Below are 144179 nucleotides of genomic sequence, written 5' to 3' on the forward strand. Positions count from 1 at the left end.
TCATTTGTCCATGCCGGTGGCGATTTGCTGGATGAGGAAGCCATTGTCACTCGATTTGCTCGCTGCGTGTTGTATCAGAACTGAGCAAAGCGCCAACGTGTGGACGCTTTGCTAAAACAAAATAAGAAAAAGATGGAGATATCTAAGGGATCAATTTGCGGTAGAGTTAGGAAAGATTCCACCTTCTCGCTCTGGAGATGAGGCAACTACAGTATATCCCAAATGGCGATATTTGAAACCCTTACTTTTTCTCAAACCTATGGTAAAGGCGCGGCTAACCACTGGAAGTTTGACGCGAAAAAGATCTCATTCAAATAGTGCTGTGAGCCTTGATAGTGAAACAGAAAACACCCAAACTACAAATGACAATGATTGTTCTCTTTCACCTAAACCAAGCAATATGGAAGATAATGACGCGAGTGACCAACCAACAGTGTCTCCTGCGATGTCCGTTTCAAAAATCACTTTGAAAAAGTCGAAGAGAACAATCAATGACAAATAATTGGACATTGAGCATCAAAAACTTAATTTTTTACAAGATAATGAAAAATCCCGACAGAATAGAACAACAGATGCAGACAACGAACATATTTTATTTTTTAAAAGCCTCATACCACACATTGAAAAAATTCCACAGCACATGCTACTTTCTTTTAGAAACCGCATTCAAAGCGTCGTCGACGAGTTCGCGTACCAATCTTTGCAATATGGTAACCCTAGTTCGATGTCAAACTACTTTTATTTAAGTAATGTTTCCCGTGATAGTACTCCAGAGAAACGAAATAAATCTTCCACTAACTTCGAGTGACAATATTGCTGTTATAAGCAACCGATTAGCCACAGAAGAATATGAAGAATCCACCTGCAACCGACTAGCTGCAGACGAATGCAATCAATCTAATAGCCACCGAGTATCTACAGAAGAAAATAATGAATCTACTCAGAATGAACAATCTCTTGCCGAATTTTATAGCAGACTAGTTTCTGCCAGCGGTTTCACCCGCATCCCGTGGGAACTACTGGGTACCGGGATAAAAAGTAGCCTATAGCCTTGCTCGATAAATGGGCTATCTAACACTGAAAGAAATTTTCAAATCGGACCAGTAGTTCCCGAGATTAGCGCGTTCAAACAAACAAACTCTTCAGCTTTATAATATTAGTATAGATCTTCAATTTGATTTTGGCCCATGGGGTGCCAAAAACCAAGGTGTATAGCTATAACTTAAACACAGCATTTTTAATAAGTTTGTTTGCTTTAGATTACCCATTTGGAGTTTTACTTTAATATAATTAAGTACATATTATTCATTACTTACCTAATAGTGATAACGAGTCTTTCTTCAGGTGAAATTGGTTGAACATACCAGTTACACCATTTCTTAATTAAGCGATGTTCAAATGTTTCTTGAGTCATCCTTGTATAATCATAAAACTCCTTTTCATCGTCCTTTATATCTTTTAAGAATAAATGATAATATGTTCCATATTTAGTTCTTTTTCTGTTAATATCAGATACACTAACTGTTCTTCTCTTTCTATATTTGACGTAAGTACTTTCTAAAAGTAAAAAAATCTTCGTCCGACGAACTGGAGGCCATGATTGTCACTAAGGGTGCTTACATAAAGAAACAGGTTTCCGGTACAGACAAACCTGTACGGGTAGGTACCGATCAGTGCAGGTATAATACAATCATATTCAGTCACTTATAAAGAAACAGTTTGTTTACCTGTTTCTTTATAAGTGAGTTTAATACATATTTATCCGGGCTTTAATGATAAGGAAGTATAATGGAGTAAAACAACAAAAAATACTTAAAATATTTATATTATCGTAATAAATTGATTTTATTTACACATAAAATATAATTAAAAACTACACACACAATTATTGCAAATACAATTCAATCAATTCCGATACTTGGTGCATACTATAACTATGTTACCTACATTAGAGAAACTGCTTGGTTTCTGAATATGTATATCAAATTATAACATAATTTGTCCAAAACTAATGACATTTCCGTCAAAAAGGCTTCTTAAAACTTATAGAGCTGTTATTTTCAGTATCTGTACGTGAATAAAACGCTAAAATTAACTAGAAATTTGAAAAAAACTTTTCAAAAATTAAGATGGTGATCAGGTGATGTGGTGCTGATTTTTTCCGTTGGTTTTAAACTTTGTACAGATATTTATTGAGTACGTATAGTATAAGAATACCTAAGGTTCGAAGTATAGCTAGCTAGTTTCGAATTTAGTTTTTCATTTATTTGGAAGTTAGAATAAGTCATGAAAATATAAACTACATTAAAAACTAAATATAAAATCAGGTGGATTAATATGGCTTAAAATACTTTATTTCGCATTTAATTGATGCGAAATAAAATGAAATTAGAATTAAAATTTATAGAATGATGAAACTATGTATGTTTAATAGAAAATTGATCAATTTATGACTAATGTTAATAGATGGGTTTTAAACGTTAGTTTTGTACGAATTGAAAAGTTTTGAATTATTAATTCAGACTAAGAATTTGCCATGGTAAGATTATTTTAGGCTTTTTAATGGAGCATGTTAATACATGTAACACTTTTTTTAACAGCACAAGTCGAAATATTGTCACTCTCGATGAAATAACCTATTAGTTACATTGTTAGTACAAAATTAAAGCTAAATTCAGTCAAACTATAACAACATACAAACTACACGACAAACAATCATTTTATAAAAAAGCACTCCAATTATAAAAAGTATAAAAATGTTCGCAATTTGGCAGTGGCTAATATCCTGCCATTCACTACTTCTAAAAGCATGAAAATGCTACAGAAAAATTGTATATTTATCATCTTTTCTCTGCTTCGATTGAGAGCAGTAAAATTTCCCAAAAATCATCATTCATTCTTTCATTTCAGTTCAATTATAATAATTAAAGGCTTAGTAAGCCAGAGTCGTTTAATTTAAATATCTTATAGATATTTGTGATGGTCATAATAGTTAATTGTTGTAACAACAATAATCATATTTATGAGGATTATTCGTAGAAGATTCTATTATAATATACTTCAGAATCAACAAAATGTCGTATATGATAAAATATTTCATACATAATATAAAAATTGGTCCCATACATTACGTACTGCGTCAGACAGTTATCACATGGCCCTGCCGATGTAATACTGGATTTTACAGGCGGATATAAATGTCATCATTTGATTGGATGGTATACTATAATTTATAAAGAACCTGCGCCCTAAGTACGCAAATAATAAGGTTCCATCTGACTTATATTTCGGCAGAAAGTCTTGATATACATTAATGTATTGTATTATGACAATTTTTAACTTGTCGATAATAAAGTCAAAAGGTATTGCAATTGAATACAAAATATATTGTGTTCCATAATCAGGGCGTAGGTAGCCTGATTGCTGCACATGTCAATAAAAAAATGATCTTTTACCCATCCAATTCAAACACACATTTACGTACAAGCAATACATTTCAAACGTCAAAAATCACAGTAATGTCTTTTACATAAAGATATCACATGTACAATACATACTCTAGCATTCTAATCTTCATCACCACCACAGCATCTGACATATTCTAAGGCCTTATTGAGACAATCGAGCCAGATATCTCGGTCTTTCGGCGTGTCGGCGGCGAGTAAATGTCGCCGGACGACGGAGCCGTCCGGTCGATGGACGTAGACTAGGGAACCGGACTCCGGTACGATGAGTCCGGCGGGGATGGAAGATTCTAGAAGGATCGTGTTGGGACGGGCGCAGAGGTCGCGAGGCGCCTTGATGACTCGTTCTGATATGACCGTTGAGAGATCGATGTCGCCGATCGGCATCTAGAAGAGGGCAGTGTATTGTAAACAACCATTCTCGTTCTTAATATCAAACTCATTTATGACTAGAAAATTTTGCGAACATCAACAATATAAACAGTTGATCAAGATTCTTCATAAATAACGAAACGGAATATTGCGTCAGGCAAACTTTTCAATTGCCATTATCAATTCTGCAAAAAGACGGTGTTGCCAGCAACTGAAGAATTTAGTTTATAAAGAAAAGTTTACTATAAATGCAGAACTTTATATTCTCTTAACATCTGCAAATCAGAGCACTACTAATAACAGCCTAGGGTAACTTTTCCTTATCAGTACTGCTTTTGCTTGTCAGGGTTCTGTTAAATAAGACAGCTTTGATCTCCTGGGGTTCATTGACCTTTGACCACCTGACTCTAGGTATGCCCTTACCTACTTCTGCACATCGTCACGGTAATACTATTAAGACCGTTGTGATTTCCTAGCTACTCCTGCACTCTTACCTTCCTGTGCACATCGTCCGGGTACTTCCAGTAGGCCAGCCTGGGCGGCTGCAGGCGGAACCAGCGCCGGTGCCAGGCGCCGAGCCCCGACACGTCGTCGAACGCGGTGAGGAAGGCGGCGTGAGGAAACGGCGGGGGTACTTGTACGCGGGCCTTGATTTCTAAGTTCACGGAGCCTTCGAGAGGACTGCCGCATGGGACCTGGAATGGTACAAATGTTGTTAATAGAAGTCACTGCTAGTCTGTCTGCTTGCATGCTAATTTCTGGAAATTATATTGCACAGATTTAGTAAAATCTGTACCAGGAATAAGACGACACCAGACAACACCATATAAATACTAAACACACTAAATGTGCAAGTGTAGTCGTTCAATGAAGGCACGAGACGTTAAATCAAATAGCAGCTACAACCCGATGACTGTGACTTATATATTTCACATTCTTTAGACTCCTACGGCGTAGTCGTCAGAATAAACCACATTAATCTTAGTGCTATGTATGAATGTAGATGGATGGAGAGGAAAAGGAAGACCTAAGAAAAGATGGATGGATTGCCTGAAAGATGACATGAATAGGAAAGTGTATGTCAGTATGACGAGTGACAGGGAAAAATGGAAGAGGATGACATATTGCGCCGACCCCAAATAAAATTGGGAATAGGGCAAGAGGAAGAAGATCTTAGTCCTATGTACTGGTACCTTGTTGAGCGTGAAGCTTCTCCTGCTGGCCTGCTGCAGCGCGAAGATGCAGTATCCGTGCAGCGCGAACTGCGGCGAGCGCACGGCCAGCGGCCCCGCCGGGCTCTGCACGCGCGGCGCCTTCAGCTCCGATATCTTCGACTTCGGGGTCAGCAGCTTCGAACTTGACTGTGGAAGGAAATAACAAGATTAGACTGTGTGTATGTTTGTTACTCTTTGGCAGGCATATGTATCAGAGTAACACATAGGCTTTTTTGACCGGGTAAGTTCGTGTTTTCTTGAGACATGAGGTAAAAGCGAGTTATATTGCAATATATTTATGATTGGCTTTTGGGAATCATGTACAGCACTGTTCAATTGAACCGTTCATTTACAGAACTGGTCTTACCTTTTTGCTAGAAATGTGATACTTCATCTCATGTGATAAAACTTCTTTAGAAGCTTGCAACAAATACACCTCTACCGTAACCTGGAAATGGAAAATATAAAACAACTTATAGAGCATTCCATGAACAACTATCAACAAAAGAGAACAGACTAAAAATCTTAAACTATTATATATTTTTGTAACGTCGTCATGTGGCGTATGTTACAAAATATATCTCAGTTTTGATGTCGTCATTAGTGTCTATTAATAACGTCATGAGCATTGACCAGTATACTGAGTTATATTCCTGAACATACAAGTGTATGTTTAGTTTTATATTTAAAGCCACTGGTTCTGAGTAAAGTTGTACCTTAAAATCGCTAGCTAGTCCCAGCATACGAATATCGTCGGGGAAGTGTAGCAGGGTCGTTGATGGTTGAGTCTGTTGCATGCTGGTAGCTAACACTCGGTCACGGCACTTCACCAAGCACACCGCGTGGTGACCTACTGCGCCATCTGTGAAACAAAGATGGAGCGAATATTACAAACAAAAATTATAAGATTGTTAAGGAATCGTCAGTGCAATGTCTTTAGCCGCGCCGTCAACGTATACATTACAGCTATAGCGTATTGATAGCTGACACGGCAAATTTGGTGCCAACATCTATACAGTGACACTTCTATAGTGTAGTAACTAGTGTGGGCACTAGTGTGGTCAATTGTGTGGACACTAGAGTAGACACGAGTCAGTAGTGGGACACTAGTGTAGACACTAGTTAGTGTGGGCACCGGGCTCTAGTGTAGACACTAGTGCGGGCATTAGTGTGGGCACTAGTGTGGGCCGTGGCGGCGGCACAGTGTACACTAGTGTAGACACAGGTATAGTTACCGGCGTTGAGCTGGCGCACGTAGTCGCGCTTGAGCGGCACGCTGAGCTGCGTGAGGTGCAGCGTGGCCATGCCGGCCGTGGCAGCTGGTCCCGCGCCCTCCACCTGTAGCCGCTGTAGCTCGTGAAGACATGCTTGACGACGATGAGCTGAAATATTACAAAAAAAATATTAAAATGACCTTCAAATATTTAGAGCTATGTGTGTATGACCCCTGAGACCATCTCCAAATACAGCACTAAAACTACGTTGTATCAAACCTGATACAACGTAGTTTTAGTGCTTTCAGTTCAAAAGTATTGAGCAACAACTTACAAGCTAACAACAGTAGTCTTTCGCCTTCCGCTTGTTCGGTTGATCCACTAAATTCGATGGTTGCTGCGCAGAGATTTAGAGCTTGACTTGCCTGAAAGAAAATTCAATTTATGTCATATTACGTGGTATATACTAGGTATCAACAAGTGGAGAAAGAGACAACCTCTCTAGTATATAGATTTGATTCCAGGTCAGGTAAGTAAAAAAGCACTTTTCTGAGTTTTGTATGTATTTTTTAGGTATGTCTTGGACACCAATAACTGATTAAGTTGAAGGCAAACATCTTGAGGAAACCTAGACTATAAAGTGTGAAATCACCAACCCGTATTGAGCAAGCTTGGTGGTGGTGACGCTTAATCCTTCTCTGTGCGAGAGCAGACCTATGCCCAGCAGTGGGGCAATAAAACAGCTGAAGAAGACGACGACAAATTGTCCTTAATTTACGTTAAATATATTTACTTAATTTACCTGTGATATAACGTGTGCCGGATGATACGCATCGGGGTCGACGGGGCAGCTGAGTGTTGAACACATACCTGCGATATAACAGTCTGCTGCTTAGTGATCTCGGCCTGCAGCTCCTTGATGCGCTCGCGCACGGTGGTGACGCTGGCGGCCGGCTCGTCCGGCGTGGCCGGCGGCTCGCGCTCCGGGGACGTGTGCCGGATGATACGCATCGGGGTCGATGGGGCAGATGACTGTGAAAGGGGGAATAAAATTAAATACATATATTCTATTAGCTTCTGCCAGCGGTTTCACCCGCATCCCGTGGGAACTTCTTCCCGTACCGGGATAAAAAGTAGCCTACAGCCTTCCTCGATAAATGGGCTATCTAACACTGAAATAAATTTTCAAATCGGACCAGTAGTTCCTGAGATTAGCGCGTTTAAACAAACAAACTCTTCAGCTTTATAATATTAGTATAGATAGATGGTTCAAAATGTAGGTAAAGTTTAATGACTTGCATATAATCACCGGCAATTAGTTATATATGAATTATATACGGTATGAGTGTATCACGGCTGTACACTGCTGAACGTCGTCTTAAGAGTGCTACAGGTCTTACTTTAAAACATTAGAACAGTCCCCTTTTCATATTTTTATCTCTACTAACATCAGATTTTTATAATCTATCTTAGCCTACTAAAGACTCTTGTAAACAAATCAACAGATATATTAAACACCAATAACCAACATAACCACATAAATATTAATCATTCCACTCACCGCGTTCTGCATGCGCCTATAGAAGCTGACACTATGCACCAACTCGTTGCCGTGGTCGGCCCTCGCCGGAGTCGCCGACTGCAGCTTCAGCGGTGACTTGAATGTCGAGCGCTCCTGGTACACGAAACTTGATGAAGACTCCACCGAATGCTGCAACCAACCCCACGTATGTGGTTGGTCAAGCAGTTTTAAAGCCACCATTTTAAATATAACGACAACCAAACCATCACCAGCCTTGAAATTGCTGTCAAATCGGCGAAGTGGAAATGGTTCGGTTATCGTTATAAATTAGTTAAATAGTGCAACTCATTCAATTCCAATGTTAAACTGACTTTAGATTACGAAACAAATCAAATTCTGGTTGTTGTGGTGCTTTTATGGCACAGATTCATGCATTTTATGATTTGCCATAAAAAAAGAGGGTCGTTAGATAAATATATGTGGAGTAATTCGAAATGATGACCATGGCGGTGTCACTAATGAATTTCTTTAGTACCAAGACACAGGTAAGCGAATAAGTACCTTGTTTATCTTCGGAGGCGTGGGTCCCTCGCTCTGTTCGTTGATGGCCTCGTCTAAAATATCGTCCAACTCGCTGTCTAACCCACTGCTGTCAGAATCGCTTTCACGGACCGCTTTCTTGTAACTCGTGTTGTTTTTCTTTACAACCTAGTAATAAAAAACATCACTTTATTATAAGGGAAATTCAAGCAAGAAAGACAAAGATATTAATTGAAGATAGTAAGTTTTATCACATTTTCAAGTCCAAATTACAAAAGGACAGCACCCCAAAACGCTCCTTTTTCACCACTTCCTATTGTTATGGCTGGAAAGAAAAAAGCGGTGAAGAACAAACTTCCCAGCGACAGAAACAACAGAAAAAATAAATGACTTTTGGAACCTTGGAATTACCAAAATTATAGTTCTAAATACACTTCAAAATCACAAAGAAATTCACCGTTATTCTATTCTAAGAAAAAAACACTATATTAACACTTGAAGACAGAAAACTAGGGAGAAAAACTGTTTATACTTTTAGTTACAATAAAGGCGTCATTTCTTCTCTGGCTATGTTATTACAATATTATTGTCACACAGTGTATGCAATGTACAGAGAATCTAATAACTTATTGTTGTATTCAAGTTAATGTTGATCAACCAACGCGCTCTTTCTTTAGAAAAAATATGTGTATGTATGTAAGAAATATTGTAACTACTGGATATGTTTCATTGAACTTATGTCTGTTATTGTGTTTTTGCCTATTGAGTGGTTTTCCTTAAAATGTTTCCTCCATTGTATACAATGTCTAGGTATTATTGTACTCGTATACTTTTTAAAGCAGATATATTTTTTAAAGAGATTTTTATATGGATGGAAGAATAGACAGAGGTTGTCATATTGTTGTGGTCATCCAGCCCAGCTAGATTGAATCAAGATCATTTGCATAGCCTTTTCCGAATTATGTTGGTCCGGCTTGTAGTTTTAACAGTGCACTCGGCTAGAGTGCCCATGTAAACTTGCAAAATGTACAGATAATATAATTTATTCCTTGGACTACTTTAGGATAAAGTATCTGTACTAACTTTAAGGAATCTGTACTTACGTTCATAACTTCACGACCAAAAGAAGTTTCGGCCCAGTTGTCAGATTTGTTCATCCTCTCTAGTACACACGGTGGAATGTAGTCTTCAGAACTGAAAGGAAAAACAAATTGAAGATTTTGTCTCGAAATCATTCTACAATAATAACTGATTATTTTATTCCCATGTTTTGCTGTGAAATGAATACATGTTCTATTGCTGTGTTTGGTTTATTTTCAGTACAATATTTTACGCATGTGGATCAAGCAAGGGAGGTTTTCTGAATTTATAATTATGGTAAATCATTTGCGCTGTCCGACTAAATTCAGCTGGCTTACTCGAAACAATAAAGTATTTTAGTGTAGTTACTACCCCCACTGAATGGAGCTGAATTGTCTATTTTAACCGACTTCCCAAAAAGGATGAGGTTCTTAATTCGTCGGGATCTTTTTTTTTGTTATTTTCACCGATTATTATGTATAGTCTTGATAGCAATATGTGATGCACATTACTAGTAGGCTACTAAACTAGCTATGCCTGTATCTGGAGTCATGTCAATAGTGCAATGGGTGGGAATTATACTCACGACCGCTAGTGTATGTACAATAGAGTTCTATTTTGCCATACATATACCTTCATAATTTTACCCTATTGCCTTCCTTACTTGCTTTCAGTCGTGCTTACCAAAAGGCATCATGTTAAGTTATTAAACTACTTAATAAATACTTAAAAGATACACATTGCGGAAGGGAATATATCTATTTAAACTATCAGAATCCGGATTTAAAACACGACTATCAGATCCAGGTTCTATAAAATGGTTTGCCTCTGTGTATCCTCTTTTCTTTCCTCTGCCATACAGGGTACATATGGTTAATTGCCACTATATTTCTGCTAACCTTATATAACTTTTTGACTACCGTAAATATGAAATGTAATAAAGATATTTAGTATCAAAAACTAAGTAGCATCATGTCTTAAGCAATAATTTGACCAATCCAGTAGGATTGGTTTAGGTAAATAAGTAGGTAAATAAGTAGGTATACTTTACCTATTCCAATCCTGAACAAATACCTACGCTGTACCAATACCCAAAAAAGAACATGTCATAAATGGTATAGATATCATTTACCTCAACTTTTTTGTATTAAAACATTTACTTTGACACGTCGAGGTTACATTACGCCTGAGTAAACATATTTAACAAAACATGCGTATGTATATACTTAATGTTTTTTGACCGCGTAAGAAGTGGCCGTGGTTTTTATAGACCTCTAGTACTTTATCTATGTTTAGAAATAACCTTGCTTACACCATGCATGACAATGAAGTTACTTGACAATATTTGAGCGATTTGTATCTAAATGTGTTTGAAGATTTGAAAACTGTTCTGATTTTAATAATAATTCGTAGAGCCAATGGTATTGCCCAATGTAGTCCTCACCAATATCATCTTAAAAACTTTCTTTTATCAAACAAGATAATTATTGAATTTTAAAACAGAATATTTCTTTAGAAAAATATCACTCCATGTGACTGAATTCAATGAGTTTGTTTTCTCACTACTACTCAAACTTATCAAGCATGGAGAACCTACTTTATTCTAGTGGTAGAATGCGGTTTCTGGAAACCGCAGAAAACTGCTAGTTATATAATTCGCATTTAACTATAGGTTATTCATTAGTCTTGTATGAAGTTTTGTAATACTCTACATCTGTTCGGCGAGAGTACTAAACAATCGCTCGCAAGTTCAATGGAAGAAAGCCATGTGGTTGAACATACCGGCGAGGTGAGCAGATGTTATTGAAATATGTAATTTGACATCTGTCCCTGTTGAAAGTCTCTAGATCCATTTTAATATTGTAAAATTCATGTATGCAAAGTCTATATGTCCGTTAAGGTGCGTTTATCTAGCGATTTTAATTCTATCCCAACTCTATTAAATAATTTTATAGACACTAACATAACTATACTGTGTGAATATATGTATCTACTAATATAATAAAGATGACACATTTTTTGCTTGTTTGTATCCAAGTGCTCACAAATTACTGTACCGATTTGAAAAATTCTTTCACTGTTGGGAAGCTATGGGATGATATGGGACGGCTGTCCATCATGATTATTTATGATCATCATCCATAGAATATCCATCGAGTAACATATCTTTATTTTATCCTGGTATAGGCATTGGTTCCTACGGAAAGGGGATGAAACCGCGGGAATTTTCTTACTGGATGTAAATGTAGCAGCGCTGTTCTGAAATGACTGAACCGATTAAGATGAAATTTGGTATATTGATTGCTGCAGAAGAGTAGTGATGCATAACTATGCAGAACACAAATAGCTGGAATCCAAATCGCTTAATATACCTTTTGCACCTATTGAAATGTTAATAGCAACAGTATATTATGTTCTGAAGATGGTTTTCGCAACATCATTTGGGCTAAGCTGGAAGTGTATATGAAAATGTATAGGAAAGTAAATTGACCTTGTCGGTGTAAAAGTGAATAATAATACTCAGCTTTTTATTTTCTATTACGGCCTAGATCAATCTTACAATAGTGAAACTGTGTTGTATTAGATTAATTGGGCAAAGAGGCACTTTGGACGTAGTTATAAATACTGTGTAGAAAATGGTACATTGGACTTCTTCATTCATTTCATGCGTAACTTGGATCTTTGCTTTATAATAAAACTGAAAATAAACCAAACACGCTGAGGGGAAAAAAAACAAAAGGTTTCACAGCAAAACAAAAGGAATAAAATAACCAAAATCATGTTTCAATAGCTTTATTTTACAAAAAAAAAAAAACATTACTAATTATATAAGTGTAATATTATCACAGACAACATAATTTATAAAATACCTGAAAAGGAGTCTTATAATTACTAGATTAATCGACATTAAAATATATTAAATTAAATCTTCACTGAAAGGGAAAATGGCGTGTCGAAAAATGCTTGGTTTTTAAAATATGGCAGTAATACTAGTTTTATGAACACCAGATATACTATTAATCGCTTTGTAAAGTTAACTGAAAGGTATTTATAATGGGTTGCACCATTTACTTACAACGATAACTGAACGATTTTCAGTTCTCAAATCGCCGATATGACCGCTTTCGATATCATAGCTGGTTATCGTTATAATTAAATAGTGCAACTCACCCTTAATATAATTGTAAAAAAGTAGAATCTTATACAAAACGAAAAATGGCATATTGGTGTTCATAAAATTCCCACTTAAGCCAGTTTCTTCATCAAAAGTAAAAGTCAAAGTAATGTCTAAAGTAAAAGTAACGGTCAAATTCAATTTTTCTATTAGTTTTGCTGTCACTTTAGCCTTGAAAAAACGAATTTGACTGTAACTTTTACTTTAGACATTACTTTAACTTTAACTTTTGATGAAGAAACTGGCCGTAAGTCAACTGTCAAACTATTGCAAACATTAATTAACTATGTATTATAATTTCAACTTTACGTACTGTCTAATTCATATCGCTCTGAATCTACTTGATTATATGTATGTATCTATACTGGAAACGCCTAGGCCTAAATAATTTAACCTAGTATTTCTAATTTATTCATTTAGCTAAACTGACTGTTGTTATTCTGTTTCAGTTTCTGTCATGTCAAATTCCCGTATTTTTTTGTTATCTTACTAATAGCACTTAGATAAGTAATTAAGTATTTTAAGGTTTTATATTGTAAGAGATAAAGGCCATAGACATTTATTAACATCAATGGGATGATTGCTGAATATACTTTTAAATTTTATGATAGTTTCGATAAAGTAAAAGTACATAGGTACGGTAGACCGCACATCAGTGGCAACTTTCATGCGCTTTAACTCACTAGTAATAAGTACGATTTTTCTATAAAACTGTTACTACTGACCTGAAGTTGACTGTACATAAGTAGTTAAATGAAGTTGATAAATGCCATCGCCTGGAGTTTATTAGAGAATAGATGTAGCTTCGCGTTTTCACCCATTTCCCGCAACTGGGTTACAAGTATTCTTTGTCCTTTGTCAAACTCTAAAATCTGTATATCAGATCGTTTCAGTAGATTTGGCTTGAAAGCCGGACAGAGTACTTTCGCATTTATATTATTAGTTTTAGGCCTATCTATTCCAGATATGAACTGGCAAACCAGGAAGCATTATTAGCTACAATATTAATATTTCCTCAAGAACCACTTTTATATGTATTTCTTCGCCATGTAAGGTAAAAAATATGTACCATGGAATTGTACTACAAAGTTATTATGCTTGAATAATAAGTAGTACTTGTATTAATTGTGCATAAGTAATCAGTTTAAGTAGATACGTGTATATCTAACCTAAGCTACATATGTATATACAAAAGAATGTAGTAAAACCACTACAGTCTAATAGGCAACATACAGTCTTAGTAGATAATTTTATTATTGTATTTTTTCTATAAATGGACATAATAAGTAATTGTTTCATAAGATACTACAACTTACGTTATTTTTTTACACGTTTTTTTTAGATCGGGTTTTAGATGGAAACTTTTATCAAAAAAGGCTCTTATATACAAGTGTAATAAATTTTTTATAAATATTTCTAGAAAAACAGGACTGACTTCAGAATTAATTTCAATTCTCTAAAGAAATAATTCAGAAAGCTACATTATACTCCAGTACAAAACGCAGGTGACGCCGTATGCACAAGCTAGTGACCACCAATAAAGGGCATCACAGACAGTCCAGATATGTACGCGCGATAATCAACGTTTTTTTCGCTACCATGACCGGCCACCATGCAAATCGACTTGACCCAATAACGTAGAACATTCGTTGAATAATTAATTAAGTGGTATACGTTAGTTTGCACAAATTATTGACTTGGAAACTTTTGATCAAGTAAAACAATATTGGAAGAATTTTTTTTTTGTTTACTATGAAATTGATGTCTCCATGTCTGCATGGAGAGTGATTAAATTAAAAGTGTATGGTTACAGGTCAGATCTGTAGCCCAAGCACGAATATTTGCGAAAAGTTATTCGTATCGAAATCGAGTAACATTTGTATGAGAATTGTACAGCGCCCCTATCGGGCGTAAAAGGAAACAAAACATGGCAGCACGAACACTGTTTTGACGTATGGTAACGTAAACTCTCGAAGGCTGGCTATCGAGTATGGTCGAAACATTATTCACTTGAAAAAAGTCGGTGAGAAAAGTTTCGAGAAGTGTAAAAATAAAGTTTTAACCGTGTTTATGTTTGTTTAGAGTTAGTTTTGTGAATAAAATTATTGTTAAGTTATTGGAACAATTAGTAATAGCTTCAATATAATTTAAAATGCAAAGACCGCCACTGTATGAACGTAGTACCGCATATTATTTTTTAGCGGCAAAACTAGAATATTATGGATATCAATCACGAGAAACAAGGTAAGTAATTAAATCATATTTTATTTATTTGCGAACCTATAGAATTAATGTGTTTGAAAAAAAAAATGTTATTTATATGTTTATTTTTAATCATTGTAGAGAAATTACGCGCAGAGCAAAACTTAGGAATAGAATTTACCCACTGGACATAAATGAAACCGAATTTAAAAATATAGAAATAGCATTGCAGTTAAAATACTTCACACTAAAGTTTATGCCACTCAAACTTATTAAAACTGTTTACTCACGCTTCCATGAATTCAACCATCATTTCATATTGCGTCTGACTGGTTCTCATAATATTTATTATATTGAAAGCACTTAATTATTTGTAGCAAAAAAAAAACAGAAATACTTTTGTTGTGGACGTGTAGCAAAACATACAAATTTGGCGCCCTTACGCGCGTCGGATGTCAAGTGGGTGCGTTCGGTACCCGTCATTTTTAAAAAATAAAATCTCCGTAACTATGTTATATTGCTAGAGATAATGCCATTTTATAATGTCTAATAATTAACTTTGGGTCTCTTTTTTATATTACATTCAGTTTTTATTATAATTTAATAATAATAAAACGTTTAATCAAAGGTAAAAAAAATATTAACAACTAGAGTTAGTTTTCGAACGCACCATTCATTCAACAATCGTTCATTTTGCTCACTGTGGCGCGTCCCTATTTACATTTGCATGACGTCACCTTGGAATTCGAATCGAGTGTTCGATAGTGCTTCGAATGTGGTTCGTGCTGCCTACTATCGACAAACTCCGTTTTCGAATCGAGGCCTCGATACATTGTCGATTCGAAAACGTTAGATATTCGTGCTTGGCCCACTGCTCGGATAGTAAATTGGAAACTATTTGATATGTTTATAGGGACAATATAAGTGAATTCGTTTGACTAATTGAGATATGCGACTAACTACATTGGGATATGAGACAAAATCATGTGCGTTCATCGCTGATGGTTTCTCTCTCAAGTTTTTTATCAGTAGATAAATTAACTGCTGACCCGAACCTTCTAGAACTGACCCGCTTAACATATTCAATATTTTTTAGACGGCTACAAACTAACTACCAGAGGAATTTTATATGGATACTATTCGTCTCAAATATATTTAAACATAGGGTAGAAATCCCAGGGGACAAAGTACTAGGACCCCATAAACAGTCAGTTACCCGACTAGTAACACGAGAGGTTATCGCGAACGTGACGATTGCACAATTTGTCGTCGTCTAGGGTAACAACTCATTGTGAAACATGCATGCTCGCACCCGGCCATGTATCGAATTACTTGATGCAGCATTAAAAACAAAATGTAACTATGATGTTTAGTTAGGTAATATAGCATTACGATGAGTAAGTTACGCATATATTATGATAATCACAAAATCTGTCCTGGTCAGTATACCCTTCGCTTATTTTTTTTCTAGCAAACTGCTTTTATATGTATACTTAGACATAATAATTACTCCTGGGAAGCATAGTGTAATTTGAGACGTTTTAAGGAAACGAGCATATAATAATGTCGGGACACCTTTTTCACACACGGTCGGTTAGCCCCATGGTAAGTTATTTATTAACTTGTGTTATGGGTGCTTACACAACTGATAAACTACATATAGCTACATATATACATATTTATAAATACATATCATAACACCCAGACCACGGCCAACAAGCATGCTCATCACACAAATATCGACCGAACCGGGAATCGAACCCGGGACCTCAGGTTCGGCGGTCCGGCATGATGACCATTGCGCCATCGAGGTCGTCAAAATATATATATGTAATGCAAGCTACGTTATTCTTTAACTCTAAGATTTTTCGCACAGATCGTCAGTAAAAAAGGCTCATTTAGCCCATTATAAAGAACATTACCTATCTACGTTTAACAAGTGTAAGCGGTGTCATGATTGCTAAACTAGAAATAATACGAAGAAAGTCAGTTCAATCATCAACAATGATCATAAACACTATATCGAAATATGTACTTGTAAAAGTCAGTCCACTACAATTTAGGCACGAGTTTAGATAATTGAAATTATTGCATTATTCGATTTAAGATGTACTTTTAAATTACGTATAAGAACGATATTCCTATAATATTTATTAGTACCTCACTAATAATGTAATCCAGTTTTTATTCAAATATTCGTTATAAATTGCAGTAGGTATAATTCATAAGTATTATATTGTCATTTGTAGAATTCTTTGATATCTATAGGGTATACGTACGACACACTAATTATGGTTATTATTTAGTTTATTTACTAGTTTCAATGTAGCTAATAACATTTTAATGTTTATACGTCTGTCCAATGGAATCGGTTCAATGTCAACGCTGCCTGGTTGGAGTTTACGACCTAGTAAAACTGGCTAGGCAACCTAAACCTATCAGTACTTACGTATAATAAATAGCGTATTGATAGCGATATTCATAAATATGTAACCAAGTCTATACGTTAGTCTAGTATTTAATATTGTTACAGCAACGTTGCGAACTTATTTCACTTCATATTGGAAGTTGTTGTCAAAAACTGCTTAAATAAATAATAACGTATACCAAACCAATTAATCCTAAATTAATAGGAACATCAGGAACACATTACTAAAACCTATTCACTACAGCACGGTTCGCGCAACAGTTGCTGTAACTCCGCCATATTGGACTCAAACAATTGAGTACAGCGCCATCTAGTTTTAAACCAAAGCAACTTTAGCGTTGAACTTAAATACAAAGGAAGAAGAAGATGCATTCGAGAGTGTAATGCCCACACCTTGATCCGCCACAGTCGGAGAATTCCTCTTGTGTGTGAGAAGTGTCTGTTTCAATGTCTGACAGGTGTGGGTACAGACTAGCTGGCTGTTGTAAGACCGCTCCGTTAGTCTGTGGCTCCTTTTTGCTGTTGTTTACTTTTATTCTTTTTACGTCGTCTAATACTGATAGTACTACGGGCGAGTCTTGGGAACCTGGAACAAGATTTTTTCGTTTTATTAAGAGTTCTTTACAAACATATTTCAATCAAATAAAGGCCATTCAAATGGACAGATTTTTTAAATGGACTAGAGACACTGAAATATTTAGGGAAATGCTGGCAATACTTACTTCGTCTTTTAACAGGCTGTGATCCAATAACTCTATCGTTTTCTTTCTCAATCTCCTTTTCCTTGTCATTCAACTCCTGTTCTATCTTACTCTTCTCGTCGAACGTAACCTTGGGTATATTGGAGATGATTTCTGGTTTCTTATTGTTCTGGTTTAGGCTGGTTGTGCTGCCCATAAGAGGCGCCTTCTCAGAGGGGTCGTGTTCGCTGACGTCATCATCTGAGTCATTTGGACTCTCTGCTTTCTGTGTCTTCGGCTGGAATTGAGAAAGAGGTGGGTAAAATTGTGTTACGACTTCTAAGTATCAACGGTATGTTGGAAATTAGGTTTTCATTTTAATACATTGAGTGGGTGAAATTGTTATAACAAAGATTATTGCTATCATAAAGTTCGGATCAAATGAATTCTGAGGAAAATAAATCATTGTATGGTATGCAGGAAAATGCCAATAAGTATAAATGGGCCTGACAGAGTAGTACTAAGAAATCGAAGCTCAGTATTTCGCAATGTTTTATAAATGCACATATCATGGAAAGGAAACATAATATGTGTATCATTTAACCAATTTTGCTAACAGTAGAGGTAAATATTTTAAAGACTACGCAAATATTACTTTAAAAGTTATTCCAATGCGTCCGGAAATGTTGAAATCTTTGAAACCTAACTGTGTTGCCTTGATGAATGATTCACTGTACAGTTTCGTGAACTTCAAACAGTCGTGATATTTGCATAAGGCTGAGGTTGAGGGAGCGTCATTTTATTACTTGTGGGCCGTTGTTTTACATTATTGATGTATGTGAAACGCAATAGAAACACGCAATTTCATAGAAACTTGTGCACAACGTACTAATACTTAGAAAACTTAAAGTATGCTGATTCGTGCTTATCAACAGTGTGCGAGAGGTGCAAGACTGAAGATTTATTCCAACGTATATAATCCTGAGACAAAATTGTACCCATATGAATTCCAAATGCAGTCCTGGTCCACAAACCAATAATATTAGCATACTAAACTACTATGTCCGGTACCAAGGACCACACCAATTTAGTACTTTACTACGCATTTGCATAGTTGGTAAACAAAAAACTATCTAATTTAAATTCTACACAAGATGCAGAGACAAAGAAGTTTGTAAAACTTTTTTTTGTGAAAAGCTGCAAACGCCGTTCGGTCTCTTGATCTTTTTTTAAATATTCAAAACGAAATCTGTTGAAAAACTTTATGGTCGATTTCTGTCATGTCATGATTGTATTAAAGATAAGGCTTAGACTTCAGACAAACCGCAAAGTCTATTGTAGTCTATTTATACTGTGCAATGACACTAAAATAGCTTCATTTGTAATAATATTTCTGATTCTGTTGAGGATTCATGGAAGATCCTAAAATGAATTTTCTTCCTTTGGAAGTAAAGACTAAACTTATCTTGGGCCTTCAAATACCTTTTTCGGTCTAGAACCCCGGTAACTTTTCAAACAATCCCGAATTCAGGGTATCCGTTATTTTGTATTGGCAAATAGATAAGGTCCGCATATTCGTTATTACGTTTATATCTGTAATACTTATAAGGGCAAGATAGAAACATCACAGTAACCGCGTAAGATAAGCAAGTTTCCTAATAGGGATTAACCACCTGTGAATAATGGTAACACGTTGCCTTTTAAATGAAATATGAATAGAAATCAAGGTGATTATTTTCTGTATAAATAAATACTAAACCATAACTGAAGGCTTCATACTGGCGGTCTCAAATACCCTAAGTTTGGTTCTCCTTAAGCTAGCTGTTTTCGTTTAGAATTTGATTACAAGCTTAAATAATGTCATGTCATGATTGATCACATACGGATTTGACATCAGGACCTTCATGATTTTGATACGAACTACCAACACATTATGATCCAAAGTTCATTTTCCCAACATACTCAAGCATTATGCATATCACCGTCTGCCGTATTTGAAACTTACAAAGCATAGTTCTTACAATGGATTTGTTCGAATGTTTTTGTACTACATACTACATTTTAACTTGCTTCCCATCCTTCGGTTACTTGTTAAAAGCTTCACTTAGTAGGTCTTGCGTCACATTTTGCAATATGGCCTCTTTTGAGGATAAGGGCGTGTATGCATCGGCTGTATGGTGTAAAGCATGGCCAATTATCATGTATTGTGTGCTCAACTTTACACTTTCCTTGGTTTGGTTACGTCATATGTGTTTCGGCGTTTTCGTGTAAAATGAGTCTTTATTTGCCTAATTGTGGGTTTCTCTTTTTAGCATAGCTTTGGTGAGTTAGACCTATTTACGTGTATGATGTAAATTTTTATTGTACTTTATTAGGCTTGATCAGTGCATATAAATGAGCCTATTTTTGACGTTAGTAAAGTATTGTTCTTTTTATTTTGTGGAAAATTTAACTTTCTCAATAGTATTCAAAACTGCGTTTTATCAGACAAACTTATTAGAACCATAAGACATATTCTACTTCCCCCTAATTAACTCACATCACATTAGTCTAAAACAACCTAAGAGTACAGTTCTTAATTTCCTTTCTGGGTAGAGCAGGAGGAAATAGCTCAGGTTTGTTGCTCCCGACGGGAATAACTTGACTACCAGTCTGAAAGGAGTTGGAACGACGGCAGTGTTTTGTCACTACTTATATTTATGTGTGGTACAGTTACCGTGAAGGTGCAGTCAAAGTTATGATGTGACGTTTGAAGCTCGAGTTTGTGAGAAGTTGAGTCTTCGCTTTGAAATGAAGATTGTGAATATTGAGAGTAAGAGGTTCTTTGATCAGGTTATAACTATAGAATGCGTATCTATGAAGAATAGCGTTGGCATATGGTTATTAATTTGATGGGTACGTATGTGGAAAAAGTAACAACTAAGAATAAGATTTTAAGAAACTGAAGTCTCAAACATCTGTAGACGAATGTCCTCTTCTGACTAAAGCTAAGCTCGGCAGATACCTATACCCAACTACATCTTATTTCTACTAAAACGTCTTATTTTTTTTTTTATATCTTCCGTGAAAAGTACCAAAAAATATCTCACCTTATAATGGAATCTATTCTGTAGCATCTCCATTTCTTTTTCCCTTTCTTGCTTAAACTTATTTGCAATCGTCGATTCGCTGATTGTCTGTTCTTTACTGAACAATGCAGCGAGCTTCCCTTTAATACCTCCTCCTAACGAGCTCTGGCTTATATTGTCATCAGGAATATCGTCCTTAGAGTTCGTTCTAGAGCTGGCTAGAGAACTGTTCTTAGTTGGCGTCGTTTTCTGGGTCAACGGCCTTTTGTCAGCTGAAAAAAAAGGAACGGGTGTAAATCCGAGGCCGTTTGTAACGTGTACTGGTGTATAGCCAACAATGAAGGGTTTTTTTTATGTTTGTGTGTGTGTTTGTAAGTACAATGTATGTATTGTGAAGCTGTGTAGCAAAAAGTTAGATACATCACGTTTCGTTCGATGCCGCGTGATCGATAAGTGTCGATTTTGTTAACAAGAATATTTTGTAACTCATGCCGACGTTTTATTAGATTTGTATTCATTTGCCTAGCCATTTTAAAACGACTTCCTAAATATGTAGATAATGAAGAAAATGTCGTCAATTTAAAAAATAAATGTAGGTAATGCAACCACTTTTCCGCTGTCAATTCAATCTCAATTACGATTTACGGGTCAGATTAAATAAAATGGTGAAAATAAAACTGTTACTTTACAGTCAACTGTCACTACAGAGGTTTAATTGTTCGGAATAACGAGCGAACCTTGGCGAAACATCTGTCGTCGATACGGGTCAAGCAAACCGATCAAGTTAACTGGTTAAAGGAATGTTATCTCAATTGATAATGTCTTTTGTTTTAATTAAACTGTGTTAGTTGCTTTAGATACACAGGTGTTGAAATTGGAGTTGAAGTTTCCATTTAAACTGGAGTGTTGACAATAATTTGATGACTACATACATACATGTATATTTGTTTTACATTTCAGCACATTACAAGGAAATCTTATGACTAGGTTGTACTTGAATAAAAATTAGATCCTGTTAGGAGACGTATTTTGAGCTCACAAAACGTAATCCTTTTTAGGTGAAAAGCTTGAAAAAAGTCTTACACAACAAAATCTTTTACTAAGATTTTTCTCATTAACAACGTGAAAATGAGAAAGTGAATCGAACAATCAGTGATCTAATTATTTTCCGCGCTAAAACAGACTAAAAATAATTAACTTTACTGGTTCTGATAGTTTGAATTTTAATGTTTCCTGAACTTAAATGATTAGCTGCGCTTTCTATGTCATTTATAAGGGCTTGGAGGAAATACTCAATTATAAATATTTCATTGTTTTTTAACTTTTTACGTAAATATGAACTTGACGATTGCAGCTAATTATACAGTTAACATTGACATCGATAGATATTTTCCTTTTAGCTAGTACCTAAAATTGATGAAACGAAGGTTCTATCTAATTACACACAGGAGTATTGTGGATGCTTCTACCTTTCTTGGGCTTTCTAAGAATTTATAAGACTTTTTTTCCTTCTGTTTTGAAAAACTAGCTACTGTTATGACATTCAGAAAATTGACAAAAGTTATGTAGTGACTGTGGCACTTAGTTAAGGTAAAAAATAAATATTAAATCTTGTCGAAATAAACTTATGATAATACTATTTTTTGGGCTTACACTTAGTCTTAAGTTAGTGATGTTTCACATACATTTTTAAGTGCTAGATTTTATGCGACAAGTTTTTATTTTACGTGGTAGTGTCATCAAATCATTGAGGTCAAGAAAAACTTGTGGATGGACTGTACGTTACGGAACATTCACTGCAATGCTGTTATCTTAGAATTATTATAATGACGGAAACCGCGTAATGACTACTACATTGTTTTAGGTTTTTGTTATAAAAATAATGTAATCTTCGTAAGATTTTCGTATTTCACGTATTATTTGGGGAAATGAAAAACTAAATCCAATTAGGTAGGTACCTATTAAATGGATAGCAAAATAAGGGGGAAAATCTACAGAAGAGAACTCTATAAGAAAAAATAATAAAAATATTATCTTTACCTCAATATCCAATTATTCAATTACAAAATCGATCAAAACACTATCGATTGGCAATTTTGTCACAAAACTCCAATGAAGTTGCGATCACACAAAAACAGTTCAAACAAGACCACAGACCACAAATTCATGAAAAAAATCTCGAAAAAACAAAACTTATTTTTATTTTTTTTCTAAGTTCGATCTATCTATGCGCGAGCGCACGGCAGAATGGGCGACGCGGATCACCAACCGTTGGTCTACCACTACCCAGCCGAACTAGTGATGTGCGCTTCCGAATCCCACGTTCACAACAGAGGCACTCAACCTTTTGTTACTTACAACCTTTTGATAGTTACAACCTTTTGATGCATTTTTACGCGTCACTGGTTCACTATCATTTGTTCGGCTCGGATGACCGATTGTCGTGTTAACGAGCTATTTAATTTCGCTACAGAATTGTGATAGCGTGTCGTTTTCATTATAGAAACGATTAATTTTAACTGTGTCGCAAGATTAAATAGTCGGAGTTAGAAACAGCTGTTGTGTCTACATTTTTGTAATTCATTGTTGAAATTACCTATACCACTAAATACAAAAAAAAGCGTACGATACTTTCACGAAACCTTTGTAATAAAGGTCTAACAATAAATAAAAAATGCAAAGTGCACTGCGGTCAAAAGGGCCCATTTCCTTGTACACCATCTGTGGCGCCAAGGTTGTCAACTCCTGCCAGCCTTGCCCACCGGCTATTTACCGACGCTTCACTTAATTTCGGCAAACAGTAGCACTTTCGACAGCACTATTTGAGTTCTTTATTGTCACATCAAATTATCCGTCAGCGTTTTATTTTTTACTTATGAAAGAAACAATTTAGATGGCAAAAGAGTTAGTAAAGTAACTATACAGAAACATGTTCAATACCAACATGTAGTAATACATATGAATATTATATTCTGTCCACGAGTTAAAATATCGACCATTTCTGACCCTAAGGATTGAGGACCAATTTATGCAGGAAAAATTATTTACACAGACAAAATAAACCTGTCTGCACGCCCAAGGTTAAACACAGACCCCAACCGCAAACCAGGACATAAAATTATAAAAATACAGGTACCCTATATGAGTAATTCTTTTAAGAGAGTGTACCTGGTACAAAATTCTCAGTAAGCGGACAAGGAGTGGTATTTTGGCATACTCTGTGCCACACGAGAGCAACATTAGGATATAATGTGCGCATTGCTTCTTAGTAATGTAAACCGGTCTCGAAGCTGCTTTTAATCTCGGGCAAAAACTTTTAGAAGTTCTTTTACCCTGAGTGCTTAAGCTCAAGTACCTTGTGATATAGCTTTAGCATCTACTTATAAATGCCATAAATGTATGACGCGACTAGGTGTAATGAAGTTCTCGCAGTTTTTAACCGAATTCCCAAAAACGAAAGAGGTTCATAATTCGCATAAGAATATTTTTTACCTGGTATCAAAATGCGGTATAAATTGCAGAACGTAATGCCTAACTTTTGTTTCAAATAACTCCAACGTAACATAAATTACCAGGTCCAGGAATCTTGAACAATCAACATAGCTTTCCCACAAACTGTCGAGGGCTTATATTTCAACTCGCAAAACGCTTACGATGTTTTTGATATATGTAGGTATTTTCCGAATAACACAGTAGCATAATGACAATGGGCGTAACGGTAGCAGTTTCGGTAATAACACATCATTTGGTAACCGAACCGCTAATGATCCGAACATTACTGTATGGCGTTTACGTAAACATATCATTGACATGTTTCCCGTGTAAGAAACCGAATTATAATACCGTTAGTGATTCGGGGAAAGTATTTTTTTTTCTGGTAATTTGAAGGAAAATGGAGTAGATCACGAAAGCCAAGTAACTTTTTGCAAAGACTTGCTAATAAAATTAGACCTACCAGTGGCATAGTTTGTTTTTATATGACATCATTTGACGCTTTTGGGTGCTCCCCACAATACTAACGTCGACATTATTTTGATTATCATTCCTAACTATTGCAATCTTTACGACCAGTTATTTACCATTACTAAATTACGAATTCTTTGAAATAATCAATGAACTCAAAATTTTTGTTTACTGAACGGAGTGATCTCTTCCACGCAGCACCTTCTTCAGAATCCAATGCAAAACAAATGAACAGTTAAATCCTGACATCTTGCTTACATACGTGCGTGCTAAGAGGCGCCCGCGCATTACATCCGTAATGATGACATAATAATAAGCAAGGCTACATCGAATACATTAGTTTTGTATTAACTTACACATCATGACTCATGAGACAAGCGGGCTATTTGATGATGATGACCTTAAATTTTTTTGGCTTCAATAAACAATGATTTGTTGTTTTGAACCGAATTTTGTGGTTCAACAGAAGCTTTGTGCGAGAGCTAAATGAGTCTTTTGCGTTTAACGTATCTTGCTATCAGCGAATTTGATACAATCAGGCAAATATTCTTAAGATGACGATAAGGAGGTGAAGGGATCGAAAATTCTCTCACGTTTATACAGTACATGAGGAAAATTAAGTTTACGCATATCATATTTTTCGCAGACTTAAAAACCCAAGTTACTAATAAGTTCGACCAAGCAACACGCTTAGGTACTTATCCTACTTCAGTGGCATAAAAGAAACAGTGGGACATCTTGCAAATAAGCACTAGGAACAGATTTTCGCGTCACCACGACTTTCTCTCTGTCGCCACAGAATCGACGGATCGGCGCGGGCGCAGACCGGGGTCATTCAAGTGTTACCGACAGGGCTCACAACAGAGACGTAATTTTTGTTGAATATGAAGATTTTATTGAGGTTAAAATTATAATATGAATATTTCGAATTAGCTAAAGGTCTAAGGCAGTGGTTCTTAACCGGTGGTCCGCGGACCATTGGTGGTCCCTGGAGGCATTCCAAGTGGTCCGCGAAGCTTAGCTTTGACGACGTTGCTATACGTTATCTAACTTAATTTTTATCGACTTGTAATTGCGAGCGGGGGTTTTCGCATGGACGTACATGTATCGGGTGTGTCGTACCTAGTCCCCCCATTCATGAAAATGTATGTTTGGGCTACATTTTACGTAATTTTGGTTTTGAGTCTTAAAAAATAATTAAAATTTCACGCTCGCTTCGCTCGCGTATTCAGAAACCGTATGCTCTTACCTTTGCATTTGTCAACAAACAAAAAGTTAAGTACGTTTGGGCTAAATTTTACGTAATATTTGGTTGAAGGCCGATAAAAATTTCGCGCTCGCTTCGCTCGCGTATTCAGAAACTATATACATATTTTGCCATTTGTCAATAAACAAAAAGTTAAGTACGTTTGGGCTAAATTTTACGTAATATTTGGTTTAAGTCCGATAAATTTTCGCGCTTGCTTCGCTCGCGTATTCAGAAACTATATGCCCTTATTTTTGCATTTGTCAACAAACAAAAAGTTAAGTACGTTTGGGCTACATTTTACGTAATATTTGGTTTAAGTCCGATAAATTTTCGCGCTCGCTTCGCTCGCGTATTCAGAAACTATATGCCCTTATTTTTGCATTTGTCAACAAATAAAAAGTTAAGTACGTTTGGGCTACATTTTACGTAATATTTGGTTTAAGTCCAATAAAAATTTCGCGGTCGCTTAGCTCGCGCATTGGAAACTAAATAGGCAAGTTTTTATTTAATTTTATTTGCACACAACTGCCGACATGCGTTTAGCTTTGAGTAGAACTGACCCAAAAATTCAGATATTTTTTTTGATACATAATAAAGAAATGAGTGCTAATTTAGGTAAACCGATGAGGTGGTCCCCGGCAAGACAAACTTTAGTAAAGTGGTCCCTCATGTCAAAAAGGTTAAGAACCACTGGTCTAAGGTAAAACAACGATATACGTAAGAGATAAAATAAGGAGATACTATTTTATAGAGCAGGTAACTTAATATTTTTTTTAATATGTAGGTATTTTATTAGTCGCATTTTAAAATTGAAATAAGGTTTATTAAGGGAAAAAAATAAGGCGAATTAGATGACAACCCTATAAAATTCAGTCCGTTATTTCATAAGCCACAGCTCAATAGGCTATTGTCGATACAGCTTTATGCAATTGTCGGAACCACCAGATCATGGGCAGTAAAAGTTTAAATAGCTAGTTGGAAACGCTTTTTCCAGCCATTTGGGATATAGGCTGGTTGGCGTAGAAATAAATAAAAAAGTAAAAATAAGTGGAAATATATCTTAGTTTCTAGCTGCGTCCACCATCCGCAATACATAATTTCCAGGAATAATATTTTTTATCACTTTTTAGGCATTTCTCACCTGGATGCCAAATATTACTAAAACCAGTCACCTAATTTAAGTTAAACGGTGGGAAACACATCGCAACCTCATAGAAACCATACGCCTACAAATTAAAATACTCTCAGGGCTAATCTCATACAGAAAACATTGTCTGTTGCAATCTTGCGCAAGCCACATGTAGCCAGTCAACAGTTCACGAACCACATATTTATTTACATAGTGACCTCTTACATTCAAATGGGCTGTATGAATGACTCGTAATACGATTAATTGACGTAACGATTGATTTATTATTTCCCTATGAGAACTTATTCTGACTATTTTTAAGTCGATCATGAGTCTGGGCTTACTTTATCCTTATTCTCATTCATGGGAAAGTCTTTTGGGAATTCCCGCAGCACTAAGAAAGTGCACCATTACCTCCACGCATAGCTGTGTTCGCTATAATGCCAGGTCCACATTAGTGCCGTGAATCCCCGCGAATAGGCGTGAACGTGAATGTGGATGGCTTTCGCGGGGGTTTTAGAGTATTCAAGGCTGTACTTACCCAAATCATGTGGCATCATCACTCATGCCGTCTGTGGAGCACTAAATGTGGAGCCGGCATTTAACCGGACAGAACCGCACGGAGTGACATAGTGCGTAGTGAAGTGTTACTAACATAGATTTAAGTTTTTTATATACTAACAATGTTTTGTATAATATATTATGTATGTTAGTCTTTAAGGTATGTATCTATGGGCCTATGCAGCCTGAAAATAAAGAGGTTTGATTGATTGATTGATTGATATTATGTCTCAAGTAAAATGAGGTTTGGTCGTCCTAATTCGTTTCTAGAAATAATATTTGGCTTTAAGTTACTACGTAAATCCTGGATAGAAAATCATCATTCTTCTCATGTCCATGTCATTTTCATTCTGCCTCATGAAACTTTCACATTCATTTCTTATTTCTGCAAGCGAAACATAGAAACATACAGCCCGTCACATAGAAAAGGGGGAGAGAAAGCCGTAGTAATAGCCAATATGAATTTACGAGCCAATGAAACGGCTTAACAGTAACTGTAATTAGACGTTTATTGTCTTTCAAATCGCTTGGGGCGATGCAATGACTGTCTCCGTTCATCGGCCTTCACCTCCAACCAGCACAGCTGTTAAAGAACTGTTGAATACACTAGGAGTAGGTTACCTACATCATTTACAACAATATTTTCAAACCATTTGATTAGTTCATCCGAGGTTTCTTTCGTGCACTATTCAAGTTTTTTACTCATATTTTTGACGATGGAGTGTTTACTGAACGGTTGCATTAATAAAGAAATGGGAGAATATCTAATCATATACCGAGATTTTAGTTTATTTTCTAAATCTGTATTTCCAAGATGCAGATACCAGTCAGAAATACGCAAACTGCGGTTAAAGCTGGCAACATTGCGGTCAAACGCAGGCTTCTTGCAAATCAAAGTAATGACAACTTCTAACTGTTGTCATCATAACCTATTTACAGATGTTATTGTAATATTATTCTTGGTCACGTCTATTGGCACATACCTGATTTAATATCACCAATGATCTTTTTAATTTGATATTTTCTCTTTACAGTCGCAATTCTCGCGTACATGACCTATGTTTAATAAGCTCAGGCTCCGAAAAGTAAGTAGACCAATCTGCGGGGAAGTAACTAGACCACTTATGGGATGACGTCGGATAGAAAAAACAACGCGCACCCCAAATAAAATTGTGATAAGGGTAGCAGGATAATTATAAAGAGAGGACGAAACACTATTGAGACCTGAAGCCTTACTGAGCCGACTGAAGTAAACGTGTGATGAACACGTTAACTATAATGTACTCACTTAAGGTGCACAAAACAACGAACATTATATTAACTTGAACGAGCAATGAGCATAGCAACAAATCGTCTATCATTAAAAGCAAACTAGGTATATGATTAGACCACCACATGTTAATTATAACAAAGCAAAGGAAATTCTTCTCTATTGCACTGTCATTAAGGTCTTAATCAGAATTTTATCATCTTCGACAATTTGTTGTTGTAGATAAATTATTCGTACAATTTGCATCCACGTGTGAAGTGTTTGTGTGATCAAAGTGTGTTAATATTACTACAACATTTTATTTCAACGTTTTCAGTGGTAACATATTTACTGGAGTCAGTTAACTTTTGCATCTCAACATGGCATTATTCAACGCTACCAACGATCATTGCTGGCTTCTTCACCACCAACAAAAGCAAAAAAAGTTTCTGAATATTATTTCCTTTTTAGCTAAATACCACCTCATTTCGAAGACTTGCTAATTAATTGACCAGGTCATCGCAAAACATGGGTATTTAAATGTTGATTCGCTAACCGTGTGGCACAGTTGTTATACAAATATTGTATGCTAAAACCTATTACTGTTACCGTTACCAGTCCAGACGAAATGGCACTGCTAAATGTCCGGTGTTTTGAAAACTTTCGGATGGACGAGTCCATTTTTGGGTAGTCCTAATTTGTTCGAGATTTCTATGGAGAGAGAAAATCGAAAGTGGGTCGTAGAGAACACAAACAGTGTTTGTAACAATGATAAAGAAAGCTGGCTCAGAATTTCCAATTTGTTCCAGGTATTCTTTGCTACGTCGAAGTATGCAACATTTTTGTTCTCGTCACCGACTTATGCTATTTTATTAACTAACAGTTTACCTATCAACTGAACTGGTCTCGACCTGTCTGGAATCATGATTACCTGCAGAATTCACCGGGCAAAGGACGTTACTATTAGATAGTGATCTCATTTTCTTTGACCACAAAATAAAGCTGGCTAAAATACTAATAAATTCTACCACTTCCCATCATGCTGATAGCCTTTTACTGTGGTCCATGACTTGCATATTTTCAGATTACAGACAACATTTGAAATACTGACTAAGACTATATAATCAATTCAGATTAATACTGTTTTGGTTAAGGATAATCGTAGGATATCCTTTAACTTTTTTGTTGTTGATTGATACTTCAATAATTACTAATTATTCATTAAAAGCATTGTAAAGACCAGGTTTTCTGGGAAAACACCTGATCAATAGCGTGTGTTTTCCAGTTAATTTATTAACAAAACATATGTCATTGTTTGCGTAGGTAGGCAGTACCTATGAATGAGTTGAAAGTGGAGGATATTTTCATTGTATGTTATTCATAAATTGCACTACATATTTCGCTGTACCTAGGATATTTTATGGAAAAATTGTGACGCATCGTGCTCCACATTAAGTCATGTAGCAAAGTTAAACTGGTTTTGTGACGACCAATTTGTTTCGTAAGGTTTCCAAAAATTTCGATATCCTGTGATAGCTGTATGTATATTTTTACTATTAGTGAAACTTGTATAAATCAATAGAATATTTTACGTACGGAAAAATTAAGTATCACCTGCTTTGGACATACCTAAGTATTTTGCAGGTAAGTGGAAAATATTGTTGACCTTCGTGAACAGGAAGGCGAAAACGTGGCGCCCTAATTAAAATAATAATACTACAGCAATAAGGACATCCGTATAATTCCAGTTATCAAAAGCAACCCTTTGCATATTCCTACAAAATTATTATGCTGAACTTAAATGGCAACGCTGCAGGTGAAATGCATACTGTATAATTTTGTGTTATGTGCGTCGCTTTAATTACGCCTTAATGATAAGTTACTATGTACGCACAACAATGGTTATTTTTCAGTTTAAGTTTTTATTTTCTGACGTAGGTAATCACAATGGCTATATCCTCAACGACGAGAACCCATGAGTGGACTCAATTTGATTTCCTTAAACTTAATACCACTCCAAAATTGATTAAATGAATACCACTTCAATTAGGTATAACAAATCTGAGCCTATTGAACATAATGTTCAAAACTAATTTTAACAATAGTATTTAGAATAATACAAAAGCTTATTATTAATTTAGGGTTAATGTACTTCTAAGAATTCTCTAACAAAAAGCTTATACCAAACTCGATGCTCGCCTATCACTTAGTCGATTATAGCTAATAATACACCTAGTTATCGAATCAAATCGATTTAAAAATGCGAACAAAAAATATCCAGACGTTTTGTATGAAGAACGATAGTTACCGTTATATCCTCATATTATATGTACATTTGAAACAAACAACAGTAAGAATAAGATTTTAGTTATGCAGATTTACATTTGTCTAAAACTCTTTCGTTGACCTTTAGTCGAATATTTGCGAAGTGACCTCTGATTGGACACTAATAAAAATTCTTTCTTATTGATATTCTTATTCCTGTTGCCTTAGACGGAATCTTTATTCTTCTCCACAAACTATCGGTCAGTTAATGACATTTTCCAAAAATCCCATTATCGGCTGGCTTACAACTGTTTCCAATATTTTATATGTGTTGTTTTGCTTACTAGAGATAGAAACTCTAGATTCACATACATTCACACTCCTCATAGGAATTTATGGGATGGCCTCGTATGGGACTGTTTTCAAAATTCTATCGGTCGTTAGACAACCTGTGAGACCTCAATTAATTTATAAATTACGTTACCCCCCCAAGAATAAAACCATCACAGCGGAAAACATACATCATTATATCGTCTAGAGCTAATAGGTAATACGTATTTCCTCTCTATTGAGGTAATATACATGCAGAAACGTCAATGGGAACGTTATGTCTACACCGTGACGCAACAGAACCAGTCTGACTGACATAAAGGTCTTTGACATGACCACGGAACATTGCGAATGGGAAATAGGATCCTGGTTATTATTTACATTATGTAAAAAATTCTAGGTACACCATGACTATGAGATAGTTACAAAAATGCCGGACAATTGGAGTGCGAGAAAGGGTCGGTCACCGAGAGTTATGAAGTATTTCGTACGTATGATTGGTAATACTTAGTTGAGAAATCAACTAATGTGATCTTATACTGGTTCCGTTTTTCCCTTTATCCTAAAAACTTTTCCCTTCTTCATCAAAGGCGTAGATTAATTTCTAATTTATTAGTCTGGAACTTAACATTTTTTTTTATATTTATATAATACAGTAGTTTGTGGCGTTATTTACCTTTCTTACCTTGCCTTTTTGACCTTGAGGGGCGCAAATTATTCACCCTTACCTTTTAGGCAAAAAAAACACTCAATGTCATTGTCCTTACATCATCATTAAACGAAGACTAAGTCAATAAAGGGTGCCTTCATAGATGTGAAAACTTGGGACCCATCGACCATGTCCAAATAGAAGGCAATTCTTTGTTTTATATTTTCAAACAAAAACATTACACGTTATCTTAACAAAACAATATGCAAAATAAAACTTTAAATAATCCATGGCCCTAAATAATATTTGTACCAAATATGTGAAGCGGCCCATTGACCCTGAGCGCAGTAGGCTAAATTACGCAATTTGGGTCGTGGAAGTACAAGTACAAACGCAAATGTTCTGTTAAAACGTTAATTACTGTACTTCCTACTTTAATATCAATTAAGTTAAAACCATTTATATGTTGTTTAAGTAATGGACTAAGAAAATATCTTGTAATTTCTGCTCAGATCGGAACTTAAGTAATAAGACCAATTTGTTTAAGTAATAATCTACATTTGGGCCATGGAGGATGTCAATTAAATAATACCCTCGGGCAGCTAATTAGGTATAAAGTTTCGGCGATTATCGATAACATCTAAATGCCAATACCGATGGCCGACACATAAAAAACTTATATCTCGTATCGATCGATACATACGTTGAGAAAAAGCCGGTTTCTTGTCCTGCACAAAAACTGAGGTAGATGCAGAATCTGCATGCAGCACGACTTTGACATTTAAATTAAAATTGTATTGTTTTAATTATTACGTTTTGCGAAACGTTACCTTGCATGAATTTATACATGACGAAACCATTGTTAATTGTTATAAGACTAACATAAATGACCGAAGAATTCCGTATGTATGTAGGTTATCAAATAAAAGGGACAATCGGCTGTTGTTATTCTTTTTCTTAATGGATTTAGTACGAGTTTATGTAGATCAACGAATTCTAGAACGATTATTCAACGAATTAGCTGCACAATACATTATGATCATGTATCAAGTTCTCGTGTTAACGTCAGACTGCAATTAACTCAATTAACTAGAATAGAAAAATCATCTCCGCTACTGCGTAACACCGGAGCATTAACAAAAAATTATACAGCTTATTGGTTACAGATCATAAAACCGAAATAATTGTGTGTCGAGAAGTTAGCGTGTTCTTCATTGTTGGCTCTAGTTAAATATGAAATCAAGTTAGACTTACCTTTGTTATCCCCGAGCAGGGACTTGGCGGAGGGTGCGAGCCCGAAGGGGGCCTTCGGTACTATCGCTGCGCCCTTGTTTTTCTCAAAGAGCGCTTTGCGTTCCCTCAAAGTCATTTCGGCGGGGTCCTTCGCCTTGGGACTGCCCGCCTCGAACATCGCCGCCTTAGACAACACAGAACTCCTGTCAACACTGCCGTTTATTTTGGGCCCCAACTTTTTCACTAGCGGCGATCCCTTCTCGGGCGCCGGCTTGTCGTCCACCGGTTCCGGTTTTGTTTGTTTACAATCATCACTTGCGTCATTTTCGTTGTCGAGTTGCACTGCATTCTCTTTGTCTTTTTCACTTTCACATTCGTCTTCCGTGATAACGTTGCGCGGCGGCGTGGGTGCCTTGTATTTCTTGATAGATGGTTTTTTTGTGACGGCCGTGTTGGCGGGCGAAGGGGCCACCATTGTCGCCATGTTGGGGGCTGAATCGGCACTGGGGGTTGTCGCGCACTTCGGTTCCTGTCGGTCGGGATCGGCGGTTTTCGTGGTGAATTCGTAGACGAGCCGCGATTGGCTGGCCGAAACCCGCCGGTAGCCCTCGCCCTCCTACGATTGGACAATGGCTGCGTAACGCGAGGGGTGAGCACGTGCTTGCATTTCGTTTATTGATACGTTTTATAGCAGTGGCTGAATTCGCGCGGTTAGTTTAACTGGGTTAGATTAGCGTTAAAAGGGTTTGCAGCGAAGTTGCATCACGTATGTTTGCGTAAGATGCTGTAATGAGTTGTAATAGGTGGGTAAGTAAATAAATAGATCTGCTGAGTTGAATGAACGTGTGTGGTGTGTCCGTTAGGTGCGGGGTCGTGTGAGCGCGCGTGATTCCCGTGCGCCGGGCTGCGACTGACTGCCTGTCTGCGGAGGGCCGCCACACGTTAGCCCAGCTGATAATTATATTTTGACGCATCGCGTTGTTTGATGCAACGCAACGGCTTTGTGTTATTATAATTATTGAGGAAATATGTGTCATTATTTCGGCCGAACGCTATGTTATGAAATTATTTACAATATTACCTTTGTACACGTTGATAATCACGTCTGGGCTATGACCTGTGGCCATCAGAGCGTCAATTTGGCAGAGAGATTTAAAATATTGATAAAATAACTTTTAGAAAAATACCAAATAGAATTTGAAATTGGATTTCAGATATGGGTGAGCACCTCAATAGAAAATAATTTCTCGGAAGAGAGATTAGTTTCGAGGAACTTTCAGTAAAACCGTTTATAGACTCGCTGACGGAACATTCATTCATGTCTGTAGCGGCCAGGCAGCGGCTTCTTTGCCGAAGACTAGTCCGTGCCGGAAACACTAATGACAAGACAATTTACTTGAAACTACACAGATATATCTGAGGAACCGCTAAAAAATCATGCATTTGGAAGTTGAAAAAGATGTCCAAGGAAGTATTACATTATCCTTGTCATATAATATTGCGTAACTCTTTGCTGATCTGGCTTCATGTTTAGGGTAATACCCCAATTTTGTATTGGCAAGGTGAGAAAAATAAAAGGACAGTACCTATTCTAGAAGTAATCATACAAAGCTTCTCCTGTCAGCTGATTAAAACATCTGTACTTACTTATGTCGAGCTACCAGGTGTAAATTCTACTGCAGCTTGTAAACCAGACGGTTTATTTTAAAATTTACGGATTTTTGCTCTTGATACCAAAAAAATATTAGAGAAAACGTCAAGTAATTCACAGAATATTACTTTCAAATAAAAGCGGTAATTAAAACCGCATGCAGAGGATAGTTCGCCTTGAATCTGTATTTTTTATAGGTACCTATAGCGTTATTTTAAAATCAGACTTTTGGGAAGGTACTGGCAGGGAAACTTTCAGGGAATGTTTATGTCAATAAAAGTCCTAGTCTGTCAGTTATATTTGGGGGAAGTCCAGACCGGGCACAAATGTTGTAAGTAGTACCAAAGTAAGTAGTTGTAAAACAACAAAGTTATTAATACTAAAAAAAAAAAATACTGGGTAGGTACATAGTGGTTGTAGTTAATACTATGATATTATTACGAATTTATTGATCGCCACTTAGCCGTTAATATTGGACTTTGGAGGAGGAGATTAAAAGTTTTGTAACGACTATGTCGACCTCGCAGCTTTAGATTCGAATAGAACTTGTTTTTAGATCTTTCCATTATGGTCGTTAATTTAAAAAAGGATCACTAAATTAAACTTAATATTACCTCTTGATATGAAGTTCATGATATTTTTGCCAAATAATGATTTAATTTAATAGAAACCTCTAAGAAGTTTCAATTAACCACAAGCTAGCTAGATATAGTTTCTGTCGATTTATAACATAACTAAAGTTACAAAACGGTTTCCACTTACATAGGTATACAACTTGAATAGGTACGAGTAAATACGGAAAATTGTGCTTACCTACACTTGAACGTGTAATTAGAGCTGACCAAAATAAGCAATTATGATGCAAACACTACGGTAACAAACCGCAACGAAGGACATTTTAATATAATACCTACTTGCCTATAAAGTATCTTCTCTATTTCAAATTACTATCTACCTATTAAAAATCTGAACAGAATAGAATAGATCTGAAAAGATCTTTAAAGAATTTTCATAGTAAGATAGCCTTTTTTATTATACAAGATTATTTTCTAGTTTTTCGTTCGAGACGAGGGGAAAACCGCAAGAGGCAGGCCAGAATTGTAAGTAGTCAAGCTTTTTGCAATTGACCGAAGTCCAGATTCCGAATTCTGAGAAATCCTACGAGGAAGCTGTACACCATAATTCAAATAACAAATGAATCAATAAGAACGAATGTAACAAGGAAAACTAAAAATACAAATAAACAACTTGGTACAGGTTCAATAGTTGCATCAATTATAGGAAAATATAGTGTGGAAAGCGTCTTTAAGAATGCTGGTATACCACATACGCCGTTGTCTCTACGAAACAACGTCTCAAAAAACAAAGTCAAAGTCAAACAAAGGAAGATGGAAGTCGGAATAAAAGAGAACTCTTTAAGAGTCTATAATAACTTCAAATAAAAGGGCCAAGCTGATTGCGGGCCACTTTATCTGAAAAGCAAACACCCATTTAAAGAAAGGGGGAGGGTTATCCAAAAATATCAAACGCCACACTCCTAAATTGACCAGAGCCTATTAACCAATTCAGTGTGTTCAAGTTTGGGAGCCGAAATTGTGATAGACATTCCCTTTACGGTCAATGGCAGCTAACTATTGAAGCTGAGTAGGGTCGACACAAGTTAATTTAGAACTTTCCGAATAGTGTCAAGTGGTTAGTTAAAGGTTTCTAGGAGATGAGTTTTACGACTTCGAGAGACCTGCAGGCACACTTTATTAACACGACGACCTGTCAGGTGCGAGAAACACTATTTACTTTCTAACTCTTTAATTTTCAATTAAATTAATTACACAGCGTTCGCATTTTGCACAATCATTTGAATAATTTTAGCGAGCGCAATGACTAATGTTTCACCGGTCCCTTCAAGACTAATTTATTCTGATGTAATCTCGCACGTCAGCCAAAATTCTTGACGTCTAGACCTTCAAAACTACAAGCATTATCCGTCTAGTCTAGCCCAAGTTCGATGCACTCAGGCAATCAATCTTATAAAGGCTTTATAGAAAAAACCGCCCGATTCAAGCCGACCGGTAAATGATGCGCAAAAACTTGGTTCAACAAACTTGTACCAAGACCACAGAGCAAGATCTACATTTCAATAAAGATACAATTAAACAAAAGGTCTTTCAACATGGTCGGGTTGCAGGGAAGTGAGGCTGTCGTAACAATGATGCAATTTTATATAAAAAACCACGTTGCGACATAAAAGTTGCGGCAATTATCTGTATCGGGGTGTAAAAACATAGTAAATCCACAGCGTTTAATGCGTCCACGGTTTATGTGCTGTGGGCCTATGTTTACGATAGCAGATGGTAGTTTCTGGAAACTTCGATTCTCCGTTAAGCTATAAAGGCAATCTGTTTGATGGCCAGCTCCTAACGTTTGTGTAATTCCTGCTGTCTGCTAACTTTGACAGATTTAGTGCGATAGCTTTTAACATGACGGATATTCACATAATTGTCAGTTCTGGGTCAGGTATTTACTTTGGCTCCTCCTGGACTCAGAATGGTACTGTATAAGGAAATAACTAGGCTTATTTGGATTTTAGTATGCATATTGAAAGCTAAAGGGATAACTAATGGAATTGAACTCATTAGTATCACAGACTTATTCATATTCAACACCGCCTTTTGTAGGGTGCTTAAAGCAGTCAAGAAGAAAAATTTACTACAAAAAACTTTTTTACAAAAAAATTAAACCGACTTCCAAAAACACTAAAAAGCAAAAAAAAGAAACTAATTTTAGGTGCATCGGCCTAGAAGTCGGTGTCTAATGGATGTTACTGAGTTAATTTTGCTACCGACTTCTAGACCGATGCACCTAAAATTAGTTTTTTTTTTTCTTTTGCGTTTTTGGAAGTCGGTCTAATTTTTTTGTAAAAAAGTTTTTTATTAACAGCTTTTCAGTGATACAAATACTTGTCACTATCCATATAAGTGGAAAGTTCTCATCAATACAAAGAATATAAGCCCAAATACGAGGTAGTTTACATATTCTGTTATCGAGTTCCCTCGACCCTCTCTGGTCTCCATCATCAGGTCAGCTCCGAACCTTCACTGTTGCAAAGGTCTAGTTAATTCAAATAATATAAGCCCAAACACGAGGTAGTTTACATATTCAGTTGTCGAGTTCCCTCGACCCTCTCTGGTCTCCATCATCAGGTCAGCTCCAAACCTTCACTGTTGAATAGTGCTTTCAGGCATACGCCTGAGTGTCAAGTTTTTATCTTATGTATGCCTACAACTTTCGAAGGTTGCCCTCGATTTCTCAGGGTTTCCATCATCAGATCCTGACCTGATGACTATGGGACCAACTGGCAGCTATTCCGCGTCGAACAAAAAAGAATCACGTAAATCGGTCTATAAACCTCGGAGTAATCGATGTACATACATAGAAAAAAAAAAAAAAAAAAAAAAAACATACCGGCCGAATTGAGAACCTCCTCCTTTTTGGGAAGTCGGTTAAAAATCTATCAGAATCATATAAATATAACCCCACATAATAAGCAAGCACTATAAACGCGAACCTGCTAACAGAGCGTAACAGTTATAGCTTACTAAGAATTCCCATTATTGAATTACGTTTGGCCGATAAGGGGTTAGCGCTGAGTTTTTTTGAGTTCAGTAACTAACACGTGCAACTAATTCGGCATATAAACTAATGTGACCTACTTAAAATTGTATTTGTTATACCCCGACCGATATAGATGAAAAAATTTACAGAAAATTAGCTTGCGTTTCTCATACAAAGTGGTAAGTTTTATCGTGCTCCTCCATGTAAGTATGTTTTCGTACCTATTTGCGATGTCATGCCTCATGTTCAAAGAATTTGACACATAACAACTGACCACAGTGTTCTTCCCACAAACTAGGTACTCTGTCATTTCTACACAAAAGTACTATCAACATAAAATAAAACGCACGAATCAAACCACCATTACTGTTACAGCCTTTTTATCGTCCCACTGCTTGGCATAGGCCTCCGATCACATGGATTCCTTACAAATCGAACAATATTTCACAAGACACAGCCATCACGCCATGAAACCCAAACAGATCACCATAGTGACCCATATAACGGCTACACGGAAACGTAAACCGATGAACATGATGACATTTTAAGCGACTGGCGAGATGCGTGTTTAGATCGCACGCGGAACTCCCGCGCATAGCACAGATATGCAGGTACAAATAGAAATGGGTTTCCGTGGATTTTGAAATAAACTGTTGTGGTATGTTTAGAGAGATTTATGTAGGGAAGACTGGAGTTTTGGGATGTTCGGTATTTGACTAAAAGATGAATGACGGGATAACGCCAATTTAGAATTACGGAATCAAGATCCATCATAACAAATGGAATTCCCACCAGAAATCCTTGTGGTCTACGCCGCTATTTGTGAGCATTTAGGCACCTTTTGAAACCTATTAAATGTGAAGAGAAGTATTTTACCTATAGTTTAGTGGTTGGTCACTACCTTAATTGCTATGAAGAATTTAAAAAGGGGACCCCCCCTCGGGTTGTAAAAAATGTTCCTTTTCTCAGCAATAATATTATCCCAAATGGTCTTCCTATCATGAGTTTATCACCTGCACAATAGCAATTTATCACCAGCATCCAAGGACCCAGACATAGAGAAAATTATCTATTGTACTAGTCGGCCGGCACCTTGAATTGACAATGTAAATAAAATCACCATACAAAGCAAATGACCCTCGTATTTTATTATTATTTGTTGAATGACAAATTTGAGTTTATGCTTACTGATGAACTACATTAAAAATTTTGCGCCATAAAGCAATAAAAATATCCGAATCTCTCTTCTCAAAAACAGTTGTAAGAACTGCAAAAGTTTACGCCATAGAGTAGTAACTTTTTAAATGTAAAGTACTAAATTCTATGTATTACAAGTATCGGTCGTGAAATCCAGGTGTCAAAGTTGAATGTGATACATGAACCACTCAAATATTATCCTTATCTAAATGGATCAATTAAAGCGATAATGAGATCACGTGAAATGGACCACACGTCATGTTAGAAATGGCATATCTATTATTTTTTTTAAGTTATATTTAGCATAAAGGTACCTATGCAGTCGAGTACTGAAAATAATGCAAGACGGGACTGTTAATAAATAAATGGCGTAGGTATTATTTCCATACGAAAAATAAAATCTACATACCCTCAAAAGATTTTGCGGTAACACACTCAAGTCTGTCTCAGAAAAATAATAAAATTTCTTCAGGAACAAAGGGGTGCAGAAAAACAATTCGTCAAAAGCGCTTTTGAAATAATATGAATCGCGTAAAGCGAAACAATAGTGACTCGAACGCATTTACGATGTCATTATGCGCCCTCAAGCAACGAGTCGAAAGAATGCTCCTGCGCAGATTTTATGCGTCAACCTTGGAGGCAGGGATGCCAGCTTTTTAATATTTAAATTACGAGCTTATGCATCTTTAATTTATATGCAAAAGTTGGGGACAGCACTTTGAAAGCTTAGGAAATACTTATACGATTATTTCGAAGCGTTATTAGAAATCGCTTGAAGAGCTGTGAAGTCGACAACTATTAAAGTCACCTCTGACAAACTCCTTTTGCAGTATTTATTATAGTATCCAATAACTTTTCTTTTACGCAAGATTTCCCTATGCTAATTCACGCAGCCCTTTAACCACAAATTCGGCACGAACACAAACTCTTTTGTCGTGAAAGGCCACCCAAACGGTCGGGCGTCGTCAAATAACTTCAGCTTTAAATATAGCCGTAAAAGATCAAAATAAGTCGTAAAACTGTACACCAAAGGGACAAAGGGTGGCGACGGTTTTGATATGGCGGGAAGTTATTTTTGGACTGCTCAAAATGGAGTTTTGTTAAGATATTTTATGCTAGGAGTTGAAAGTTTAATTAATGTAGCTTTTGAAGTGGCTGATGGTGTTATGAATACTTGTGAGCGTCTTGGAAACTAGATTTTAAAGAAATAAATGACTTCTGCTTCGAGCCCAGAGCATTTGATGGTAACTAATGACAATGCTGCAAGAAAAGTTATGCCGGAGAAGTTTAAATGCACAAGCTGCCGAAAAATTGAAGTATTTTTATGGCAATTTTGAATCCACAACGCTGGAGTAGGAATAAACGATAATGCATTTAGTAAGCGTTTTATTATCAAAAACCATTAATAAGTAGGTCAAAAAAGGAGACCATGGTCTCCCGGTAAGTAAAAATTAAAAGCTTTCAAAAGGATACCAAGGTTCCATAAAAACTTTTGTTAAGTACTTTGCAATAACAATGTTAATTTTGTTCGCTATATGTTTTGCATACATTATACATGTTGGGCTTTGGGGGAAAACCAATTGGCAATAAGATACGGAAGTTGGCAATACACATAAAGCTCTTTCATTAAGTTTATACAGAGAATGAAGCTATCTCACTAAAGTTAGTATCTGGGAACGAATTTACAAACGAAGTTTTATTTCACTTTTTGATATTCAAGTTTTTATTGCAATAGAAAACTTGATTATTCATTATAAGCTACATAATTACAACAACGTATCCACTTCTACAGATAAAAATGTATTTATGAAGTGAAGCCCTTATAAAACAGCGTTGTAAAAATATTTGAAAATCTTATCAGATAAATTTTGTTGAATGAAGGACAAATATGTAGTAAAAATTACCTTCACGGACGTTACAAATGATGTCATATTTTATTGACATCTCATCGAAATATTCGAAAAACTTTATGAGACCTAATTTTGTTGAAATCTGTTCGATAATCGTTGTTGTTTTGACCTTAATACCAGTGTGACTAGACATGCAAATAAGATAGGTCGGCTGTAGACAACAAAATAGCTTGTATTAGTATGCCATGCGGGCGCCATGACAAATTGATGGTACACGACGCGACTGTAATCCTTGATTATGTTGGAATAGAGAAATGTTTGGAGCTTCATTTTGATTATGTGGTATTGACATAATAATCATTTCATGGACGAATTATTTTCGCAGCTTTTAACGAAATACGTGGCCTAAAAGGTAAGAATAAAAAGTGCTTAAGTTTTGAGATAGATTAACCTTCCTAATATGGTGGGGTCGGTTTCCAGTCTCGTCGGAAGCAACTGAATACCAGTAATTAACATGATGACACTGCCTATTTGAAATCCTCAACCAAAGCAGCGGTACAGTTTTAGAAGGATTGGAGGCAAAGATCTGAACATTTAATTCAGAAAAAGAATAGCTGACATGTATTAAGGACAAACATACTGAACAAGCTGATGCTATAAGCAGGATAATCTTTTGGCAATCCAAAAAAAAAAATACACAAAACAACTACTCCATTAGAATGAAGGTCGAGTCAATACTGAAATCTGTTATCCACTGATAGTAAAGCGTACGATTCTATCGTAATAAAACTCATTACGGTTTAACATGTGACTGTGTGACATAATCAATACCTTATTTACATACTATAGTGCAGTTATGTTATCCTACTAATAGTAGTTCCTACTTTGTGAGAAGTGGTCGGGCCCCTATTTTTTTGAGATGGAAATCATCAGCTGCACTTTCGTCGTGCAGCAGTCTCAGAAGCTACAGGTGCAAGGGGTGTCACTTTTACAGACTAAACCCATATTTATTCCTTCTGGAGCCCTCTGTGTACCAGGGGCACCCGTAACTCTTTCAAATGATCACGCAGCCCCCGCAAACTTCGGCCCTAAAGGGCACGAAAAGTAAGATTTGATATAGTATATCATACTATTGTGACCGACCTTTCAGAATCTACCATTTATCTGTATTTGGTCCATGACCCTTTGATGTCTTTTAATGTCCTTGACGTTTGTAAAATTGCTACAATGAATATTAATTGGTAAGAAACTAAGCCTAACTTAAATCCGGTAAAACACACCCAGCGCCTTCTAAAAAGATCGGAGCAAAGACACGTTACTTGGCAAACATATCTATTTGATGAACAACGAAAAAATAGCAGGCACTACCTTTTCATAATAAACATGGTTTGTGAATAAAGGACAATGCTCATGAAGTATGAGAATAAAACCCAGGCCCGGTGCAAAAGAAATGTAACTCAAAATATAGGTAAAAATAAGTAATTAAATATTACATAGGGGGCATCATCGAAATCAGTGGCTATATGTTTGAAATTGCTATTCGAAGTTTAACATCTGCGCCACATTGCTTCTCGAGATTTTAGAGGTAACATAATGTACTAGTAAAAGGAACAGTAAACAGATACAGTTGTGGTTTAAGAGTGTACATAATGACATACTTATGGCAACTTCTTCACTATTCTACCTGCTTTTACAAGATACTAGGATGATAGAACTAAAACACAATATGAATGTACTTTACATTTTAAAGCTTGTTCGCCGTGGTCTGGGTGTTTCAATATGTATTATATGTAGCTATATGTAGTTTATCAGTTGTGTTGCACCCATAACACAAGTTAATTAATAACTTACCATGGGGCTAACCGACCGTGTGCGAAAAGGTGTCCCGACATTATTATATTATATTATACATATATTATTACATCGAATTATCGCAGGTTTGAATTAACGCGAGTCGACTGTATATTATATAATCATTACGCTCAACAGTCATCGATTCCCTATTTCTAACACGACATGATCCAAAAATGTTGCGGGATGCGCGGACTGTTCCTCATGTCTAGCCCACCCTAAGTAATATAAAACGCTCATGACGTGGGCGCAACAGCCCAATGTTCTCCCATGAATACAGGAGAAGCTCATTATTTGCCATATTACCTGTTTGCTGTTTCAGATAGCACTTTAATTTAAACTATAAATCCCAGCTGCTCATGTTACCCTTGTAAAAAAATCAATTAGCAATTTCACACATATAGCCATTGATTTCGATGATGCCTCCTATGCAGTATTTCATTACTTATTATTTGAGTTACTTTTCTTTTGCGCCGGGCTTGGTTTTTTTTTTTAGCATTGTCCTTTAAGATTAAAAATATATGTAGAGGTACATAATTAATTGTGTTTGTTTATTAAAAGTGTAAATGATCATTGATGCAAAACCGCTGTAAAACCCTACGAATTCACCACGAAACCGTATTCGAAACCACGAGTTTTACCAAAAACCTTTTGTTAAAACATAACATGGACACCCGTTACCATTTCACCAATCATAGGAAACTGAGGGTTGGTTAGTAATTAAAACTAAATTGTTTGTTGTCTATGGATTACATCAAAAAAAGTATTTAATGTAATATAGACTTTATTCTTTAATAGGATGGAATGAATGAGGACTGGGAGGGGACTGAGCTATATGCAGACTGCTTCGAATAGCATTTTAAAATTTATTTGTACTTTTGTACTAATCTTATTGTGATCTAGCTAATAATATAATATTTCATGAACAAATAGCTCATTTATATTAATTAAGGTAGTTTTAGAGGACAATTAAATGCATATGCAAAATTTCAAAACAATTATCATATTCGATGCATCTAAAGCAGTCCACATAAGGTCAAATATCATATAAATAAAATTTAATAACCAAATTACTGACTTACCTTGTCCCAAAAAACTCATACTTCAATTTGTATATCATTTTTTTTTTTTAATTATAATATCTTCTTCAATTTCGTAAAAAAAAATCAACCTAGATATTGGAAAGTCACAAACATATGGTCCAAACAAAGTTTTTCAAGTATAAATGCTAAAAGATTTAATAAATATTATGTAAAAGGGTCTTACATGCTATGTACTTACCAATTCGGCTACAATCTGCTTGCCAAGCCGCTGACACTCGTTCACTGAATTCGAAGGTTTCGTAAATGTGTGTGAGTTGAACTGTCTCTTGGGCTGTGAACAATATAAAGATAATTTTATATACACAGACAAATACGTGTTTCAGAGGGCATGATATACTGTAAATGCCGGCTGTCAATTGAACATTTTTGGCAGTCGTTACGGGTAGTCAGAAGCCAGTAAGTCTGACGACAAGTCTTACTAATGGGGTTGCCTAGGTTACTGGAGTCAGCTACGCAGTCGCTCCTTATAAAACACTGGTATTCAGCTGCAGCCGGTTAGACTGGAAGCCGACCCCAACATAGTTGGGAATAAGGCTCGGAAGGTGTGTGCTGTGGGCAATCGCCAAGGAAAGAATCTAGACAATTTTTTTTTACTATATTTGTGTGTCTCTTTATTTGTTGCAGGTGATCTCCGAAATGGCTAAAACGATTTTGTCAGGACTTTCACTACCCAACAGCTGTTGTAACAAGGACTAACTTACGCCACTCTCGAGTGTTGGAAAGTTTCCTTTGGAATGCGAATGAATGCGCGAATAGCAGTTAAGTTGTTTGTATAAAACTGCGAACCTCCTTTTTTTTAAAGTCGGTTAAAAAGAGTTACAAACCTGTGTAGCCTTGACGGTGGTGTCGAGCACTTTGTTAATATCCTTGAAGGAGTTTATGGACACTTCCAGGGTAGATGCGTCCAGTTTATCTAGCTCGTTGGTTTTAGGCAGCGTCTTAGCTTTCTTGTTGTTGTCTGGTTGCTGCAAGTTGTTACAAACTTATGTTATCTGCGCTCAAGTTATTATTTGTTATCTACATTAATATTACAAAGCTGAATAGTTTGTTTGGACGCGCTAATCTCAGGAACTACTGGTCCGACTTGAAAAAATCTTTCAGTGTTAGATAATCCATTTATCGAGGAAGGCTGTAGGCTACTTTTTATTTGGGTTCGTGCAGTTTCCCACGGGGAGCGGGAGAAACCGAAGGCGGAAGCACAGCATCATACAACATACATCGGCATATTGACTGTTATAGTATAAAAAAGTCGCTTTTTCTGTCCCTTTGTATGCTTAAATCATCAAAACTACGCAACCGATTTTCATGAGGTATTTTTTAATAGACAGAATGATTAAAGAGGTACGTTTATATGTATAATAACATACATTAAATAATCGGAAAATACTGTTATCCCGTGCGAAGCCGACGCGGGTAGCTGGTGAATTATAAAAATCAAGTTACTACACAACACTTACTTGAGTATGATGAGTCAAGTCATCTTCCCAGTTGTTGATCTGGTCAGCCAAAGCTGCTAGTCTACCGAACTTCTTCTTCCCGTCCTGTTGGGGACGAGGCTTGGGCTTCTTGGGTTCAGTCTCTGATGGTGGAGTGGCTGATGAGAACTCCAGTTCTGTGCGGTGGACCGGTGATGAGAGGGTTGGTTTATCTGGAAAAGACAGGGGAATATTGTGGTAAAAATTAGGAAAGAAAGTAAGTTTTATGTTATGCAATAAAATAATTAAGTGTTTAGCATGTTTTGTTTTAATTTCTAAGATTTAAGTATTCAGTATACATACCGTATATATTTTCAACATGTAAGGACTATAATAGACACAAATTGTGTCCTAAAGTTTCACCTCTACTGTACCCCTTGAAGCAATAGTTTTAACTATAATTTTTAATAGTACCTATTAAAAACCCTGATCATTGATCAGTAAGAAACAAAATTGACCAAATAAGTTATTTAAACTAGTTTCCTATCAAAACTGAAGTTTAAATGACTGGTTTTGTCTATCATATCTCAAAACTATATCAATTGGTTATCAAATCCTAGTTATTATCATCACATCCTTTGTGTAAGGGTCTAATTTAATATATTATCAACACAGGATGTGAGTCAAAATTATATGGATAAGGGGAAATTATGAGTAATGTTCATAAAATCAATATTTCAGTAATCTTGATGCTCTGAATCCAATTTACTGTGATAAGCAGCATGACCACAATAAATTGGTCAGTGTATAGTAAGCTAATCACCTGCACATGAATCAATTTTGCTCCCTAAATCTGCTACTTCTACCAAACTTAACTAATATATTTTGAAACAAAAAAAAATGGAATATCACACTATACTTTCATAATATGGTGTTAAAACTAAATCTTAAAAGTATACTAAACACAGCAGACAAACAAATCCATATAAAAAGTAAGTAATATTAGATAATTATGTATCTTTATCACATTACACTCATTGAAGTTTTTTACCATGAGTAAGTAATGTGTCACTCTCAAGATAAAAACTATCAACATAAATAGTATTTTTTTTTTTCTTCTCTGGGTATATCTGCAATCAGTCATAGACTATGAGCAAATTTTTTGAGTGCACTATGTCGTGTGTACATAAAATGTATATAAAAGTAAAATTTAACATACCTGAGTAAAGATTGCCGAGTCGGTCAAGTCTGGACTTGACATTGTGTCGGAGACCTGACCGGTTGGCCCTGGTCTCCTGGGCAACAATAGCTTTCTCCAATATGCTGGATACGTCATCTGTAAACATACATACATGTTTTCATTTAAGGTAGGAGAATAAACCGGGGCTGCGGGTTGTTCGAAAGAGTTACCGCGGCCCTGGTACATAAAAGGCCTACGACGGAACACAACGGTTTTTAGTCAGTAAGAGTCTGACACTCCCTCGCCGCTGCTAACCCACAGAAGGAGGGGTCATTTGATGACTTATGACGTCGTTAAAAAAAAGAATAAATACCTGAGTAGTTTTGTTACAACTTTGCTGACACTTTTCTTAGTTTTCCAGACAGCATTTGAGAGGAAAGTGGTTGAGCCAAATAAACAATATTTTAATATTGAAATAAAAATGTTCGTAATATAAATAATTCTTGAAATTCACAAAAATCAAGATTAAAATTGACTCAAATCTTTAAAACTATAATTTTAATCTTGTTTCATGAATTGATAAACGGAATTTACAAAAACTAGGTGCCAAAATATAATAATTCACTCTTTACCTGCCATTTTAGTTACACTTTAACTAAACTAAGCACACACCTCACTTGCCTAAAGCACAATAATTATGAAGCTTAATTTTTTAAATTAAGTTTCTGTTTACAACCATAAGCTAATGTTTTGTTGTTAAACTTTTAAGAATCATTTACTAATTAGTGGAACCATTATCTAAAGGTGAGTAATAACCAAGGAGTTTTGTGTAGTTGTGGCAGAAATATTAAAAATAATAAGTCATTGGCTTTGGAGTTAGTCATCCTGTGTGTTTCCTTGTGTAGATAAATACCTTTATGCTATAACCTTTTTGGGAGAAGGTATGTAAGGAGTAATATTGTGGCTTTTACTGCATAATGAGTTGTGTTTGTTTATGATTTGTTTTCAAAGAAAATAATGTACTTGGAGCTTGTTTTTATCAATTAGTGAGTATGAGAAACCATTTATTAATAGTATGTTTCAATTATTTCATAGCTGTTATTTCATCACAGGTATATGAGAATATGTTAACAGAGTAATAACATAAAATATTATATATTCTCCTAAAAAAAATTAGGTACGCTGCGGCAAGGTTGTAACAACTAGAACTTAGTATAAATTAAATCCATACACACCAATAAACATACTGCCTTACAAAGTGTACATACCTGTAATCTCCTCTATAAGAACATTGCTGCCCGGCTTCGCCTGCGAGTCATACACCACAGAGATAGGAGCGTCTCTTTCCTCCACCTGCACTTCAATCTGTATGTCATTCCTGTGGGAAATGTTGATCTCCACAGACACATCAGAGTTGCGTCTATTAAGGCTCCCTCTCTTCGGACTTTTAAACTCCTTCTTAGTGACCACAACATCGTTCCTTCCCCGCTGAGGCGACGAAACATCGGACTTGAAACTCGACCTTTTAGATGAAGCTGTCGATGACGTTCTCGATGGAGTTTCAGACTTTATTGACTCTTTTGACTGTCTGCGAGGCGACGTCACACATTCCCGAGTTATTTTACTAGGAGACTTAGCGGGAGAACCCTCAGATTTTACCACGGCGATGTTTTCTGTTAGTGGCCTCCTTTTCGGAACGGCCTGTCCTGAATTTACGAGTTTTTGATCGATCTTCTCCTGTCTGGCCCGCGCCCGCTCTAACATGCGCTGGAAATTAAGTTACAGTTGTTAAAACATGCAATTCCCAATGACCTTCTGGAGATTGCGACCGTTAATACATAAATTATCGTCATATCATATACCTGAGTGAAAGGATCCATAATTGAAGTGATATAAGTTAAACGATTAACACAAATCACACAGTTATCATAGTTTGTCTACACGATGATTATTATTTCACGATAGTTTTTGTAATTCAAACAAGAAAACAATTTTCACAAACATTCGCCCGTTCGTTGGTGGTTTGACGTTTGAAACCGAAATTTTTGAATTTAGTTTGCCCCTGATCCGGTAGGCGTCGCGTCGCGTCATATTTTTAATCGTTCTGAAATTGACATAAAGATATTCTATTGGAGGCTTACATCAATCTTTAAATTAATTAGTTATGACATTTTGGTACTACTGTAGGGAATACTTTGATTATAACGTTGTGCTATTTTAATTGTTCATTTAGGACACCGATAGTTATTATCCTTATTGTATCTTAAGGTTTAACTTTTAGTAGTGACCTCTCTTATCGAGCCGAGTGGTCGCTGAGTGCCAAAATTGTTCTTTGCATTAGTTGTTGCATATCTTCATGAAAGTGAAATTCATAAATCTTTAACATAAGCATTTGATTTCAATCGCTCGCTTTAATAACAATGATACTCGCTTGCTCTTGAGCTGAAATTATAGATCAAGTTCTACTACCACATAACAGATGGCGCTACTTAAAGGTACCTAGTAGATTAATTATTCTAAAGTAATAACTCTCGCAGACTCATCGCAGGCAGACATAAATATCAGACATATTATGTCCGTACTTATATCCGGTTTTATAATATCCGATATTAGGAGATTGGTTAACACAGAGGCTACTTTTTATATTTGCGGAAGTGGTTCTCTCGGGACTTCGGTGAAACCGATGGAAACTACTATCTGTATATCATATGACTAGCTACCTATGCAAAATCACGTGATAATTAAAACATTAATAGGCATGTCAAGGATATTCCACAGTACCTACAATATGTGGGCTAAATAAAATCATTATATAAGATATTGAAACACATTATCTAGACCCGGTCACAATATTATTACGTACCTACCTATATTTCTTTATCTTTGTGTCTAACCACCTACTACTTACTTAGAGTGAATAGGGCAAACATAGGCACTTAAAAGTAACCACAATACGAGATTGATTCAAGTGCTGTTAAAAACGTTATTGAACATGTTAATTAATTAAAACGTAATAATAAAAGTTAACTTGCTTGAGTACCTATTTCGAGAGAAGACATTTGCTTTCGTAGATTTGAATCTACTCCACTAAATACGAACGGTTACGATACATAGTAGGTTCGAAAATAGACCCTACCCCAGATAGACAATGTCATGACTGATTTATTAATTACTAGCTTTCCGCCCGCGGCTTCGCCCGCGTGGAATTCGGTTCACCCCTCCCGCTGTGGGTTAGCAGCGGTGAGGGAGTGTCAGACTCTTACTGACTAAAATCGTCGTGTTCCGTCCTAGGCCTTTTATATACCAGGGCCGCGGTACCTCTTTCGAACAACCCGCAGCCGCGGCTGGCCCTGGCGCTACTGGGCCCCACTGATTCCAAAACAGACTAATTCGCGGCGAACCTTAACACCACGATACAGAAAAGCACAACGCCATCTATCGAGCTATCGGGAAGCTCGCGATTGAACAATGAGCTACAGGTTAAAGCGCGAGATATCATTGCACTTCTTACGTATCTTAAAAAAAACAACGTCACCACGTTTTAAAAAGCTATCATTCCACTTCTTATGTATTTTAAAAACACATCGTTACCACGTTTTAAAAACACCCAGCGCCATCTATCGCATACCTCAAGAACGAAATAACTTAACTAATACTTATACCAATTAGTAATTCGTTGAATTATAGTTAATTCAGGATAAGTAGATGTAAAAAAAACAGTTAAGACGATAAAACAAATCGTACGTCATCCCTCGGGAATTCCTCATTTTCGAGGATTCATTATCGTATCATTTAGCTTCTAAATTTATATGTTCATATTCGTTTGCAATATATAAGTAGATGTAAAAAAAAACAGTTTAGACGATTAAACAAATTGTACATCATCCCTCGGGAATTCCTCATTTTCGGGGATTCATTATCGTATCATTTAGCTTCTAAATTTACATGTTTATATTCGTTTGCAATATATTACCTTGTTTTAAACGACACACAGCGCCATCTACAATCCATCCATCAAGCAAACAATATTTTTGTTTTCCCTCGGGAATATCTATTTTTTTCGGGATAAAAAGTACCCTATTATTTAATCCGGACTTCTAACTTTACGTCTGCAAAATTTCAAAGCAATCGGTTCAGTAGTTACGGCGTGAAAGCGGAACAAACAAACAAACAAACAAACAAACTCACTTTCCGATTTATAATATTAGTAAGGATAATAGGTACTTTTATTATTCATTAATAAAAACATTAAACATCTTAAAACAGTGTTACCTACTCAGCTGCATACGGTTAGACTGGAAGCCGACCCCAACATAGTTGGGAAAAGGCTAGGCAGATGATGATTCATCAATTAAATCAATGCAGCCGGTCATACTTAAAATTGTAGGCTCGTTAGCTATTTCTATAGGTGCGTAAGAGCATGTTTATATCAATTGTTTCCAAGTTCACGAGTATGTGAATTGCATGCGAAATAAATAGGTTTGTTTGTAAACTCAAAGGATAAAGGGCGAGTGATAATTCTGAGTCATAGATTCTTGTTTACCAGCTCGTAAGTAGGTATACCTAATAACTACGTATACGTATCTATAGGTAGGTCATTCTAATATGACAAAGAGGAAGCATTTTTTGTTCATAAATCCTAAGGCTTTGGAACTAGGTAGGTAGGTACTAAAAATTATTTAATTGTTGTAAGTATAGCTACTAGCGTGGTGATTAATGCTCAATCCTTCTCCATATGAGAGGAGGCCTGTGCCCAGCAGTGGGACGATAAACAAGGCTGTAACAGTAACAGTAAGTATAGCTACACTATTCCCGAGTACATAGGCTATAATCATGGGCGTGTTATAACAGGGGCCCGATTCTCCTAAGTTAATAATGTCAAAATCGAGTAGAAATCGAATCGCAATAGCAGTTTTAACCATATCGGGCATTCTGCTACTAATAAAAGACCAATCGCATTCGATTGACATTTGATTGGTGTGCGATTGGTCTGCTATTTTGGTGATTTTGGTCCATACGGTAGTTTGCTGTGCAATCATTTTGCAATCGTAAATCATTTGCAGACAAAATGATTCATTATTGAATGACAGAAAAGGATAAAAACATTTATTTCAAAGAAAAAATAGCGGAATGCCACATACACTTCAATCGTAATCGAGTCGGGATCGGATCTCAGTCGAATCGAGTCGAACGTGAATCGTATGACGCTTAAGTAAAATTAGGAGAATCGCGGCCCAGGAGGCCAGCATAGACCCCGTTCATATCCATGTTACCTACTTGTCCAAGAGAAAAAAAATACATTACATAATAACTTTTTATTTAAAGGTAACTTCGTTCGTGGCTATAAGCTTTTTAGGCAGAAGTTTCCTGGGACGTGGGTGAAACCGAGGGTACAGCTAGTCGCGGATATTTTTTATGAGGTCAAGATGAAAATGAGAAACGGTGGTGATGTTTTTGGCATAATGTTTAGCGAGAGTTTGGTGACACAGAACGTAATGGAATAGATTGGGAGAAATAATTGTGGTCTTTGTACCCTAAGACCTACAACGCAGACCGTGAAAGAACTTATATAAAAGGAACTAAGTAGGTACCTACTTAGTTTTTGTTCTTTCGTGCAGAAATAGGTACTTAGGTACCTACCTAAATTATACTTAAATGTAAAGCTCTTTCATTAGCCTAAACTTGACCTAAGAAAAAACCTTGACACTAAACGATTAGCAAATACAATTTGTTTTTCGAATCAGATAACTTTTTACACGTCACGCAGTGGCTACGCGCCTACTTTCATAATGCATCTTACATTGCTCGTCGACCTCGAAATTACTTCTTCAAAATACCAAGTAGGTGCGCAATGTATTGAGGTTTATCGGTGACTTCGGCCAATATGGCCGTAGACACATAATTTAATCAAGCATACATGCTAGCTCTGAGTATGTAACCAGTTTGTTGTGTCCATTTGGTGTGAGTGCACGTAAACTTAAAGATATTGCCAGACAGAAATATGGGTAAGTCACTCTATGGTGTAAATGTGTAGGTATATGTACACTATAATTCATATAATAATACAATAAAGAGAAAAATATTGATACTGAACCGTTTTGAAAAGTCTTTCTCTATTGGGAACATTTTCATCCAGGTAATATACCGTATCTGGACAATAGTTCCCACAGAAGCGAGTGCCTTTACCGCTAAAAACCGCTAGTATTGAATAAAATATTAGGAAAACTATTTGGATAAAAAAACTTATAATAGGTACTTACGTACTGTCACTGTGTCATCGCCGTTGCATTTCCTATGTTTCCCAATATCTTCGAAGCAAAATGTGTGACAGGGTTCGGCCTCTTCATAATGCACCTCGTTCGTGACCATTTTCGTTTTTTTTCTTCGGCTCAACACAACTTTTAATTCAATTTTGAATTTGCAGCATATTTGACCGTCGCTCTTTTTCCTTTAAATTTAAAAAAAAATATTCTTCCATCACAGCATTGCCAAATTTTTTTCTATAAATATTAGCTTTTTTGCCGAATTTTCTCCGAAATATTGCGAAAACTAAAGCCCACGTCTTCCAGACCACAATTCGTCACAAAAATCAGTTTGATCTGAGCAATCATTTGAAAATGAGAGGTTATCTTCAATTGGGCATTGTTTTAGCACAATCAATAGGTATTCCCAGTAATACCAATAGCATGTTTACACAAGCTATAAATCATAATCGTAAAACACGAATAGTTTTCTCACAGTTCGTCATACCGGTTGCGAAAAGGTCGAATAGGTTTAATACTCTTTGGCACCTACTCTTTTTGCGGTGTTAAAACAATTCTGCATTGTTTGCAATTATGACAATAGCTTATATCTCTGGGTTTGGCTCCTAGTCTGTACAGTTGAGTAATTAGACATCTTGCCTTTTACACCTGTTTGGGATTAAAGATTATTACCAAATCAAACATTATAGGTACCTAGGTACCTGTAGGATGTTTAAAAAAACCAAGTAAGTACCTAGGTACGTAAAACCTCTTTCTTGACGCAAGATATTTACGCTAGGAACTTTCCCAGCATAAAAGTCCCGCGAATCGTAGTCTGTTGGTACCTAAATATAACCTACTTGCCTTCTCTGTACCTACTTTCTTTGTACGGATGTTCGTTACTGGAGCTATAAAATAAATAGGTAGGTAACAAATGACCACGGCCCTAATGTAGTTATTTAGTTAACCAGTCGGGAAATCCAGATAGCAATGAGCTGATGTCCATTACTCCATTACCCACTTAAACATCATTGTCAATATTGGACAGTACTAGTATTTGCAGCGTTATTTTATTATGTTAAGAATTTGTGTTGGCTTGGACACTGTCCAAATACTGAGGTACTTTCCTGTTTATCGCGTAAGTATGGTGTGTTGACAGACTTGAAAAGAGATTTGTTAGAAAGTTTAAACCTTTTTTATGAGGTGGGAAATGACCTATCTCGCTTTACTATGGGTGTAGCACGAGAAAACTACTATAACCCACCTTTGTTCCTTCTAAAGCCCTTTATGTACCAGAGTCGTGATTACTCTGTTTCGAACTATGCTGCAGCCCCTTGGATCTAAGAGGAAACTTCCCCGAGGCAGTTCAGGCGTTAGTTTTCAGTTTTTAATAGATTGATTACTTCGCTGTTTTTTAAGCAATATACATTTACCTCATGCCCCCTCTCTCTTGTCTGTGGCTCTCGTATAAGCAATATACCGAACATAATTGAATAAAATATTAGTAAGTTGAATAAAAATAACCGTGCACGCAGATAAACAATGAAATAAATTGTGTGAGCGACCAGAAGCGTTTAATGTGATGGAGCCGAGGTAAATTGTGAACGTTAGTCACACATAATGTAACAAAACTCTAATTTACTTCAACGCATTACGGACGCATTAATTCTTACACATATTTGGATACTCGTTCCATGTTTCGATGTATTTTTGCCAAAGTACCCTTACCTACTTCCTCCAAATAGCTTTTGAACATTCGAAAAGAAAGGGACGGGCAAGAAAACTATGAGAGTTTTTTTGTTAGCTTCTATTTAGCTAAGTAGGTTATATGTATGTATAGTGTTCATAAATATAAGCTAGGGTATGATCTCCTAGCCTTAATCAGAAATAAAACGTCAATTCGTATCACAATAACTTCTTGTATTCACTTTTAAAACACAATTTAATATCAATCGTAAGAAAATATAGTTTATCAGTCCACGAAGGAAGCGCATGGGAAGCGCGCGCTCTAACTGTCAAAATCTCTTTTTAGTGTTGTCCTCACAGTAGAGGTAGTGTTGTCCGTATAAAACTAAAATGATTTAGTATACTTCGGTAAATATAGTATAGTTCCTTAATGTATGAAAAGAGAATATAACATACAGAACAACACAGGATAATATTAGTCTAACATTCGGCCATTCTGACCACTAAGTTTGTCCTCAAACTTCTCAAAGTCAAAGTCAAATCATTTATTTCATTTAGGCCTTTACAAGCACTTATGGACGTCAAAATTATAACTAAGTTTGATTCTAGTTGCCCATTCCAAAAGTAGCTTCCTATGGAGAAGAACGGGCAAGAAACTCCATGGTTACTCTTTTTAAAAATAATATAGTATTACAATTTGTATGTATTGATACATACAGTAAAAGCATGCGAAGATCATGTAGAATCGCAAAGACAAATGAGAGTAAAGTGACAATTAAAATGCTACATGGTGTTCACATTTACAAATTGGTTTATATTTTGGTACAAAGTTAAAGGTCAAAGTCAAGAGGTTATTCGCCAGCAAGAAGTCATGACTGTGCCACCTTTACAGAGCTGCGTTCCTAGGACTGCCTCGAGGCCTTCACTCTTACTGGAGCCATCCACGCCTTCCAGCCAATCTAAACTCACGACATCTGCATTTGACCCCTCACCGCAAAGCCAAGAGGATGTCCACCAACAAGGCTTCACGATCGTGCCAACCTTCCAGAGTCGTATCTTTAACTAGGACGGACTGCATCGTGGCCTTCACTCCAACTGGAGCCATCCACGCCTTCCAGCCAATCTCAACTCACGACATCTGCATTTGACCCCTCACCGCAAAGCCAAGAGGATGTCCACCAACAAGGCTTCACGATCGTGCCAACCTTCCAGAGTCGTATCTTTAACTAGGACGGACTGCATCGTGGCCTTCACTCCAACTGGAGCCATCCACGCCTTCCAGCCAATCTCAACTCACGACATCTGCATTTGACCCCTCACCGCAAAGCCAAGAGGATGTCCACCAACAAGGCTTCACGATCGTGCCAACCTTCCAGAGTCGTATCTTTAACTAGGACGGACTGCATCGTGGCCTTCACTCCAACTAGAGCCATCCACGCCTTCCAGCCAATCTCAACTCACGACATCTGCATTTGACCCCTCACCGCAAAGCCAAGAGGATGTCCACCAACAAGGCTTCACGATCGTGCCAACCTTCCAGAGTCGTATCTTTAACTAGGACGGACTGCATCGTGGCCTTCACTCCAACTGGAGCCATCCACGCCTTCCAGCCAATCTCAACTCACGACATCTGCATTTGACCCCTCACCGCAAAGCCAAGAGGATGTCCACCAACAAGGCTTCACGATCGTGCCAACCTTCCAGAGTCGTATCTTTAACTAGGACGGACTGCATCGTGGCCTTCACTCCAACTGGAGCCATCCACGCCTTCCAGCCAATCTCAACTCACGACATCTGCATTTGACCCCTCACCGCAAAGCCAAGAGGATGTCCACCAACAAGGCTTCACGATCGTGCCAACCTTCCAGAGTCGTATCTTTAACTAGGACGGACTGCATCGTGGCCTTCACTCCAACTGGAGCCATCCACGCCTTCCAGCCAATCTCAACTCACGACATCTGCATTTGACCCCTCACCGCAAAGCCAAGAGGATGTCCACCAACAAGGCTTCACGATCGTGCCAACCTTCCAGAGTCGTATCTTTAACTAGGACGGACTGCATCGTGGCCTTCACTCCAACTGGAGCCATCCACGCCTTCCAGCCAATCTCAACTCACGACATCTGCATTTGACCCCTCACCGCAAAGCCAAGAGGATGTCCACCAACAAGGCTTCACGATCGTGCCAACCTTCCAGAGTCGTATCTTTAACTAGGACGGACTGCATCGTGGCCTTCACTCCAACTGGAGCCATCCACGCCTTCCAGCCAATCTCAACTCACGACATCTGCATTTGACCCCTCACCGCAAAGCCAAGAGGATGTCCACCAACAAGGCTTCACGATCGTGCCAACCTTCCAGAGTCGTATCTTTAACTAGAACGGACTGCATCGTGGCCTTCACTCCAACTGGAGCCATCCACGCCTTCCAGCCAATCTCAACTCACGACATCTGCATTTGACCCCTCACCGCAAAGCCAAGAGGATGTCCACCAACAAGGCTTCACGATCGTGCCAACCTTCCAGAGTCGTATCTTTAACTAGGACTGCATCGTGGCCTTCACTCCAACTGGAGCCATCCACGCCTTCCAGCCATCTCTAACTATGACTGCATCGTGGCCTTCACTCCAACTGGAGCCATCCACGCCTTCCAGCCATGCTAACAAATCGTCAACAATATAATTGCATAAACTCTCACTACGATAAACAATTTCTGCGAATATTTTCATTTCATTTCATTTTGAATCCAAACTGTGACTTGTGTACATTGCCATTTTAACAAATTGGCAACCATATACTTGTACAAATTCTTACTACGGTAAACAACTTCACGTCTAGTATTTGGACTTGTATACTTTATCAAAACATTCAAGTTTAACAGAGTAAGTTAATCTTACTATCACTGTGACTGCAACGAGGAATTCACTCCTATTTGGAGCTATCTACGCCTTCTAGTCATGTTAACAAATTGACATCAAGATCCTTCTATCAAGTCTCTCGACTTATGTACCTTATCAATACATTCAAATTTAACCATGACAAGTCAACATCAACATATTGGCATCTATATACTTATATATTTTCCTATTTAAATAATCGACTTGTTTTATATCCAGTCTTTGGATTTATTTCTTTATAAATACATTCAAATTCAACCATTACAAGTAAACATCAACATATTGGCATCTATATACTTATATCATATCCTATTTCAATAATCAACTTTATTTATATCCAGTCTCTGGATCTATATTCTTTATAAATACATTCAAATTCAACCATTTCAAGTCAACATCAACATATTGGCATCTATATACTTATGTCATTTCCTATTTCAATAATCGACATGTTTTATATCCAGTCTCTGGATTTATTTCTTTATAAATACATTCAAATTCAACGATTACAAGTCAACATCAACATTTTGACATCAATATACTTTTATCATTCCCCATTAAATAAACAATTCTCTATATCCAGTCTCCGGACTTGTGTAGGTACCTTACCAATACATTCAAATTCAAGCAATACAAGTCAAAATCAACATATTGACATGAATTCATTTATATAGTTCCCCATCAAATAAACAATTCCTTATATCCAGTCTCGGTTCTTATCTTACACATACTTTATCAATACATTCAAATTTCAATATTACAAGTCAATATGAACATATCGACGACAACATACTTATATCATCAATCATTAAATAAAGAATCCTATGTATCCAGTCTCTGGATTTGTGTACCTCATTCAAATTCAAGCAGTACAAGTCAACATCACCATATTGGCATCAAAATACTTATATCATTTCTCATTTCAATAGAAAACTTCTATTATACAAAGTCTCTGAACTTATGTTCCTTATTAACACATTAAAATTTATCACTATCATAATTCAAAGTGCAAATCAGTATTTACACATTGCTTCTGCTTATATAATTCTCATTACAGTAAACAACTTCTTTCTATCCAGTACCTGGACTACTGTACATTAACAATACAATATACAATTTCTTAATATCCAGCCTTAGATTCATAAACTGCGTCACTACACTTGTATTGATCTTCAATACAATATACAATTGCTTAATATCCTGTCTTATTTTATATACTTCACAATTACACTTTATTGGCACAATATATACAATTTATTTTTTAAGGACTTAGTTTCGAAGAATTGAGAGCTATGATAAATATACACAGCTTTTTAAGTAGGTATGTGTCAATGAAGATCTCTATAAATATTGATTAATAATATTATCACAAGCGGCTCCTTACACAAAACCGTCCTTACACAATTCCTTCGTGTATTAAATTCAGAATCATAAATGACTCGTAATTGTCAATATCCTCAAACTGGACAATATACAAATCTCTCAATTTATTACATCTTCTATCTCTGACTACAATATATATGTATACATATTTTATCTCGTTTAGTATCCATTAATCATCAATATGATCAAAGTAGCTAATACAAATTCTTTAGTCAGTTTCTCTGCCCATCTCTTATTTATATTCGTTATCTCACAACTAGTACAATATATCTTGTCTATTCAATACTCAATTCTTTATTAGCATTCCAGTCGCTAGTTTTTAATAATTAACAACATAATAAAATGAGAAATGTACAAGTAATTACATTTTTCTCTGTCCATCTCTTATTTGTATTAGAGCAATGCCTATGGTTGAACTAAATCAATACATGTCTTCTATTATTATTATTTAACAACACAATCAAACTCAATCAGACCATACAATTGTTACAACATTACAATTGTTTCTGTTAATCCCTTATTGTAGTGGTTAAAATATATAAATACATAATATCCATTTTCTTCCTCGAGTCGTTTGTTTTCAGCAACAAACAATAGAACCAGCTAAAACAGTACATAGTGCATACCTTCCAACCTATGAACTTATCAAAAGTTTATTTATGTAGTCTTATTTCAATAATTCAACAATACAACCAAACTGAATTAGTATGAATCTTTCAATTCATTTCACATCTCAATACAGAGGCTCGTAAGAATTAATAACAGATAATCAAGGTAAAAATTGTACAAATCTTTAATTTATTCATTCAATTTTCTTCGTCTGGTATTGTTTTATTAATTAACAATTCATTAAAATCACTACACTTCTCAATTTAAGCTTTTCTTTTTAGTTAATACCATTTAATCAAATTATAACTCTACAAGTTGTAAAGCGTGAGTGGAAAAGCTTTCTGCTCCTTCGGAACTATATCCCTGATGAGGGATACGAAAGCAGAATTGAAGGTGGTGCCGTAGAAACAATTTTAATACAAACAAAGTGACAACAAAGTACCCCTGAGCCTAGTTTAACTCATGGTTCTTTATTTATGGTGCCTTAAAGTATTGCCTTCTTTAGCTGTGCCCTAACAGGGCCTATAATGGTACCTACTTAGTTTTAAGCCTCTTCAACATCTATTGTAACATTATGGAATGCAAATAAATATATATGAATATAAACATAACCAGATGTCATCATCTTTAAATATAAGTTCCAATCACCATATAAATTGTTCTTTATCAGTCAGTTTTTTTTTTCAATTAATGGTTCAAAACTAATAGATACTAAGCAATGCTCTTTCTTAGTTGTTGACTGTAAAACACTTGTGGTTGTACTTACTGACTTGTTAAAGATGTTGTTGACACCCCACTGAATTCACTCCTCTGATCCTCCACAATCTTGGTTCCTATTTTATAAGTGGTCAGAATAGACTCACAACATCAATCAAGAAAATCATCATAAACTGTACATGTAATTTTCTGTGAGAGAAGGTCTAACATACAATATGTGCTGAAATTTAGTCTCAGAATAAAATGTCTTACCTCCCAGGAAATTACAAGATTTCCTGTCATAAAGAGAGTATAGAGAGAAATGTTAACTCGTATCGTTACCATCCATAAAAGTTCAGGTTCAGTTTATTTATAATAATCTATATGTTTTACTGAGTGCCCTGGTATGCATTCAACTTTTTAATGGGCTAGGACAAATTACTTATTAATTGCCTAGTCTTTTATTCTTTAACTGTCTCACATACTTCTTTTTCAGTATGGTATAATGTATTCTGATGGTATAGCTCCTGTGTAGTATCAGACAATTTTATGTATAACTAATGTTGTTTTGTTCCAACTCAAACCTATCTCTTATTGACCCAATTGCCATATTCAATTATTAAGTTAATAATATATAGACTGCTTTCGATTCAGATTTCAAAGCCGAAATTTCTTTATTTTGTATTTATTTGATTCTAGTATACATATCTTTAAGCACTTCGGGTTATTTTTAATGGTTGAGAAAACTGGTCTCAGCATCAAGTGGTGGATTCCAAATTAAAATGAAATCTTTCAAAAAGAACATATCTGATCTGGCTACTCAGATTACTGACACTACTGAGTTATATTTTCTTCTGATTAATTGACACTACTGATTTATATTTATTTATTATGCTTCAGTCTGTAAAATCCTTTAAGTAAATAATATTTACTACAATTGCTGCATCTTTACTGTGATTAAACTATCCTTAATGTGTTACAGTCCTATAATGTACCTGTTAGCTGTAACATCATCCAACATTCAGATAGAATAAGCAGTTTAACTTTTTCTAGGTGAGGCAATTTACAGTTAATAATATGGAAAAGATCATTTAAAAAGATTACCATTTTTATAATTTTCACTTTAGATACTCTTTAAAATAATAACAAGCAATGATATTTGCTTGGAATGAAGTTTTACTTAACAATGATGTATGCTATTGGCAGTACCAAGATATTGGTAAAACATACTTACTGTCTGAAACATACTGGCTTGAAGCATTTAGTTTCATAGTTACTTTATTAATAAAAACCAGTTTAGTGTTTATAGTACTTTAAAGTATTTGATTATCCATTATTAATACCTGTTATCACCGCTTTGGATGTACATAGAATAGTCAAGAGCTGTGTCGCACGGTTTTTGTTGGTTGTCAATTAACCACTTTATTTTCTACCTCTATTTGTAAGTGATTATGATTATTTCAATTTTAATTATTGTAATATTGGCTTTATATCATGAATATCCTATTGTTATATCCTATTTACTTATTTTTATAGGTACTTCCTTTGTCTATTTCAGTAATGTATGTAAATAATGCATTAACACCAAATCGTTTGGCCATCATCCCCATGAACTATGCAATTAGCTTTACTTGCTTTATTTACTCTTTTCTCATGAATATTTTATGTATTCAATGTGTAGCAAAAATAACACCATACATAATTACTCAGGATATAAATGTTTACCTCAGAGTATCTGTCATGTTCCCAGCTGGTTTATGGATGTCTAATGAAATATATTGTTGTACATTTACTCACCTTAAAAATGTATGCATCAAATGGATCAATAGCAAACTCTGTTCACATCCATGTAAAACTGCACTTATGTGCTAAATTATATTTTGAATGGTACCCATTATGTACAACAAAATATCTATAACCTAGAGGAAACTCAGTACCGAAGCTCTGAAATGTCAGCTCAAATAGTTTTTAGTATATAGAGCTAAATGTTTCTGGTTTTATATTTGTATGCCATGACAAGTGGCAAACATGTTTTAAGCACATACCTTTAATAATTGTATTATCCTACATGCATGCACCTGCGTGTGTATGCATGTATACACATGTTTGGGCAATTAAATGATTGTTTTCTATTCCATGGATTAATTGGAATGAGAAAAAAAAATATTAATGCTTATACCTGATTGTCCAATGTCTCGGGTACCTGTTGCATCGCGGCGGAGAAGGTGTCTAATCGCCATCAGGCGTAGTGTGTGTCAAGCAGTAATCTACACACAAGAATCTTGTCTGGTCGTCGTCATTATAGGCTCCACAAGTTGTTGACCATGTCGCTTTGTTTTCCTTGAGTAGATAAGTCCTTGATACATTATTGCGGTTGAGCAATCAGTGCTGTGGTCATCTCGTCTTCGTTTAAGTGTTTCGTATAGTGTGGCGTGATCATTAATATTATTGTATTCGGAGCATTCGCGCCCCATTGGTAATTAGGCGTTTTCTGTTCTTCCCGCTTCTGATATAAGCTAGGGTATGATCTCCTAGCCTTAATCAGAAATAAAACGTCAATTCGTATCACAATAACTTCTTGTATTCACTTTTAAAACACAATTTAATATCAATCGTAAGAAAATATAGTTTATCAGTCCACGAAGGAAGCGCATGGGAAGCGCGCGCTCTAACTGTCAAAATCTCTTTTTAGTGTTGTCCTCACAGTAGAGGTAGTGTTGTCCGTATAAAACTAAAATGATTTAGTATACTTCGGTAAATATAGTATAGTTCCTTAATGTATGAAAAGAGAATATAACATACAGAACAACACAGGATAATATTAGTCTAACATAAATAATTCTGACTTATTTTGAACCCTTTGGCTCTACCTTTTTGGGATATCATCACAACAATTTACCATTGTCCGCTCCCAATTTCCGTCTGGAGCCAGTTGAGTTTCAGGGTCGCGGTTATTCTGTCGGAACCACAACTTTATTTGGAAACTAATTTAGGTCCTCATAAAACTAGGTTAATTAGTAAATATGTTGAGGTGGTCGTGCGAACTGTCGCCCTTGACTCACTAACATTTAACGCCTGATATTTATCGATAAATAACTATTTACATAATTTATATGAATCCTGATGACGGCTTGGCGTCTAGATTATAAAAGTTAATAGGTGCTTAAGAAAAGTCCGATGTAATAAGCGTATTAGATCAAGGTTTAATGTTTGTTGTCCCAATGATCGAATTCGTCACAATCCTCTTCCATCTTTCTCTATTCCAAAATTGACATGAACAAAACCAGATTTTGAAGTCGCTGACCTACCTTTTTAATTTCTTCCACTATACTTAGGTATTTTTAGGGTTCCGTACCTCGAAAGGAAAAAACGGAACCCTTATAGGATCACTTTGTTATCCGTCTGTCTGTCTGTCTGTCTGTCTGTCTGTCTGTCAAGACCCTTTATCTTAAGAACGCGTGGACATATCAAGCTGAAATTCATATGAAATACTCGGGTCTATTGTCCCTTTAGGCTGTGAAAATATCAAGCTTCTAAGCCAAGCTAATCAAAAGATACAACCGATTATGTCGATATTTTCAACAAATTCTCGACACTCGCAAAGGAATCAAAACCTACAGGGTACTTCCCGTAAACTTAGAATCTTGAAATTTGGCATGAAGCATTGTTATATAATGCAAATATAGGAAAAATTGCGAAAATCTCATTTTTTTTTGTTATATAATATAATAAAAATATTTTAATAAAATGAAACTTACTACCTTATTTCTCACGAACGAATAAAGGTACCAAATTGAAATTTATACCAAATACCTAGGTCTATTGTCCCTTTAAGCAATTAAAAAATCAAACTTCTAAGTTAACGCGATCAAAAGATACAGCAGTTTTACCGACACCTTAGACGAATTTCCGTCACACGCTAGGGAATCAAAACCTACAAGGTACTTCCCGTGAACTCAGAATCTTGAAATTCGGCACGAAGCAACGTTATATAGTACAGATAAAGGAAAAATTGCGAAAATGATAAATTTGAAGTTACATAAAATATTAAAATATTATTTTTGCTTACATGACATAAAATATTTTTTTAATAATTATAAACTTACTACCTACCCTTTTTCACATGAACGCGTAGAGATATTAAAGTTTTGAATAAAAAGTGAAATTCATATCAAACACTTCTTAAATATAATGGCCTCTAAACTGTGAAAAATTTTAAATCATTCAAAGGTCATTGGGCACCTTAGTATGAAAACCATACCCACGGCGGATACGAACGAAATATAGCACAGTATAATGATAAAGGCTCTGATTTACTATGGCATTAGTGGCATCAATGTGAACCATGGGAATCTAGAGAAAATCAGGTGTAAACATCAAATATTTTCCTCATTTCAATGGGGAATTTAAACGACCAAGTTTGACGGATTTGAGAAATCATTTTTTTGTAGTGAAAGAGTATACTCGCCGTTTATTTCCATTGTCATCAGGTCAGGATCTGATGATGGAAATCCTGAGAAATCGAGGGCAACTATAAGAAATTGTAGGCATGCATAGGATTAAAACTTGATTCTCAGATGTATGTCTGGTGATACTATCAAACAGTGAAGGTTTAGAGCTTATCTGATGATGGAGACGTGAGAAAGTCGAGAGAACTCTCTCCGTCTTACCACAAAAACTTTTAAACGTCAGTTTATGCCTTGTCCACGGAGGACAAAAGACTAGCGGAGATGCCCTAAAGCAGGTAGGTCACGCGCCTTCAGGTAGGTCAAATACGTCACGACTACGTCACGGCAGGCGTGGCTGGACACCGCCCATATACCGTCCTTCACATCAAACTGACATCTTGTCATAGTTGTATTATTACAACAATTTCAACAGATTTTATTTGTTACTCGATTAAAACGATTAAATGCGCTATCATTAATTGTAGAAATTGCTCAGGATCCAAAGTCAATCATACCGATAGGATAACATTTCACGTGTAGGTAATATTTTAGCTTTAAAACATATTTTTTGCTAGAGACATCTGTCGTCGAATAGCTGCATTTCTAGAACTTCTAAGTGAATTTGTATTATTTTCGTATCAATCTTTTATCAATGTATATTATTGGTATCAATTTTTTGCCTTAAAAATAGCTTAATTTTTCCTTGCATCGTACAAGCTTTTTTATTTACAAACCAAAATATATGATACCATGAAAATTTAAAATTATAAAAACACCATCTTTCGGTAAGTAGTCGACTTAATATTTGAAGTAAAATTGTGTTCATCAAGACAAAGAGACCCGTTACAAAATTAAATGCTACCAGGCATAGAAAATTCACTCACCCATTCTTTTAAAAGGTCGTATTTAAAATCATACCTCTATGTATTTTTTTTGTTTTATCTAAAAAAAAACATAAAGGTAAAAAGTACTTTTGTAAGAAGATTTCTCGATATATGTGAATATGAATTTCTATGTTAGGGTGGATGAACAAGGATTTTCCTGTCTATGTAGAAGGAATATTTTTCAGTTAAAAATTATAGGTAGGTACTGTGTTATATAAGATGAGACGAAAATTGGTGTAGATTTATTTATATTCATCATCAGCAATGTTTTACATAGGTATATCTCTCTTCCCGTACATACTTTTTGAATGTACCTTTACTCAGAGCAACATGCTACACACATAAAGTCTGCTATTTAGTGGATGCGCCGTTATTATATAGTTGTGAAAACTCTGATAAACACTGACCCTATAATTTTAATTCCCATTTTTCTTGGTGAATTTCATAACATGGCAACATTGAAAATAACAACAGTCATCATCAGCACGGTTCTAGAACAAATAGAACAAATTTTCGTGCTTGTGACGCCGTAGTGGCTAGTAGACGAACTAACACAATGACATAAGTTGATACTTAAATTACACAATGGGGGTATTTTAGACCGGTGGTGAATAAAAATGATTTTTAATCGAGTCTCCATTTATTGATTCCTAGTAGAATTATACCTACCTATTTCATTTTTGAGGGTGTAAAGAAATTGTTGTGGGGCAATTTTTTCGAAAAATAATACTTATATAAGTACAATTTTTCTATCTTTTTTATCTCTCTCTTTTTCTTCGTTCATTTCAAATGAATGCTTGTTCAAACTTTCCAATTCAATTACTATTTTTAAAGAATTAATAAGTTTGAGTATTTACTTTACTTTTTAGTATGTCACTAGTGGTCGATGTTAGTTTAGGGTTAGATTTTAATTATCCTATTCCACGCTAGATGGATTTACAAAAAATGGGCGGCTTCCCATAAAAGGCGTATAAGGGTGGAGCACGGGTGGAGACAGTAACGTTCCTCGTCCCCCGCTCACCCGAATTTTGGCGCGCTGCTTTGTTAGGAGATTTTACGTTAGGGCACCTCCGCTAGTCTTTAGTCCTCCGTGGCCTTGTCTAAAAAAATGTCAAATTATGACGTTGACATATGGTTCATTTTGCAGCCAAAATTTTTTTAGACAAGTGTAAAACAGGGGTTTAAGTTTTTGTAGTAAGGCCAGGTATGTTTTAGTTACGTCGTTTGGGCTTATAATATTCGTATTGACGAGAACTTTTCACAAAAGTTAAAAATAAAAACTTTTTACAAAAAAAAAACAACTTCTAAAACAACAAGAAAACTGTTTATATGCATCGGTCTAGATCTCGGTGGTTAAATAAATATAGATGCATCCTCTAGACACCGACTTCTAGACCGATGCACCTAACATCTTTTTAATTTCTTTCTTGCTTTTGTTTTCTTGTTGCTTTTTTATATGTTTGAAGTTGGATTTGTTTGTAAAATGCTACAAAATAAAATAATGCCGACTTTATAAAACAAAGAAAGGGACAGAATTACACTTTTGTCAAGGCTCTAGAAACGTAAAGCCAGCAGCCCCGAATCCTACTCTCTAGAAGTCGTTGTTACAATTCGACAGCTACAAGTCGTCAGGCGGTTTCGAAAAAAACCTGAAACTGGGGCTCTTTAGGTGATTAATCCCTCAAAAATAAAAGATCCCATTCCTGCAATGGCTGCTTTAACCCAAGTTAGTAGTGAATTCTCATCACCTAAAATAAAATAAGCTCCAACACAAGGTTACGTTATAAATTGTAAAGGAGTTCCCATAACTATATCTGATCTTAGCTGTCGATCCCACAATGGCAGTCAAACCTATCTTTGTGGAAAGTCTTCGCCAATACGAATAAAATAAGCCCAAACACGTGGTAGTTGCAACATACCGTTCGGGAGTTCCCTTGACTCTCTGTAGTCTCCATAATCAAATCAGCTCCAAACCTTCACTGTTTACCAGTACCCTCAAAAATACACTCACATGTCTGGTTATGACTCGATGCGTGCCTACAATATTCAAGAGTTGCCCTCGATTTCTCAGGGTTTCCAGATCCTCATCAGATCCTGGTCATCCGGATTGGCTTTAACAATAAAAACTAGCATTGCAACCTGTACAATCCTCTGAAACTGCTTGTCTTTTATATTTTTCAAACGATCCTGGACATTCGTCTCCATGGAATTTTAATAAAATATTTATATTCAAAGAAACGTCATACCATTCTCCACGATTTAAAACTACTTTGATTCATGTCCGCCACTTTTTACAAAGCGGGTCAGATATGCCCCATGACCTTTAAGACATAATTAGTTATTTTCAATCAGATTTCTGAATGATGACTATAAAATGTTGTATATAAATAACTTCAATAAAATAACTTTTACAAGGTACTGGCCTACTATTTTAGTTATATTATAAAATAAAAAATATTAACTATTTTGACTCTCACGAAATTACCATAACTATGATTGTTCTAAACTGAACGGTTGGCGCGAAACTCACTTTTTATCTATACAGCATTTGTACGGAACCCTCGGTGCGCGAGTCCGACTCGCACTTGGCCGGTTTTTTATTTTCTACAAGAGCTCTAATTAGCCTGCGCCAGTAGTTTAAACCGGACACACGACAAAGTGAATTCTATAGCTTTCCTTGACGAATGGGGCTAATCTAAAATCTAAAGAAATTAGATCCTGAGATTTACGCGTTCAAGGAAATGAACATGCAAACTCTTCAGCTTTATAATATAGTGTAGATATAGATAATTAAATTGCGGCATTGCAGGCGATTTACAAACAACCACGTGCAACGACAGAGCAGATGACGAAGCCTTATGTAGCCTAGCTAAGCTCTAACTAGCGGATAGCCACAACAGAACACATAACTAAGAATAATACAACAAGTTTTCCTGTTTTGCAATAACAACAAAGATAAATAGCAAGCCAGTAAATCACTTTTTGCCATTTATTGATTTAAACCGTAAAAGAGTCGGTAAATAATTGTTATGTCTTTGTTAGTTCAATATTATTCGCATACAGGTTTGGATCATGGTCATCAAGAAGTTTTTCAAAATATGAATGAGTAAGAAAGTGGTTTCGAAGCTCTGTTACGACAACTTTTAGCGAGCTAAATAATTTACAATTACAACTTCTCAGTAATTACTTATGATGTCTATATCACTCCTAATAAGGCTTAGGTACCCAAAAATTGTGATGATTGCGATCACAATAGGTATTATGGAATAATTCCAACTGGACAGATAAATAAATATAAACAAGAGAGCTCGTGTTTCAGTAACATCACTCGAGTTGAATGATCAAAGGTTAAGCAACGTTTAGCGCAGTCAGTCATTGGATGCGTAACCAACGTCATGACGAGTTTATTTGATCATCTTTGTTAGTCGTTAGAAGTAGTCAGAAGCCAGAAAGTCTGACAGCCAGTATATTACCGTACTATCAGATTACTCATTCAAATGGGTTAAGGAGGTCAGATAGGTTACAGTTACAGCCTTTTTTATCGTCCCACTGCTGGGCACAGGCCTCCTCTCTCACGGAGAAGGATTGAGCATTAATCACCACGCTTGCTCAATGCGGGTTGGTGATTTCAGACTATATAGTCCAGGTTTCCTCAAGATGTTTTCCTTCACCTTTTTATCAGCCATTGGTGTCTAAGATATACTTAGAAAGGTACTCCATGTAAAACACTGGTAGTCAGTAGGTACCATAAATAGGAGAAGGTAAGGCAGATGATGATGAGACAGATAATAACGTCAGTTTTATTTCTTTCAGGTTCCGCAACTATTCTCTTGTCAGTCGTGGCTGTGGTGCTGATGGTGGCTTATTCAGAAGCAGGTAAGATCTACTTACCTTCATACCTTTTAATGCATCTTTGAGATGCAGCTCATGTAATGAACGCTTCTACCTTTCCGCCTTTGGAAAGCATCCAAATCAAATCAATAATCATTTGTTCAAAATTGGCTGCAAAACAGCACTTTTCGAAAGTCAAAAAAAAATATTACAGACAGCGCCCAAAACGCCTACCCTTCACCACTTCCTATGTATTTTTGGTGGAAGAAGAAGTGGCGCAACAAACTCCCCAGCAATCAGATAGTCATTAGATTGTCCACGGACGTGAAACAAGGAGGATCCCACACATATGTACATTGTACTTACATGTACATTGTACATACAAGACACGCTTAAAACATAACCCCTGTTTCTTAACAGTTGGGTATGAAACTGCATTATTCATATTTATATTTAGCGCCGCTTGACATCACCTTCCCTCTGGGGTCAATTAAGTTAATTATTTAATCAGAGTATGTTATACCATTTATGGAGAACAACTATTAAATGATAAGATAAACGCTGAACGTTCCATAAACAGGTTTGTTGTATTTGCGTTATTTATTATTAGTCAGTTAGTAATGGAAACTAATCTTAATCCTAAAAAAAATCCGTTAAAACAATGAGCTCGTGTCAATTTGTAACAATTTGATAATTCATTGAGAGGGTGTATTGCATTAAGAAATAAGCAGATATTTATTGAGAGAGTGCATTTTATTTAGAAACAAGTAGATATTAATTTCATGCAATTTCTTACTTTTCTCTCTATCTACATCTTTCTTTATGACTTCTCCTTTTTTAATACCATATTAAGTACAATCCAAAATCTTTTTGCAAAATACCATAACGCCCTAAAAACAGATGAAAATTCAGTGTCCTAATTTATAACTATCATTCTCAATTCCAGCCGGAGACTGCCCCCTCCCTTCAAAGGTATACGGCTGCAGTCCCAAGTGCGTGCAGGACTACGAGTGCGGTAACGGCAAGGTGTGCTGCTCAAACGCCTGCAACGCCAAATCCTGCACCGTGCCCGCTGGCAACGGCCAGGGAACTGGCAGCTCTGGCAGCAAATATCAGTGTAAGTTGTTCTATAGATGATAAACTTATAGTCTGGTAAGGGAAAGGTGTGTTGCTCCAACGCCTGCACCTTGCCCGCTGGCAACGGACAGGGACCAATATCAGTGTAAGTTGTTACAAAGAGGATAGGAGATTGTAAAACTGAAGCAATAGTTTTTAAAATATAGCTGGAATAGGCTGACAAACGGTAAAACTGAAAACAGGCAAAATGTTTTTTTATTGCCCCACTGCAGGGCATGACACACTACATGCCTTGCAAGTCTAATTGTATAAAGAAGGAATGAGCGTTAATCACCACACTTGTTCTATGGAGATTGGCGATTTCAGACCCTCGGTGTCCTCGAGATGTTTTCCTTTACCTATACATACTTAGTCATTGGTGTCCAAGACTGTATGAAAACTAAACATATGACCTGCAGTCAAACCTGTACACTCGTATTTCTTTACCCAGATTTTCATTTATCGCTTTATATTTTCAGCGGGAACCGGTACTTACTGCGACAACGTGAAATGTAACTCCTTTGAAGTGTGCAAGATGGACCCCAAGACCAAACGTAACAAGTGCAGCAGACCCTAAGCTTAATATATACCTAAGTTTTTCCTTTTTAATCCTTTTGTATTCCATTAAACCTTTGTTTAAACCATTTAACCAAAATTGACTTTTCTTTTTTGAGGTTCTAAGTTTTTCCACTAGTTATTTATACATAGCAAAGATTTTATCTGAAACGAAGATTTGGAATGGCTGGTTGAATCTTTTGACATTGTAAAGCATGAAATTGTTGTCTTATTTAACTTTTGAAGTCGTTTGTGGAGTAAATAGCCTTGAAATAGCTTCCTTCCAACTCCTTTATGTGAAAGACCCTATATTATCAACTAGCTTCTGCCCGCGACTTCGTACGCGGATCCTGTCCCTTATGCCAGCGACTACGGGGTCAGCAAAATCAAAGATCTGAATAGTCGCAATAGACGTGACCATAGGGATAAAAGTAGTGATTCTAATTCATCCGCATTTAAGTTGTGTTTGGCAAAAATATTACGTAAAAAAACATTAAATAGATGACAAAGTCGTGGTGACTTAGTGGAATTCGTGGTGGTTTAGTGGGTAGAGAACCAATCTCTCAAGTATGAGCGTGCGTCTTTGATTCCAGGTCTGGCAAGTGCCTGCCAATGCAACTTTTCTAAGTTCGTATGTACTTTCTACGTATATTTTGGATACCAATGACCGTTATTTGGAGGGGATGTTAAACTGTAAGTTCCGACTGTCATTGAACATTCCATTCTTGGCAGTCGTTATGGGTAGTCAGAAGCCAGTAAGTCTTACCAAGGGGTGTTGGGTTGAGCGGGTAACCGGGTTGTGGAGGTCAGATAGGCAGTCGCTCCTTGTAAAACTCTGGTACTCAGTTGCATCGTGACTGGAAGTCGACCTTAACATAATTGGGACAAAGGCTTTTGAGATAATAACGACAATAATAATGAGATATAGGTACCGCAGGGCATCTGAGGCTGATGACGGGGAGTAGCGACCCCGCGGGGCTATATATACTGAGTTCTCCAGGGAGTGTATACTGTCCCCCATCTCCGGCCGGTCGGAGTGAACCATGACGGGGATAGGTCTCACGCCTCTGGCTTGGCTTGGCCGTCCAGAGTGGAGTTGCTAGAGCAGGATTAGTAGCCCTGCTCGGAGGGTAGGTGCCTCATGGTAAGCACAGGGAGCGCGTAATCTGCGTTTAAAGTCCGCCGAGGTATCCTCACCCTTCAGCTGCTCATGTCCCTGTTGCCCTCTTGTTGCTATTCAGTGACTGGTTCCCGGGGGCCCAGTAAGTATTTAGGTGGCGAGTCTCCACCTGCCGTTTTTACATGTACCTAATACATTGTCATCCACTAACATCCCATCACAATAGCCCAAGTAGTTTTCCTCCATAGTTAGCAATAGTTTAGCACAGAACCGGGGATTGTCTTTTTTTTAACGACGTCCACCGGGGATTGTCCTTGGATTCATTTCTATAGTGTATAAAGGGATAATCGTCGGTTTTGTGTCACCATTTCATTAAAGTTGTCTCAAAAGGACTTCAGCGTGTTGGCTTCGGCCCCACGTTTGCCTCCCAAAAATTCGGAACTCTGTAGTCCCGAGGTCTGGAAGAGACATACAAAATAATAATGAGATATAACGCAACAAAGTTAGAGAGTGGGGGCTCGTGACGCCACGTCTAGGTATGTAAAATTTGTACTAAGCAGTGACTTAACACGAAATTAAAGCGTTATTGTATCTTCGTTATTATTTGTTTGTGTGAGAGAGAATAGAAAAATGCGTCAATAGAGAGTGCTTATCAGATTGAACCACTTTTGCTAAAACGTCATATCTTCATATGCTTCATATAGGAGTTCCACATCAGGTGTTTTACATCTTCAATTTTTATAAGTCAACAGAGAGTGCTTATCAGATTGAACAACTTTTGCTAAAACGTCATACCTCTATATGCTATAGTCTAGCTGGGCCCCTGGAGTTCCACATCAGATGTTTTAGATCTTCAATTTGTATAAGTCAATAGAAAGTGCTTATCAAATTGAACAACTTTTGCTAAAACGTCATACCTGTATATGGTACAGAGAAGCTGGGCTCTTGGGGTTCCACATCAGGTGTTCCAGATCTTAAAATTTATTGTCTCAGCTGAAAATGCTCATTAAATGAAACAATTTTTGCCACGGCACCATATTTGTATCTCTTATAGTTTTATTGGTCTGTTGGAGTTCTGCATCAGGTCTTCAAGTTTCGAAGATAAATTATAGCCTATATGTTGACCAGGCTTAATACTGATACAACAAAGAAAAAATCATTGAAATCCGTTCAGTAGTTCGGAAGATTAGCGTGTACAAACAAACAGACATACAGACATACAGACATACAGACATACAGACAGAATTTTTTTTTTGGATTTGTGCTCCATTACTGTTTCTAAACCCCACCCAATTATTATTTTTTTAATATATTCAATGTACAGACACAGTTTTTTTACAGATTTATTATATGTATAGATTAATTTCAAAAATAAAACTAAAAGCGTAAAACAATTTCTTTTTATATAAAATTAGTAAAAAAAAAACAGAGGCATACAATACAAGCCTTGGTATAGCTCAACCGTAATATTGAGTTTCGCCTGGGAGTGGTGGAGCTTCGGAACTTGGGAACCTCATCTGCAACTTTCTTTAAACCGACCCCGTAGGCGAAGACTCGATAAAGTATTTTGGTATAACTCAAGGTCGCTGGCACTTCAGCCTCTTGGTGATGGGGTCAGGCTTGCAGACTTCGTAGGGCCTGCACTTGACACCTTCACAGTAGACGCCGCCACCACCACCCCCTGGAAAATATCGAAATATATTTCTAACAGGTATTCTCATAATGCTTTCTAGGTATCAACTTCAGTCACTATCTTCCCTTGTTTCAAAATATTTATAAAAAATTGCCACAAGTGGAGCTCCAAAGATTGTCTTTAAGTTGAAAGAAGAGGATATTAAGCGCTCTTGAAGATAGGCCTGCGTCCACGCCAAAATGCTTGTATTGTGATGACTAAGAGGAAATTTACCTCATATTCGTTCAAGAGAGAAGGAAAAGAAAGTGCACCTGTATCTGCACAAAAGCTTACGCTCTATATGTCCTGTGCTACTAGAACTTCTCCTGAGTGAACAGCTGCCGTGGCCGACAATCAGTCTGGACTAGACGCTGTCATAGTGAGAAAGCCCTCGTAAAACCTTCTTTATAGCTTCTAACTTACCAGTATATTTGTTCTGGGAGTCCCGGTCAGCAGTGTTACGCCAAGGCGCGCGGTCCACACAGGACTTGGTGTTGTACTGGTTGGGACAGCAGACCTTGCCCCATTTCTGGCAGTCAGAGTCGGAGTGGCACCTCGGCTTGTCGTTGTACACTTTGTGTTGGTCAGGACAGCTGCCGTGACTCAGCCCAGCTGCGGGAGAAAGCTCAAATATTGTAAAAAGTAATCTCTAGGACTCTATAATTACCATAAAGCTGAAGAATTTGTTTATTGTTGGATCTCTCAAATAAGCGAACTAATGAGGAACTGTAATGATTTGAAAAATTCAAATTTAACGAAGAAGGTTATAAACTACTGCGCGGATTAGGTCCTATGGAATGCTGATGAAACCTCTAGCTAGTAAAATGTATTTTGTAATAAATTGTTTGTATTTGTATTGTTTATAATGTATTTTTAAGGGTTTTTGTACATTCGTAGTTGTCGAAAAGCCAATCAGTCAAAATTGAGGCCGAGGCTGGGTATTGTTTGGTTGGTCTTCGTAATAATTTAATGATGGTGGAACTAATTGTACAATGTCTGCTAGGTACTTGAAAATGTCACGATGCAAAAACTATATTTGCTTTGTAACATCCTTTGGACAATCGCAAAGATCGTTCTAAAGTGACCATGCTCGTCGAATGCAAGAGAGAAAAATAGTCTCATGTGTATAAAAAGCCCAGTCGAATTTCTCCTCAAAATTATCTATATGTTTTGTCAATCGCTTATCGCTGTACCAATATAGGGTAAGGTATGCACATGTATTGTAGATACTTATGGCTAGAAAGAATGTTACTTGAGAGATGACGGCAGATAGAAGAGTGGAAGGAAATGAAATGGAAGGAGAAAACATGCTGCGCCGACCCAAATACTCTAAAATTGGGATAAGGGCAGGAGGATGATGATGTACATGTACCTACATTTAAGCAAAACTTTTATTCAGCCAATTAAGACAATATGACCTTATATAGACCTTAATATTATCATTTTCCTTAAACATAAAATACCATTGGCTTTTTCCAACGGATAGTTTTCTTTGACGCATTTTTCCTTTATCGTTAGGTCACTTATTTCCTAAGAAAGTATATAAGGAAAACTTTCAAAAACATACCTGATACGTAGTTGATGACCAGTAGTGTAGTCACCACGAGAACGAACGCTTTCAGGCAACCTGACAAGTTATAAAAAATCGGTTAAGTATGTATGTAAGTATGTGTCATGGATTGAATTGATTAGAAGGAAAGGTAGGTTAAAGCAAATTTTAGGTCTGATACTGTTAAAACCGCAGGAAATAGCTCATTTTACTACGTAATTTATGTATGCAATAAACAATGAGTTCATTAAAAATAGGCTTATGTTTAACTGACCACCAGATATAGTAACAAATAGCAGACAAAAATAGTAAATGATCACCAAAATTAAACCAACATGTTAAAGTAAAATTATAACCAAAGTTTTTAAATCCTGTTATCCTATTTAAGCAAAATGAGTCCAAATAAATCACTGTTATCCCAAATTTGATATATGTATATGTTAGCAGGCATGCAGCATGGAAGCAAACATGCAACATGCAGCAAGCATGGCGTCTGTCACGGCTCCGGCGCTGCGGGGCTCCGGCGGTCCCATGCGAGCTTATCGTCACCACCACGCCCACCACGGGCGTGAAAACCATCGCAGCTTCAAGCGAGCGTTAAAACTACCTGCGCCTCAGCTCGCGGGCCGCCTCGCCCCTCCACGCCTACGCGGTTTTGAATTGCACTCTAGGGGTAGGGCAAACCAGACTACCTACGTGGAGTCTATATAGACATAACTTAATATGGCATCATAATACTTTATTTGATAATAAGCCTACATTTTATGGCAATCACAGTGATTTATTTAGGCAAAAATAATACATTAATTTGGTCGTCAAGATTTGGTTATCATTTACTAAATTTGGTGGTCGAATACAATTTAAAGTGGAGTCGTGACTAAAATAGCTGGTACTATTATATTTTTATACTTTTTTTTTCTGGTGTTAAGTAGATATTTTTGGTTACAAAACTAAGGGTATCAAAGCATTTATGGTGGTCATTATATTTATCCCCTTAAAAATATCAATAAAAAGCATATTCCAATATAAGTATAGCTAGCCTTGGCTTTAGGCTTTATCTTATGAAACATAGGTTCTTACGTGTAGGTATTCAGAACCCAGAGTGGAAACGGTGAATCCCAGTCATCATTAAAACATTCGGAAAATCCGAAGAAAAGTGTATGAAAACATCTCCACTGCACGGAATTAACTAATTATAATTCATCATCAGCATTTGCCTAGCCTTTTCTCAACTATGTTGAAGTCCGCTTCCAGTCTAAGAAGATGCAGCTGAGCGCCAGTGTTTTACATAAAGAGACTTCATTACTGACCTACTCAACCTTGGCAACTCGATACCCCTTTGTCTAGACTAGTCGTCAGACATTTGACCTATTATAATTCGTCTTAGTTAAATGAAAACCTGATTAGCAAGTGCTCTTATCAATTTTGAAAGTAAAAACTCCGTGTTGTCTGGCCGTCACGATTTTCCGCAAAAAAGGTGCATGTGAGTTTGGATCTTTTCTGCGGGAGTGCTCGAAAGAGTTACCGCGGCCCTGGTAAGTACATAAAAGGCCTACGACGGAACACGACGGTTTTTAGTCAGTAAGAGTCTGAAACTCCCTCACCGCTGGTAACCCACAGCGGAGGGGGGGTATTTGATGATTTTGGACGTCGTTTAAAAAAAGAAGTTGATATCTTTTTGATGCTCTTATTTTTTGTTCCACACCCATATTGATTGCAGTCTCCATTCTAGGACAAGTAATTGTAAGATTACTTGTAAGATGACGGGAAGTAGTATGAAATAAAGAAGAAGAAATGCTGCGCCGACCCCAAATAACATTGGGATAAGGGCAGGAGGATGATGATGATTCTAGGTTTAGTAATGGATACCATTTCTATCTACACAATTATCCAAAAGTTTTAAAAGTATTAAGGACAAGCTGTTCCCGCGGATAATTAAGCAACTGATTAAATATCAATTCGAATTTGAATAGACCCTTTCCGTCTTACCACAAAAACTTTTAAACGTCAGTTTATGCCTTGTCTAAAAAAATGTCAAATTATGACGTTGACATATGGTTCATTTTGCAGCCAAAATTTTATTAGACAAGTGTAAACCAGGGTTTAAAGTTTTTGTAGTAAGGCCCTTTGTGTTAGTGTGAGTATAAATATGATATGCACCAAATCCAGTTTTAACAAGATTGCTATTATAAGTATAATTTAGGAAATGAATACAACGTAGGAACAACAATCTAAAAGCGGAATTTTAAACGATTTTGGTATTGTTATTCTTAAATTAGATTCTAGCTTTAAATGAGATACAATTTTCATCCCGTGTCTAGTGTTTTTCAGTAGCATGCAGAGCAATAAAGATAAAAACACTACTATACCTATTTTAGAAGTGAATAAAATAACGATTTTTCGTAAATGATTTACCGTCAGTTGCACAAACGTCCATTAAAGTTAAAGCTACATTAAATCTTATTGCTGTCAATTTTTATCTTGTTGACAAAGAAAGTTGTTAGCAATAGATTTAATGACGCTTTGACTTTAATGGATGTTTGTGCAACTGACGGTCAGTACATTAAATAGATAAAGATAAAAATGCAATGTCAAACTTAAGGAAAACTAACAGCACAGTTTTCAAGCTCCATTTCCCTTGATACGAAACATACAAATTGGTTCCACCCTTTAACCACAAATGGGTATCAAAAAAACATAAAAACCGGCCAATTGCGAGTCGGAATCGCACACGAAGGGATCCGTACCATTATTTAGAAAATGAGTAAAAAATCACGTTTGTCGTATGAGATAACATTTATTTTATTCTAGTTTTAACTCAATTTCAACTCTCTAAGTATCACGGTTCATGAGATACAGCCTGGTGACGATGATGGAAGGACGGACAAAGGAGCGAAAACAATAGGGTCCCGTGTTAACCTTTGGGTACGGAACCCTAATTAGTTTGGCATTCAACACATGCATGCATACTTAAATATTTTAATAATAGAATGTTTCAAAACTTACTCATTTTACGATCCGAAATCGTCAACGTCTCTTCACAATGAAAGATGCACTATGAATGTCGTTTGTTTCCCTCTATTACGTAAATATACTCGTTATATATATGCTGTAGTAGTAGTGTGTCAAATATATAGGACCGAGTACAGTTACTTGTCATGACTCAGGCTGCTAATCAGCCCATGAGTAAGCTAAGGCAAAATAAATAGGCAGCAGCCTGGACATTTTGCGTAATGTTATGTTATTTTTACGCAATTTAATAACACTTATTACGCCCAAGTTGACTGACAACATAAAACAACTGTTCACTTTAAACTTTCATCTTTCGAGCCTATTCCCAACTATGTTGAGGTCGGCTTCCAGTCTAAACAGATGCAGCTGAGTACCAATGTTTTACAAGGTGCGACTGCCTATCTGACCTCCTCAACCCAGTTACCCGGGCAACCGAATACCCCTTGGTGAGACTGGTGCCACACTTACTGGCTTCTGAATACTTACAGCATATTTCATATGGGACCTACAGTTTAACGTATTATTAATTATTAATGTAGTATTTTAAAAATTGAACGCACAAATTCATACTAAACAGTTGTTTTAAGAAAACTGACGTTTATGTTGTGGGTGTACTCTGAATATTTCACTATATAATTACCTATTTCGATCCTGTTTTTTTTTTGGTGTTGTGATGTTTTGTGGGTTTTCCCAAAGATATAAGTTTTATTTTTGTGTCTGTTTTCCTCTGTTTACTTCCGTAGATGTTTCAAAAATAGATCGATTGCCATAATCTATTATTAATTATAATATATCTGTGCAACTTCAGGACTTCTTAAGTTCTTCTTAACTTCAGGAGCTAAAGCTTTGTTTATTTCTAAAAAATGTAATCCATGGAATTGGTGCCTAACTTTAAAAGCCGTAACTTACCTTGTTATCGATAACTAAAGGATAATTAGATAAGTAGTACATATAAACAGTTCGTCCATTCTCCTTTCATCTTAATCGGTTTAGTGAAAGCGTGACAGACGACTTTCTTATTTACTTATTATTTCAATTACATTTTAAAACTGAATACAAGCATAAACTGTTAATACAAAAAGAACATGAAACGGTTTGTTAATTATGTTAATATGTAGTAAACATTCTTCCAATTTCCAATCTTAAAACTACATTATATTTTGGGTACCTAATTGTGAACTAAGTAATATTTTCGTAGTATAGTAGGTGAGCACATATTTTAGTATGGAGTCCATCACTATTCTTCAATTTAGAGTGGTGTTGGATCGAGAAGATATTACGTTAACCACCTTTCTTACTCGTTTGGAAGTCGATAAAGAAAAGTCAATTATAGTTCGGCCATTCAGAGAATGCGTTCCTGACACGTCGCGATTGAACTGACGACGTAACTTTGCAATGGCGTTGCAGTTACGATAAAAATATTTTTGCTGGTTGTTTACCGTTTTAACAATTGAGGAGCATTAAAACAACATTATTATATCAATAATCAATGAATGTTATTACGTCGTCAGTTCAATCGCGACGTGTCAGGAACGCATTCTCTGAATGGCCGAACTATAACATATAGATAAGTACTATAGTTCGGCCATTCAGAGAATGCGTTCCTGACACGTCGCGATTGAACTGACGACGTAACTACATTCATTGATTATTGATATAATAATGTTGTTTTAATGCTCCTCAATTGTTAAAACGGTAAACAACCAGCAAAAATATTTTTATCGTAACTGCAACGCCATTGCAAAGTTACGTCGTCAGTTCAATCGCGACGTGTCAGGAACGCATTCTCTGAATGGCCGAACTATAGGTACGCATTTTTTCTTAGCCAAAGACATTAAACATTACTATAAATCTCTTTGTTATGAACAAAGTTCACAGGAATATGGGCGCGTGAAAGAAATCATGTACCTGTACACAAACTTATTAAAAAGTCATTTATTATTTCTGGGCAGGGGGACTATTCTGAAAGCTAGGAACCATGTAAGTAACTTAGGTTTTTTTCATTGAATTTTCCTTCTCCGTTGCTTATAGGAAAATTACCTATGTAAATACGAATTGAACTAATTAGATGCATTAGACACGAAAAAAACTCCCAGACTCGTTTATGAGTCACGTTTTACATAGAAATCTAAAAAGATAGTAGCATAAAGAAACATCGCGAATATTAAATAACCTTTCCTGTAACTGTGTTTGTCAACCTGCTCTTGCATTTTCTTATTATAGGAAACAATAAAAAACGCAATAAAATGGTTTTTAATTCCAGGTGAGTTTTTTTTCAGATTTGTTTTATTTCAATATTTTTAGTGTTATTGGTGTAATAATGTGCAAAGTGTTTACTAATGACCTTTAATTAATACTGGCCGAAAACATTTTTTTTCAACAATCTACGGAATATGTACCTACCTATAGATATAGATGGCGTCTGTAGCCATAGCAGTTTTTTTTTTAATACCCTGATTGTTATATTATATTCGGCCATAAAGAGAGATGCATACCTACACAAGAAAAGCGTGAAAATAGTCGGAATTCTTCGAAGGTGGCCCAAAAACAAAACCAAATCGGCTTCGATAATAGGCCCCCTTCGTCTCCTAGATCGCGTATAGTCGATACGAACCTCTTGGCTGTGCTTAGTAACTCCTTTGCTGCCTCAGCAAAACCACGCGGCCATTTCCCTGTTTGCCGCGAACACGCGAAAATAACATTCGATATTTGAAATTTATTTTGTTGCAATTTTTTACTGGAAAAATGGTGATCACGCGAATATGATATTACTTACAGTGAAATTGATTTAGGTTTTACGAGTTGTAAAGTGGTTTTTAATTAGGAAAATAAATAATTAAAGTTGAGTAAGCTTAATGACTAACAGAAAAATGTGAAAACACGAAACTAATCTTACCAATTTAAAATAGAATTTGAATGGCTGATATCTTAAAATAAACGTCTAATCACAATCTATACTGAATTTATTTTCGTGTATAAAAAAAATGTAGGTAATGCAATTAAAGATAACGGTTACAAATAATTAAAAATATATCAAAGTAAAACTTAATAGGTGCATAAAAAAACTGAATACACAACATATCTTTACACTGTTATTTTTACGTAAATAAATATTGCTTAATTAAATAACAATCTTAGCAATTGTATTTTATTTTATAGCAATTATATTTTACAATAAATTAAAACATTCGATATGATCGTGTAAATTAAATAATTCCATCATAATGTAACAATTAAGCTATGGCATTTAAAATTAATATAAACAGCATTTTACAACTTTATAATAAGTGAAAGTATATAAGATCGTTAGCATTACAGGTTTATGAGTACCTAACTATCTGTAGGTACTCCGCCCAACTTCTTTCAACTGCGCCCCAGGGAATTAAATGTTTCCCTTATAAAAAGTAGGTAGCTTTAATTATGTTCTGTTCTCAGCAGTTTTATAAGTATAAATGCGTGAAATAGGTATAAATTTATATAATCATAGGTCACAGTCATACAGTTACAAGGACTTACAAGGATAGTGATGCAAAGAAGTCCAAAATAATTCAACTAAATGAGAAACTAAGTTGCATCAAGACTTCGTTTTCACTCAGACCATTTATTACAATAATTTCACGCCGTCAATGTCATCATTGAAACTCCATTAATGATTTATCGCCATATTAATTAAAGATACATTCGTCAGTCGTTCGTTGTCGGCCATCATTTAAAATACAGGTGCACTCTATCATTATCTATGCTAGCATTACAACTGTAGGCCAATTTCAATAAGTTTTCCGCCATGATTATAGACCGTGACTCTATGGAAATTTAAATAAGGTTGTACATGGAATGCACCGAACTTTGTTGTTTGTATACGCGGAAATATGGGTTGTTCATGTTTACCAAATATTTTTTCTGTCCAAGTTAGTCAAGTTGTTGGGCTTAGGTATATTGGACCGAGATGAAATCTATTAATATTATTGTCATATGGACTGTAATTTCTCATGTCATCGAAAATAAAGTAAAAAAAAAAACGTTATTTTAGATACAATTTGTTATATCGAGGTTAAATAAATCCTGGGCCTCAAAGTATGAGATAAAAGTGAAACTAGCTGGCAGTTAGAGCTAGATAAATATGTGGGGATTAGCTTAGATTTACAAGTACCAGAGCTAAATGAAAAAGCTTTGCTCAGAGTAAATAAACCGGCCAAGTGCGAGTCAGACTCGCGCACCGAGGGTTCCGTACAAATGCTGTATAGATAAAAAGTGAGTTTCGCGCCAACCGTTCAGTTTAGAACAATCATAGTTATGGTAATTTCGTGAGAGTCAAAATAGTTAATATTTTTTATTTTATAATATAACTAAAATAGTAGGCCAGTACCTTGTAAAAGTTATTTTATTCAAGTTACTTATATACAACATTTTATACTCATCATTCAGAAATCTGATTAAAAATAACTAATTATGTCTTAAAGGTCATGGGGCATATCTGACCCGCTTTGTAAAAAGTGGCGGACATGAATCAAAGTAGTTTTAAATCGTGGAGAATGGTATGACGTTTCTTTGAATATAAATATTTTATTAAAATTCCATGGAGACGAATGTCCAGGATCGTTTGAAAAATATAAAAGACAAGCAGTTTCAGAGGATTGTACAGGTTGCAATGCTAGTTTTTATTGTTAAAGACATTTCATAAAGAAGGAAGGTGCCAATCCGGATGACCAGGATCTGATGAGGATCTGGAAACCCTGAGAAATCGAGGGCAACTCTTGAATATTGTAGGTACGCATCGAGTCATAACCAGACATGTGAGTGTATTTTTGAGGGTACTTGTAAACAGTGAAGGTTTGGAGCTGATTTGATTATGGAGACTACAGAGAGTCAAGGGAACTCCCGAACGGTATGTTGCAACTACCACGTGTTTGGGCTTATTTTATTCGTATTGGCGAAGACTTTCCACAAAGATAGGTTTGACTGCCATTGTGGGATCGACAGCTAAGATCAGATATAGTTATGGGAACTCCTTTACAATTTATAACGTAACCTTGTTGGAGCTTATTTTATTTTAGGTGATGAGAATTCACTACTAACTTGGGTTAAAGCAGTCATTGCAGGAATGGGATCTTTTATTTTTGAGGGATTAATCACCTAAAGAGCCCCAGTTTTAGGTTTTTTTCGAAATGCCTTGAAGTGTCGGTCTAAAATGGTACATTAATAAAGTACATTACTAAGCTTAAACATACATGCACAGGAATATAATGAAGTACTTACTTACTAGGGTTTACACACACTACAGCCTGACGACTTGTAGCTGTCGAATTGTAACAACGACTTCTAGAGAGTAGGATTCGGGGCTGCTGGCTTTACGTTTCTAGAGCCTTGACAACAGTGTAATTCTGTCCCTTTCTTTGTTTTATAAAGTCGGCATTATTTTATTTTGTAGCATTTTAGAAACAAATCCAACTTCAAACATATAAAAAAGCAACAAGAAAACAAAAGCAAGAAAGAAATTAAAAAGATGTTAGGTGCATCGGTCTAGAAGTCGGTGTCTAGAGGATGCATCTATATTTATTTAACCACCGAGATCTAGACCGATGCATATAAACAGTTTTCTTGTTGTTTTAGAAGTTCTTTTTTTTTTTTGTAAAAAGTTTTTATTTTTAACTTTTGTGAAAAGTTCTCGTCAATACGAATAATATAAGCCCAAACACGACGTAACTAAAACATACCGAGTTCTCTCGACTTTCTCAGGTCTCCATCATCAGATAAGCTCTAAACCTTCACTGTTTGATAGTATCACCAGACATACATCTGAGAATCAAGGTTTAATGCCTACAATTTCTGATAGTTGCCCTCGATTTCTCATGATTTCCATCATCAGATCCTGACCTGATGACAATGGAAATAAACGGCGAGTATACTCTTTCACTACAAAGAAATGATTTCTCAAATCCGTCAAACTTGGTCGTTTAAATTCCCCATTGAAATGAGGAAAATATTTGATGTTTACACCTGATTTTCTCTAGATTCCCATGGTTCACATTGATGCGACTAATGCCATAATAAATCAGAGCCTTTATCATTATACTGTGCTATATTTCGTTCGTATCCGCCGTGGGTATGGTTTTCATACTAAGGTGCCCTTGAATGACCTTTGAATGATTTAAAATTTTTCACAGTTTAGAGGCCATTATATTTAAGAAGTGTTTGATATGAATTTCACTTTTTATTCAAAACTTTAATATCTCTACGCGTTCATGTGAAAAAAGGGTAGGCAGTAAGTTTATAATTATTAAAAAAATATTTTATGTCATGTAAGCAAAAATAATATTTTAATATTTTATGTAACTTCAAATTTATCATTTTCGCAATTTTTCCTTAATCTGTACTATATAACGTTGCTTCGTGCCGAATTTTAAGATTCTGAGTTCACGGGAAGTACCTTGTAGGTTTTGATTCCCTAGCGTGTGACGGAAATTCGTCTAAGGTGTCGGTAAATCTGCTGTATCTTTTGATCGCGTTAACTTAGAAGTTTGATTTTTTCATTGCTTAAAGGGACAATAGACCTAGGTATTTGGTATAAATTTCAATTTGGTACCTTTATTCGTTCGTGAGAAATAAGGTAGTAAGTTTCATTTTATTAAAATATTTTTATTATATTATATAACCAAAAAAATGAGATTTTCGCAATTTTTCCTATATCTGCATTATATAACAATGCTTCATGCCAAATTTCAAGATTCTGAGTTTACGGGAAGTACCCTGTAGGTTTTGATTCCTTTGCGAGTGTCGAGAATTTGTTGAAAATATCGACATAATCGGTTGTATCTTTTGATTGGCTTGGCTTAGAAGCTTGATATTTTCACAGCCTAAAGGGACAATAGACCCGAGTATTTCATGTGAATTTCAGCTTGATACGTCCACGCGTTCTTAAGATAAAGGGTCTTGACAGACAGACAGACAGACAGACAGACAGACAGACTAAAAAAGAATAGTTTCTATGAATAAATATTTTACGATAGTACCTATATACTTACCTACTTAACTATCATTTAAAATACTTAATTGAATTGACAGAATGACTTTTACTTTTAAATAATTACAAGTTGATTGTCATTTGGACGTTCACATTTCAACCTTTAAAAGTTTTATCTAGGATAAAAGGGTCGCTCAATATTTTATAGATTTGCCTAAAACTAAGTTGGTAGGCGTTCGTGACTCGGTAGAATTTTACAGCAGACATAATAAAAACACACAATGTCATAAACTTTCAAGGCTTTTTAAAATAAAAGGTTGAAAAATAATTCATTTTATATTTTACAACTCTTCTATCAGAAACATTTATTTAATTTTAGATAAACTGTTCATCAGCACCACCACAGCCTTAGGACTGCCGTTGCTGAACATACGCCTTCTCCCTTGATTTTCATTCTAAGGACCACTTGTAAACAGCGTACGTCCAGTGACCTTATTTAGACTATCTGACCACTTCTTTGGTAGATCGCTGCGTTGCCACTCCGTGGTCTCCATTGGAGAATTTTTCGTCCCAATCGGGCTTTTAAACTTGCTTATTCAATGTTACTAATGCAGCTTAGTTTTGTTAGTAAATTATTACTTTATTATCGCTCGATTCATACAATATTCTTTCAAAAATAATAACAACCTAAAGACAAATTGCCTGCGTGTTGTCTGATTCGTGATTAATTTCAGTTGTAATTACTGTTGTAACAGGTAAAACTCACATTAACGACTGTTGGTCATTAAGGCTTTTCTAACAGAATAGAGAAAGAAAGGGACATTTCAGCTGGCTCGATATTCCAACGTTATCTAAGCCAAATTAGGAAACAAACCGTGTAAGCTGGTGAACGCGCGGACACTTTTGTATCAGTAGTTCCAGGCCTTACCTAAAGGGTCTTGTGCATCCATCCTCTTCAGGATTATTTATTTATTCTTAGCTCAAAAACAGCGTCTAAAATCCACTTAAAACCAATAAAATTAATAACTCTTAAATAAATAAACAAAAATGTGTTAAGAACTAATATGAACGGTGACGCGATAACGGAGTCTCCTAGACGCGCGCTATGGGAGCGGCTGGGATGCGCACGCGGCGTCTGCGCAAGATTGTGCAGACGGCGGGCGAGGGCGCGGGTGGCGCCTACGCATGGTGGAAGCAGTACTAACAGGTTAGTCATAATGTTATTTTTATTTACCGACATTAGTGCACGTGCCAGGGAGGTAAGTGATAGTTGCAATTGTATATATATCTACCAAATGATTTCAAACGAAAAGAATCAATCAGAGAAACAAAATAGATACTTAAACAGAATATCAGTGTTTTTTTATTTATTTATTTAAATACTTATTCAGGCTGGTCGTGTTGGAACATCAACCTGATGACCAGAATACACAAATAGTCCAGCCTACCCCTCGACGCTCATCGAACCTTACGTCGAAATAGCTCGCACAATAACAATATTTTATAGAACTTATGTCATGTCGATCACAACATGAGGAATTCATCAGGAAATCTCCACCGAAACCAGCTGTTAGAAATTCATTAAGAAGGTCTAAAGGTTAATCATCGAAACAGAAATGCGTAGGTAGCAACAATAAATATTTCCTTCGTCCCTAAATATCCTACATTGTATTTCCTATCGCCCTCTCCAATCTTAAATACCAAAATAAATGACATTTCAACATCACCATAAAATCACCATTAATTATAATTCTGATAGCTTTTACAATTTATTTATATACTTCATGCTAATGGTGACCATTATTTACTCCTTTTAAAATACTAAGTACACACGCATTGTTTTCACCCCCTGCTTTGCTTGCATTTTAAATATATTTATTGGTATATCAAATTTCATGGGATACTTATGGTAAAATAGTTTTTGAAAGCGTAGGTTTTCATATTTATTGCCTCTAGGTAGGTAGGTACATACTTAATTTAGTTTATGACGCTTTTAGGCACTTATGTATTTGACTCATTTTGTGGTAGGTATTCAATTATTGTAAATAAGTTGTTTGTTGTTTCTTTCTACATACCTAACAAATTAATACATATTTTCCTTGTGACATTGCATATAATATCTTTGTACAATGACTTGTATGTATTTGCAACCATTCTAAGTTATCTCAGACTCATATTGCAAGTCGAAAAAGACTTACTACTAACACCGAATAGTAGTAGGAAGTTTAGTACACTAAAATATACATACCTATGTGTTATGATAGCAACTCAACTATTTTTAGAGCTTGTTTAGTTAGAGAGCTAAGTTGAGAATAGAGACTGTCTTGGCATCAACTCACGACCCGAACTGAACAGTTCAACTTATACGAGAAACGTTAACAAAAAAATTATCATCTGCCTATCCTTTCCCTAACTGTGTTGGGGTCGTCTTCAGTTTTACAAGGACCGACTGCCTATTTGACCTTCTTAACCCTAACTGGGTTACCCGGGCAACACAATATCACTGGTTGTTAGACTTTTTGGCTTCTGATTACTACCAAAGATGTTCCGTTGTTGAGATGTTGTTATAGCGCTTTCTGAAACTCGAAACACGGAACAAAAAAAAACAAACCCTGTTTACCCTAAAAAATAAGCAAGCGTCAAGAACAAAACATAAACATAGAATTGCACAATGTTCCGTGCAAGGCTGTCGTGACCAAATTGTTCTAATTCCGGATATTACAGGCTTACCCGGGCGTGAGGTTGACCACTGTGCGCACTCGGGTTAGAACTGTGCTTCACTTTACATAATTGCTACTGTTTCCCAGAAGAAAGCTTGCGTACGATAAGAATATTATATGAATTATGATCGCTGTTTTATTTTTCAAAGTATTGGAATAAGGTAAGTGTAGTAGAGATTTTATATTCATAGGTATACCGACAGGGCCGAGGGGACCCCCAAAGTATAAGTAGGTTATGATCATGAAAAACTTTGTACATTGCTAGCCGTTTTCCCGCGGTTTCACAAACGTCCCATTGGAAGTAATGGCCGTACCGGGATAAAATATAGCTCGAAAAGAGTGTTTTCCAATAGTGAAATAATTTTTCAAATCGGTTCAGAAGTTTCGAAGCCTTTAGGGTACAAACAAACAAAAAAATATTTCCTCCTTAATCTATTAGTATCTTAAGCTAAATAAAAAAATGTATAAAATCCAATTGTAGTAAATATGAGTTTTAATCGCTCAAAGCTTGCGGTAAAGTCGTTGCTGAAGGTCCTTGGAAGTAAAAGTCGAATTTCGGCGTGCCCGGGCTAGGCTCAATGTTGAACTCCGCTACTATGGACCCGGAGGCAGACATGACAGTTGGAAAAGCGGCAGCAGGATACACGATAGACGATGTTCCAACAACTAGGCACACGTTACACTGTGATATTGCTATATCTGTGAGAAAAAAACATATAATTAGGTGAAGGGACCCAAAATGTTGACTAAATATTTATGGCGAAGTTCCCCTAGCGATTTCACCCCCGTTCCGTCGGAACTTCTTGGAGGACCGGGAAGAAAATAGCATACAACTTTCCTCGGTAAATATAAGCTATATAATACCTACTGAACGAATTTTCAAACCGGACCAGTATAGTTTCTGAAATTACCCGTATTCAAACCAGTGGCGGATTTACAAATTTGCCGCTAGTAGGCCATTCAATTTTTGCCGCCCCTAATGATTGTGAACTTAATGATATTTCTGTCAGTTACTAGATTATTTTTGCAACTCGCTATGTACCGAAGAGTTTAATGTTGACCTAACAAGTTTATCTGACAGCGACTTTAAAGCGTAAAACCTCTGTAACTTTTAAACGGCTCAATTGATTTTCATGAAACTCGCCCGTAAAACACCTGTAATACAAAAAAAAATACTAAATTAAAATCGGTTCATTCGTTCGGGTAGGTACTATATCAGAGGCGCACCCATCGGGTGGCACCCCCCCAAAAAAACGACACAATATAATCACGGACTAAAATTGTAATTTAAGTACTTAAAAATTGTATAGAAATCATTCATGGTGCTTTTTGCTAGGTTTAACATAAAGAAACCGGAGTCATACCACTGCAAAGTTATAAAGCGCTAACTAGTTTTATAGAAACCAGTGTCAAGTAAAAAAGCCGCGAGCGCAGCGAGCGCAAAATTTTTAAGATTTAGAACAGTAAAGTACCAAAATGAGTTTATAAAACCGGCCTAAAGTGAAAAAGTCGCGAGCGTAGCGAGCGCCAAATTTTTTGAGTTTTGAGGACACAAAAGCGAAATTATTTGGGACACAAAAGTCCTCCACCTCCACCACCTCAGCTTAGAAATCGTCAGCGTAGAGCGTCAGTTGTTTTTGCTACTTCGGTGCTTTAACTTTTTGTTAGATTGGACTCAAAGAGCGCAGAATAAACCAGAAAAGATGAAGAAACCGCGAGCGAAGCGAGCGGATTTTTCAATTTATTTTTATTGAAACGCTATTGGAATATTTTAAAATTCATGATCACATAAACCTAAGCATATATTACAGTGAGTTTATTAATCGTTTATTTATATATGGTTTGTGTACTCGTATAATTATAAAAAAAAAAAACTGTAAAAAAATTCGCAAAATTTGCCGCCCCTCTAAATCTGCCGCTCTAGGCACTGGCCTACTTGGCTTATTGGTAAATCCGCCACTGATTCAAACCACGGAACAAAAAATAAAGAGGAAATAAAGTTGTTTCCGTTTAAACACACTAACAAACTCTTCAGCTTTATTGTTATTACTGTATTCTTAGATAGTTAGGTAATCACCAGTTTTTTCCAAAGTTTTCGGATCCAAGAATTCTCCAAACCAGACAATGTGTGGTCTCAGCAAGCCACCACAGTCAGGTTTCGTACAATGAGGCAGATCCTTTTCTTTTATGTCGGAAATAAGTTTGTCGGAGTTTGGAGAGCCGGTGCCCGCTAGTGCCTGAATCAAAATCGAAAAATTATAAGATTTAACTAGACCTAAGTCTACAGAAAGCGAATCATTTATGATCAAATGTTGCCTGTAGAACATCGAACCATCGAACATCGAACCGAACAAAACCCTGGAGATATACTTTTTTATCTGGCCATGGGTCTGTGTAGGTAGCTACGTGGGGTTATAGATATACGAATGAATGAAATCGACTATACATATAGTAGGGTCCTTTGTTTTTTCGTGGGAAGACCACAACCTGTGTGGGTGCATTGGGAAGCGCGTCAGCCCTTTGTGTACCAGGGCCGCGGTGACTATTTCCTTCCAACAAAGTGTGATCAACATTTTTAGCCAGGCACACTTTTTTATACCAGGCACACTATATCTATTTGAAGTATTTAAAACTACGAACCGCACATATCGGACTATCAGTGTTCACCAGCACCTCATTACATTTAGTGCATCGTGTCTTGAACAGATTGCCATGCAGTTCTATAATATTCTTAGTGCCTGCTCTCGCATGTAAACCATCCACGTTCTGCGTTATTACGGTCACCTTCTTATCTGATACGTGTCTTGCTTCGTAACTTGCTATGGCTATGTGCCCCTGAAACCTTTAACTTTTATTGTTATCTGCTGATGAGACAATAAGGATAAAAAGACTATAGGTATTTGTGTTTGTAAATGTACGTACATGCACTTTGTATCTGTAAGCTCAGGGGCGCTCGATAGTGGTCAGAAGGGAAAGATAAGAATCTCAAAACAAATCCAAAATGTGCAACTGTACTGAAAGCCTAGTTCTAGACAATGTGAAATAAGAAGCACCTTCCTCCTATATTCATATATTACCACAAGTGTACGGCTACACAAAGGTGCAGTCTCTATGATGAAGGCTACACCTAGTTCTAACTAAAGATAAGTGGATATAACTGAAGTTTAGTCGCATATGGCCGGCTATATCTAACTTTATTCGCCTAGAATTAGGTGTAACCGCACTTCGGGCTTTAGTTGGATAAAACCTATCCTAATTTACCGAACGATTTTTGCCTATAAGCATGAAAAAGTATACCGCATTTGGTTTCGCCTTCAAAACCAACTCCCGTCTATAATGATAGAACTCCCAAACGAGACCTGGATCTTCTCTAAAAGCTGAAGGGTTAGCAAGAAGAGTTGCGTCAAGTTTCCTCCACAATCCACCAGGTCCTCGAAACGTTGGGACTCCAGATTCAGCACTAATCCCGGCACCAGTTAATACCACCACTTGTTTAGCAGCTTTCAATAAATGTTTTAGTTTAGCGAAGTCACTTGATTGTTTTTTAGAACAGAATTTGAGGAAAGCTGAAGTTTTACTGTGTTTATATACTGGTCTACTAATAAATATTATCATAATTTACATAACCTACATTGAATAAAAGGCTTGTTCACCATAACCAGTTTAACATTATATCGACATTGATTTAAGATACCTTGTAGAAGTTATAAATATAGTAATGAAAATAAATATTCTCAAAATTCGCAAAAAAAATAATATTGATGATATGCACTACTGAAATGACATAAAATGACGTTCAAATTGTTGCAAAAGTAAATTAAGTGTCTTAGAAGAGAATCAAAGAAGGTTAGATATCTACTTGTCTTAGAATAATCCAAAGTATAACCACACATTATATAGTAACGATTAGTAAAGTTTTTGTTGAATTTATTTTATTTGAGGAACTGTTTTGTTTGGAATAAAATTATTGATAATGCCTTGACAGTAAAACATAGTTTGTATTTATTTATGAGCTTGCAACAATTTGCAATACAAAGTCTCGTTGTAACAAACTGCTTCGACTTTTCTCAAATGTCCAGTCAGTGCGTGCCCTTTTATCAGTATTTTTTTATTAGCTTGTACCTACTGATAAAAAATGCCTACAAACATCCGAAATGAGAACCCCCCCTTTTTGGGAAGTCAGTTAAAATCATGAAAAGAAGCTAGTAAGTTCTTGGTTTTTAAATCAAAAATGAAAGTAGTGAATCTATCGCAAGCTAACCCTTTCATTAACTTACTTAATATTGAACGTTCGTGTTTCTCTCGTCAGATTAATGAGGCGGTCTCGCGTGACACCTCGGCCATATTACCTACCTCTGTATATCATGGCGCACGCACCACGAAATATGGCTTATATAGGTTACTATTGTTTTTATGGGCTTCCGACCTGTAAGGAAGGTTATTTTGTAAATAGGTTATTATGTTATTGCCTCCTTGGACTGAAATGGAGCTTGAACTAAGTTTGATTTTGTAAAAAACTGTTTATATCTCCAGAAAGCTCCAAAAAACGTATAGCTATCACTGATCTAGGACTTTGTTTTTGATACAGAAGAATAATACGAATATTATTAATACTAGCTTTTCCTGGCGGTTTCACCCGGAAATCGTCAAATTGTGAATCAAAATCTTCATCTCGTAGGGAAAGTGTAGCTTCCCAACAGTGAAAATAATCTAAATCAAATTAGTCTAGACGTTTCGGAACCTTACGGGTACAAATAAACAAACAAAATGTACAAATATTTAAAATATTACATAATCTAGGAACTTAAATATTATATTTAAAAATAAATGGCCCATGATGGACAGGGTAAACTGACCTTCGCTATTTCGAACTCACCTATAGATGATAATGTATAAGAAACAACTGAACAAACAAATCAAGGGCTATATCTAAACCATAATCTAAACCAAACAGTCATTATTCGATTATCTTCAGAATATTCCAGTCAAGCAAACTATATAATGAGATTTTCGTTTAAAAATATAAAAAATAAGCCACCGATATCGGGCACAGGGTCCAAGGTACCGGTGGTTAGGGTCCCAGAGACAGAAACCTCCTCACAATACGCGCCGTATCAAGGAGTACTGCCTTCTGAATCAATCCCTTGATCCAGCCGCCTAACGAGAGCATCATGAGGTGTTGGTCGAGGCCCTTTGCTATGAGACCATTAGTTAACGACAATCGGTACAATAATGATTGTTAAAGTTTTCCTAGTAATAGAGCGTTTTTCTATGAAAGTGGAACGAAACGAAGCCACATGTAATAAAGTAGTTTTGTTAAGACATGCTCTGAAATAATCCAGCCAGCAAAGTTATAGTGCTTGATTGCTGGTCAGATACTTTTACAAATGCCTGCTACTAATACTTTTTAACTGGATTATCAAAGCGACAACGAGGTCTATGAATATATGTCATTATGTGTTACATGGTGTCCTTAGGTCTCATATGGCTAACTACCTATACTATGAAGATGATAAAGAGGAAATAATTTGTTTCGTGCCCCAATGGCTCCGAAAATACTGAGCCGATATGATATTTGTTTGACTGTTAGGAACCACGTCTATCCCCAACTGATAGTAGCCCAAGTAAAAAAGGCTATATTTTGCGGGAAACAGGTAGTCGTTAAAACGACCAATTTTGCAAGCACAGCACAAACAAGAAAAGATTGGCACCCTTCAGATACCGGTTAACGAACTCCTAAATAGTTTTTCATAGAAGTAAAACTGTGTCCGTCGTTAGAATGTCATTGCCTACTCCTGGCCCCATTAGTGCTAATGCCTGACCTTCACCGCCAAGCAGCGTCAGCATATCTATCGTTAATGTGTTAGTGGTAATTTGGGAAATAAAATATATATATGTAGGAGATAGGTACGCTAGATAGGAAGGCCTTGCGTGGACATGATAGGCTGTCAAATGAGTTATTATTTCGTTGTCTAAAAATAGGTGGTAAGTATCTTAAGCTATATGTTAGAAGGTACTTATAACAGTGATGGATAACAAAAGATTGGCAAATCACATGAATATATTATAATCAAAAAGTCCTTGGAAAACTATCAAACAAGTTATGTCCATATGTGATTTGAAATCTTGAACTGCACTGAACAAAATGGATGACCTCCTAAGTTTGTGTCCAGAATAATTCCAATAAAGAAATACATAAAACTGTATACTGAAATATACATAAAAAAACCGCCCTTAAAAATCAACACACAATTTCTGTGCTGACTCTCCCATTGTTGGGTGGTTCATTTGTTTATTTTTACAGTGCTAAGGGTGACTTTATGTAGCCTACTAGCAGTCCTCAATAGGTCGCCTGATAAGCGCCACGTTTATAATATAAAATGTCGAAACCACTCGAAAAGGAACGGAGGAAGTCAAGCATTAATTTTATTAATTTTCGACGATTCCATTTCTTAGACAGGTATGGTTTTGAAGTGGAAATAACTTACTAATATATGAGAATATTCAAACATAAAAAGTGGTGTGATTAAATTTTAAAGTTCAGTGTGGTAAACTTCACATATTTTGTCGGCCTTCCAACAAATAAAATTGCCTTGACAGAGTGGATAAAAAAAATAATTTCAATATTTAAACATTAAATAAATTATTAGTAGCGTCTTTACAACATAACATTCATAATAATTAAATTTACGTAATATTATGAAAGTTGTCATAGTGCCAAACTTTACTTTTCACGAGTTGGCCCGCTACACAGAGCTTTCTCGTAGCAACACGTAGCAGTGTAGCAATCTCGTAACCGCCTCGTAGCAGGCGCGATGATGAACTTAATTATTTGGTTTGGGATTTTGATATTTTCTGACTTATTATGGAGATTGGCTACACTACCATTACTTACGATTGTTTCCCAAGAGTTTCTAAACTGTGAAACATTTTTTGAAATCGGTTCAGTGTTATCGCAACCGTACGGATTACCGGAACAACCATCCCTATTCCTGAGTAATATATATTATGTAGCTTACACATATATATCCCGTGTGTCTGGGACTGAAATGATTTGCGTTTACAGCATTTATTATAAAGATTAAAGATTTGATTGTTTATTTGACATGAATAGGCCCCGAAACTACTTGACCGATGTGAAACATTCTTTCACTTTTGAGAAGCTATATTACTGTTCCCACGGGACGTGGCTGAAACCGAAGCTTGTACTGCATAAAGTTGTAGTGTGTCCTACATCAAATTCTTCCCCTTGTCCCCAGGAGTCGTGAATCCCGTCGGCGCATCAACCACCCCCCCTCGGCGCTGTACAGCGTGGTGGGAGAGAAGCTGCGCGTGGGCACGCCGCGCGCGCTGCAGTGCGCGTTATTCTGCGGCGGCCCGCGCTGCCGGTATGAGGTGCCGCAGCCGGGCACTGCGATACAGGGGCTTTATTCTGACTGGTGAGCATCAACCATACTAAATACCAAGACCAAGAACACCAAGAATTTAGGAGTGGGGAGAAAATACGACTATTTGTACTGACTAACAGCAACTGCACTCAAAAAACGACACATATTTTTGAATTACCCATGAAATCCCAATGTATCGAATAAACCCATGATAGACCCCTAATCCAGTCTTCTAAGCCAATCTTTTTTTTAATTTACTCAAAGATCCAATACATTTCCTTTTCAATAACAAAAAATCCTTGACCATTACATGAAAACTTGCAAACCTCGCTCCTTTGAAATTACAAAAATAGCCCACACTTGAACATTGACCTATAAATATATTTCTATCATAGATAACGGTAACCTTTATAAAAAGCTGTGGCAGCCGTGAACATATTATATGGCCAACGTAATGAACTGCTCGAATGTAGACCAACACTATGTCTAGGACAAGTTAGGCGCACACTGGGGAATGCGACAATAGAGGATTTTATTACTTTTGATGGAAACGTTTTCGTAAAGAAAATTGACAAAAAAAATCTGCAAATCTAAATCTAAAAAGAAAAAATCGAAAAAATTAGCAGACATCCACAAACCACTTATGGCCTTACTACAAAAACTGTTTAAACGTCTGTTGGACACTTGTCTAAAAAAATGTCATTTTATGAATTTAATGACGTTGACATATGGTTCATTTTGCAGCCGCACTTTTTTTAGACAAGTGTTAAACAGATGTTTAAGTTTTTGTACTCAGGCCATTAGAATTCTATAAAACGAATAAGGCGGTTTGGTGGTGACCGCCGTTATATTTAATCACAAGTTTTTACATTTTAACTAACTGGAATTTCATATTCTATGTTTGGTATTTCGCACATTAGCGTACTTAATTTTGGACAACTTCAGAAAAAGGATCCTGTATTTGCACATATTGACGGGACATTAAAGATATCTGCGTACCTGCAGTACTCATTAAAACGTACATTATTAAGGGCAAATCACTAATCCATTATACCCCCGTACTCTATTCGGTAGGAGTGCGTTAGCCCTTATAGGACATGGTTCATGTTTACAATGTCACTGTTATATTTCTGACCACCTACTAGGTTATAAAAACTTGGCCGTGAACAAACAACAATATGTACGTAGACATTAAAATAAATTGTTGCTTTACGCGTATTTTTATTACGTAGGTACATATAAATATAGATTATCGAAACTTAATCGCTGTATTTGCTAGCCGATTCAAACGGTTTTACCCGCGTTCCGAGGGAAATTCTTTCCCTATCCGGATAAAATATATTTTATTACTCGAGGATAGTGTAGCTATTCAACAGTGAAATATTTTTTCAAATCTGTACAAACAAACAAAAAAAAACCTCTCACGTATACCTAGTGCCTATAATAGTATAGATAAAGGCACGACATATTTTCCTTTCTCAATATTTCGACCAAATTACCAACGCAACGATATAAATTACTCTTTTCAAAACCGTTTTACAGAGTAATGTAGCCAAAAAAATACATAATAACTCGAGAAGCGAAACTGTTATAAATACCAACATTCTATTAATAAAACGTTTAATAAACGAAACTAAAAAAACACAAAGTATTCTAGGGTTACCTACTTAATTAAGCACCCTTCTGTAAATTATCATATGTAGGTAGTTTTCCTTGGCCTTAAAACAAAAGTACACAATAAATATGTGTGGTCGCGTGACTTCCTGCCACTTTATTTTATGTTCATTATTAGTGTAATAATATACTTTTTATTCGAGTTACTAATGTTGAGGAGTAAGGGTGAAGATACACAGGGGCCCAATTCTCCTAATTTTACTTAAGCAACATACGATTCACGTTCGACTGCGATCCAATCCCGACTCGATTACGATTGAAACGTATGTGGTATTCCGCTATTTTTTCTTTGAAATAAACGTTTTTAACCTTTTCTGTCATTCAATAATGAATCATTTTGTCTGCAAATGATTAACTATTGCAATATGATTGTAGAGCAAACTACCGTTTAGACCAAAATCACCAAAATAGCAGACCAATCGCAAACCAATCGAATGTCGTTGGAATACGATTGGTCTTATATAAGTAGCAGAATGCCCGATATGGTTAAAACTGCTATTGCGATTCGATTTCTATTCGATTTTGACATTATTAACTTAGGAGAATCGGGCCCCTGGTCTCTACCTTTCACTCGATTTTTCTTTTACCTAACTTATTGAAAATCAGGAAAACATTTTTACGAAGATTAGGTACCGTCACAACCCAATCATTAGGTAACGTATTATAGGAAAGGAACATTATTATGTGTTACAAAGCATCATCATCATCTTCCTCCCCTGTTCCCAAGTCATTTGGGGTTGGCGCAACATGTCTTATTCTTCCATTCCTCTCTGTCAGACGTCATACTTACATTCACTCCCTTCTTGTCCTTTCAGGCAATCAATCCATCTTTTCCTCGGTCTACCCCTGCCTCTCCGTCCTTCCACATTCATACTTAGCACACTCTTTGTAGCATGCGTTTGTACAAATAGCTGAACAAAACCTTTACTAAAGAATCTGCACTGCCATCCATCATAGAAATGCGGTGAGCAAAAGAGCAAGATCCCCGCTGACAGTAATGCGGTTGAGTTTTTCTAGAGGAAAACATAATACCTTCTTATGTATGTTACCTTTTCTGCGCTCAGTGTACAACGTGCCTAAAACTGCAGTCGTAATAACACATGACATTTCTTAATAAAACAAAGTACTGGAAAACTGCAGATAAATGAGTAAATTATACCTACTTTCGTTTTTGAGCTACTTTATTAAAATAAGCGCATGTGATTTTATGAAATATTTTCTTGTTTTTTTTTTTCTGTTTTTCAATGTCACATGTTTGGCTGTTACTGAGGTAAACGTAATATTTTACTGTTTTAAATTAACTTAAAATGTTAATGGCATGCCTTTTTATAACATTGAGTTGAGTTCCATATTTTTATGGTTAAGCGTGATTTGAAATACAGTTGAAATCGATATTTGTTCAGCGTCGAATATAAATAATGAGTGAAAATGATTTTCCGAAGTTATTATAGTTTTCAAATTGAGACATTACGCCGAGGTTAAAACAAAATAGTAAAATAAAAGTAATTCCGTTTATTTAACAACTCCTGAAACACAATTTAGGATAATTTATTTTCCACCAAAAGTCTCCAAAAGTTTAAGTACCTTAACCTTATTTGAATGAGAGTAAAAACTGTGTCAAGTACGCACTTTCTCCGTGAGTGCGCCTATAAAATTAAACATAACACATTAATTTATAATCGCAACTTAGATTTCAGATTATAACCAATGAAAATGTTATAACGGAGAATAATTTATAAACACGCGTGTTCTCATGTCATCATGTACCTATGTGAATGTATGACATAGTAGGTACTATATAGCTTGTACCTAAATAATATCTAGATTGTCTATCAAAGTGCTAATGTACCTATACCCTTAATTGTTGTCGTGTTTGCTATAGGTAATGGAGTGTGCTGTTGTGAACAAATCTGGTTTATGATTTAACTCGTAGTAGTTATAGGTGAAATAGAGCATACTTAGTTGCAGTGTTTTAACATCTGCATATTTATATTTAGTAACGGTTTGAAATCTTGTGATGCCGGTTTCATACCTTAAGGGCGCGTACGAGATTTACTTATACGTGAGTTTAAATAATTTTAATTGAGTAGCCGTCGATATTTTGCAAAAGTATAGAAATAATAATAATTTGTCAATACTAATTTAAGCCTTCGCAAACTACTTCTAACACTGTACTTACTGACGAACCTACTTATAACACCGTAGACCACAATCTCCAAAATATACACTACAAATACCCATCCTCTATTGAACCCTTGCATCGACATGTCTAGCTGAATATCTTACATAACGTTGTCAACTTGTCACAGGGTAACAGACGACATCCTCGCGATGGCGCGGCCCAGCACCGCGAGCATCGCCGCCAGGAATATTATACAACAGTTCCATAGGTAGGTATGGTTGTGTGTATTTGTACACATTAAGAGCTAGCGCGCACTGGTGATTTTTGTCAGCGTAACAATTTTGTCGCTCCTATCAAGTCCGTGGATATGTGTGGATGTGACCCAGACATCCCCATACATATCCACGTACTCGATAAGAGTGACAAAATTTTCACGCTGATAAAGTTACCAGTGCGCGCTAGCTCCAAGAAGAGCATAGTCATAGACTACCTACAGATTAAACTGCAGGCCGAAAGTTGGCCCGTTATTTTGAAGGTTACCGTAAATCTAGTCAAAGTTTTGACCGGTCTAATACCTGGATACTAGCCGGATGGTTTTCAATAGTTGTTATGTATGCACAACAATTACTGACTAATTGAAAAATATCTCCAAGAATTTACTGACTAGACTTTCAAAAACACTATATCAGATGGTACATTTAGGTAATACAAACTCCACATCTCCTGAGTAAAAATTACTCACCTGTGTAAACATTTTCATAATATGACTTTGCAGCTGGGGTATTCGTACAGTGATAAACCTCCAGACCCCAGGGGAGCACGCCAGCTGTGGACCCCCACTCACCAAGTCGGGGTTCACGTACGACCCCACCATTTTCATGGCCAATGATAGTAAGTTTTCCTCCTTAGTAGCTCCACGGTTTTTTTTATTTCGAAATAAAAGAACGAATATACTTTTCATACCGACCTTTCAACCCCTGATAAAAAGGTGCATCATTATTGGTTTCGCTGTTTTGAGAAGAAACGTATCAAATAAGCCTCAGATCAAAATAAGCCATGGAGGACACCCACTCGTATTTTTAACTTTATATTTTATAAGGACAACTCTGGGTTAAGCGTCTCGTTAGTTATGTATAACATAACTTCAACATTAAACAAACAAAGAATAATAATAAGGATAAAAAAAACAGCAAACTAAACTCAAAATTGTCTGATCTAGCAAACGCAACACATCTCGATCACTCTCATTTAGCCAATCCCTGAAAATCAGAACATAATTTTCTTTCACTCTTTCACAACAATACAATGATTATAACTTACTTTCAGTATACTACTACAATTTCGCGTGGCCGGACTACGCGGAAGCAAGTCTGAGCGGTCTCCTTAATATGGCTAAGGTGCTATCTTTCGCCCTACAAGAAGGCAGGGTGGCTATCCACTGTCATGCAGGTAATATAATCCACTATATAAATCGCCGCAACTGAATGCACTTCTCTTACACAATAGCTTGCAAGATCCCCCCGTTTTGAGGTAATGGCTACTCAAATTCGCTGCATAACCCGAAGCCTGCTCCGTCCTGTCCGCAAGGTTGTTCGAAAGAGTTGCCGCTTCAGGGCTTCAGAAGGAACATGATGGGTTTTAGTTAGTAAGTCTGACACTCCCGCACGCTGCTTACCCACAGCGGATGGGGTCAAATCAAAATCAATCAAATCAAAAATATTTATTTGTCAGAATATGGTACAATAGATGGTACAAATTTCTGGTTCCAACATATCCTGCCATAAGTACTATGGCGTACAAAATATTTATAATGAAATTGAAATTACATTATATTATTATTGTAATTATATTATTATTGTAATTATGTCATTTTTGAATATTATATAGTATGTACAGTCAAATATATTTGTTTATTATGTCACTAGCGATTCATCCTCCAAGTATTCTTTGATACTGTAGTAATTTTTTTCTAATAACAGTCTAAATAGCACTCTTTTAAATAATAACGATGGTAAATCTTGGATATTATTTGGTAAGTGGTTATATATAGTTATTGCCATGCAGTAAATATTTCTTTTATATAATATTAATTTTACTTGGGGTAATTTCAATTTGTCTTTGTGTCGTACTCTACTATTTGTTTTGTAGTGCTTTTTTTCAAATAGATCATAATTGTTTTTAACAAACATGCATGTTTCAAATATATAAAGACATGGTAAAGACAGTATTTTAAGTTTTTGGAATAGAGGTTTACAGCTGTCATTTGACGATTTCCCATAAAAAAAGTAATGACCCACTGTGTGATGTGATACTCGTGGCTCATACTTTGGCTCAAGTTCAATGCCAACATAAAAGTCAGTTTTTCTTAACTGTTTACTTTGAATATTGAATGTGAAAACTCGTAGAAAATTGTTGTTTTCAGGAAACCGTCGTTTATGTTGTCGGTGAAATTGCGTTTTCGTAGTTCTGTAGTTTTTATATTTTTTTTGTATTCTGTTACCATGCTATATCGAGTACCCTTCTTGCACGAGTCCGACTCGCACTTGGCCGGTTTTTTTTGACCTCATAAATAAGCGATGTATAATTAAAAAAAATAGTTTATAACTTTTACCTTTGTTTTATAATTACTATTTATTATATAGAAGATTGACATTTGAACTACTTATCTTAGTTATCTTCTCATGAATCATTGCATAGCGTGTCACCAATTAATGGCGTGCATAATTATGCATTTCCACTTAGCACTCTAAATAATTACACAGTACTCTGCCCACTGAGATTACATTCCCTTATTAACGTGTTACTACGAGCATAGTACTTGCTCTATTTACAGGAAAATAACCTGAATGGCCTTATGATAAGAATAATATATATAGAATAACCTTAAGTAGAATTTATATGCACGCTCAGATCTCGGCTCAGTTGATCCAGTGTGACTAGCGCGGAAACATGATTCTCGCCATAGTTTATTACCTGTTTATAACAACGCTAGTTGCCTATTTCATAATATTGTTGACTATATTGATCACATTAACGTTTATAAAAATTAAACTAGAACCTGTGAAAGGAGTGTGTAAATCTAATGCTAAACTTGACGGGAAGATCGCGTTAGTGACTGGCGGGAACCAAGGCATCGGGTTGGAGACCGCTCGCGGGCTTGCGTCCCATGGAGCTACCGTTGTCATCGCGTGCCGGGATAAAGACAAAAGTGCAAAAGCTATCGCCGACATCATAGCAACTACAGGAAACAAAAATATTGAGTTCAGGCATTTAGACCTCGCCAGTTTCAGCAATGTGAGACAATTCGCTGAAGATTTCAACAAATCCTACGATCGCCTCGATATTTTAGTGAACAATGCTGGCTGCGGTGGCTACTCGTTCAGTTTAACTAAAGACGGGGTCAGTGAAGTCATGCAAATCAACTATTTTGGGCCCTTCCTGTTAACAAACCTGCTGTTAGACAAACTAAAGGCTTCCAAGCCTAGCCGGATCATCATAGTGTCATCTTGCCTGCACTATCTTGGAAAACTGCACCCAGACGAAATACGATTCGGAGGAGATGGGGTGCTGAATCAATTTCTCATATATGCTAAAAGTAAACTATGTGATCTGCTCTGGACGAAGGCATTGGCGAAAAGACTCCCTGAAGGCGTGACGGTCAACAGTTTGCACCCCGGGGCTGTGAAGACTGATATATTTAAGAAGCTGCCATATGTTATTAGCAAGACTGTGGATATACTGTTGGAGCTGTTTGCGTGTAAGACGCCTAGAGAGGGCGCTCAGACGACACTGTACTGCTGTCTGGCTGAGGAGCTGGAGAAGGTCACGGGGAAGTACTTCATGGAGTGCGCAGAAGCAGGGTACAGCAGCCTCGCTGATGACGACGACCTGGTCGAAGAAGTCTGGAACAACAGTATAAAGATCACGAATTTTAATGAATCCAGTCGCTGAAGTCGATACCTATGTAAATATGTATATTGTTAATTTAATTAGACGTGCATTTTACGTCAATTTGCGGTTGTTGTGCGTAGCTAATAAATAATTTAATGGAAGAAAGAAAAGTGAATTTGAATGACGGATCTACATAAATGAATAAATAGTGTCAAAGTTCAAAAAATAAACTGAATAAGGTCTATAGCCAGACATTAAAATGAATATGAGTGTTGCACTGGTGAAGGTCACAGTATTTATTTTATTTATTTGGCTCACCAACAATTGTTTACCCGATAAAAATATTAAATAATACAATACTTATGTATTTCGGTGCTAATACTGTAGTAATGGATAGGAGTTTAATTTATAATACACTAAGTAATAAATAAATGTATTCTTGTATGGTAAAGAATGTCAAAAGAAAATTAATATTCCTTGTTTTCAAAATCAGAGGGTGTCTTTTCAAATCTGACCTTCTTACGAAACGTCAATTGGTAGGTGCAAGGTACCAAGGAGTGGGTCTTATGAAGAAGAAACGGCAAAAACTCGATAGAACAGAAGTTTTTACAGTATTTGACTTTTTTCACCTATGCAATGGTTGAACTTAGAGTGGTCAAAACAGACAAATGAGAAAGGACAACTTGATAACTTTGCAAACAATTGCTTTGTGTTTACAAATTACTTTAAGTCATTTCATTTCATTTATTTATTCAGAACAACATTACATTGTGTAGAACATACAACTTACAACTAATAGTTAAAATTATGTTACAATTTAATTCCCTGACACAGTTATAATTGTAAGAAATCTGATACAGAGTACAAACATTTTTCTAACAAAAATGCCTTTAATTCCTTTTTAAATGAATTAGGGCTATTAATTAATAGTTTGAGATTAGTTGGTAGCCTATTAAACAATTCCACTGCTTGGTACCCGGAGTTGCTTAGCTATATTAAAATTTGGAGCTATCTTGTGCTTGAAGGTTTTCCTTCTTGTACTTTCCCGTATCTTTCTTTCCTCTTGTGATTCAAACTGATGAATATACTTAGCAAAGTGACTTAAAGCAGTTAATATATATAAACTTGGAACTGTTAGTATTTTTAATACTTTAAAGTGTTCTTTGCATGACTCGGTCTGTGCGATCCTAACAATAGTCCTTATGGCACGTTTTTGCAAGACAAACGCTCTCTGGCTGTTATAATTGTAGCTGTTTCCCCAAAGCATGATGCTGTATCTTAAACGAGATTCTACTAGTGCATAGTAAATAGCTTAAGCTGCTTAAGATCCAAAAAATCTCTAAGGCTCCTGAGTGCATAGCACGCTGATGAAACAGAAGAGTCAACAGCAGCGAGTTCATGTTTCCAATTTAAATTCGCATCTATGATAACTCCTAAAAATTTGGCTTTGTCTTCTAATTCGATCTTATCTCCTTGGATCTGTACATCTAAATTATCTCTATTGCAAGTTGTAGTCTTAAATAAAATTATTTTAGTCTTACTAGTATTTAATATTAACATATTGGCTGAAAACCAGTCACTGAGATTTTGGAGGCACTTATTTACAGTTGCTGTCAAATTTTTTTAAAAGTCATTTGCAGCAGTTATTATATTTGTGTCATCTGCAAAAACAACAAGTCTAACATCTGGCTGTACATTATGCATATAATTTATTAAGTCATTTGTGAATATAATGAAAAGTATAGGTCCAAGGATTGAGCCTTGGGGTACTCCGCGTTTTACATTTGCAATTTTAGACGTATTCACTACTTCATGATTAGTATCATCAACACTTTTTATTTCTACATACATTCGTCTATTTTGTAGGTAAGATTTTAAAAGTAGTAAAAACTTTCCTCTGAACCCTTTTACCGTAGTGCTCTAGTTTATTAAGTAAAAGATCGTAATCCACTGTATCAAAAGCAGAGCTGAGGTCGATGAATAACCCAGCAACTTTCATTTTGTCATTTAATTTATGAATTATGTCATTTATAAGAGTGTCTATGGCATCAGAGCAACCGACGCCTTTTTGGTAACCGAATTGTCTTAGATTAATTATTTTGTTTACATTTAAATGTGCCATTAGTCTATGTTTAATTAATTTTTCAAACACTTTAGATAAAGTGGGTAATAAAGATATTGGTCGATAGTTTTTCGGTTCAGTCTTTGTACCTTTTTTGAATATTGGAACTACTTTAGCCAGTTTGAATTGGTCTGGAAAGACTGATTCTTCAAAACATTTATTAAGAAAATCTGATAAAGGCAAAGCTAAAAACTCTATATTCTCCTTTAGAATAGATATTGGTAAATCGTCAAGGCCGCAAGATGTTTTATTTGCCATTTTATTAATAATATTAGCTATCTCATATGGTGTGGTTGGATGGTACGTTAAATTTTCATCTACTCTGTTTGTCGACTCTAATACTTTGCTAGATATAGATGTCTATTTATTTAATTGACTTGCATTATCTACGACTGGTCGTCCAATTGCACACCGAGCGGCATCAGGTTTTCATCCAGTTCACTTATCATCATGTCATCTAGGTAGATCTAGAATTTAATGTATGTATATCCAAATTAGTTTTTGCGTTCTGCATAGTTACATGCTTAATTCTTTTTCTTCTTGCTTTATTTCCAATTTCATCTGGGAGCTACGTAATATGTTTTAACTCCATCATATTAGCATTCACTTATAATTCTTAATTCACGATCATATTTTAGCCAACCTGACTATCATTTCTTTCGTCTACCTCTCTGTTTCCATCCATCCTTAATACTTCATCTATTCATATGCTACAAACTACTCATTGATCCATATTTTTTTTAAATCTTTCTATGAATATTATTTCTCATGCATGAATAAATAATTTTCTTCTTATCGAGTAAGCTAATTATAGTATTTATCACGTAATAAGCCCTCGTGTCTGACTTTTCTTAAATCCGCCTGACGCCCTGCAGTAATAATGTATTTAATAAGTGTAGACGCGACGATCCATTGTTTAGTTTATGTATATCAATTAAAAAATATGTGGTAATTACATACTAATTACTTTCATAACTATAACATAATTCAGAGAAATCCTGCGGGTAATCTCATTGTTTAAGTGTTTTAATTGGTCACTAATTATCTATTAACCACTCATTAAGTTTATAATCATAATTGATGTTACTAAAAGGGATGATGCTGTCGCTAAGCGGACCTCTTATTATTCTAGCTTCTACAATCTCTTTCAAATGTACACCACACCACTCGGTCCCGCGGTTTACTATTCCGAACTCTAAGTAATTCTGAGCACCCTTGAATTGTTAGGGTTCGATGCCCTGGTCACCTTACACGTGTAAACATACTTGCCATTCTTAATCGGTCAGTAAGAGTCGCAGGGTCGATGAAAGTTTAGAGGACTCTGGTCAATGTTTAGACTAAAATCTTCTTCGGAAACGAGAGTTTTAAATATGCTGACTATACTACTACCAGTAGGCGCTGTATTGCCGTTGGCAGCAGTTTATACAGTTAGCGAAAAGCCAAAAGTTCGTTCTTCAGAAAGTTAGGACAACCCCAAAGGGATAAATGGTAATGATACAAATATAAATTTACTACTAATTGCTACAGGCATTAGCAATAAATTAGCAAAAGAAATACGCGAATCAATCTAAGTAGGTACATATGTAATTTTTAACTGAACCAAAATTGGTGATAACCTCTACACGTGTATATTCAAAGTAGGTAAGTAAGCTTACATATTCACGATGCGTATTGGATCAGTAACCTCGGCGAGCCCAAAGCGGCAACATGATACTCACTATCTTATACTTATTATTTGCAACAGTATTCGTTTTATTCCTCGCTTTGATTCTGCTCATATTATTGCCGGCGATATACATAAAAGTTAAATTAGAGCCCGTGAAAGGAGTATGTAAATCTGACGTGAGGCTAGACGGGAAGGTCGCGCTGGTGACTGGCGGGAACCAAGGCATCGGGTTAGAGACCGCCCGCGAGCTAGCTGCGCGCGGCGCCGCCGTCGTCATCGCGTGTCGAGACAAGGACAGGAGTGCACAAGCCATCGCCGACATCACAGCCTCCACAGGGAACCACAACGTCGTGTACAAACACTTAGACCTCGCCAGATTCAGCAGTGTCAAACAATTCGCTGAAGACTTCAACAGCACTTACGATCGCCTCGATATTTTAGTCAACAACGCTGGTTGCGGCGGTCTAAAATGCAAACTGACTGGAGATGGCGTCGACGTGGTGATGCAGGTCAACTACTTTGGACCGTTCCTGCTGACGAACCTGCTGTTAGACAAACTGAAAGCTTCTCAACCTAGCAGGATCATCATAGTGTCATCTTATCTCCATCATTTCGGAAAATTCCGCGTCAGTGATATGCATCTACCACTCGAGCAGGGAATCAAAAATCAGGTGCTAATGTACTCGAGGAGTAAGTTGTGTGATGTAATGTGGGCAAAAGCGTTAGCTAAGAGATTACCTGCAGGTGTGACTGTCAACTCCTTACATCCAGGAGTTGTTAGAACCGACATATTTAAGAGGCTTCCACCATCAGTGAGGAAGGTGTTAGATCTAGTGATAGATATGTTTTCGTTTAAGACGCCTAAAGAGGGCGCTCAGACGACGCTGCACTGCTGCCTGGCTGAGGAGCTGGAGCACGTGACGGGGAAGTACTTCATGGAGTGTGCAGAAGCAGGGTACAGCAGCCTCGCTGATGACGAGGATCTGGTCGAAGAAGTCTGGAACAATAGTATAAAAATCACCAATACCTAATGTTTAACGAATCTAGTCTGGTTCACTGAAGTCGAAACCATTGTAAATAACATATTGTTATACTAATTAAATGCATTTACCTACGACTGTGAAAACAAAGGTAAATTAAATTACACTAGTGTACATACATATATCTACATTAATGAATACTAGTATTAAAGTTCAAATACCTAAATACGCTTCTTGAATCCCTAATTCAAGTGCAGATAGACTTGTGGGGGCTTCAGTAGCTGCCACAACATCATCATCATCATCATCTCAGCCATAGGACGTTCACTGCTGAACATAGGCCACAACATAGTTCAGAGCAAAAATTGTCGAAGCAACCATGTGTGATACGAACCATTTCGATTTTAGACCTTTCCTTTTAGGTGATATAGGCCACTTACTGATGAATTGCCTGAAAGATGACATGAATAGGAAGGGAGTGAGTGTCAGTATGACAAGTGACAGGGAGGAATGGAAGCTAAGGCTGTTGCGCCGACCCCAAATAAAATTGTGAACAACGCAGAAAAACGAAGAAGAAAGTCTACTGCTAAACCATATTCCGTCACCTTTTGTAAACAACTGCAAAATGATAGAACCTACAACAATCAATTTGATGCAAGATTCTTTTTAGGTACTACTAAATAAATGGCTGTCGGGTTTACTTACGTCTCGAGTGCACCCAAACAAAAAGTATTGTTAATACTAAGTCTGTCTTTAGAATTCGATCTGTCTCTATGTACACTATTTCATGACATTTGATTCAGGTGTTTCACCATAAAATAAAGTAGCTATAGTCTTCTTGTAAACCACTGAGGCTTTGAGTCATAAATTATTTCGATCAGATCATGCGGCTATAGGTACTTAGCCACTAATAAAGTTTATTGCAATTATTAAATACATTGTAAGAAGTAGGTAATGAGTGCCCTAAATGCATAGTCCAAGGTTCGATGCCCAGCTTACTTGTGATACCTTTAGTTGCCTTTCTCAAGGATACAGTAACAGCCGCATGCACTCATGCAGTTTTAGACGACTGACTAAAATATAAACTCTTAACAACGGTAGGTAGGGTAAGCTTCAGTCTTGGCGGTAATTTGTAGATCATTGAAACTAATGGTTAGCCAAAATCTGACAATTCCAAAAATCAGTCTTTCTTATCTATATTGTGTGGTTTGACCCTCAAGACTCGTTTGAAAGATATCCCCACGACTTGTTAACCTCGTTTTCTGGCTCAATCATCTCAAAGGTAGACAGCTGAGCTGAGCATACTGGATGGTACGTATTCCTCAAGGTAAAAATCGTAATAAAGGAAAACTTGCCCCAAGGCGCTTTGCTAGTTCCATACGTAATTAATACTTTTGCAGTACCTACGTACCCAAGTAGTGAGTTGTTTTTATAAAATAAAAGCGTTATTGTATTTTATCTATAAACATCCATTTTGTTTACGGAACTCTAGACAATTTTTAACCGAACCAAAATAAATTGGGTGATTAAGACCCTGCACGCATAATATGAATATTAAAATACGAGTTAGCTTATTCACGCGGACCATTGGATCAGTAACCTCGACGACCCCAAAGCGGCAACTGATACTCACTATCTTATACTTATTGTTGGCAACAGTATTCGTTTTATTCCTCGCTTTGATTCTGCTCATATTATTGCCTGCGATATACATAAAAGTTAAATTAGAGCCCGTGAAAGGAGTATGTAAATCTGACGTGAGGCTAGACGGGAAGGTCGCGCTGGTGACTGGCGGGAACCAAGGCATCGGGCTAGAGACCGCCCGCGAGCTAGCTGCGCGCGGCGCCGCCGTCGTCATCGCGTGTAGAGACAAGGACAGGAGTGCACAAGCCATCGCCGACATCACAGCCTCCACAGGGAACCACAACGTCGTGTACAAACACTTAGACCTCGCCAGATTCAGCAGTGTCAGACAATTCGCTGAAGACTTCAACAGCACTTACGATCGCCTCGACATTTTAGTCAACAACGCTGGCTGTGCCGGCCTGAAATGCAAACTGACTGGAGATGGCGTCGACGTGGTGATGCAAGTCAACTACTTTGGACCGTTCCTGCTGACGAACCTGCTGTTAGACAAACTGAAAGCTTCTCAACCTAGCAGGATCATTATAGTGTCATCTTGTCTCCATCATTTTGGAAAAATCCGCATCAGTGATATGCATTTGCCCCTCGAGCAAGGAGTCAAAAACCAGATGCTAATGTACTCGAGGAGTAAGTTATGTGATGTGCTGTGGACAAAGGCGTTAGCCAAGAGATTACCTGCAGGTGTGACTGTCAACTCCTTACATCCTGGTTTTGTTAGAACTGATATATTTAAGAGGCTTCCGCCATCGGCGAAGAAGGTGTTAGATCTAGTGATAGATATGTTTTCGTTTAAGACGCCTAAAGAGGGCGCTCAGACGACACTGCACTGCTGCCTGGCTGAGGAGCTGGAGCACGTGACGGGGAAATACTTCATGGAGTGTACAGAAGCAGGGTACAGCACCCTCGCTGATGACGACGACCTGGTCGAAGATGTGTGGGTCAAAAGTCTGAAGATAACTAGTTAAATAACCTTTGAATTGGTTGCGGTTAAGAACCGGTCAGTCAATGATATTGCGCATTTTTATCGAGCAGTTAATAAACTTTTAAATGAAAAAGTTCGAAGGTCAAATGCATGTACATTGTGTAAGTAGGTACTACATATAAACATATATTATAGTCAATTCAAACAACAACAACCTTTGTTTACTTTTTCCCTATCTTCTTCAATTAGATCTAAACATAGAACATCTAGATACATTTATAAGCCCTAAATGGGATCATCTATGCCCACTGTGGCAAACCAAAATTGTAGAAGAAAAGCTTTACGGTAGCACTGAAGTAGATCCAAATTAGGTATGTCTATGTAAGAAATTAGAATACGAAAACAAGGAAGATGAAAGCTGGACTAGAGAAGCTATAATTATACCAAAGTCCAATCCCATAATTCATCACGGCTTAGACGGACGAGACCCGTTTCTTTCGTAGGCATGCGTAGCTTGTGATCGTTTAAAATATAAACAGAGCCGGTTTATCTACAATATCTATGTGGCATAATTATTCAATTAATTATCTTTATGTAGGTGCTACTAAACTGTGTCTATATTTTCTAAAATAAATAAAAGACTTGACACGTAGGGATGCTAAATCACTAAACTATCGTATGTATTGGTCTAGACTCTAGACTAGAGTATCCTTTGTCCTTTCTCGAGCTGTATCAAACATTTAAATCGGTTCGGTAGTTTTGGTTTGAGTGTTTATAATAGGCCTGACATCTGTTCATGATAGGTAAATAAACACGAATACATTGTGGCCATGATAACCATTAATGCAACAATCACTCAACTATGTATATCTTTGTCCAATCTTTAAGGAAAAGCCATTGCAGTGCTGACGTCTTTAGAATGTAAAGTAATAAAAGCTTCATAAAATCCAGTTATACATTTATTTATTCGCCTACAATGGTTATTTTTGACGTCAAAATGAAAAAAAAAAATAGACGAGATAAAAAAAAACTTAATTCAGTGTGCTTACTAGGTACCTATTCATTTTCAGGTTCTTCTTCGAACAAGAAACGTTCGGGATTTGCGTGTTCTACCACTAAGAGCAACCCAGTAGTTCGGACAAAACAAACACTTCAGCTTTCTAATATTCAGTCCAGAAGTTCAAACATTCACATAATAAGAATCATTCAGCAACCAGACTTTTGAAGACCCGGAAAAAATATTTCTTCTTGCAATAAACCATAGCATGTCACAGGTGTTTTTAACATTATAAAATTTCTTATTTCCAGGGCTAGGGCGTACAGGAGTCCTGATAGCCTGCTACCTAGTCTACTCCCTGAGGATCAGAGCGAATGACGCCATCAGACTGGTGCGTAAGAAGCGCCCCAAGTCTGTGCAGACGTCTGGCCAGATCCTATGTGTGCAGCAGTTTGAACACTATATGTTGCCGCAGACTATCGTTTTTAGTTCCAAGTTAGTATTACATTCATATCTTCATACTGAGAATCGGTACAGTACGCCTAGCAATGAAATTAGATCGCTGCTAAAAAACACGCCTTCGAAAATGGTTTGTGGACACAAATAACAGATCAAAACTCGAAGGAGAACTTAAAGAAACCAATTCGACTTGAGCAAGCGTAGTGATTAACTCGCATTTTTTCTCTTTATAAGAAGCCAGTTGTTTATAGGGGGCCAGTAAAAAATAAGGAGTATAATGATGGTTTTATTTTACAGAGAAACTCTAAATTTGACAAAAGACAGGAAAACGTCGGAGTTTACATTAAAACAATACCTGTATCGACAGCGTGCTACTCTGCACGGACTCGAAGAGAGAGCCTTCAGGGAACTGCCAAAGGTGAGTAGATTATTCAACTAGATTAGACCTAGAACTAAAAGATTCATCACCTAGGTATTATATTCGAAGAGTCTACCATTTGTAGAATGCCAATGAAGAGGAATATTTTCCACCTAAAAGCCACAAAAGCATTCTGTAGCATTCATTTAGTGTGTAGAAACACAGCCGAAGTCAGAATTATTTAGTTCAAATACTATACCTAAGCTACTGAAAACTCTTATAGAAAGTAAGACCCTATTTGCACAGAAAAAAGAGAAAGGAAAGTTTGTAAGACTTTCATAATTATAAAGTTACTAAAACTTTTTCCGACATCATTTCCAGATAGTATACTGCCTATGTGAACGTCTTCTGAAGTTATGTGGGTGCCAGCAGAGCGTGGGGCTGGACTTCCGTGTGAAGAACAAGCCCTTCTACAAGTCCTTCATGGTGTACAAGCTGAGGAAGAGCAAACCTCCCGACCCTACCACTCCTGAGGAAGCCACTACTGAACATGGTCAGTTCTTGAGGTCTTATAAAGTCCTTGCTAACGTTGACTTTGACAATTTATGAGTTTCAGTGCTGCTGCTTGTGGGTTCATATTCTATTTATATAAGTTACGTTTAACGGCAGTGGGATACTGCTAACGTCCATGGTTAGGTACATACCTATATATATACAATAAATAGACTTATAAAATAAAGAGACTTGAAAAATATAAACAGTAAGACAGTTCCATCCCGAGTATGATGGTCCCGTTAAAATTACCCTTCCAAGAAAGGCGTCTTGCCGCTCGCTAGAAAATAAAACCCTTGAAAAACATGAATGTTGTAAATCATATTTGTACAATTCCAGAACAAATTCCAACACTGCCAATGGTGGAATGGCGCGACCCAGTAGAGGAGGATATCGAGAGGAACCTGGAGTCAGTCAGCCGTATCACGGGCACCGCCAACAACGGCAGTTTGCCGGCTTTGCAGATTTATGAGGTAAGGCCAAAAACCAGGATCATAGAAGGTATTTTTCTCACACTGTAAAAACCTCGTTTCTTGGAACCAGTCCTGAATTCGCCTAGAAGCATACTAAGCAATTGCTTAGACTCTTAGGAGCATCATGTTACCTTAATCCGGCACTGCCTGGGGAAATTACTTTTAGTACCTGGAAATACCGAATTACTTATTTATTTAACTTACAGTTAATGTACACATTTGATGAGGCAAGAAGAAAAATCGAACAATCAAGTTCAAAGGCACTGCGTATATATAAAATACTTATGTATATGCAAATTATCTACACTTCGCATTAATTTTTTCAGGCATTCACAGTGGACCATCATAGTCTTCCAGAAGAAAGGATGAAATATTTAAAGCAACTTCGCAACGAAATCAACCAACAGAGAGAAGCCTTCGATAAAATAAATGTTGAGGTAACGAAAAACATCTCAATCTACCAGGTATGCCACGCTCCCGGATAAGAGCATATAGCCTTCCTCAATAAATGGGCTATCCATGTACAACTGAAATAATTTTTCAAATGACTCTCTTAGTTGCTGAGTTTGGAGCGTTCGAACAAAGAAACTGAACAAGAAGAAAAGATAAGAGACCAAAAAATAAAAAATCCATTTTGGGGCATCATCATGAGTTGTTTTACATTGAAGTGCCTATATATTTGTTTATGTTACTACGCACGTTTTAAGTACAACACTGACTGACTTTAATTTATCTCCATTTCAGAACGACCCCACGATTCTGACGGGGTTGCTGTTTGAATGGCTGGAGGGTCTGAAGCAGCCGGTGCTGGACCGAGAGGATCTCTCCCTCATTGTGGGCAGAGCGTACAATGTGGAGTCTTGCGTGCTGGCATTGACTATGGTGATTTAAATCAGTGTTTTATTTTTACGATTTTAAAAACAACAATTTTAAGAACTAGTCACCGAACACTTTACGGCCCAAGTTCACCGCCAAAGTTTCTTAAAAATTCACACTAAACAGCTGTTTTAAGGAAAGTGACGTTCGGTGAATTCCGGCCTAAGATACTTTAAAGGCAACCGTAACTGGAAAAAAAATAGGTACCTATAGCTTGCTTCTTGATCTCAATGTCCTGAAAAATATAATTATTTACCAAGTTAATAGGTATCGTCGGCTTCTACTGAGTTAAACCCATACCTCTTTTTCTTCTGGATTTCGATGTACACCAGGAAACAATCCCATAGCCAAGTCAGGACCTATTTACATAATTGTTAGGAATGTGCGCCAAGACCCTTTATTAAAAACTCTGCAATCAATTTTCAGGAAGACATCATGCTCTTAGAATACCTCCTCCGCTTCGTGACACGTCTCCGCCCTCTCGCTGCCAACAAGAAAGTGGACATCCTGAAGCGACTCCTCGCCTCCCTCACGCATCAGACTGTTAGCATCAACGGACGTTGTCTTCCTACCCGCAAGGTAACTGTTTTATAGATCTAGTCAAATATCTTTGCGGTTCTGAACTTTGCTACTGCTATAGTGTCTCCAAGAGAGTCAAAATGTTCAAGAGAAATATAATACCCATAAAAAATCTATGAGCAAAAACACTAGAGCTCTCATCATATACCTTTGCAACCCAAGAGTCATCCGTTTATTTTGTAGTGCTAAACGGTCCTCTTCGAAGAGAATTTGCACTCCTAAGGTGAAAGAGTCCAAAATAAAAACTGGTTAAATATTGAACCTATTTTTCTGCAAGTCAATTAGGTATAGATTTCACCCATAAAAGCTATATCTCAAAGTATTTTATTCAAAAGGTCCACTTCTCACAGATTTTATATAAGCAAACTCTTTGCAGCCTATTAACTGTCTTACCCCTTTGCAGGACTTCCAAAGACTAAGAGAAGGCACCAGCAGCCAGGTGATAAACTTCATGCTGCGTATGATAGTGGAACTGCAGAAAGATATGATGAAGCCTGGGAAAGATGATGCCGATGTCGTGGTACCGCAGCGAAGGTTCAGAATAAAGGCTTGGAAATAAATATTGAGTGGTTTCATTTCTTCTTTAAAATATTTACATAAGCTAAGTAGAATCTACGTGTAAGCCAAGTAGAAACTACTTCTCGCACCCGGATAAGTGATTTTGGGTCTAAAGATTATAACCAAATCTGATTTAAATCGGTTCAGTAGTTTTGGGGTGAAAGCGCGTACATAGACAAAGGAATAAGTAAGTAAGGGTAATAAGGGGTCTTCCTACCTATTAAATCTACATTTTATTTGCATAGAATAACATCAACTGAAACGACAAACATTTAGACATGCTCATCTTTTCTATTTTAGTTGAAATTTGCGTTATAGTAAAAAAATATTTTACCAATAGAGTCCTATTGGCATCTAATACATTCAAGTCTTTCCAAAAATTCTAAAAAGATTCAAATACATAATTTACTAAGTAGAAAGGCTAAAATCTAAATGTTACATAATGTACAATGATGATAATCAAGGTATACACGTAAAATAAATAGATGAAAGAAACCTATTTAGTAATCACATAGCAAATCGACTATTTACTATTTTAGTAACCGAAGCACATCACTAAAAATTTTGACATTTCGCCATCAGTGGCCGAAGCCTGTGTCGTGTCATCGAATCGTAATTATACACGTCGAACGAAGTACAATATTATCTATACCTGTGTAGTGCAACGTTGGCATTTTTATTATTTACAATAAAAATATAACTGTTTCCATCATGTCGTCAACTGAAGAAACTTCTCAGCTCAAAGCTGGCCATCCCCCGGCAGGTATAAACTTAACTTTCGTTTACCTTTGTTTATGTATAATCAAGCGTAAACGTTGATTATTTTTTCTTAAATACAGTTATCAATGCCATATGGCAGTATAATAAGCATCTACTTCATTAATTAACCTAATCGTTACTGTTAATAATCCTAATTGGAAAATAATTTCGTGTCGAAGTAAACAAGTTGATTTATTTATAAACTGCAAAGCAATCAAGCTTGCCTTGAATTTGATAATGACGTCATTATTATGTGTGCTCTATGTTACGAATGGTTGCGTGTTGTTAAACAAAGACTTGTTAGCTTCAAGGTCGTCAAGCGGTCAGCTTTATGCCCATTCTTTAACATATTATTCTATAGAAAAAAAACCGGTAGACGAAAGCACTGAAACAGGAATAACTTGTAAACTCTTTTATAGTTTACACTCTGATCATTTTCCTTATTGCTAAATGCTTTAAAATGCAAAACTTTATCTTATACTTATACCTCAATCAAAGACCGTAACTGAATCAATTTTCACATAGTGCGTGGTCTATACAATTCACATATAGTATTATTTACCCCTTACAGTGAAAGCTGGTGGCATGAGAATCACCCAGCACAAGACTCCTCACTCAAAGGACAGCAAAGAGCCAGCAAATGAGGACTTAACTGGTCTCTCAGGACCTTCACCAGTTCCTTCAAACCCGGTATCAATCTCGGGGGCACCTAACAGAGGTAACGCAGACTTTACTCCGGAAGCTGCTCAGGTGGCCCACAGTCCGAAACCACCAGCGCATATCAACTTCAAGCCTCAAACAAATATTCAACAACCCCGGAAGTAGACTACATTCGACATATCAGAAGGCATTGAGGTTGTTAGGTAGATCCACAGAAAATGTTCAGAATTAGTTATATTGAAAACTTATTGATATTAAAAAAAAAACAATCTTCAGTTACATAAAATTATGTCAAGATAATTTCAAGTTTAATATTGCCATGGTGATATTATTAGAAAAAAAAATAAGAGGCCAGTTACTGACTGTTCTAGTCAAACTGCAACTTTAAATTCTTCTGAAAAGATATAAAAAACTGCTAGTATCATCAAAATATTCGTTTAAAATAGTAGTATTATAAAATTGAAAGATTTTCTGTTCATTTATCTATACACCTTGATAACTCACAATTATCATACTACTTGTTTACATTAGGTATTTTGGACACAAACATGGAAAACATATCTATAACTGTTTGTTTTGATAAGGTTATCTTATATAGATAAAGTAGGCAACCTATTGAATGGAAACAAAAATTAATAATACCTACCATGACAATAATGTTGCACCTATCAATAGGTTGTCCGTATTTACAAAATTAAAGTTTTAATCTATTCATCATCATTTTTACCATCCCAATGCTGGGAAACGCAGAGAAGGATTGAGTGGTAATCTATTTTATTCAGTGTGTTTATTTTTATCATTAATGTTATATGGAATATTCCATCCTAAACATTTCCATTCTCTGATTACAATAGAACACTTGTGCTAACAGAACATTCCATAATCCTATAAAATCTACAATCTATTGTTTGTGCTCAAATTCTTAATGTAAACAAAACTAAAACATACATGGTCCTAACTAAGCAACATTGTGTTAACTTACACAAACACGCAAGTATTGCCAGCATTTAAAACAATTCATTTATGTTAATTTCTGAATGTTGCCAAGTTATGACCATGTAAACAGCCTAGTGATTAGATTGGTATATTAAGAATATTTTGTATTATAAATAAGTACTTTATTTATTAATGTCTTATTATATCTGTTTGTGTCTTGTTATAACAACCTAATCAGTTTAAGGCTTATAAATACCAACTTTACAAAACAGGCATTTCAACAGTAAAATAGACATTTATAAAACTTCCTCCTATTCTAGTTAAATTAGTTATTCTTATTTTAGATAGGTGAAAATATATAAACTTAAATAACATCTGTTATTCATAGAAATGCCTGATATAATTTAAAAAGGAAAAAAAAATCTTTAAAGCTACAATAAGTGGATCAAATTACTGAAAAGTTGGAGCAAGCGCTCGAAATGTGTGCGTCACATTAGTGCATTAATTGTGCAAAAATAATTTCTATAAGCGCAAATAATATCTATGTATTTATAGCTCTATATCAACTTCATATAGTTGATGAGTAAAACACAATATATCTTCAAACATTGAATGTTTTAATGTGTCATTGTACTTAGATATAAAATGGTTATTGCTTACACTGTTTGTTCCAATAAAAAGTTCTTGAGTGAAGCATCATCATCAGCTTTTTTATCAACTAACTGTTGGGCACAGGCCTCTTCTCACACAGAAAAAGCAAAAGCGTTAATAACCACACTCTTGTTCAATGTGAGTTGGTGATTAAAAAGAGAATGGAAACCTACAAAGTGTTTTTGAGTTTTCTAGCGACAAAGTGTGAGCAAAGACCATTTTTCTAGATTTATTTTGAAAGTGTATGAAGCGATATAATACATATTATGGTACATATAAATGTGTAGATAGTTCAGTACATAGATATCCAGTGTTGTTGTCAATGATACAAAATGTGTTTTTAAGTCCACTGCAAGTAGTTTTGCACAAATTGTCTTTTTTTAATTTTTATGCTATTCTGACTGCCTTTAAAAAGTGGTCATCAATGTATTTTTTTTTCTTATTTAGTGTTTAAAAAAATTCAAGAATTTATAAGTCCCGACATATTACAGGGAATTTATTAACGTCCGTATTGGGTTTGAAAAAAATATATTTAAGTTATTGAATTGGCATTGTAAGTAATGTTTAAATTTTATTAAAAGGAGCTAGTTTCCGAGCAATAATTTCAATTAAATATAATTTTTATTTGGTGCTAAGCCATTATCGTTTTAAATTAGAACATAAAGCATTTCTTCACATTCCTAAACATTAAGTTTATGATTGCATTACCGAAAAAAAAAAAAAAAAAAGTTACATTATTAATATTGGTCTATAATGTTTTACATTTGACCGTGTGTTTTAAGCAGTGTTTCTTTTATATTTTTAATAGTTATAAAATAAATTGGTATAAAACCAAATCTGTTTTTTCTTCTGACCCTTCTCTTTCTTATTGCAATTTACGCAAAGTTATCATTACAAAGAACATTTGAAGTGTAAACCCCGAAGGTGATTATACAGGCTAGCAGAAAATTACTTAGTAAGTCATCCTCCGAGCCTTTTTCCCAATCATGTTGGGGTCGGCTTCCAGTCTAACCGGATTCAGCTGAGTACCAGTGCTTTACAAGAAGCGACTGCCTATCTGACCTCCTCAACCCAGTTACCCGGGCAACCCGATACCCCTTGGTTAGACTGGTGTCAGACTTACTGGCTTCTGACTACCCGTAACGACTGCCAAGGATGTTCAATGACAGCCGGGACCTACAGTTTAACGTGCCATCCGAAACCCAGCCAATGGTGTCTAAGATATACCTAGAAAGTACATACAAACTTAGAAAAGTTGCATTGGTACTTGCCTGACCTGGGATCGAACCCGCGCCCTCATACTTGAGAGGTTGGGCCTTTACCCACTAGGCCACCACGACTTTAAAAAAAAAAAAAAAATTACTTAGTAAGTACCTATCTTTTTTTGAATCAGTCTTCCACACCTCAACCAATATAATATAGAGGCCACAAAGACTAATATAATTTTATAAGGCAGCACCATTAATTTAAGGTGATGTATTTATTGTTCTTGATGCGGTATGCGGCCCGACGCGGGAATCAAACCCGAAATCGCTTTGCGGGTTTAAGAAAACTCACAAAGCAGCCCGTAGTCTGGGAGTTGGTGATTGATACACCGTTAATGTAGGTCTTGTTCCTGATCTCTCGCCGGTGCGGTCGTGTCGGATTGCCGTGCCACCAGGCTATGAGAGTGAAGGAATAGTGGCAAAAAAGTGCTTATTAACTCACAAAATATATAAAATAAAGGTACTTTGACTTTGAAAATGCAAAAGTTATTGAACAAAATATTCTCGCTTATTTAGATCTTTAGTCGATGTTAAGTAGTACAAGAAAAAAAATCATTTGAACTTCTGTGGTAGCTCTTAGAATGGCTATGGCTAGCTCTGTCAGTGCCATTACTGCCATTGACACTTGACGCTTTGACAGTGACATTAATAAAGTTCGGCCTATTATGCATGAGTACGGGTATCTTTATTTTATGTTTATCGCTAAATAACTAATTATTTTCAAATACCATCAATATCGGTAGCAATGAGCGATTCAGACGACGACAACTTAGTACGATACGGTACGCAGTTGGAGCCCTACGAAGAAGGTAAGCTAATATTTTCTGTTACAATGCATAATTATATTTTATGCAAGATTGCAGTTATTATTGTCGTGAAATCCAACACTTGCTTTTCCGTTTTTGACGATAATAGGTACCTTTGTATACTTAGCTGAATAGGTTAAGTGCTAAGCACGTGTATTGAGTATTTTGTCTAGGACGACTTGAGCTTAGTAGGTCCTAATGTACCCATATCACCAAGTTATCCATGGACCGGCTTGATTAAAACTGCATTTGAATCTAAATAAATAAGTATTGATCTGCTTAGTCACTAAGCTGCAAATGTTATTGACACATTATACACTAAACATTAGTGTATAATGTGTCAATAACATTTGTATACACACTGCTACAGGGGATCTAAGAATGTACTAGTTTAAGACTACGTATTGATATTTGTAATTATAATTATAATTAATTTCTCACTCAGCTCCCCATTATAACTCAGACAACTGGTCAGTGGGTTGTCTTAGGAAAGACAACCCAGTGACCAGTTGTCTCAAAAGGGCTGCAGTGTTCGCTTAACCACAATGTTCACCTTCCAAATATCGGGGACTCTGTAGTCCCATGGTCTGATAGACCTTTTTATTCTAAACTAAAAGATTACACATAGTACACCAAGTTTTGAATCAGTTGCTCACATGTCCTATAGTTTAGTGTGTCTTGGAAAATTCCTCTTCCAACACTTTTACTGAGGTCTATCTGACTCTGCCCTTTTCCACTGGAGCCTAGCTGTTAGTTCTAGGTTATCTCCTCCTCTTCCTCTTTTGTGCTTTCCATCTCCATAATATACTTTTTCATTCATCATCATCATCATTATCATCATCTCAGTCATAGGACGTCCACTGCTGAACATAGGCCTCCCCCTTAGATCTCCACAGATATCTGTTGGAGGCGACCTGCATCCAGCGTCTTCTGGCTCTTTTTCATTGTTGTAGTTGTAATGTTTGGTTTCACCATCACCCTCAGCTTGCCAAATGCAGATAAAAGTTCAAGCAATATTTCATCAAAATCCATTCAATAGTTCATTCATTCTACATAATACCCATAAAATTTTAAGTGGATAATAATTTTGAAGTCAATACTTTTTCAAGTGACATAAATATTCGATTTACAGTGTTTTTAATGTGGTGAAAGATCAATAATATTTATAACCATTTAAACCAAAATAATTGAAATAAAACATGCCACTACATTATCTTCAATATTACCTTGGAGCTCCATTTATCTCAAATTCTACAGAAGTATTGATGTATGACAACTGCGACAAGGATTTTTCCATCAAATACAAACAATTGTTTTTTGTATAAATAAAAATGACTACTAATTAAATAATTAATGAAATGGACAAGAAACAGCTGAACCATTCAAGATTTTTCTTTTACTCCCAGATTTCACCCGCACCATGTCGCAAATCAAAACTCAGCCAGGTCAAAGAAAAAGACCTTGGGCTGCGAATAGCCATCAAGCACAAGGACCACCTGTAACTTCTGCAAAGAAAAAAAAGAAAAACAAAAAGAAGCGAAAAGCCTTGAACGCAAAGCAACAGTATCCACCACCACAAGATTATTTCTCTGGAGAATATCTTACTAATCAAGGATGTACAAATAATGTTGCTCAACAAACCTCACCAACCAGTGAAATACATCTGAATTACTGGGATATAAACGAGAGAAATGCAAAGAGACGCTTTCCAAATGAGGACAAGGATGAGTACTCAAATTCAATGAAGTACTCTTCAGCTGCTGGCCCATCGCGCCGAAGAAGCCTCAGCGATGTTGTACCTGATTGGGAACCACCTTACAAGATCACGAAAACTTCTAGGAAAGAGCCCAACTATTGGGAAAGAGAACATTCTCCACCAAGGGAACGCAATGGATCTCCAATGGATTGTGCTTCCAATTACTTATTTGAACAGGATCCACAGCAAAAATATATTGACGCAGATGACTTGCAGGTCAAGATTCAGAATGGAACACGAGCAGTGACACATAATGGCAAGAGTGATTACAGCTACAGTTCACCATTTAGTGATCCACTTTACAAGGTTGAGAAAACCTCAGTTCATGATGATGCATCGCAATATGACTGGGAGCCTGATCGGCCCTCGCGGATAGGTCTCCGCAATGAATCACACCCAACAAACCATGGGCACAGAGATGATTCTCATGATATAAACTTTTGGGGAAGGGCTTCGAATTCACAGGAAAATTCTCACAATGGTTGCGTTAACCTAGAATATCCAGAGGATCTTGACCGACCCTCGCGCGTGGGGCTGAGAAATGAAACGCATCCAATGAGAAAAAAAATTGTATATGACTCTGAAGAAGAACGAACTAGAATTTATGAGGCGCGAAATCTCGTTGATTCGAGTCCAAATGCCGATTACGAAAAGTTTGCTAATGTTAGCGAGACCATGCCAGTTCGCGACCATCAATGGCATCAACCTTTGGAGGAAACTGAAGACGCAGCACTATTTAAGTCGGGACCAATACGTGTTGCTATCCATAATGATACACCCATCTCAAAGAAGCAAGTCATTCGAGTCTATCAGGCTATAAACGATGCTATAGTCCGCATCGGCGTACAAGGCGCGGGCCCAAAGTTTTTAAGTAGTAAGAGGCATAAGCAAGGATATATACTCATGACCTGCCAAAATCACGAAAGTCGCAAATGGCTTGAAAGGGAGGTTCCGAAACTAGAGCCCTGGCCTGGAGCGCGGCTTTCTGTAACGCCTGGAATTCAAATGCCGAAGCCAATAATACTGTCCCTTTTTATACGAACTCATCATGGCGTAACTAATACAACAGCTTTAGAATTACTCCGAATTCAAAACCCAGGACTCGACACGAGAAAATGGAATGTGATTAATTTTCAAAGAGAAAAAGATGGACACATATTATTTGTGTCTGTAGACGAGCCATCGTTTCAGGCGCTAAGACTTGTAAGTTTTAGAGTCAATCTGGGGATGCAAAAAGTTTCTTTTTGGGTCCAGTCTGCTCCTAGACCACCAAAAAATAAATCAGTCACAAAAAAACCGGTCACAGCCAGCAAAGGTAGACCGAATCCAAGTGGTCTTACAAAAAGAAGTTTATCGAGTAAATCTTTGGACAAATGTTTCGTGCCGTCATCGTCCCCTTTATACCAAGATCGTGAAAGTGGCTCGACAAAGGAATCTTCGGAACATTCGAGAACATGTGGTACTCAATATAGCCAAACAGTGGAAGGTGACCTACGGCAGAGTTTGTTAAGAAAGCAAGAAGCAAAGAGTCCGCCTTCTCAAAAATGGTATCTACCTGTGGATAAGGATTATTCTATCTCGGATTGGATACCATACTAATTACACTCATCCACAAATTATTATTATTTTTTTGGTGCAAAGGTGAAATATACAATTTCTTGTAGAATATTTGTAACGTAATCGAAGTCCAGAACATAAAGTTGCACTAGCACGTAGGGATTTAGAGATATACCCCTCCTAAAGTACCAAAAACGCGTTTTTTATGAAATTTGATGTATTTTTTTGGGGACAGCAGAATTTTCTAGTAATTTCTAACTAATGCATTATATAGTACTACTTTCCCCGCATTAACACCATTCTAATTTATATTTTTGCAAGTTTTCTTTCCCAATATATACCATTTTATATCTAAAGTGGAGTTTTTTCATACTAACAGGCCAAATAAAATATAGGGAAGATCGAACTATCGTAGCTGCATACCTACATATTTCATGAAAATTTAAACTCTTAGCGTTCGAAATAACAATGAATTTCAATCGGGAAGAGTAGTACTATATAATGCTAAAGAAAGAAACTAAAAAACAATTTTGCTGTCCTTCAAAAAAAACGTCAAATATCGTTAAATAACGCGTTTTTGGCACTTTAGGAGGGGTATATTTCTAAATCCCGACGTGCTAGTGCAACTTTATGTTCTGGACTTCGATTACGTATCAAATGATCTATAAGAAATGATATATTTCACCTTTGCACCAAAAATGCTGTTGACCAGTGTTATAAGCAGGGCAAGCAGGAGGAAGGAAGCAACCACCTTTTTTGACCAAAAAAATATAAGTTACCATGACAAGACACTGGCAAGTTATAAGAAAATATCAACTATTCACTGTACTAATGTTACTGTTCATGTACTTATACACAGGTTTGTTCCCACTAGTTCTACTGCTCAGTTCTACGTAAAACTAATGGGAACCTTTTTTTCCCACTAGTTCTACTATTTTGTTACACTTCATATAGTAGAACTAGTGGGAAAAAAGTTCTCGTTAGTTCTACCGTAGAACTGAGCAGTAGAACTAGTGGGAACAAACCTATACACACTAAGTATTCCATATTGCTATCGTATTTAATATTTAAGTTGTTGTTGTGATTTATTTTACTATAAGTTTATGGTGCTAAGATCTGATACCGATAATGTATTTTGTTTTAAGACTGCATACCAGATACCATGTTGTCAATAAATATTATTTTAATTTGATATTGAGTTATTTGTCCAATGGGTAACTGGGTTGTGGCGATCAGATAGGCCGTCGCTCCATGTAAAACACTGGTACTCAGCTGCATCTGGTTAGACTGGAAGCCAACCTTTGGTGGGAACTTCGATATTATAATTGGTTGTGATTTTGCTCAATGAATGAGTTTCATTATTCACATATTATAGGTACCTAAAACATTTCTTCACTAACCGTACATTTTGTTTTAAGGCAATATTTTTCGTGATCATTCCTTTTTTACTTATGTGGTTAGTATTACAATTATGTTACAACTAATTTGTAGCTAATTATTACTGAATATACTTACTTCTATATGAATGTGATTTAGAAATAAGGTCTTAATAATACGTAACATTTTCTTTTTTTCAAAAATGCATTCCGGCTGATTAATTTTAGGTGTTTTTGTTTTAATTATAAAAGTATTTGACCAGTTTGTTAATCTTTTAGCTCTTAATTTTACTAACTTTCTACCTCTTAGTTATTGTTATTTTTTTTAAGGAAGTATTAAAGATAGTTTTCTATAAAATATGTTTTATTTTCGATAACCAAGATTATTTGGCCCTCCCTATTGTAACTTCCATTTAAAGTAAGGTAAGTTGGAACCCTTTTTTGATGAGATGCCCGGAACAGAAAAGTTTTGTAGGTCATCATCCTCCTGCCCTTATCCCAATTTCATTTGGGGTCGGCGCAGCATGTTTTCTTCTTCCATACTCTTCTATCTGCCGTCATCTCACAAGTAACATTCTTTCTTACCATATCTAATTTCACACAATCAAAGAAAAGTTTTGTAGGTATCATCTTTTATTCCTAAGTAATAGTAGGTATGTAAGAAATGCTCCATAACCACGTTTTCCAACATGATTTACTGAGAGGTTTCATTAATCTGTACTAATATTATAAAGCTGAAGAGGTTTGTTTGTTTGTTTGAACGCGCTAATCTCAGGAACTACTGGTCCGATTTGAACAATTCTTTCGGTGTTAGATAGCCCATTTATCGAGGAAGGCTGTAGGCTATCCGGGCTTTTTATCCGGGTTCGTGCAGAGGTTCCCACGGGATGCGGGTGAAACCGCTAGCAGAAGCTAGTCAAGAAATAATAAAGATGACATGCACACAAGGTGCCTTGGCAGTTGTTTACCCAACCTCAAATGATTTCTACAAGGATTGGATTTTACTTGTTCGTTTTTCATAATAAAAACTGTCTTATGAAACCCAGATGAAGTGCCATCGAAGCGCAAGTTCCAACAGGCTCCGGACCAGTATGCAGTTGACGAGCACGGGCGGCGGCGGTTTCACGGGGCTTTCACCGGGGGCTTCTCGGCTGGCTTCGGGAACACTGTGGGGTCTCAGGAGGGATGGACCCCGAGTAGCTTTAAAAGCTCCCGTTCGGAGAAGGCGATGTTTTCTGTGAGTATCCTAGATAAGACTATTTTGAACTGTAACATAATTTAGCTTTAACATGCATATCGATACGCTAGTCACACTGCAAAAAGAGTCGTGAATATCTTGAAAGGTAAATAGAACAAGGTGGTATGACGGCTAAGGTGAGGGCTAATAAGCATATAAATATTGTGCTTGGATATCACCAACATCTAAGTAAGGTAAAGGAAGACATTTTAAAGTCTGAAATCGCCAATCCGCCTTGAGCAAACTTGTTGTTTGACGCTTATTCTTTCTCTGCCCTTCAATTAAAGAGACTTATATGCTCTGACGTAGGACATTAAAAGGTTTTATTATGATGGTGATGGCGGTCAATAAAAATAACTATACCTACTGAATTCTTCATATTCACTTACATTTTCGTTGTGCATTTAGAACCAACGGCCCGAAGACTTCATGGACGAAGAAGACCGCGGTGAGTTCGGCATCGCGCCGCGTCACGTGGCCACACACAGCGAGTTCTCCGGACACAAGCGGCGCCGCGCTCACTACCACGACGGACCTATACCTGGTCAGTATCTCTGCATGTGTACCTACAGGACCAGGCACGAAGACTTCACGAGCGAAGTAAACCGTGGCGATCACGTGAGCATACACAGCGAGTTCTCTGGACACAAGCGGCGCCGCGCTCACTACCACGACGGACCTATACCTGGTCAGTATCACTGCATATATACCTACAGGACTAGAGGCACGAAGACTTCGTGAACGAAGTAATCCGCGGCGAGTTCATGACATGAAATATGATCCTTTTTTTTTTCATATAAGATGCGGTGAATCTTATACCGCACCCCTATTACAACAATATAAACAAACTATCTTTACCAATCTTTACCGATATAAAAAAATAAACCCCTACTAAAACATCATCCTATTTGGTTGTTGGATAAAAAGAGTTATACATACTTTCGTCATCATTCTAGAAGCTTACTCTATATATTCTTTAAAACAATTCGCAGGTGAGCCAGTACTTCAGCAACTGGTCCGTGCAGTTCACGAGACGGCCGCAGTGCGCATGCTCCGCGCTATGGGCTGGCGAGAGGGACAGGGGACTGGTGAAAGACTCAGCAAGAGGGACAAGGCCAAAGCGAGGGACCAACATAAGGTCTACGGCTGCTATATACCGCCGGATATGAGACAGGTAACATATACACTAATGAATGTGTAGGTCGTTAGTATGCATGCTCCACGCTATGGGCTGGCGAGAGGGACAGCGGACTGGCGAGAGGCTCAGCAAGAGGGACAAGGCCAAAGCCAGGGACCAACACAAGGTCTATGGTTGTTATATACCGCCGGATTTGATTTTAAAATGATCTGGGCAGGGGACTGACAAAAGAGTGTCCAAAATGTCTCAAATGTTATCTGCCTAGCATTTTCCCAAACTATGTAAGTGACGGCTTCCAGTTCTGACCGGATGCAGCTGAATACCTTCAAAAAAGCGACTGCCTGTCTGTCCTCAAGCCAGTTAAAAATAACATCAAATTAAATAATTATTTAAGTAATAATTAATTAAATAAGGGCCGATTTTTCAACCGTCAGTTAACGTCTATCAATGGAATAAATAGAACGGTTTTTTTTCTATACAAAAGGCTGACAAAAAGTCAATCATCTTCAAATAAAAGTCATTATAAATTTAAAACTAACATACTGGTCCATTCTAATTTCAGATCACAGACCAACAAGACGAAGAATCACAATCAAGTTCAGACTCCGAATTTGATTTCGACACTCTCTTCGCGCCAGACGACTATGAGCCTTATATCCTACACCGTAAGAACGATCGCTTCGGGCTCGGCTACTCGGGACTGAGTCGACATTCTGTGTTGGGGAACCTAGTGGGCGAGTATGGCAGTGAAGCGGGGTCTTCTAGAAGCCATTTGGTTATGAAGGATAAGGGGAAACGGGTGAGTTCATTTTAATTATATTTTGGTTAATGTGAATGTAGAGTTTTTCATGATCATCATCTGTCTTTTTGTTGTCCCACGGCAGAGTAAAGGCTTCTTTTCGAATCACTTTTTCTTACACCTTTGTTGAAACTTTCACAAAGAATCGATGTTTGCGAAAAATATGAATGGTTTACTGTCAGAAATTTTATTTTTGACTCATCAAAACCTGTTTTTTGCTTGCCAATCTCAAGACGTACCGGTCCAATTTAAAAAGTTATTACAGTTTTCTCGTTAGTTATCTAGGAAAGCTATAGACTTATTTTTACTCTCGTTGCACGCTAATCTCTACCTTCTCTAAAAATATTTCAGTATTAGATGGCCCATTTATCGAAGAAGACTTTAAGCTACTTTTTTACCGGATGCTTAAAGCAGTCCTCACTTGCCTTGTGAAACCACTAACAAAGAATCTAGCTCAATATAATCTTCACTAAATAACTCTTTAGGTATCAATCCGCGGTCAAGCGTTCGGCGTGGGTGCATTCGAAGCTGATGATGAAGACATTTACGGCACTGAAGACATGTCACATTACGACTTCGCTATCGGAGGACCTGATAAAGATAGTACGAAGAAGAAGAGTGTTCAGGATAAGAGTGGCCATGTAAGTAGACGTGCTATTTTAATATAGTAATAATATAGTAAAAAGCAAACACTTTTGTATTCGGTTGTATACTTGTACCCTTCTGAACGCTAAATTTTTCCGAGTAATATACGCTATAATTCATAGGTTTAAGAAAAAACTCATATTTAATAGTAATTAACCCAATATTGCGATCTCAGGTTGAGTATATAAAGTGAATAACATTAAAATATGTGGTCCTCCTTACCCAATTGCACACAAAGGTAATTTTTTATCATTCACCCAATGCACGGGGCTTTGTACCGTTGTGATACTATTTTTTAGACCAAACCTGTTCATAGATTTTGAAAAATAAAATGTCTTTTAATTTGCAAACATGCCAGAAAAAAACAAAATTAGTTATATTGGACGCCATTATCTCAAAGAGAATATATATATTTTTAAAAATTATCCAGGTGCTACCAGGCTTCGTGAAATCCTCCAAGCCGTTACCTCCCGTACCTTCATACCCTGCGCCGGCGCTGCCGCGCGACTACGTGCCCGCGGCGGCCGGAGCGAGAAGGTCCAGGTTCGAGCCCACCACGCACCAGCCTAGGGATCAAGGTGAGGGATAAGGGAACTTAGAAAAATATTTATTTAAGCATTTATGTACACAGTAACGTGAAAGAAGAATTAATATGTATCATAAAATAGTACAAAAGTACTGTTCTTGGATGTCTTTAATTAATTTTATTTTATTTTTGGTGTGGAAAGTGATTTGAAGTTTGTTTTTAGCTTGGGTTATACATATGTATGGCTAGGCTCCGAAAATCTGTAAAGTAGCAATGCCGTTAAGATAAAAATGATTTTTTCTTGCCGAAAATATATAAAAATTCCTGAAAACCTTTACATATATAACCTTAAAACCTCACTAAAATATAACTTTCATTTCGTTCCAGGACTAGGCCGCCACGAATTATCAGCAAAAGCCCGCGGCGAGCTACTCGGAGAAACGCCCTTACCCACACCAACAAACACAGAACCTACACATACACCTTCAACCACACCCACACAGCCAAACGATGCAATAACCAAACTCCTTGGACGAAACGTCAACTTTGTTACGTACACAGATGATAAACCACTAGACTACATACCTATTAAAGACTCTGGGAAAGACATAGTAAAAGTTTTTAAACCTTTTGCTGGCAACCCTGAGAAACAGAGAAGGTATGAAGAATATGTGAAGAATAATGGCGTGGTGGGAGGAGGAGGGGAGATGGATAAGCTGCAGGAGTGGGAGAGAGAGAGGGAGTTGGTCGAGTTTGAGCAGGCGGCTAAATTGTATAAGCCTTTGAGCGGGATTATGGGGGATAGGTGAGAGGACATTTTTATTTGCCATCTTACAAACCGAATACTGACCCGCCACTCAATTTTAAATACTGCTGAAACGCTCACACTTACCTAGTTTGTTGCGACGGAAATAATAGAAAGTAACGTTTGAGTATGACATTATAGTAAGGTTAACCTTTAGGTGTGTAGAACAAGCATATTATAGTAAGTTCAACTCAGTCGTGCGCGCGGCCCTATGTGTGGGTAACCCTTGTACATATACAGTGACTTTGTGTGCGTGACAAGAGGTACAGTCGGGTACAAATACAGTTATTTAGGGGTTGTATACGGCTGTTTAAAGTACAGTTATTACGTAATTTAGTTATGTACTAAATTACGTAATAACTGTAGCGAGTAGCGGTAGCGAAACGCTACTTGAAAAATCAAATGATGAATTTTCGGATTCGCTACTTTCACCAATGTTAATTATAAATTCTGACTCCATGTCAAAATGTCTATAGTATTCTTCTTTTTTCTTTTGTACATGTCGACAAGTATTACCCAACATCCCTTCATCAATTTGACTTAAACGTTCATTTATGAGTTTCATTATTTCCGTCTTATTTTGGTCGACATTATGCGAAGCAATATAATTTTTTAAAATTCCCCACACATTTTGTTTCCATTATTATACTAAATTATAGGTCTTTTACATTCTTAGTCCACACATTTATTTATTGTCCGCGTACCCCGAGCTAGAAAATATGTAAGGAGTATTTAATTCATCTTAGATATTTCACTTCATTTATTTCTTAGATACTGTTAATGTCAATTTGAAAAGCCGTATGAGAAAATAATGATAAACTGTAAAATGTAATAATAAAAAGCTTTGAATGTTGTTTCATTTTTTTGAAACGCTACCTGACTCCTTAAAACATTTTCTCTGTGAAGAACTAGACATTTTCGTAAACGACTGTACCCATAACAAAAAGCGATGAGAACACGTCATGCTCGGACGACGTCACTGTCACACGAATGAAAGTTGTATATTTACAAGCCGACGCACACATAGGGCCGCGCGCAAATCTGAGTTGAACTATCTATACCTATTTATGTTTCAAAGCCTGTAAATGTCTAGAGACCAATTTGTGCTCGAAAAGCCTAGCTATAAAAAAACAAAATTAAATATCTAGTCCATTGATTAAATTTTTTAATCTACATTTGAATTAGTCACTGGCTAATTAATTTTTACATTTTAACATCTATGTAGTGTTCTTATGTATCAATTTGTTTTTCAGATTCACTCACGCAGCAGAGCCGGACGAAGCTCTTAATCCATTATGTGCCGTGGCCAAGAGTTCCGCAAACCATGGCTTGGCGACCAAGGAGCAGATAGAGGCAGCTAAGCAAGGAGTATACGGCCTCATGACTCGCCAAGAGACGACTTGGCGACCTGAGTCTCTTGTGGCCAAGAGGTTCAATGTGCCTGAGATAGGTGGTGCTAGGTAAGATATAATTATTCTATTACATAGACTTAAGGATTCTTATTGACAATGGCTGCTAATCCAGGAATATACGTCTCTGAGACTCGCTGAGGTAACAATAGCGACCTGGCGTCATCTTGACAATGACATTAAATATGTCTGAGATAGGTGGCGCTCGATAAGATTATGAACAGACAGTTAAGCAGGGACCAAACCTGATATCCTAATATTATATTTGTTTCTGAACCTCTCTGACCTCTAGCATTTCCAAAAAATTTACAAAATTGGTTCACACATGGTCTAATAAGGTCAAGCATACTCAAACACTCGAAATAAGAATAAACCCCATCTCGTTAAATTACAATAACCATATTCTCTTGTTCACAGACCGGACCAGAAAAAGGAAGACCGTCCAAAAGTATCGTACTCAATATTCTCATACTTAGAGTCTTCAGTTCATGACAAGGACAGTTTCGCCAAAGAGCAGACCAAGTTCAGTGGCTCCAAATCTTTGACCACCAGCATTCTGCCTAAAAAGGACCCACCAGCTCAAAAAACTGATCAAGTTAATAAACAAACCGACCAAAACACTGATCAAAGTAAAGATTTAAATAAACCAAGTGATCAAACCCCAGGATTCAGTAAAAGAATGACAGTAGCAGAATTGTTTTTGAAAGAATCTGAAAAAACCAAAGATCAAGGCGCAGAAGTGACAGATACGATAAATCAATTCGATAAAATGGACCTTTATAAGTCTATTTTCCTTAGCGATAGTGAAGAGGAAATTGATAATGAAGATAAAAGTAAAAATAATGAAGCGAGTGACTTCATAGATAAGCCTAAAAATGTTGAAAGAAATACGTCGCCGCCTCGCGGGATTTTTGCTAACATAGACTTCGATGAACTTAATTCGTGGCGAAGAAAAGACGATGTAGCTAAACCTAAAGAAGATTCGAGTAAAAAGGTTGAAAATATTTCTAATAAAGTTGAAAATACACAGCCTAAAGATGACGAAGCAATGTATGGACCAAAAATACCCGAAAATCTACAAAAGAGGTTGCAATCTGAAACACAAAATAGTATTGCAAAAGAAACGATTGATATCAATTCTTCATCCAGCGAAGATTCGTGGGTAGATGTAAATGAAGTAAGTACTAAGAAACATAAAAAGAAGAAATCGAAAAAACACAAATCTAAACATAAGAAAAAGTCTAGAAGTAAAAAGAAGGATAGATAACCTATCTCGAACTATGGAGGTTGAGATATGAAATAGTTTTATAGGCTTAAGATAATTTGGCGGCTAAACTGATGAAAATAGATTTAAACATCACAAGAATTAGCTTCGTGAATGCTCAAGAATTATTGGTCACCACTTCACTTTTATAGTCAGTGTATTTATTACTTTTAATAAACGGGAATAGCTCAATTTATTTCTTAGTGAAATAAATACTTTCTACGAAGTTGCCATGATAAACCCCAAATATATGTATATTCTTATTGTCACATAAATCATAATTTTATTTGTATCTTGTACAAACAGAAACTTTTGACTAAACTTCAAAATAGGAAACTGCGATGTACCTACTTGTCTTATAAACTGGTTATAATCATCGGCAAGGATATTGAGCCCTGACCTTTACCTGCGCAGGAGTGATTTATTGGTTTATTGCCTTAAGTGTACAGTGCGCAAAGCGATCCTCACTCTTCCGCCGAGAGCTCATTATCCGTGCCGATAACTATACAACTGTAAAAAGGTGGAATAAAATAATTGATTTGTATGAAAACGTTGTTTTATTTTCACCCAATAGCAATGAAAGGAAAAACATGGTATAATTAGCTCCGCAATCGCTGGGCTCTGTTTTCGTTTGTAACAGTTCAATACTGTTGCCAAAATATTCTCTCAAGTATTTCACACGTTAAAACTAATGATTGTTAGCTTGTATAAGCCAGAACGTGGCTTCGTTTAAAAGGAAATTTAATTTTCTAATCCTCCATTTTTTACAGAGCTCTTTGTACTATTTCTGTCATTTCTCACATCGTCTTGTGATAATCTGTAAACTCTAAAAAAATAACAGCCCTTTTGTCAAGTTGGTTAAAAACGTCTCCTTATATCTCAATGTAGCCATGTCCAGTCCTGAAATGACATACAGAACTACATTATAGGTATCTAATAAGATATTAATAAGCTTCAGTCTGTACATTTCTCAAGAACGTCACTATGGCGACCGACGCGTGCCAACAAAGAACGCAAAGGGAATAACAAATCGAGTGATGATAAATACATATGTATTCGACAATCCTTATTAGACTTTTTATTATTTTACTTGGTTACAATGAGATCGGTAATTATTATTTTCTCTTAAGTATATTACTTTTGCTAGAATATCATACATCAACCAGCTGATAGACTGGGTTCTATATATCTATCTTCATAAATTATTATGAGTTAGGTAAATTCTACTCTCCCTTCTTCCTGTAAAAAAAACTAGTATACAAGTACCTATCTACCTACCTACCCTACAAGAAAGGTTTAGGTACCTACCTACTCATAGACATGGGTACATAGATAGTCAGAAACACCATTTTATGAATAGATAGATAAACGGATGTTTCAAAGCTAAATACCCGCTCACGTCATGTTGCCGTGCTCTCATAGCGCATAGCGTGATGACTGTTTATAATATTATGCCTAATATTCTGTTACCACTCCACAGAATATAGGTCAGTGCCAATTAACTGCTTACTACGAAACCAACCAGAAATAAATGATGAAAAATTAAGAGCTCGGTTCAAAGTCTCCTAACACCCGCTTATGCAAAAATACGTGATTTCTATTTCGAAGTAAATAAACATGTTATTGTGTAACATTACGTAGGCAGTGGGCGTCGGAGATCGCTCCAAGGTTATTTGAGAATGGCGGGAAACCGAGCGAAAGCTGCGGCCCTACAATACATATCGGTATCATCGACAGATACGTATCAATTTAGTTCTAGAATGTTATTTTAGAGCTAGACGTGCTGTCTAGGTCGTCCTAGGAACCGTGATTCAGGGACGCATGTACTACAGCGTAAATATTGCACTTTTATCCCTGTTGATTTTTGTTTTGCGTTGTACATCTCCGGCTCAGTTTAGTCTAATTAAATTGAACACCTTGCAGACGAGACAATGTATATTAAAAAAAACTGTTGTGGATAGGTCACATCATCTACCCAATTATCAATAACAAGCCCAACAGAAAGGGACAAAGCGACATGTCTACCGTGGGCTAAAAAGAAACAGCATGTAAACTGTTGATAGGAAAGGGACGGTAAAAGCGAATGGCTACGTGTAAGAAAGAGATATGTGTACAACATTATTTCTTCTGTCATGACGGTACGCATGCGTCATTCTATTATGCCAGGGCTGAATTTGGGAAATGATAAAATCTTATCACAGTGAGGAATAGGAGTTTATTTATTTCATACTTTTTCTGAATAAGTAAGGCTTTCGTATCTGTTTTAGTTACTATGACAATCGTGGAACGACGATCCGTCATGAAATTTATAGTTATTGTTCGCCTCACAAATACCATAACTAATATTTAGGAAAATAAACAAGTTCAAAAAATATGATGTAGTGAATTAAGAAACAAAGATTTTTTTGATTCACAATTTTTCGCGAGTTACTGACCGATAAGTAGACCTTATAAGACAAAAACAACCTTATCCAGTTCGGCCCTGGCAAAATACAATCAGCTGTTTGTAATGACAGTTCCTCTGACAAATACAAAATGGTTGAAAACTAAAGTTGGCAAACAAAGAAAAGGTAGCGTAATAGCGAATTTTAGCGTTAAAAACGTTTTTTAAAGTGAAAGTTAGTTAGTTTAGTTTGTGTTTAGTGTTTTGTGCACGATGTTGGATTTGGAAATCGTCCCTGAACGCTCTCTGGGCTGTGATGCCTGGGAATTTGTTCTAGGTAAGAATCGCGTATGTTTATTTCTTACGTCAAGAATTTGCGCTTTATTTCTACGGGACGTGTCTTACGCAATGGTGTTTTTAACGGATATTTACCACAATTAATGAATAATGTTGAATGTGGGATAGGCATAGTAATTGGTTTACCTCAGTTTAACATTGATTTTTTTTTCTTGGGAAGTGTCACGAACAGCCTTTGTTTCGCTGGTCTGAGCTTGTTTATTTTTTTTATTGCTAATCTTGACCGTGAAATTAGTAGATTGCGTTGTTTTCGTGTTTGTTTTGAGAATTCGTATGACACCAATTTACATTTAGATACAGTTTAGATGTTTATTTACAAATTCAGGTTGACTTAGAACAATGCATTATACATTTTCATTACTGAAAAAAAATACAAAGAAATGTTGAGTATTTTTTTAAATGTATGAAGCTGTTCTCTTCCTATATTTTAACCCAAAACATAAATATAAATAACCTTTGATAAAACAATAAAATATATCTTCACTATCTCACTTGAAGTATTAAAGTCAAAAATATAATAATATTAGAGTATGTTACAAAATACAAATATTAAGATAAGTTAACCTGGTTTCTTGCTATCCAAGTTAGGTTAAATTACTTCCACATTAAAATAGTTCTTAAAATTATCTCAATTTTGGTAAGAAATTGTGATTATTGATTTCTGACACTTACGCGAATATTAGACATTTAAATAAAACTACTTTTACGGATTTTATCAAAATCCAAGCCTACAACTGCTCGACCTATGGATACAGTGAGCTCGTTTTGCGTGAATCGGATAGTCAATAATAATCAACAAAATGTAGGGTAGCTGTTTGTAACTAATATATCAAGACGACCAACACCTTAGTCTGCCCGTGACCATGGATGCTGTAAAGGATCCGAAACGTCGGGATTAAATAATATTAATATAACGCGATAAAATCCGTAAAAGTAGTTTTATTTAAATTGTGATTATACAATAACACAAATACATATCAGCAAAATTCAAATACATTTTGTATTTGTGGTCCAAATACATTAGTTTTCAACAATTCAGATCTTTTAAAGTCCACTGTAGGAATTATGTTTCACTTTTCAATCCTTGTCTTTAGTCAACTAAGAACACTTTCTACCCAGTTTTGATTCATAACTTGAGTGAATCATCATCATTTGCCTAGCCTTTTCCTAACTACATTGGGGTTAAGCTACACTCTTCCTGAGTGACTGGAAATGGGTAAATATGCGCGAAACAGGCTTTCAGCATCATATTGATTTCTGACACTTACGCGAATATTAGTCATTTAAATAAAACTACTTTTAGTCATTTTATCGCGGTTATATTAATATTATTATATACCTTGTAACATCATATTTAAAAGAAAAACTTAATATTACACATCCACCATATTGGAAACACCTAAACAAAAAAAAATACACAGTTAAATAAATAGTTTAACAAAGAAACAAAGTCCTTATCCCCACAGTAGTTTACAAACTTATACGTGCAGTTATATTGATAAAGTTTTATATTAATTGTTTTGTTAAAAAAATATGTGAACGGCAATGTTAACTTGGTTTAGGGTAGTGTGTGTTATCAGACACCGTTTTTATTTCAAGCTATTGCATCATAATGATGTATTTTTATTGTTAAAACAAAATATTACATGTATATTTTTTTATTACTTTTTTTAAAAAAAAACATAATTTAATATTTAAAGTATTTTTTTCTGGATAGAATCTAACCACGATTCTACACATGCATATTTTGAATATGCAGCGAATTGCGTAACATTAAATTATTACCTGTTTGATATTAATTATGGTGTAATCTAAGTGTGTATGAATCAACAAAGATAATTTTAAAAACCAAAATAATGTTTAAAATAAGTGCAAACCATAATAAAAACTACTGCACTAAAAAGGCATTAAGTATGAAGTTTTTTATCATTGAAAACCTATTGTCTTTGGTAGACATAAAAAAAGCTACTTACATGGCTCATTGAGTTTACATTGTTTGTTAATATCATGCACTTTAACAGTTAAATGAATATCATATAAAACATGACATTGAAAAGCATAGATAGTCTATTGTCGCATCCATTAATCAAATCAGTACTTGAGGCACATTATTATAAAATGTGGTGTTCAAAAGTAATGATCTTTAGTGTTATATTAAACCATTATATTAATTTAAATTATCTTGAAGAAACTTAAAGAAGTCTCAAACGTAGCACTAAAACTGGTATCTTTGAAATTTAGCTAAGTTTTATACAAAGGAATTAAATTGGCCACTTTTACCTTAAACCTGATACAATGTGGGATAGTTTTCTGGTGTCTTTTTAGTTAGATACCTGTTACAAACAAAAAAATTACCTACAATACCCATTATACCCACACAAAACATACTTTCCACATAATTTCCAATGTAGCAAATTAGCATTAAAATAATAATATGATTCTGGAAGCCTCGTAAAGCTTGTTGTGTATGTATGAAACAAGAATATCAATGCTGTTAGAATTGCTGGCAGTATACTTCCATGCCTGCTATCGTATAAAAAAAAAACACTCCTGAACTTTTGGACAAAAATGCATTTTTACTAACTAGTGGAACCAAACATCAAAATCTTACTTACCTACCCATTGTTTTCAAAATTCATAAAATTAGTGATCTAGTATGTGCCAGTATTTTTGGCAACACCGCCAAGTTTCATTTGTCAGTATTATCACGATACTTGCTGGTCAAACGTCAGAGTAGGTATGATGGAATTTCCGGTGCAAGACAATTTGATACCAATTAAAATGCATGCTTAAGTATCTTTTTTATTTCAAGCTTGGAAACTGTGGATTTTTTAGGATTTTAATGAGTACTCTTAGGTACAATGGTACGACTTGCCAAGTAATGACCGAAATGTACCGAAGCTTTGCGATTGGATTTCAAAAATGAGGTTCCTCAGAGACAGTCTGCAAACCCCAGGGCCAAAGCCGGGGCTGTAGGATTGTTCGAAAGAGCTACCGCGGCCCTGGTACATAAAGGGCTTTAGAAGGAATATGACGGGTTTTAGTCAGTAAGAGTCTGACACCCCTCACGCTGCTAACACACAGCGGGAAGGGTTATTTGATGATTTCCCTTAAAAAAAATATGTTCCTGTAAAGCACAGTCAGTAATTGATATGTCCTTTTTACAGTATTCAGTAAGATAATAGGTAGGTGTAGTGCCGCCAAACCCCAGAAGTCACATGTACATAATTTATGCGTCCAGTCCAGTCGGTTTCATTCGTGGCATTTGCAAAAAGTACCGAATCGATACTAGTTAGCTAGTCTCACGGTCCACGTCCTATTCGTCCTTTGAGATTTAAATAGAACAGACAAAGAACTTTGTTGCTATCTCGTATTGAAGGGAAATGATCCGCAAAGGAAAAAAGCTGTAAGATTTGAACGAGGACCTAGGGGGTGTTGTTGAGGCGGATAAAGCAATGAAAATAAAGGAGTCCGTGTTAGAATAATTGGGTACACTATTCCTAGAAAGCTGGATTACTCACACAATTTACTACAGTTTGCTGACAGAAAGAAAACAAAACAGCCTAATTTTGAACCCTAAAAGTGTTTTCAGAATAGGTAGTAGATAATTAGATAGGTTCCTATGGGTTTAACGCGCGACAGTATCCACTAGTGTGAACAGTCGTAGGTAATCGGAATATTGTTGTTTTTGAAGCATAACTACTTTATATTGTGTTATTGTCCATAAAAAAAATCTTCCATGTCACGGTCCATAAAATTCCCGCGGTTTTCGCACTCGGCCTAAATGCGTATCCCAGCACCAAATAACGCGCGATTGTTATTGTCAAAATAACCTTGATCGGTATCATAGTAAACATGTTTTTGACTTTGAAAATTCAGCCTAAAAATTTACCTCTTTGATAAATATTTTTAATACGTAATTGTGTTATCGAATTATCTTTAATCGGCGCGTAACTTTTGTAGTGCGTTGACACTAAATAAATATTACGTCATCATTGTTTTGTTTACAACTTACAACCGATTTTTTCTAGGTATTTTATACTTATTATTCTGTTTTTAATCGATTTTGGGAATTTCTAAGGAAAAAAAAAAAACAGTTTTTTCCCGGATCTATGCATATTTACCGAAGTAGACAGATCCTTGAAAAACAGTACAGGTTTCGCTTTTGGCGTAATATCACTGGTAATATCGCGAACAATTTTTTTTCACTTCTTAAGAGGACGAATTGGAATTTTTGGCGCCAAGGATGTCAATTTTTCTCAGTAAATACAAAACGGATCAAAATACAACTTGGTTACCTGAAAGTTCATGATATAAGCCTTATTTTGTTAGTTGTAGAAACATGATTAGGTAACTTTTATAACAGAGAAAAATATATCAAACATACCTCTTTTTAAAAAGAGATTCACATATTATGGGCAAACGGGACCGATTTAAGCCTCTTAACTTTTTTAGTAGTTGAGTATATACATACTCTTTAAAATGGTAGTAGGAATTTTTATTAAATTATCATTTCTAAATATTAAAATTACAAAACCATTTTGTCGCTTACGAGTTTTAGTTATAAGCTAGCGCGCGTATTGTTATCCTCGCCCCGCTCAGACGCTCCGACCCCTTTTGGCGCCTTAGATGCGCGTGCCGGTTATGGAATTATTGTTGACCACTTCCTCGCCTTAACGTATAAAGATAGAGATAAACTACGCAATAATATTACTCTAAGGGTATAATTTAGGCGATCACCAAAAATATTTTTAAGACTCTAAGCTGAGGCACCAAATAAAATAAACAACTCCAAAAAAAAAAAATTGACTTTATTAAAAGGGCACTAAAGTATATAATATTATGATCCAAAAAAAATAAAATAACATCAGAAAAATCGCAAATCTCGCACAAATATTATTTTTGGTTCCCAAAATGGATTAATGGTCACCAAATTCTATCCAACTAAAAGATTAATATTACTACCAAAATCAAAGTTAGTGACGAAAACGAATCGCTGCAAAACCGACTCCACGTAGTCTTGTCTGCCCTACCCCTAGAGTGCAATTCAAATCCGCGTAGGCGCAGAGGGGCGAGGCGGCCTGCGAGCTGAGGCGCAGGTAGTTTTTAAGGCTCGCCGCCGCGGCTGAGGCTGGCCGGCAGAGCCGGCCAGCAAGCCGAAGCTGCGGTGGTGAGCGTGAAAACCATCTGCGACGATAACCTCGCATGGGACCGCCGGAGCTCCGCAGTGCCGGAGCCGTGACAGAAGCCATGCTTGCTGCATGTTTCGTGCTTACATTTTACTACTGAGTAACACACAAATTCATATAACAATAAATAAGCGACGTACGTTTGGGAACCCCAGTATATTAATTGGTATTTGGGAAATATTCTAGCGATCGTTAGCTTTTTTAGTCTAACAAAAATGACCAAATTATGAGTCATGGTATTACATAATTGGTAACATCTAAGTAGTGACAATATATAATATTTGGTCTAAAGTGTATTTTAAAGGCGTCCATATATTTTTTTAGTAGTCAATAATACGAAAAAATGGTTTTACCTAATAATATTTTTGGAAACGTTATTTGGTGATCATTTATCCATTTTGGTAACCGTTTAGAATTTTTTTGGTAGTAAAATAGGTACTTTTTTGGGTGCTGTTTAAACACAAGCCTTACTCTAATATAACACTGTATAAATTCACCGGTCATCATGGGCGTAGCCACACTGGGGCAAGCTGGGGCACTTGCCCCACCCTGGGCCCTGGCTCTGACCTATAAGGTGTCTGATTAAACAATGTTTTTTTTACTTACTCTAACTAACAACATCAACAACATAATTATGTACTATCCGTAAGTTATTGCACAAAAAAATTTTCGACTTTGAAAAGAGCGCGATCAAAACAAAATGCACGCTCGAGTTCCCGAACGTGCGCGGTGCGCGCGTCATTTGAAAGCGAGCCGTATTCCCTAAAAGAATAGGTGCTATGTGGCGTAGCGAGCCGAGCCGTCCATCTAATCCAAAAAATAATGCATTGAAGGAGATGGAACTGGTAACTGGTAGATGTGATCAAAATTTCGTAAATGCAATTTTATCCTAGTGTAAAAACCGCTCTCGCTATTTTGCTTGCCCAGCCATGTACGACCTGGGGCAAGATTCTCCTAAGTTAATAATGTCAAAATTGAATAGAAATCGAATCGCAATATGATTGCAATAGCAGTTTTAGCCCTATCGGGCATTCTGCTACTAATATAAGACCAATCGTATTCCAACGACATTCGATTGGTTTGCGATTTTGGTGATTGTTGTCTATACGGTAGTTTGCTCTACAATCATACTGCAATCGTAAATCATTTACATACAAAATTATTCATTATTGAATGACAGAAAAGGATAAAAACGTTTATTTCAAAGAAAAAATAGCGGCGTGCCACATACGCTTCAATCGTAATCGAGTCGTGATTGAATCGCAGTCGAATGTGAATCGTATGTTGCTTAAGTAAAATTAGGAGAATCGGGCCCCTGTACAATAGAACGATCGTTTAGCACAGTGATTCTTAAGTTTAAGTGGTAGTCCGCGGACCACTGCTGGTCCCTGGAGGCATCCCGAGTGGTCCGCGAAGCTTAGCTGCGCGACGTTGCTATACGTTATCTAACTTTCTATGCGAGCGAGGGGGTTTTCGCAGGGACGTAAATCGGGTGTGTCGTACCTAGTCCCCCCATTCATGAAAATGTATATTTGGGCGACATTTTACGTAGTTTTTGGTTTTGAGTCTTAAAAAATAATTAAAATTTCGCACTCGCTTCGCTCGCGTATTCAGAAACTATACTATGTTTGTATTTATCAAGAAACAAAAAGTTAAGTACGATTGGGCTAAATTTTACGTAATATTTGGTTTAAGTCCGATAAAAATTTTGAGCTCGCTTCGCTCGCGTATTCAGAAACTGTATGCCCTTATTTTTGTATTTGTCAACAAACAAAAAGTTAAGTACGTTTGGGCAAAATTTTACGTAATATTTGATTTAAGTCCGATAAAAATTTCACGCTCGCTTCGCTCGCGTATTCAGAAACTATATGCCCTTATTTTTGCATTTGTCAACAAACAAAAAGTTAAGTACGTTTGGGCTAAATTTTACGTAATATTTGGCTTAAGTCCGATAAAAATTTCGCGCTCGCTTCGCTCGCGTATTCAGAAACTATGTGCCCTTACTTTTGGCTTTTGTCCTGTGTGTGATTGTTTATTTTCTGTACCTGAAACTATAAACCTCTCAAATTAAGAGATTAACGGCTCAAGATACAAAAAATTGGCTGCCCCACCCTGAGCCCAAAGCTGGCTACGCCCATGCCGGTCATTGACACATTACCATATCAATAAAATAGTATCTTTTTCTGTTAGCTTTTATGGCCGCACTCAGAATAATAAGCAGCCTCTTTTCCGCCAAAACAGAAACGACAAAACATTTTAATCAATAACTGAGAAATTGTATTGTAAACATTTTCATTAGAACCTCTCGGTAAGTGTATCAATGACACCTGGCACCTTCCTTTAAAAAATCTATAAATTAATTTAGGTACTAAACCTGCAATATTTTTGTTATTAGGTGTGATTTATTGGGCCCCGCAGCACTGGACTGGATCGCCATTTTAGTGTCCAATTTTAACTTACCTATCCGAAAGTTCACCTACACAGAATCCATACTTACCTCATTTTTAATCCCAAGGCAAGAGTCGTGTATATCTCCATGGATGTTTTGGTCCTTCCATCCTTTTTTCCCGCTTGA

The 144179-nt window shown here is 36.4% G+C and overlaps 13 protein-coding genes across 17 annotated transcripts in view; 10 read left to right on the top strand and 3 right to left on the bottom strand.

Annotated features, from left to right (window-relative positions):
- Nucleotides 1-1807: 1807 nt before the first annotated feature.
- LOC124641235 (anillin) lies at nucleotides 1808-49493 on the bottom strand. 3 transcript variants are annotated; one of them, XM_047179271.1, is made up of 21 exons: nucleotides 49309-49493; nucleotides 48715-49213; nucleotides 47486-47602; nucleotides 46309-46499; nucleotides 45676-45816; nucleotides 45030-45122; nucleotides 33609-34116; nucleotides 20981-21231; nucleotides 17934-18189; nucleotides 17605-17797; nucleotides 9430-9520; nucleotides 8348-8494; nucleotides 7826-7975; nucleotides 7135-7296; nucleotides 6599-6689; nucleotides 6286-6432; nucleotides 5767-5912; nucleotides 5418-5498; nucleotides 5030-5197; nucleotides 4331-4531; nucleotides 1808-3851 (listed from the first exon to the last, which is right to left on the bottom strand). In XM_047179271.1, the coding sequence occupies exons 1-21, from the start codon at nucleotides 49324-49326 to the stop codon at nucleotides 3567-3569; spliced, it is 3936 nt and encodes a 1311-aa protein (XP_047035227.1). In that variant the 5' UTR covers nucleotides 49327-49493; the 3' UTR covers nucleotides 1808-3566. The 3 variants fall into 3 exon arrangements, with proteins under 3 accessions (XP_047035227.1, XP_047035226.1, XP_047035225.1); XM_047179270.1 differs by having other exon boundaries at nucleotides 7826-7939; nucleotides 33609-34203; XM_047179269.1 differs by having other exon boundaries at nucleotides 33609-34203.
- A 417-nt stretch (nucleotides 49494-49910) lies between these two features.
- LOC124641237 lies at nucleotides 49911-71885 on the top strand. 2 transcript variants are annotated; one of them, XM_047179274.1, is made up of 4 exons: nucleotides 49911-49941; nucleotides 70103-70165; nucleotides 71067-71237; nucleotides 71716-71885. In XM_047179274.1, exons 1-4 carry the CDS (start codon nucleotides 49926-49928, stop codon nucleotides 71811-71813), a joined length of 348 nt encoding a protein of 115 aa, XP_047035230.1. In that variant the 5' UTR covers nucleotides 49911-49925; the 3' UTR covers nucleotides 71814-71885. The 2 variants fall into 2 exon arrangements, with proteins under 2 accessions (XP_047035230.1, XP_047035231.1); XM_047179275.1 differs by lacking the exon at nucleotides 49911-49941 and adding an exon at nucleotides 53343-53451.
- A 2412-nt stretch (nucleotides 71886-74297) lies between these two features.
- Nucleotides 74298-79254, bottom strand: LOC124641236. Its single transcript, XM_047179273.1, has 4 exons — nucleotides 79139-79254; nucleotides 76151-76210; nucleotides 75007-75195; nucleotides 74298-74592 (listed from the first exon to the last, which is right to left on the bottom strand). The coding sequence occupies exons 1-4, from the start codon at nucleotides 79140-79142 to the stop codon at nucleotides 74489-74491; spliced, it is 357 nt and encodes a 118-aa protein (XP_047035229.1). The 5' UTR covers nucleotides 79143-79254; the 3' UTR covers nucleotides 74298-74488.
- A 10046-nt stretch (nucleotides 79255-89300) lies between these two features.
- LOC124641440 (NAD-dependent protein deacylase sirtuin-5, mitochondrial-like) lies at nucleotides 89301-92440 on the bottom strand. The gene is made up of 4 exons (XM_047179508.1): nucleotides 92123-92440; nucleotides 91466-91660; nucleotides 90903-91062; nucleotides 89301-89524 (listed from the first exon to the last, which is right to left on the bottom strand). The coding sequence occupies exons 1-4, from the start codon at nucleotides 92438-92440 to the stop codon at nucleotides 89319-89321; spliced, it is 879 nt and encodes a 292-aa protein (XP_047035464.1). The 3' UTR covers nucleotides 89301-89318.
- Nucleotides 92441-95119: 2679 nt separating this feature from the next.
- LOC124641525 (protein tyrosine phosphatase domain-containing protein 1-like) lies at nucleotides 95120-96268 on the top strand. Its single transcript, XM_047179619.1, has 2 exons — nucleotides 95120-95285; nucleotides 96085-96268. The coding sequence occupies exons 1-2, from the start codon at nucleotides 95206-95208 to the stop codon at nucleotides 96266-96268; spliced, it is 264 nt and encodes an 87-aa protein (XP_047035575.1). The 5' UTR covers nucleotides 95120-95205.
- LOC124641524 (protein tyrosine phosphatase domain-containing protein 1-like) lies at nucleotides 96095-101537 on the top strand. Its single transcript, XM_047179618.1, has 4 exons — nucleotides 96095-96264; nucleotides 100197-100277; nucleotides 100785-100900; nucleotides 101336-101537. Exons 2-4 carry the CDS (start codon nucleotides 100219-100221, stop codon nucleotides 101491-101493), a joined length of 333 nt encoding a protein of 110 aa, XP_047035574.1. The 5' UTR covers nucleotides 96095-96264; nucleotides 100197-100218; the 3' UTR covers nucleotides 101494-101537.
- Nucleotides 101538-102916: 1379 nt separating this feature from the next.
- Nucleotides 102917-104367, top strand: LOC124641521 (retinol dehydrogenase 11-like). Its single transcript, XM_047179616.1, has one exon. The coding sequence runs from the start codon at nucleotides 102959-102961 to the stop codon at nucleotides 103958-103960; it is 1002 nt and encodes a 333-aa protein (XP_047035572.1). The 5' UTR covers nucleotides 102917-102958; the 3' UTR covers nucleotides 103961-104367.
- A 3200-nt stretch (nucleotides 104368-107567) lies between these two features.
- Nucleotides 107568-108879, top strand: LOC124641522 (retinol dehydrogenase 12-like). The gene has a single exon (XM_047179617.1). The coding sequence runs from the start codon at nucleotides 107730-107732 to the stop codon at nucleotides 108717-108719; it is 990 nt and encodes a 329-aa protein (XP_047035573.1). The 5' UTR covers nucleotides 107568-107729; the 3' UTR covers nucleotides 108720-108879.
- A 1321-nt stretch (nucleotides 108880-110200) lies between these two features.
- LOC124641520 (retinol dehydrogenase 12-like) lies at nucleotides 110201-111442 on the top strand. Its single transcript, XM_047179615.1, has one exon. It carries the CDS (start codon nucleotides 110216-110218, stop codon nucleotides 111275-111277), a length of 1062 nt encoding a protein of 353 aa, XP_047035571.1. The 5' UTR covers nucleotides 110201-110215; the 3' UTR covers nucleotides 111278-111442.
- A 588-nt stretch (nucleotides 111443-112030) lies between these two features.
- Nucleotides 112031-116088, top strand: LOC124641441 (protein tyrosine phosphatase domain-containing protein 1-like). The gene is made up of 9 exons (XM_047179509.1): nucleotides 112031-112037; nucleotides 112543-112726; nucleotides 112988-113108; nucleotides 113430-113601; nucleotides 113940-114073; nucleotides 114400-114510; nucleotides 114818-114955; nucleotides 115376-115528; nucleotides 115932-116088. The coding sequence occupies exons 1-9, from the start codon at nucleotides 112031-112033 to the stop codon at nucleotides 116085-116087; spliced, it is 1176 nt and encodes a 391-aa protein (XP_047035465.1). The 3' UTR covers nucleotide 116088.
- A 570-nt stretch (nucleotides 116089-116658) lies between these two features.
- Nucleotides 116659-119928, top strand: LOC124641500 (death-associated protein 1). The gene is made up of 2 exons (XM_047179583.1): nucleotides 116659-116849; nucleotides 117417-119928. The coding sequence occupies exons 1-2, from the start codon at nucleotides 116798-116800 to the stop codon at nucleotides 117668-117670; spliced, it is 306 nt and encodes a 101-aa protein (XP_047035539.1). The 5' UTR covers nucleotides 116659-116797; the 3' UTR covers nucleotides 117671-119928.
- A 1099-nt stretch (nucleotides 119929-121027) lies between these two features.
- LOC124641460 (G patch domain-containing protein 1 homolog) lies at nucleotides 121028-134183 on the top strand. Of its 2 annotated transcripts, XM_047179526.1 has the most exons (10): nucleotides 121028-121166; nucleotides 126899-127089; nucleotides 127498-127633; nucleotides 128082-128263; nucleotides 128790-129026; nucleotides 129512-129667; nucleotides 130102-130249; nucleotides 130585-131002; nucleotides 132256-132462; nucleotides 132829-134183. In XM_047179526.1, the coding sequence occupies exons 1-10, from the start codon at nucleotides 121103-121105 to the stop codon at nucleotides 133676-133678; spliced, it is 2589 nt and encodes an 862-aa protein (XP_047035482.1). In that variant the 5' UTR covers nucleotides 121028-121102; the 3' UTR covers nucleotides 133679-134183. The 2 variants fall into 2 exon arrangements, with proteins under 2 accessions (XP_047035482.1, XP_047035483.1); XM_047179527.1 differs by lacking the exons at nucleotides 121028-121166; nucleotides 126899-127089; nucleotides 127498-127633 and adding an exon at nucleotides 127640-127777.
- A 2002-nt stretch (nucleotides 134184-136185) lies between these two features.
- Nucleotides 136186-144179, top strand: part of LOC124641422 (PHAF1 protein CG7083) — a 22979-nt gene continuing 14985 nt past the window's right edge. Inside the window, exon 1 of the mRNA XM_047179492.1 lies at nucleotides 136186-136395. Coding sequence (XP_047035448.1) covers nucleotides 136332-136395 — 64 coding nt within the window. The 5' untranslated portion in view covers nucleotides 136186-136331. The remainder of the gene's footprint in view (nucleotides 136396-144179) is intronic.

Source organism: Helicoverpa zea, chromosome 22, assembly GCF_022581195.2.
Source record: "Helicoverpa zea isolate HzStark_Cry1AcR chromosome 22, ilHelZeax1.1, whole genome shotgun sequence".
Taxonomy (NCBI): Eukaryota; Metazoa; Arthropoda; class Insecta; order Lepidoptera; family Noctuidae; genus Helicoverpa; species Helicoverpa zea.

Excerpts from the sequence above, each read along its gene's own strand:
- LOC124641235 (XM_047179269.1), bottom strand. Across the intron at positions 47,603-48,714 it reads TCTTATAGAGGAGATTACAG|ATGACGTATCCAGCATATTG; the intron begins GTATGTACACTT and ends GTATGTTTACAG. Across the intron at positions 46,500-47,485 it reads ACTCGGCAATCTTTACTCAG|ATAAACCAACCCTCTCATCA; the intron begins GTATGTTAAATT and ends TGTCTTTTCCAG.
- LOC124641237 (XM_047179274.1), top strand. Across the intron at positions 70,166-71,066 it reads GGTGGCTTATTCAGAAGCAG|CCGGAGACTGCCCCCTCCCT; the intron begins GTAAGATCTACT and ends TCTCAATTCCAG. Across the intron at positions 71,238-71,715 it reads CTCTGGCAGCAAATATCAGT|CGGGAACCGGTACTTACTGC; the intron begins GTAAGTTGTTCT and ends TTATATTTTCAG.
- LOC124641236 (XM_047179273.1), bottom strand. Across the intron at positions 75,196-76,150 it reads GGTCATCAACTACGTATCAG|CTGGGCTGAGTCACGGCAGC; the intron begins GTATGTTTTTGA and ends TTTCTCCCGCAG. Across the intron at positions 74,593-75,006 it reads CTCCCAGAACAAATATACTG|GGGGTGGTGGTGGCGGCGTC; the intron begins GTAAGTTAGAAG and ends GATATTTTCCAG.
- LOC124641440 (XM_047179508.1), bottom strand. The coding sequence starts at position 92,440 with ATGATAATATTTATTAGTAGACCAGTATATAAACACAGTAAAACTTCA. Across the intron at positions 91,661-92,122 it reads TGAAGGCGAAACCAAATGCG|GGGCACATAGCCATAGCAAG; the intron begins GTATACTTTTTC and ends TAAAGGTTTCAG. Across the intron at positions 89,525-90,902 it reads GAAAACTTTGGAAAAAACTG|ATATAGCAATATCACAGTGT; the intron begins GTGATTACCTAA and ends TTTTTCTCACAG.
- LOC124641525 (XM_047179619.1), top strand. The coding sequence starts at position 95,206 with ATGTCGAAACCACTCGAAAAGGAACGGAGGAAGTCAAGCATTAATTTT. Across the intron at positions 95,286-96,084 it reads CGATTCCATTTCTTAGACAG|GAGTCGTGAATCCCGTCGGC; the intron begins GTATGGTTTTGA and ends CCTTGTCCCCAG.
- LOC124641524 (XM_047179618.1), top strand. The coding sequence starts at position 100,219 with ATGGCGCGGCCCAGCACCGCGAGCATCGCCGCCAGGAATATTATACAA. Across the intron at positions 100,278-100,784 it reads ATTATACAACAGTTCCATAG|CTGGGGTATTCGTACAGTGA; the intron begins GTAGGTATGGTT and ends ATGACTTTGCAG. Across the intron at positions 100,901-101,335 it reads CATTTTCATGGCCAATGATA|TATACTACTACAATTTCGCG; the intron begins GTAAGTTTTCCT and ends ACTTACTTTCAG.
- LOC124641521 (XM_047179616.1), top strand. The coding sequence starts at position 102,959 with ATGATTCTCGCCATAGTTTATTACCTGTTTATAACAACGCTAGTTGCC.
- LOC124641522 (XM_047179617.1), top strand. The coding sequence starts at position 107,730 with ATGATACTCACTATCTTATACTTATTATTTGCAACAGTATTCGTTTTA.
- LOC124641520 (XM_047179615.1), top strand. The coding sequence starts at position 110,216 with ATGAATATTAAAATACGAGTTAGCTTATTCACGCGGACCATTGGATCA.
- LOC124641441 (XM_047179509.1), top strand. Across the intron at positions 112,727-112,987 it reads ACTATCGTTTTTAGTTCCAA|AGAAACTCTAAATTTGACAA; the intron begins GTTAGTATTACA and ends TTTATTTTACAG. Across the intron at positions 115,529-115,931 it reads GTTGTCTTCCTACCCGCAAG|GACTTCCAAAGACTAAGAGA; the intron begins GTAACTGTTTTA and ends ACCCCTTTGCAG.
- LOC124641500 (XM_047179583.1), top strand. The coding sequence starts at position 116,798 with ATGTCGTCAACTGAAGAAACTTCTCAGCTCAAAGCTGGCCATCCCCCG. Across the intron at positions 116,850-117,416 it reads AGCTGGCCATCCCCCGGCAG|TGAAAGCTGGTGGCATGAGA; the intron begins GTATAAACTTAA and ends TACCCCTTACAG.
- LOC124641460 (XM_047179526.1), top strand. The coding sequence starts at position 121,103 with ATGAGCGATTCAGACGACGACAACTTAGTACGATACGGTACGCAGTTG. Across the intron at positions 121,167-126,898 it reads GTTGGAGCCCTACGAAGAAG|ATGAAGTGCCATCGAAGCGC; the intron begins GTAAGCTAATAT and ends TATGAAACCCAG. Across the intron at positions 130,250-130,584 it reads GCACCAGCCTAGGGATCAAG|GACTAGGCCGCCACGAATTA; the intron begins GTGAGGGATAAG and ends ATTTCGTTCCAG.